General features: G+C 35.4%; 2 protein-coding genes across 7 annotated transcripts; both read left to right on the top strand.

Annotated features, from left to right (window-relative positions):
- Window positions 1–34,961: 34,961 nt before the first annotated feature.
- LOC106074062 (uncharacterized) lies at window positions 34,962–91,461 on the top strand. Of its 6 annotated transcripts, none has more exons than XM_056010152.1 (6): window positions 34,962–35,063; window positions 35,765–35,821; window positions 64,667–64,712; window positions 89,976–90,041; window positions 90,158–90,223; window positions 90,371–91,461. In XM_056010152.1, the coding sequence occupies exons 2-6, from the start codon at window positions 35,777–35,779 to the stop codon at window positions 91,309–91,311; spliced, it is 1,164 nt and encodes a 387-aa protein (XP_055866127.1). In that variant the 5' UTR covers window positions 34,962–35,063; window positions 35,765–35,776; the 3' UTR covers window positions 91,312–91,461. The 6 variants fall into 6 exon arrangements, with proteins under 6 accessions (XP_055866127.1, XP_055866126.1, XP_055866129.1 ...); XM_056010151.1 differs by lacking the exon at window positions 64,667–64,712 and adding an exon at window positions 38,355–38,400; XM_056010153.1 differs by lacking the exons at window positions 34,962–35,063; window positions 35,765–35,821; window positions 64,667–64,712 and adding exons at window positions 82,739–82,774; window positions 84,742–84,899; window positions 89,301–89,346.
- A 21,650-nt stretch (window positions 91,462–113,111) lies between these two features.
- Window positions 113,112–118,719, top strand: LOC106068761 (uncharacterized). The gene is made up of 6 exons (XM_056010155.1): window positions 113,112–113,224; window positions 114,135–114,209; window positions 116,427–116,472; window positions 116,754–116,819; window positions 116,936–117,001; window positions 117,149–118,719. Exons 2-6 carry the CDS (start codon window positions 114,147–114,149, stop codon window positions 117,475–117,477), a joined length of 570 nt encoding a protein of 189 aa, XP_055866130.1. The 5' UTR covers window positions 113,112–113,224; window positions 114,135–114,146; the 3' UTR covers window positions 117,478–118,719.
- Window positions 118,720–144,179: the final 25,460 nt, after the last annotated feature.

Here is a 144,179-nt window from a genome sequence, read left to right as displayed (position 1 = left end):
GGACTCAATTTGAGACGATTACATTTTAATCCACTTAGAATTGTGTATCAGTGTATTAGGAAACACCCTATGGAAGTTGTAAAAGAAATATTCCATTTAAATGCTTCTTCCCAAGTGCTATTAGAGCATGGATTGGGTTGCTTAAGTCAGCCAAAAAAAAACAGTGACGTAGCAGAATTTAAGTCATCGGTTAACATGCATGAATAGATGCACGACGCGTAGGACAAAATCATCTTCTTTTTTTTTGAAGTAACGTCCGGAAAAAGTTTACAGTAGACGAGCACGTAACAGAGGCGCCCCACGGAAACGCTTGAAAGACCAAATTAGGCGTCAACTTTCCTTGGCTGACATAGAAGAGAGCACCTGGTTGCATGCGGCGTCGGAACGAGACAGCTGGAGGTCACTCACGAAAGCCGCGAGATACACATTTGAGACCAAAAGAAAATCTGCATCCGAGGACAAACGCAGACGACGAAATAAAAATATAAATCGACCACCTGCGGACAATGGTTATGCTTGCCCTGAATGTGGCAAAATATGTAGGTCACAGCTGGGGCTGGGCAGTCACGGGAACTATTGTACTCCTGACTAATCTTAGGACTGTTTTCCTTAAAAATCGGAACATAATATTAACGATAATTAGATTTTTTAATGTTTTAGGTAGAAAGTTAAATGTACTGTAAGAGAGTAGTGAGTTAAAATATTTTTCATAAAAATCCGTAAAAACATTATTTCGTAAATGAGAAGATTATTGTTTATTAATTAGAAGAGGGAGTTCAAACAATTATTTGGCGTTAGTAGATTTTTAAATAAATTCGGAAATTTCTGGCGACGATTTGTAAGAAACAAAATCCGGAACTTTCTTTATCGATTACAAAACTTCTATGTTATGTTTTACAAGAAAATTAAATGTCTAAAAAGTAATTTTCAGTAATCAATTCTAGTAAATTACTTTTTTAAAAAGCCTTATGCGATTTCAAACAATCATTAGGCATAATTCATGTTTTATAAAACAATATCCGGAACTTTTTTACACTTAATGAAATATAAGTCAGTATAGAGATTATGATTTAGCATTAATATGCTATTTACATAAAAAACGGAACAACATATTATTGATAATGTGTTTTTGCAACGTTTAAGCATGGAAATTGAATGTAATATAAATTAGAAGAGCAAACAAACATTTGTTGGCGTTGATTAGTTTTGCACAAAAAAATTCGGAACTTAAAACTATTGAGATGTTATGGGAGGAACATTAAAGGGTAAATCAGATTTTCAATAGCTTTTAGAGTTCTAGTTTTTTAAATCTAATCTTGACGGACAGACTGACCAACAGACAAAACGCACAAAAATAAGCTTCTTTTATTCGGATGGGGGCACTAAGCAAAAAATAAATAAAATCTGATTTTTAAAAAAAGTTTAAGGAATTGGTTTAGCACCTGATCATGTTGCGACGTTACGCTACTGCACGAAAATCGCTGCATAAAAAGTCTATTTAAAAAAATGTGCTAGATATTTACATACAAAGTGCATTATTAGCCTTTATAAACAAACAGAAATGTTTTCTTTTAATTTTAGCAGCTAGTTGACCAGAAAAAACGTCTTTAACTATTATTTGTATTTGTTGTAAACATTTCCTGTACATTTTAAAAATATATTTGACTTAGTGATACTGAAAATACACAAAAATTGTCCATCTTTGTTAGCATATTGTAACATTGCCTCCCTTACATTTACGTAAGTGTTTTAGAATTGGTGTATTTTTATGAAAAAATCGCTTGCATAATTAATTTTATAAATTAAACGGTTTGCTTTTAGAAAACCAAAAGTAGCCGTTGCACCTAAACTTTTCAAGCCGGATTTAATGATGAAATAATATTTTTCATATCTCTTCTAGTTTTCGAGATCTGAGTGTGACAGACGGACAGACGGACAGACGGACAGACGGACATTTTGCACAACCCTAATAGCGGCTTTTTCCCCTTACGGGGGCCGCTAAAAATGGATCAAATCATAAGCTAAACACAATTTTCTGGGTCTGTGTCTACTTGCCTAGCTCTTGGTGTCTACTATAATTCAAAGTTTAGTCGCAAATGTTTAGATCTACTTGTTAGAATACATATTTAGAGGACAATTTTTTCTTTTGGTGAAATGTCGAAACGTTTATTTCTAGTCCATGTTTTATGTCTGCATTTTTTTTTCTTTTTCTCCCGATTCTGTTTCCTGACATGAGATCTTTGCGAGTCCAGAGGGTCTTCTGATTGGCCATAACATTGTAGCATGCATTTTTTTAAAGTGGTCAGCAAGTCATCGTAGTAACTTTTGATATTGTGACCTTAGTTCAAATCTCCTCATGTGTGATGTAGTCATTGCAAAGGATACCTTGTATCAGGGGTTCTCAACCTGTGGCTTACAAGCCCCTTAGATACTTTTGATATTGTGATCTTAGTTCAAATCTCCTCATGTGTGATGTAGTCTTTGCAAAGTTTACCTTGGATCTTTCTATAGCATCTCAGTTCTATCGCTAGGACTCTCCTCTCTAGTTTTACAGTGTCCAAGATTCACAAGCATATAAGATGTGGCCGTTACCAGGAAGCACATCAGTCTGATGTGAGTGTCGAGGGTTATGCTTTTATCTCTCCCAATTTTTACAAAGCTTATATCATCTCACTCTGTTAAAACTATTACACAAAATACTACCACACACAAACCTACTATACACAACACTACAACACACAAAACTACCACACACAACACTACTACACAAAATACTACCACACAAAATACTACCACACACAACACTACTACACACAACACTACAACACACAACACTACCACACACAACACTACCACACACAACACTACCACACACAACACTACCTGACACAACACTGCCACACACAATACTACCACACAAAATACTACCACACACAAAACTACCACACACAACACTACCACACAAAATACTACCACACACAAAACTACCACACGCAACACTAAATACAAAATACTACCACACACAACACTACTACACAAAATACTACCACACACAAAACTACCACACACAACACTACCACACAAAATACTACCACACACAAAACTACCACACGCAACACTAAATACAAAATACTACCACACACAACACTACTACACAAAATACTACCACACAAAATAATACCACACACAACACTACTACACACAACACTACAACACACAACACTACCACACACAACACTACCACACACAACACTACCACACACAACACTACCACACACAACACTACCACACACAACACTACCACACACAACACTATCACACAAAACACTACCTTCTATGGGATACAATCTATGGGCAACATAAGCTATGGCCAACATAAGTTGTAGGCGTCAGAAGCTATAGGCAACATAAACTATGGGCAACATAAGCTTTAGGCAGCAATGTCAGCATAAGCTTTAGGCAGCATAAACTATGGACAACATAAGCTATAGGCAACATAAACTATGGGTAACATAAGCTATAGGCAACATAAGCTATAGGCAGCATAAACTATGGGCAACATAAGCTATAGGCAACATCAACTATGGGTAACATAAACTATGGGCAACATAAGCCTTAGTCAACATAAGCTATAGGCTTGATTTGGGTTCTGCTTCTTAACCAATATTTTTAATCGATAGAAAAAAAATAACTTATTGGACGCGTTATCTTCTCGTTAATAAAATATTATAATCCATTTGAACTTCCTTGAAGGAAAGAACAGCGCTAAACATATGCACAACACTAAACATGTCTTTGAAAATAACTAATTGAATGAACACATACCACATAAGGCACATACATTTAATCTGTATGGTTTACATTTGTTCAATAGAATCCATTGTAAATAAGAATTCTTTTTGAATAAAAATCTAATCACAAAAAAAATATTTTTAGTTCAAGAAAGTCGTGCTCAAGGGCAGTAATTCAATTGTATTTGTCTGATGGATGAATTAAGAGAAGATGTCTTCCCGGAAATGATAATAAACTGTTTTTTAAAACAAAAAATGTTAAACTGTGTATTGAAGTGAGACAAAAGCAGTCATCGCTTATCAATCTTTTTAATTCAGGCTCCAGGTCCACAAAAAAGTACGCCTGCGTCTTCTAGTCCGCCCGACAAATCCCTTAACTTTCGACCTTCCATTGTGATTGATTGAATGCGCTTTATATGTACGAAAGCCAAAACCTAACCTAACACTTCAAATGATTGCAGAAGAAGGAGTATAATTCAAGTATTAAGCCGTGGTTACCAGTGTAACAGATCAATATGTAAACGTTGATTTTGACATTAAACTATTAGAACATGTGTTCCTTATAAAACTAGATCAAAGGTGTATATTTTATTCAAGATATTATTAAAAACAAAATTCTCAGTGATCATAATCAGAATACATACATTACATACGCACGTAGTCAAACGGCCAATAGTACAGTACCTCCTAAGTAAGCTACAATTATTTCTTGCTATAATAAGGCTTACATGGTAAGAGGAATATAAATTTGTTTATGTAATAATGCACATTAAATATAGTCTACACATAGGTCTTACACTCTCCCCAGCTCCAGTGTAATGCTAGTTTTAGTCTATTTACAACTTTAATAAACCCGAGGATGTGCGAAATAAATTATCATTTCTCTCGTTCATTGTCAAAGTATATGTCGCTAACAGAGGCGTGTGTCTAGTTGTGGTCTCTGTTCTTATATTGAAGATTCCGAGCGACATTAACAAAACATTGAGAACGAGAAATAAAAAGGCCAAGAGTTTCTCATTTAGTTTTACTGTTTTATGAAACAATTGGCAAAAGAACAAAGGTGAGTAATTCTTTTTATTCTTTCTGATTTGTGTTTAGCAGAGTTACGTTTCTTTTCTAGTGGAATGAGTGACATGAATCTACACTACAGGGGTGGGCAACCTTTTACTAGCAAGGGCGCATAAATAAAATTGGGGACTTGGGGGCAGCATAAATATATATATATATATATATATATATATATATATATATATATATATTGTTTGTTTTTTTCACTCCCAACTACTACAAGAGTTAGCGATATCTTGAAATAATTTTACGAATGATTTTTCTTTTATTTTACTATTGTCATTTTACATCATAGTTTTCAAAGCTGTGCAGTTGTACTTATTGGGAAGTATTTAAGTACTTATTCTTGTGCATGTTTCGGCTCCATAGAACCAGGGTCGGCAACCTACGGCTCGCGAGCCACATGCGGCTCTTTGAGTGTGAAGCTGCGCCTCTTTTGTTTCTTGTAAATATTATTTATTTTATCGAAACATTTTTTTAAAAATACTTCTGAATCGTTTAACGGAGATTATGCACCGATTCTATCTCTCAGCCACTTGTACGCGCTTTTCACTAGACCTCTCTCCCGTTACACGCGTCGTCACTGTTGTCAGTCCGTCGGAAGCTCTCGGCCGTCGTCGGATGCTTCTGTGTAGGTTTTAATTTTTCTTTCGACGCAAGACGAATCAGCGTCATCACCACTCGATTTGGCTGTGACGTATAGTTTTTTGTTTCAAGTAAATGAGTTAGAAGCAATTATCTTCTCGAAATTAGAAGCAATCTACAAGCAATGCTAATATGGCAAGCTTTGCGGTACCGCTAGAAATTGTACAAAAAGGGAAACCATTTAGAAATGGTGAGTATGTCAAAGACTGCTTCCTACGTGCATCTCAAGAACTGTTTTGTGATTTAAGAAAAAAAACAGAAATCTTGAAAAAAAAAAGCCAAAGATTTGCCACTATCCGCTGAAACAGTACAAGATAGATTAGCTAAAATGTCTTCAAATGTAACATGTTTGCAAGTGGAAGATATTTAACTTTCTTCTGTCTTATCACTTGCTATAGATGAGTCTTGCGAGATAAAGACATGGCACAAGTTGACCATTTTGTCACATAAATGTCTTCCCAAGGTCTAAAAGAAGAACCTCTAGGATTGCTACCGCTCTTAGGACAAACTAGAGGGGAAGATACAGCGAATGCAGTGCAAAAATGCATTGAAGACAGTAAGATTGATTGAAATAAAAATCGTTTAAATCGCAACTGATTGAGCCAGAAGTATAACAGGAAAAAAATAAAAGGCAACAACGTGATACTTCGAAGCAAAATTTTACGTTTTACTGAATAATACCCAAAACTAATTCGGCAGAAATAGTTGATTTCATGAATTTGGTAATCAAGACTTTTAACAGCATCTTGCCAAAAGCACTCTACCATCGTCATTTTAAATCTTAAACGAAATGGAGACTTCTGTCTTAGAACAGTGTGATGGCTTTCCGAAGGTTGAAACGTTTTGCTTTGTGTTTGAATGAAATACATACATTCCTTAATTTTAAAAAAGGCATTAATCACCCTGAATTAGAGAACGACAAATAGTTTTACAAAATTCACTTTATGGTTAATATAACAGGGAAATTAAATGAGCTGAATCTAAAACTGCAAGGAAAAGGAAAACCCAGCCTAAGTTTTGGTAGAAGAATTGGTTTGTTTTGAAGAAAAATTAATTCTTTTTTCCAAAGATAATCAGGGCGTCAGTTACTTCATTTTCAATTTCTAAAGCAATATTGCGATAAAATCAGTGCAACGTTTTACACGATTTACTTCAGCACAGCTATACAAATAAAAAGTGAATTTCTTGACAAATTAGAGCAATCAAAAAACCAACAAAAATATTCTAGCATTCCTATTAAATCCTCTCAACATAAATTGGAACGAAATCCACATTGATGCGTATGAAATTGATACTGGATCTCTAGACATGCAATTGATCCATTAAAAAAATTTACAGATTTGAAAAGCAAGTTGGAAGACTTGGAGCTTCTTAAATGTATGAACGTAACTTAACAAAAGTGGACAGCTTTCAAAGGCATGCCGCAAGTTGATTTTGCGCATGGAATAATCTTCCAGATTGCTACAGTGAGATGAATAAGTTGGAATTTGGAGTGCTGACTATTTTTGGATCGACATATTCGTGCGAGCAAGCTCGACTTCGTAATAGGACTTAGGTGAAATGTGTTTTCGGCTCAGTAAACACAACTCTCCTCGTGTCGGGTATCGAACCTCGAACTCCTTCATAGGTAGCCAAACCACGCCAAGTTCCAGTGTACTTAGTCTCTCGACCACGTATTTAGCGGAACACTTGGCTTATTTGAAGTGAGAGTAATTCACATGGTGGCCTACTAGTTAATTATTGTAGTAGTTTGTGGAACACTTGGCTTATTTGAAGTGAGAGTAATTCACAAGGTGGCCTACTAGTTAATTATTGTAGTAGTTTGTGGAACACTTGGCTTATTTGAAGTGAGAGTAATTCACATGGTGGCCTACTAGTTAATTATTGTAGTAGTTTGTGGAACACTTGGCTTATTTGAAGTGAGAGTAATTCACATGGTGGTCTACTAGTTCATTATTGTAGTAGTTTGTGGAACACCTTTTCAGACCTCGTGGAACACTAGGGTTCAACGAAATACAGTTTTGGAATCACTGACGTACACTAGCAATACAATAATTTTAAAATAAAAATCCCAAGTACTTTTATTTTTAAAGTGTAGAATTTAAATTCTTTAAGAAATGAGAATAATTACTTTTTTAAGTGATTTTTTTTTTTTTTGGAATCACATACGAGTTCGCATGTTGAGATGCATTTTTTTTAAATGTATGTCCTCATATGTCCTTCATCTCTTCAACCTAATTTCTCATATGCCATTTATCTTTTGTATGCCTTTCGTTGCCTACTTATTCATGTTTAAAAATTATGTGTTTAGGATAGAACAATAATAAAACTAATATTTAAATAATATTATGGGGTTATACATTTATATATTTGAAATTTCACTATATGTATTCATTATAAATATTCAGGATAGCATAAGAAAGGTAAATATAAGTGGACTTGAAAATTATGTTAAATTTACATTAGGCTGCTGCTTCTTATTAAATAAATAAATAAAACAATAAAATCCCTTCTATTCCTTTCGATATTACAACTTTCTAGTGTAAACAGTATCTTGTGTGTAACAATGTATTTCTATCACCTTATTGATTTCACTTACATTTGTTTCTACATAATTGGCACGACATCGTTTGTTTTTGTTTTTTGTTCTTATACAACATTATATGTAACTAAATAAGATAAGCCATCAAAATATAAGATACACTGCGACATGTTTGAGTCCAACGTCTCTGTTTGATGATGTTGTAGATTGTTGTGTTGTTGAGTTGGTATGTGATGTTGAACCCAAGCCGTTCACTGTTGAAGTTCCTGGGGATGTAGGTCGTAGTTGTGTTGGTGTTGAAGATGTCTGAGGACAGGTTCCAACTGAAATTGTTTGAAATGTATTCACCTTTAGATATAGTTATAGATACGGAGTACAAGAGATGGTATCTATTATTCACGTCTGTAATGTGAGACAATGTGTTTCCCAAAAATTTCATATATATCTATATATAGTCATAAAGAGGCAAAGGAGAGAAAGTGAAAGAGAAAGACTGAGAGAGAGAGAGAGAGAGAGAGAGAGAGATACATAAGTACATACATACACACATAAATACACATAATAAAGCTTGTCTTCGAGGAAGAAGAATAATGAGTACAGTATTTCCCTTGGCTACGCAGCCCCAGCTGTGACCTACATATTTTGACCCATCCAAAGCAAGCGTAGCCATTGTCCGCCGGTGGGTGATTGAGATTTTTTTCTTTACGCCGTCTGCGTCTGTCCACGGCAGCGGGTGTTAGTACGTGTGTCTAAAAGGCCGCGAGATACACATTTGAGACATACGTACATACACGTTACATAGATAGATAGATGTATATGGGTATAGATAGATAATTAGATTAGATTACATTAGATAGATAGATAGATAGATAGATAGATAGATAGATAGATAGATAGATAGATAGATAGATAGATGTTTCTACCTGGAATGACGTTAAGGTAGATGTGACTACTTGATACAAAAGGATTTAATCGCACTATTTGACATTCATATATTCCTTGGTCTGAACACTCCAGTCTATTTAAAATCATCGTAATGGCACCTTTCTTCGAGGAATCTCTCTCGTGCTTGCCTGGTATGGCTAGACCCGGGGTCGGCCACCTGCGGCTCGCGAGCCACATGCGGCTCTTTGGATGTGAAGCTGCGGCTCTTTAGTTAATATTATTTATTTTATTGAAACATTTTTTAAAATAGTTCTGAATAGTTCAACGAGGATTGAGCACCGATTCAATCTATTGGACACCCTCCCCCATTACACGCGTCGTCACTGTTGTCAGTCCGTCAGAAGCTCTCTAATGACGCCATCGTCGGATGTTTCTATGTAGCTTTCAAGTCGCTTTCGACGCTAGATGAATAGGCGTTTTCACCACATGCTTTGGCTGTGAAATAAAGCTTCTTGTTTCAAGTAAATAAGTTAAACGAGATTATCTTCTTAAACGTAGAGACAATCTACAAGTAATGCAAATCTGGCAAGCTTCGAAGTACCAGTAGAAATAGCACAAAAAGGCAAACCATTTACAGAAGACTGCTTCCTACGTGCATCTGAAGAGCTGTTTCGTGATTTCAAAAACAAACCAGAAATCTTAATTTAAAAAAATCAAAGCTTTGCCACAATCTACGAAAACACTGCAAGATAGAATATTTAAAATGTCTTCAAAAGTAATATATTTACAGGTGTAAGATATTCAACTTTCTTTTGTCCTGTCACTTGCTAATCTTGCGACATAAAGACACGGCACAAGTTGCCCATTATGTTTAGATATATGTCTTCGCAAGGTCCAAAAGAAAAACTTCAAGGATTGCAACCACACTCGGAACAAACTAGTGAGAAAGATATAGTGCATTCCGTGTAAAATTACATTGGAAAAAAATATATCGATTTAAATAAAATCGTTTCAATAACAATTGAAGGAGCCAGAAATATAACAGGAAAAAAATTAAAGGTCAAGAACGATTTTTCGGAGCAAAATAAACCAAGAAATTCTTACGTTTCACTGAATAATACACACAAGAAGCACTTTGTGCCAAAACGATTCGGACCGAAATAGTTGCATAATGAGATTGGTAATCAAGATTGTTAACAGCATCTTGTCAAAAGTACTCTACCATCACCAGTTTAAAGAATTGTTAAACGAAATGGAGACTCAGTATTCCGAGCTACTTCTTCCCAATAAAGTGCAATGGCTTTCCAAAGGTAAGGTGTTGAAACGTTTTGCTTTGTGCTTGAACGAAATAATGATAAAGGCATTAATCTCCGTGTATGGGACACATATTTGCAAACATTTTAATGTATGGTTGATATAACAGAGAAATTAAATGAGCTGAATCTAAAACTGCAAGGAAAGGGAAACCCATCCTATGTTTTGGTAGAAGAGTTGGTTTGTTTTGAAGAAACAATTATTTTTTTGCAGAAATAAGTCAGAGCGGTAAGTTACTGTCTAAAGCACTATCGCGATAACATCAGAGCAAATTTTGACGCTGATTACTTCAGCACATTCATAAAACCAAATATGAATTTCTTGATAGATTTGAGCAGTTTAATACCAACAAAACTTTCTAGCTTTCCTAGTAAATTTCCTAAACATAAATAGTAAAGAAATCCACATTGTTTCATTTGGAATTGATACTGGATCTCTAAAAATGTAATTGGTCGATTTAAAAAGTAAAGCTTTATGGGGTGGAAAATTTAGAGAGATGAAAAGCAAAGTTGGGAGAGTTGGAATTCCAGAAATGTATGTACGTAACGCAACAAAATGGACAGCTTTAAAAGAAATGTTACGAGTTGATTCGGCGCATGGAATACTCTTCCAGATTGCTACCGAGAGGGAAGAAGTTGGCATTTGGAGTGCCGAATATCTTTGAATCGACATATTCGTGCGAGAAATCGTTTTTTTTTCATGAATATAATTAAAAGCAATGTAAGAAGTTAACTAACAATTGAAAATTTAGAGTCGTGTTTAAAACTAAGAACAAATTATGAGCTAATGGTATCTAAACTTTCTAAAACCATGCGAAGCAGTAACTCAAGCTATGTTTTATCGCCCAATCGTCCGTTTGTTATTTGTGATCTGATCACCAGAACAGAGACACACACCATGTCTAGTGCAAAATTGAAAACAAAACAGCAACAAAAAAAAGCCACTTTAATTTGTAAAAACCAGAAAAAAAACATATTTAGAAAAAAAAATAAAAATATACATCATTAAACTTCAAAAATAAAAAAAAAAAAATTAATCTTTTTTTTTTTAAACTGCATTCGGGTATCGAAGCCGTTAGCTGTTAGGAAATATACATTTTATGATACGTCTGTCAACATGTTCTTGTCTATTGTCAGGATGTGCTAGTGCTAATGTTGCGACTCTACTTCAACTTGATAGTGTAATTGTCTTCTCTTGTATTACCTTTTTTGTTCCAACCTTAAGCCTACTTGTTAAACTGTATTCTCTTAAGACAGCGGTTTTCACCTTTTAGGATCAACGATCCCTTTTTACTATCTCCCACTCTGCCGCGACCCCCCCCCCTCCCTCACGTACATACAGCAACAGAAGAATAGACAATAACAATCCATTTTTTCGATGGTCTTAGGCGACCCCTGGCATATGGTCAATCGACCCCCAAGGAGGTCGCGACCCACAGGTTGAGGACCCCTGTCTTAAGAGATAACTTTTTTACATTGTGGCATTTTATACTTATGTATTTCAGAGCAATGTTTTTATTTACTTTAATAATAGGGAAAAAATATTATCTAGTTACTTGGATGACTTCAGGTCTAAAAATAACTAAAATTAAAAGTTTCTAAAAACAAAGTAAAATCGATTATTAACTAGTTACGCTGTATTCTCTTAAGACAGCGGTTTTCACCTTTTAGGATCATAGCACTCGGGCCCCGCTGTATTTAAAGTTACATACAGCTTGTAAAAGACATGTTTTGTTTTTTTGTAAAATACTTTAAATGTTTCGGATGCTCCTTCAGAATAAGTTTACATTTGTACTTACCTTTGTTAGAAGAATTAATATTAGAGATACCGGTATGTACATTTTGAGAATCTGAAACAAGAATTAATATTGTATTAATTTAAGTGTATAACCAATGTACAAAATAAAAGAGTCTCCACAATCGAAAAGGTAATTCAATGATGTAAACAAAAATTGCAAAATAAATGTGTGCTTCGTCTTGATGGTCCATGGTTCGAATCCAAGCCGCTGCCCTCCCCTGCCCTCCTAGATGAAGCTTGGGGCAAGGTAGAAGCTTCGAGTCAGAAAGAACGTGCAAAACATGTACAACAGACAGACAACAAGAAAACAACATTGACCATGTAGGCATGCAAGGCACACACTAATGGGCCATAGATGAACCCAAATATTTCATTTCAAGAGTTTTATAATAGCTACGATTAAAAGGTTGTCATACAGAAATAGTTTTGTAAATGCGTATCTCTAACTCTTTCTCTGCTGAACAAGAGTTAGGTATTTTATCTCACCTACATACACTATTAAACATTTTGCTTTTTAAAAGTTTATTATCATTTCCGAAAAAAAAAATATTTATTTACTTCACCCTTCAGACAAATGAATTGCATTACTGCCCTTGAACTCAAGTTTCTTGAACTAAAAATATTTTTTGTGTCTGATTTGGTTTAAGATTTTCATTCCAAAAAAATATTTTTATTTACAATGGATTCTATTGAACAATTGTAAACTTTACCGATAAAATAATGTTTTATCAAAGACGTTTTCTGTGTCCTTAGTTTTATTCTTTTCTTCTAGGAAATTTAAATGGATTATAATATTTTATCAACGAGATGATAAAGCATCCAGTAAGTTACTTTTTTTTTATTGATTTAAAATATAGATTTAGAAGCAGAACTCAAATCAAAATACTAGCTCTATATTTAAGACATTAAAGAATAAACTTATTTTTACGCCATGCCACTACAACTTGGTTCTGCAAGGTTTGGACAAGGAAAAACATATTTTTTAACCTGAAAGAAAGTGTGGATTCATTCCCTTTATGACCCTATACGAGACCAATTGTTATAGAAGGCTTCAACACTGACCTGCGACTTTGCAAGGAGCCCATTACGTAGGGCTATGGGGAATGGATACGTTTGACCATGGGCGTAGCCGGGGGAAGAGTGAGTCGCAGTTTAGTGACTGATTTTTTGCTTTGATTAAGTGAGCATTTATTACTAAACCAGAACTGCCTAGTTTGTCTAAGCCTAAAGCCGATCCTGCCCTGAGATATATAAAATAAGCTTTTGTTATAATAAGCAGGCTATTTATTCCATTAGTTTTTCTTCAAGATAATATTCCGGCGTCGCTATGGCCCTTAGCTATAGCTTATATTGCATGTAGCTTATGTTGCCCATAGCTTATGTTGACCATAGCATATGTTGACCATAGTTTATGTTGGTCATAGCTTATGTTGTTCATAGCTTATGTTGCCCATAGCTTATGTTGACCATAGCATATGTTGACCATAGTTTATGTTGGTCATAGCTTATGTTGTTCATAGCATATGTTGCCCATAGCTTATGTTGACCATAGTTTATGTTGGTCATAGCTTATGTTGTTCATAGCTTATGTTGTTCATAGCTTATGTTGACCATAGTTTATGTTGTTCATAGCTTATGTTGCTCATAGCTTATGTTGCCCTTAGCTTATGTTGACCATAGCATATGTTGCCCATAGCTTATGTTGACCATAGTTTATGTTGTTCATAGCTTATGTTGCTCATAGCTTATGTTGCCCATATCTTATGTTGACCATAGTTTATGTTGGTCATAGCTTATGTTGACTATAGTTTATGTTGTTCATAGCTTATGTTGCTCATAGCTTATGTGAAGGCTCAAAACATAATGAATCTTTTCAAACTCAGGGGCGTAGCTAGGAATTTTCCATCGTTTGGGGGCCGGGGGGCTTGACCTCTTGGGGACTCTGCATTATGCGTAATATTTAATTTTTAATGTAAAAAAAAAAAAACTTTTTTTGGGGGCCCACCTCAAATGGGGGTACGGGAGAATTTTCAAATTCTCCCCCCTCCTCCCCCCACCCTAGCTACGCCACTGTTCAAACTGCAGATTTTCTTTCAATCTTAAATCTAACTGGGTGGTGAGGTTTTATTTTATATTTTAAGTCGCTGTTGCCCAAAAGAGCAATTTCAAACTTGAGTCTTGGTGGAGAGGAGGACTTTTAGTCTAATTGAATTCTTTTTAGTCCAAATGTTTTGTTTGTAAAATGTTTTAAATGTTTCGGATGTTCCTTCAGAGTTGAATTGAAGACAATCTACATCCTAGTCCAAACCTCCAAAAGGACGACGCGGTATGGCAGCGGGCAGGCTTTGAACCCGGGGACATCGAGTCAACTGTACCACAGTCCAGTGCGCATACCGCACGACCTGACGGTTGCCGTGTTGTTATGAGTGTGTGTGTGTGTGTTAGGATCCTCCTCTCTAGTTCTGTAGACAGAGTCCACCCAACTCTAGTGACTCTCGTAAATCGTTGGTCAAAGAAACAGATGACATAAACATCATCTGCCCCATAGACCGAATGGTCTGAAACAGTAACTTTACTTTTTCTTTTAGTAGTATGGCTGGTTAACTAAGTTAATATAGTGTCATGCTATAGCGTGTGGGCTCGATCCTCGTACTGTCTAATTCTTTTTCTTTTTTCATTCTACGAAAAGAACAAAATTTAAAATGCGTGACATCATTTATTAAAATTTCAGAGAAATGTAATTATTTTGTAAATTAAAACAATAATTATTAACAGTTACTGTGCAGTGTGTCATCTAGACATCAATATCCGATTCATAAAGTAAAAAGTGATTTGAAACAAAGTTATTCTAGAATTGAGATATTTTACATTTCCATTGTTAGATAAGGGGAGTAGACTTTCTCTGCTATGTTGATCTTCAAACAATGGATATTAGATAAACACGGTAAACCGACAGGGTAAATAATCCACGAATTAACCATTTCTATGGATTGATCCTAGTAGCCTCCCTTTTCATCTACCACATTTTGGAAAAAATAATAAAGAAACAAAAAATATAATACATATATGTATTTCTCAATCTTTTTTTATCTCTCTGTCTATTTTCTTACTCTATTTCTATCCATTTCATTATCTCTATTTTTCCTGTCGTACACTCTCTCCGTTGACATTGTGTTTATGTGTATGTGTTTGTTGTTATTCCACTTGGTATGAAAGCTCATATAGTGTTGTGTGACGCTTACTATAATCTATCCGGACAAGACCAACGTCAAATCTGAAGGCTCAGGAGTCACTCAGGACCGGACACAACAGAATGCGACAACACATGTACCAGAAGCTCAAAATTGGAACCAGTGAAATCTGCCCATGTGGAGTATCACCAGAAAATGCCGACCACGTCCTCCAAAACTGCTCTCTCTACCAAGAGGCCCGTATAAGACACTGGCCCCAAATCACCTCAATAGAAAGAAAACTATATGGAGAGCTCCATGGTTTGGAAACCACTGCGCAGTTCATCTCATGTATTGGTCTAGCCATATGAACACTCCAACATAACAATGAGAACGAAGAAGAAGAAGAAGTTGTGTTTAGCCTGTATTATGTGAGAGTGTAATATTAAAGAGTCTGATGTATCCAGCGTCTATTGTTGGCGTCGCTTATTGAGTTCAGTGTTCCTTAGTGCAATATTAAGCTTATAAGTTTATTGTTTAAGCTGACACTCTCTCGTTCCCTCCCTCTCTCTCTCTCTCTCTTTCCCCTTTCTCTCTCTCTCTCTCTCTCTTTCTTTTCCACATTATTTCTTTCTCTCTTTCTCTCTCCTCGTCTGTTATACTTTGGTGCTGGTATCCTACTTTGGTTTTTACAATAAGAATTTTATTAAAAAAAAAAGATTGCATTTCTACAAGAACAAATAATCCATTTCATTGAAAAATGTATACATTTTATTTGCTTTGCCACAAAGCGCAAGTGCTATTAAGGCAGTCTATTAAAATAAAACTTCAATATACACATGATCAAGATTAAAATAAGAGAGGATGAATAATGGCATGACATCACAGACGAGCTACACAAAAGAGATATGATTAGAGAGGATGAATAATGACATGACAGATGAGGTACACAAAAGAGATATGATTAGAGAGGATGAATAATGGCATGACATGACAGATGAGCTACACAAAAGAGATATGATTAGAGAGGATGAATAATGAAATGACAGACGAGCTACACAAAAGAGATATGATTAGAGAGGATGAATAATGACATGACAGACGAGCTACACAAAAGAGATATGATTAGAGAGGATGAATAATGACATGACAGACGAGCTACACAAAAGAGATATGATTAGAGAGGATGAATAATGACATGACAGACGAGCTACACAAAAGAGATATGATTAGAGAGGATGAATAATGACATGACAAGACAGACGAGCTACACAAAAGAGATATGATTAGAGAGGATGAATAATGACATGACAGGACAGACGAGATACACAAAAGAGATATGATTAGAGAGGATGAATAATGACATGACAGGACAGACGAGATACACAAAAGAGATATGATTAGAGAGGATGAATAATGTTTTGAGTTCCCGTTTTATTACATTCACCAATACCAAGACCAAGAAAATAACAGACAGAAAAAAAAATGAGCCTCAAGTCTGGAAGAAAAGCGTACCATGTGAAAAATGTCTAGCTCCTCTACCACCAAAGCTAAAGCCACCTTAACCTGCAATATTTGTGGACAGGAGTGTCTCTCTAAAATAGGGATCCACAGATCCATGAAAAAGTGTTCGAGATGAACTATAGTGTTATGTGTGATAGTGTTATGTGTGGTAGTATTTTGTGTGGTAGTATTTTGTGTGGTAGTGTTATGTGTGGTAATGTTATGTTTGGTAGTGTTGTGTGTGGTAGTTTATGTGTGGTTGTGTTGTGTGTCGTAGTGTTGTGTATGCTAGTATGTATGAGGTTGTCTAAGCGGCACAACATTTTAGATGAAACTTTGCCTTGCCAATACATTATTTCATATATTATCATTGCCGCACTGCAGAAATTTTAAGGATCTTCATATGTAGTTTAAAGCTGTTAAGTTTGTATACTCTAAATAGCCGATGTGTGACTTTCATTGCCATAGTTTCAATATGGTCTTTATATGAAAGTTTGTTGTATTCACAAGAAGACAGTATACCAAAGACTTATTACTTAGTTTGAACCAAGTAGACAACACCCAACTCCTGCTATGCAGGAAGCTAATTAGCCAAACTGTGGTGGTGATTGATGTGGAAGGTTCTTTTTTGCCCTCCATGGGGTCATTAAAAAATTATTGAAAATATTAGAAAACAAATGTTAAGGTTCTAGTGTAGATCAGTGATTCCCATAATGTCTTCCATTGAACCCTAATGTTTCGCGAGCCCTGAATAGATGTTGCACAAACTGCTTAAATAAATAATTATTAGGCCACCAAGTGAATTAATCTAAAGTTAGAAATAAGCAAAGTGTTCCCCTAAATACTCAGAATGTGCGAAGTGTTCCGTTAAGGAAAAAGCTTGGCAATCACTGGTGTAGATTATGAAATGTTTTAAAACATTACAATGGAGTTAGTCCTTTTAGACAATCTCGGCATTGACTCACGAAGTGTCTGGGTTTAGCTTCAAGACAGTAGATCAAGATTTGCTGTTGTTCCTCTCCTACAAAGTAGAACTGAAAACAAAGTTCAATCATTGGTTTCTAAAACGGTGTATGAGCGAAAATTTACTTTAAAAACCAACAAGTTCCAATTCAAGATTAATAGAAGCCGTTTTATATACAATGAGAAAATTATAATGTACTAACTTTCTAATATTCTTGAGTATAGTGAAAGTTTCATGCTTATACCATTCTCAGAGTGATATTGTTTTGTTTTTTTTTTTACATTAAAAATTAAATATTACGCATAATGCAGAGTCCCCAAGAGGTCAAGCCCCCCGGCCCCCAAACGATGGAAAATTCCTAGCTACGCCCCTGAGTTTGAAAAGATTCATTATGTTTAGAGCCTTCACCTTATAGCTCATGTTACGTATAGCTTATGTTGCCCATAGCTCATGTTGCCTATTGCTTATGTTGCCCTTAACTTATTGTACTTATAGCTCATATCTAAAGTTGCCCATAGCTCATATTGGCTATAACTTATGTTACCCATAGCCATAGCTCATGCTGCCTATATCCTATGTTGCCTATAAATTATGGTACCCATATTTTATGTTGTCTATAGCTTATGATACCATAGCTCATGTTGCCTATAGCTTATGTTGCCTATAGCTTATGTTACTCATAGCTTATGTTGCCCATAGCTCGTGTTGCCTATAACTTATGTTGCCCATAGCTCATGTTGCCCATAGCTCATGTTGCCTATAGGTTATGTTACTCATAGCTTATGTTGCCAATAGCTTATGTTGCCTATAGCTTATGTTGCCTATAGCTTATGTTACAATAGCTCATGTTGCCTATAGCTTATGTTACTCATAGCTTATGTTGCCCATAGCTCATGTTGCCTGTAGCTTAAGTTGCCTATAACTTATGGTACTTATAGCTCATAGCTTATGTTGCCCATAGTTTATGTTGCCTATAAATTATGCTGCCCATAGCTCAAATTGCCTATAGCTTATGTTGCCTTTAACTTAAGGTACTCATAACTTATGTTGCCCATAACTTATGGTACTTATATATATATGTTGCCTATTGCTTATGTTGCCCTTAACTTATTGTACTTATAGCTCATATCTAAAGTTGCCCATAGCTCATATTGGCTATAACTTATGTTACCCATAGCCATAGCTCATGCTGCCTATATCCTATGTTGCCTATAAATTATGGTACCCATATTTTATGTTGTCTATAGCTTATGATACCATAGCTCATGTTGCCTATAGCTTATGTTGCCTATAGCTTATGTTACTCATAGCTTATGTTGCCCATAGCTCATGTTGCCTATAACTTATGTTGCCCATAGCTCATGTTGCCCATAGCTCATGTTGCCTGTAGGTTATGTTACTCATAGCTTATGTTGCCAATAGCTTATGTTGCCTATAGCTTATGTTGCCTATAGCTTATGTTACCATAGCTCATGTTGCCTATAGCTTATGTTACTCATAGCTTATGTTGCCCATAACTCATGTTGCCTGTAGCTTAAGTTGCCTATAACTTATGGTACTTATAGCTCATAGCTTATGTTGCCCATAGTTTATGTTGCCTATAAATTATGCTGCCCATAGCTCAAATTGCCTATAGCTTATGTTGCCCTTAACTTATGGTACTCATAACTTATGTTGCCCATAACTTATTGTACTTATATATATATATATATATATATGGCTGATGTGTGCAAACTGTTTATAAGCGTATGCCTTTTTTTATTCAACGTTATATTTACTTATATTTTACTTATATTTATGGGTTTTTTTTCACGGAAGGCAATGGATGCGCCCAGATTAGTCAATAATTTTGGTTTAATCTTGAGACGATAGAATATGGTGTGGCTAATAAAGTCAATTCTAAAGCAGCAGACTTTGCCACAATTCATGCATGTGTATTCATCTGATTCAGGGTTAGCGGACAGGGCAGCTTTATTTTTTCCCTCATTAAGGCCGCTTCAATTCTTTTGTTCTCAGAGAGGGTTGTCCCAGCACGAACAGTCTGTATCCATGCACTTCGGTCTTTGGCTATGTTTTCCAACATATTTTCGTTGATGCTTGTGGCTCTCACGTTTCGCTTGCAGACATCTCTATATGAATGTCTTGGGCGGCATGGGTCTGACTCCTTCCACAAACTCAGCATATAACATATCTTTCGGGATTCTATATTGAAAGTTAATTTTAAATCAATATCTCATTTATGAAGTTTGCCTATTGTTTCTCTTTCTTTTGATTTTGGTGTACAACTTTTTTCTTGTAAGCGGTCTTTCCAATGAGTTTTGCACAATCAACTTCTTGTATTAACAGTTCGGCTAATGGGAACTGGAACTTCAACACATGATAGTGCACTAACTGTTTATCAGAGTATGCTGTTTTTTATTCAACTTTATAATTATTTATTTTACAGAATTCTATACTCTTAAACGAGAAATTTGTGTTTGTTTGTATGTATGTATAGCTAGCAACATTCCCCATTTAGACTTTGTGATCTATATGATAGTTGATGTAAAGGTCATCTGTTTTAAACATTCCTCATTTAGACTTTGTGATCTATAGGATAGTTGATGTAAAGGTCATCTGTTTTAAACATTCCCCATTTAGACTTTGTGATCTATAGGATAGTTGATGTAAAGGTCATCTGTTTTAAACATTCCCCATTTAGACTTTGTGATCTATATGATAGTTGATGTAAAGGTCATCTGTTTTAAACATTCCCCATTTAGACTTTGTGATCTATAGGATAGTTGATGTAAAGGTCATCTGTTTTAAACATTCCCCATTTAGACTTTGTGATCTATAGGATAGTTGATGTAAAGGTCATCTGTTTTAAACATTCCCCATTTAGACTTTTTGATCTATAGGATAGTTGATGTAAAGGTCATCTGTTTTAAACATTCCCCATTTAGACTTTGTGATCTATATGATAGTTGATGTAAAGGTCATCTGTTTTAAACATTCCCCATTTAGACTTTGTGATCTATATGATAGTTGATGTAAAGGTCATCTGTTTTAAACATTCCCCATTTAGACTTTGTGATCTATAGGATAGTTGATGTAAAGGTCATCTGTTTTAAACATTCCCCATTTAGACTTTGTGATCTATAGGATAGTTGATGTAAAGGTCATCTGTTTTAAACATTCCTCATTTAGACTTTTTGATCTATAGGATAGTTGATGTAAAGGTCATCTGTTTTAAACATTCCTCATTTAGACTTTGTGATCTATAGGATAGTTGATGTAAAGGTCATCTGTTTTAAACATTCCCCGTTTAGACTTTGTGATCTATAGGATAGTTGATGTAAAGGTCATCTGTTTCTTTGGCCCTCAGTTAACGAAGGTTACAACTTTACTTAATTTCACCAAATTTATTTCAGGTACCTATTTGAGATAGGTGGATTCAAAGGTGTCCTAAGGCCTCCAACGTACATAAACAATCAATTGTAAAATTTTCAAGGACAATCGTTACTGCCGTTTCCGAGCTAACTACCAACCAAGTTTCCAGTCCGTTTCCATTAGTGTCCAATCCGTTTCCATTTATGTCTGGTCCGTTTCTATTAGTGTCCAATTCGTTTCCATTAGTGTCCAGTCCATTTCCATTAGTGTCCAGTCCGTTTTCATTAGTGTCCAGTCCGTTTCCATTAGTGTCCAGTCCGTTACCATTAGTGTCCAATTCGTTTCCATTAGTGTCCAGTTCGTTTCCATTAGTGTCCATTCTTTCTCCTCTAGTTACGAGTCCATTTTCATTATTTATTCAATTATGTAAGCTAATACTAAGAATGGTAAAAAAAAAATTAAAACCCCCACTAATCTTAAAGTAGACATTTTATAATTCGTTAATAAATGTTATTATAATAAAGTTATAAAAGTTATAAAAGTAAATAGAAAAAAAAATAGTTTCCGCTTAATGCTCAAGCAAGAAAGTAAACATTTATATTCTACTTTTCTTTATTTGTTGAACTTTTACATTGGTGGTGGCTACATGCCCAAGCTATGTACTACTTAGTTTTTGTTTTGTAAGTCAACGCGGTTGAAAAGAATCACATTTAGTATTGTATAGGTCAAAGTTTTAGCATATCCCTACAACGGTACGTGACGTTTTGGCGCCGCCGTTTTGGCCTCGCCGTTTTTGCGCGAGACGTTTTGGCGCAAAGGACGTTTTGTCGCGAGATATAATTTGACTATAATTTAATAAGCAAGTAGTGTTTATAACGTATTTATAATGTATTTATTCACTCTACCGTAACATTGTATGTATAGTATGAATTCTAACACCGACAAGCGAATTGTTTTTTTTTATAAATATAAAGGTTTTGCTTATTTCATGAATATAGGCTTATAATAAATTAGATTCCTGAATGGTAATGACAAACTAGCCCCTCCCTTTATTTATATGTGAGTTCTGCTAATCGTACTGGATGACATTTTTCGATTTCTTTTCAAAAGACAATATTTCTTAATTTGACATTAGTGTAATACTTTCATATAACAAAAACCATGTTAACATCTAAAGTTCTATTACTCTGAATGACGACTATAACTCCACACATAGTAAAGATCAAGACACGGAATGTGGTCAGTACAAACTCTAACGTGAATCCACCAATGTAAACAAACACTAGGGGAGACAATAGATAGAAACAAATTCACGACACTAAGAGACTTTAAAAAAATATGTTTAGAGAAATTGGGAAGGGGTGATTTGGGTGACACATCTTGCATTGACGCAGGTATATATGGCTCCTTTTGTCTCGAAAGGCAATGGATGCGCCCAAGTCCTCTCCGGGGCGCATTCCTGGGCCTTGGATAAAGGGGTCATGGGTAGCCCATGCGTCATGATCCCTCTCTCGGCCTTACTGATGTGATCCAAAGGAACGCATCGCATTACATTTGGCACCAACTCAGTTGCAGAAGCTGCCGGAGGTAATTTCATAGCTGATACTCCCAACGCCTAAGGGGCTTCACTCCTGATTTCTCCTCGAGGTTGTCTCCTGAAGCCTCAGTACCGCAAGGCAGCGGGGGTTTGAAGTCAGAGTACCCCTCTCCTAGATGAACTGCCTTACTAGGCTGACGAGCTCCATCTGCCCGGTTTTGTGGCGCCAGGTACCCGCCTTCACCCCTTCACCTGTTAGTAAGAGCAGTTTCGCCGGGCTTAATATCTAAGCCACACGAGCAGGCCAGGTGCTGGACTTAGTTGTCAGAGGCTATTTGAGACGCATGCCATTAGGAGTACTTTATAGACAATGGGAGCTTAACCCCATTGACACCCCTGGCCATGACAACCTTTGAAACCGCAGGTAGAGTTAAACAAATAAAGACAAGACCAGCACCGAGCACTGGTCGCTAGTGTCATTCGTCTGGCGATCATCTCCTTAGGAATGGTTATTACCTGTGACACCTATCTCGCCCCCTCTCTTCTGGACACAATATCGCATAAAGGATACTCTATATTTATCTCTATGTTTTTGATACGTTTAGTGCAGACCACTCTAAGTATGAAGTATGGATGACCGCCTGCTGTTGTGTAATATAAGAAATTTAACGATAATCAAACTTAAATAATAAAAATAGCGGACAAAAGTATTTCTTCTGTACGTGAAAAATGTGTCTAAACACAAACAATCATGCAAAAAAAAGGAAAAAGAAATAATACAGTGAACGTGCATGATGTATTTCGCGCCAAAACGTCCCTATCGCTAAACGGCGGCGCCAAAAAGTCAGGCTTCGTCTCTACAATTAGTGGGATAATACTATTAGTTTAGAAAAGTAACATTGCAAAGTAAACATTATTAAAATAGAATGAGACAAATTTAGGACTGATGTATAATTTTGATTGTGGGAAGCGTGGTCGAAAGGCTAAGTGCGCTTGAACTTGACATGTCTCGGCTACCTAGAAGGGGGCTCGAGGTACGACACCCGACTCGGGCAGAGTAGTGTTTACTGAGCGCCTAAAGGCAGCACGGAAAACCAACTCCTAGATATCCCCTCCCCCCACTGGTCCACAAATGAGATTGTTATAAGCATGAAAGTAGCGCTATATAAAAGCTATAATAATAATTACATGCCCTAATTGAATTGTGGCAGTGGCGTAGCTAGCGTAGTTGATGCCTGGTGCGGTACCTCATCATGATGCCCCCCAAAAAAAAACAACAACTAACTAATTAATAACATTGCAAAACCTGTTTAAAATAATATGTATTCATAAATCAAATATTGTTAATTAAAAAAATCACTTTTACATAAACATACTACAAATGAAATGTACACGCTTTCTTGCTGGCAAAAGCATCAATAATTTTATCGAATAATTTTATCGAAATCCATTTTTTTCCACCAGCTCTTGTTCAATGGACAAAATGGCCAAATTAGTGAGTCATCGTTGATCGCAAATAATTCTTGATCAGTTTAAGTTTGCAAAAATCATGATGACGCTATTCGGGACTGAATCATCTAGCTGATATTTATTAATAAAATTTAAGAGCTCAACAGGTCCTTGTTTTGGAATTTTCGGAGGCTTCTGATGAAACTGTGACAAACCGTTGAAGCCTCTTTCGCTCCAGCAGAAATGATTTTTTATCAATGTCGCTAGGAGTACTATCGAGATTGATTTCGACCTGAGGATTTAATAGCTGGGAAGGCGACAAAAATTCATATCTATCTGCTACATCATGAAGATGCTCGAATCGGGTGATTATTTCTTGAACAATCCTGTCCAAGGTAGAATAAATTTCCCTTTGTATCTCTTCTTTGTGTGTAAGTACAGAGTAGTCACTTTTCTCACCAGGCATCTTTTTCTTATGGCCCATACGTTTTTGAGGTTCTGTACTGATTCTCAGATCTGAGCACACGCTTTCGGCAAAGGTAATGCTGGCTTCAGCGATGTCCTCTCGATTACTACTTAAAAATGTCTCTAATGTTTTTAGTTTGAGTGAGCAGTCTCGAATAGACAATCCTTGTTTTCGAAGGTAGAATTGCGCATCATTAATTTCAGTTAATACAGGAGCCCAAAATTTAAGATAGGTGAGAAAATTAAAAGACTGAATAGCAACTAATATTCAACCTGCTTCAGATCTAATCGATGAATTTTCATCTCTGTTAGTTAATGTCTCCAGAGCAGGCAATGAATAGTGACTTCTAGAATACGTTTTTGGACACCGTAGTTTTGACCTTTTATGACCGCAGCATTATCATAGACTTGACCCCCTGCAGTCCATTATGTCTAAGCCATCCGAACGCAGTTTCTCTAGAATCATCTCAGCGATTCCAGCAGCATGCTTGTCCTTTGTGTCGATGAAGTCAACAAAAGACTCTCGAACCTGCACCCCGTCATTATCCATGACAACGTACAGTAAAATTTGGGAAGTTTGATCCAGCTTTAAGATGTCAGGTGTACTGTCAAAAAAAATAGAGAAATATTTGGCTTGTTTTACTTGTTGTATGATTTGTTTTTTAGTGTGATCCCCCAATATTGTAATAAATTCATTTTGTATTTGTGGAGACATGTATGTATTCGGTCTGGAACAAAGGTTAGTGCGAAGCACATGCTCCCTCAAAAGTGGATCGTACATTGATAGTAAATGTACTAACACTCCAGGTTTTTGTCTCTTGTATAATCAAATCTTGGGCCTTGTTGTCCATATTGTTTCCTACTCTCAGGCAAACCTCAAGTTCCCTCCAAGCAAGTGATGACTGAATGTGAGCTCTGCTGGTCTCATGTTTTTTCTATTTTCGGGGATAACCTCCACCACTCATTGAGTCCATCTTTGGATTTAAATGAAGATGATGAAATCTTAACAAACGTGGCCCCTTTACATTTAAGGAGGGAGAGGGCGGTACTTACGGCCTACGAGCGCTACAAAAGGGGTGACTCTAGGCTACCCACCAAAAACTTAGTGCAACAGTGAAGAGAGAGGAACCGCATAAAAATGCGATCGTTCCTCCACATTGCGGCCAATTTGTCAAAATCATCTGGGCTCTCCACTGATAGAATTCCTATTAGAAGAATTAATACTTGCCCTCCGTGGAGGAGAATGCCAACCCAACAAATAAACATGTCCCTTATAGGGCAAGAGGGAGCCACCAAGAGGCGATTAACACCTGCCATACTCCAAAACTTGGCATCAGCTACACTAAAGTCCTACCCATCAGATGCCATTTTCTGCTACACCGATGGGTCGGTAATGAGGGACCCCGATAGATCTGGGTATGGGTCTTTATAGACTACACAGACTGGACAGAACCAGAGATGCCGATTTCTCCGTCTGAGCTTAAAAGGGTTTTGAGGCGCCAGCCAGACTAGTCAGTTTTGAGCACTGTTCATCAATTTGTTTACGTTACAGTATTACAATTAACTAGTTAGTTAAAAAAAAAACTCGTAGAAAACAAAGGTTAGCTTATTTTAAAAAATTGACATTACAATAGAATTATTTTAAAAAATTAAACTATTAAGAATCATAAAGAAATGAATAAACTAAGACAATTTTTTAGTGTTTAGTAATATATTTATAAACTCTATATCTAGATTAAACCAATGGACTAAACAATGAAGTAAAAAAAAGTTTGGCCTATCTTCTTCTTCTTCTTTATATTACAGAGCATCGATCAGTGTAGTAACAACATGTACCGTGTGTCCGAAATAAATGTAGTAAATTAGATTCAAACTGTTCTATAGCTTACATTGTATTGAAGAAACAGTCAAGGAGATGAAACAAAATAGCGACATGACTAGTTTATAAATCGTTAGTTCATGTTTAAAATAAAGTAGTTTATGTTTGTTCGTGTCCATACTGTTGTAACTCTAGGTTAGGCACTCAACGAATAGGCATGCAACTCAACACAGTGTAACAGGAAATAAATACAGGTGTTTATTCACTAGGACAAACACATAGCATCCTTCAGCTTCCTCAGAGTCTTTCTACTAATTTACCAGTCCTTTAGACAGCAACCCGAATGTGGACCAACGACAGCCTTCCCCGCTTCGCTCCAGGTCCCTTCTACAACCTTCAGGCAGCACCAAAAGCTGGCTTCTTAGTTTCCAAACATTCAGACTCTTCACAATCCCTGATGCAATGTTATTATCTCCATTCTAGTCTCTTCCTGTTTACGTTCACTAGTGCGCTAGTGCGCACCTCAAGCACTGGTGCAAGGCAGGGTTACAACACTACCCCCACCTTAGTCTTTTCGTCCCGAAAAGAAACATGTTCACGGTTGGCCAGTGCAGGTGGAGGTCGGTCAGTGGGAGTCACAGATTGCATTGATCGTGCTCCCCACAAAGCAATCCACACTGCTCTCTGCAGGTGCCGCTTTCTCCTTCTGCTCCAATTGACCTGCCTTTGGTTAAGGGGAAGTCGTTTTCGTTGTCTGGCCTTTCTCTTAGTTACCACCGACGGCAGACTCATGGCGAGAAGCGATGCAGGGGATGTCATAGCGTAGGTCATCAAGACCATTTGTCTTACACGTTGCTCCAGCAGGCTTTCTCGATGTGCCGTGGGCCCCCAGGAGGCCAAGTTGTCAAACACGGTATAATCTTTAAGCTTGTCTGAAAGACATATCTGTGGGGCACGTTTACAACGTCCTATGTGTCCATCTGCTGTACCACCATCAGCGCTTCTCTTGCTGATACTGGTATCAGGACAAATACTTAGTTGGCAGGTCTTCCGGTGCTCGAATTCTCCCTTTGAGGAGGTCCCGTCATCACAGTTATTTTTCAACGTCTGAGTGTAGGCAGGAATCACGATAGCATGATCAGATCTGTGCTCAGTACTTTCACAACAAATGTTAGGATTCTTGTCGTAGGAGCCAAGCTTGCACGGCTCACTATTACAGTCATAGACAGCGCCACCATCAACAGCGTCTCCGTTGAGTAACGGATTGTTTATACCTGTCGACATGGTAGCCATCTGATCGTCGGTCTTGCTCATCACGGTATCAAACGTATCATCAGTCTTGTTCAGCGAGGTACTGATACCTATCTGTTTAATCATGGTACAGATCTGCTCGTTGACCTCTTTTAGCTGTACCTGGAACGAGTTCATCTGATCTGTCACGGTATTCATGAGCTCTCTGATATCTGGTTGTACTTCGAACAGATACGAGTCCGGATCTTCATCTTCGTCCAGCAAGGCTTGTCGAAGGCGTTCTCTCATTTTTTCTTTGGCACAGAAGATCCTCAGCTCCCTGGCTCGAAGCTCCTCTTTTAACTGTTTACAGCTAAGTTCATCTAGCTTCCTCAGCGTTGTCATTGTTTCCTTTCGTTGAGCTGCCCAAATCCCACTTCTGAAACCAATTGTTGTAACTCTAGGTTAGGCACTCAACGAATAGGCATGCAACTCAACACAGTGTAACAGGAAATAAATACAGGTGTTTATTCACTAGGACAAACACATAGCATCCTTCAGCTTCCTCAGAGTCTTTCTACTAATTTACCAGTCCTTTAGACAGCAACCCGAATGTGGACCAACGACAGCCTTCCCCGCTTCGCTCCAGGTCCCTTCTACAACCTTCAGGCAGCACCAAAAGCTGGCTTCTTAGTTTCCAAACATTCAGACTCTTCACAATCCCTGATGCAATGTTATTATCTCCATTCTAGTCTCTTCCTGTTTACGTTCACTAGTGCGCTAGTGCGCACCTCAAGCACTGGTGCAAGGCAGGGTTACAACAATACAATTAGTCGTTTTACTGAAATGCTCAGGGAAATAGGAAATTAATACACACTGGGGGAATTTTGGTGCCCCTCTCAACTTGGTGCCCTGTGCGGCCCGCACCACCCGCACATTGGTAGCTACGCCACTGAATTGTGGTAATGATATTTGAATAAGATACTCTTTAAAAACAAAAATATAGTTTAGTAATGGGTGGTATAATAGTAAAGTGCTTGACTTCCAACTCAATAAGCTATGAGTTCGGATCTCGGTTATATTTTTGAACGACTTGATTCCTACAAAATAAATAAGTCACCCAAATCATTCAAAGGCGGTTGATCATTCCACTAGCCACGTGATTCCCTAGTTAACCATCAAGTGTAGAAACAAATGAGCTTTACATTATCTTTCCCATCGGCATATTCATGGGAGCATAAATAATAATAATAATAAAAAATAATACAATTGTTGTCTTTGCATGTAAACTATAAGAGCATAAAACAAACTGCTACTGTTACATATAAAGACACAGTGTGTAAGGAGTGCAGTCCAGGCGTCCAGATAGTGATGGGAAACGAACCAAACCAGAACCGAATGAACCGAGCCTCACTTATGACAGAACCGAACTGAACGAACTGTCCTTTCCTTAATCGAACTGAATCAAGATTTTGCAATATGCTTGTAAGAAAAAAACAATTAAGTTTTTAACGAGATGATTAAACGGTTATATTTAATTCTTGAAAAATTCTGCTGTCTTGAGCTGGCCGTGTCCAGACATCGTGTGTGTCAGTTTGGGCTGCCTTTCTTTGGTCTCAACACGAAGAGTAATAATAATAATTGTGTGTTCATGAAATGGGAGATTGGAAGAAACGACTCCTGAGTGTAGACACTTCCTGGAAAACTGCTCCAATCGTTACCTTTTTGTGTAGGAAAATAAGCCGAGACATTTCATTTGAATGTTGAATAGCATTATGAAATCAAAAACATAAACAAATATGGCGGCATTCTTAGTTTGAGCCGCGAAGAAAAGATTTCTAAGTAACGCTTAGTGATTAGAGGATTTTCGAAGGCGAATGCGTAAAATGTGGGTTACTATTATCTGTGATAGTAGAAAAAAAAAGGATGCAGCTAAAGCCGCTACCCTTCTTAGCATGACAAGTATTAGAAATCTCTATTTACAACTTAGCGATAGAGCGTCAGAATACTAACTGTTTTCTATTGCCGCCGACACATATGATACCGCTCAAGTCTTGATACTTATTCGCGGTACGAAAAACAATTTTAAAATCACAAATTGAAAGTTATTTCGAGGGGGTTGCACCACTTTCAAATACGTGTTTGAGGAAATTTCATAGAGTGTGTTTCTATTCTTTGGGAGGAATTAGCGGTATTGAAAACTGATACCGCCAGAAGTATGGCTGGATGTCGTAGCAGACGGTCAGCAACAGGTATTAAAACAAGGTTACAATGACAGTTTGTGTGAAAACACAAACTCAATACCGGGGGGGGGGGGTGGTAGCAAGAGTTTATTAAAAATTGTCAAGTCAAACTGTTTCAAGGTGTTAAATCAGAAACATGTAATGATGTGTTTAGACCTGTAAATTGTATAACAATTCAAGCGTTGAACTTAAAGACGTTTTATTTTACAGTGAATTGCGCTAGTTGAGGAGAGAGGAAAGGTTCTAAAACAAAATGTTTATATGAGACATGAAGCTTAGATGAAAGCAAGTGTCTCAATTCAATGACCTCTCACGAATTAGGATTCGGCTTTTTAAAGTGACATTACATTATATCTCAATGAACTCAACACCAAACCAAAACACATTTATTTCGTATGAAACTGTTGTAGTGCAGCGAGATTTCTATAAAGTTTTGTTTTGAAAAAACTTCCTTTATCCCAAGAAATAGTGTAAGTACTATATCCACGGCTTTCTAATAGTAGTGCATTATTGTTTCAAAATGTTGTTTGTATCTTTTCTTTAATGTGGCCCGCGACATGAGTGTCGGAAATAAAAATAGCCTAAATGTATTGAATGGTTCAGCACCACTGTTTTATTTAATAAATGTAATAAATTGAACTGAACATTATTACATGCACATATTTTTTTGCTATTACCTAATTTCATAACATTGAACCGAACACAAACTGCCGGTCCAAATAGGGCCGGAAAGATAAGCTATTTTAAAAATGTAATAACTAATTTTTTTTTTCCAATAATGTAGAAACATTAGAATATCAGTTTATGCTTAACTATTGTGTAGAATGGAATTGTACAAATGATAATCAGGATTAGAACTTAAGGCACGTCGACACGAAATTCACAAGCTGAAAAACTCTGCCAAAATCAAATTCATCTCATTCAACAAAAATGTAACAATACATATGAAGAGGTCAATTTTAACTACGATTTGTCATTTAACTGTTGTTGTTTTTTTGTTAACGTATATTTATATAGATCTTAATGATTTTTTTTATAATCCAATATTTTATTCCCTGTCCAGTGAGGAATAGTAGTAAATACGAGAATTTGTTCTTCTGTCCTTCTTAAGTTATCAATTTCTTCAAATTTTTATAAAGAAGATAAACAATGTAAAATTGTTTTTTTCTCAAAAAAGTAAAAGTTTAAAAATTTGAATATGTTTTATATAAGTAAATAATATAGTGTTGTAAACCTGGTGGTGACACAGATGAGGGTAGTGCTGTGTGTTTTAGCCTACCCAAATCGCCACAGTCCAGCTGATTACTGTTGCAAAATGCTGTCATCTATTTTTAATTTCCATAAAAATTACTAGTTTTTCAATTACAAATTTCAACTACATAAAAGATTATCTTTTATTTTACTAAACTGTTGTAAGGCAAATTTTAAGTTTTAAGTTTTATACTTTGAAAAATTGTGATGAAATATGTAAGTAGTCAAATACTTACTTACTTAATCCTGTGTACTCCCAGGGGAGCATAGCGCCGCAACCACACCTCTCCTCTTTGTCTAGTTCTCTCACACAAATCGATAGTGGTTATCTTTTCTGGCCACCTAATTCCTAATATCCGGCGTAGGCATCTGTTAACAAAAGTCTGGAGCTTTTCCATATTTGTTCTTGTGACTCTCCAAGTTTCTGAACCGTATAAATAGACTGACTTAACTTTTGTATTATAGATTCTTATCTTGTTATGTAGAGATAGTGCCTTAGAGCACCAGATAGTTTAAAGAGTTAAAAAGGCAGACCTAGCTTTATTGATCCGAATTAGTATATCATCATCAGCTCCGCCGTCTTTACCAACTCTACTTCCCAGATAAGTGAAGTGGTCCGTATCAAGGATGAGCATTTTGTTGTGTATGGGAGAGAAGGCATATGTCATCGGCGAAATCCAGGTCCTCTAAATGTTGTGTTAGTGTTCATTGTTTGCCGCTATTATTATTTAAGACTGTCTCATGACCCAATCAATCACCAACAAAAATATTAAGCATACATCACTCTTTTACTCCTGTTTTTACTTGAAAAGGCTTGGTCAGCTTACCATTGTGTATAACATGGCGGTGTAGCTAGCTACAATGTTGTTCATTTTGTAAGTAAAGAAATGAAGCCATTTTCGGGCAGGTATAAAAAAAGAAGAAGGTGAAATATTCTTTTTATTCATGTAAGTACTAGATCCACGGGCTTCTTATCAAATAGTTTCAGCTCATTTTCATTTCGTTTCTGTAAATATTTGTCCTTATAGCCCGGGACACAATAGTCGGAAATTAAAATTGCCTGCAGGTTGAATAATGTCGGGTATCACTATAGAAGAACATTGACTTCAATGGACTTGTACAGAAAGGCACGTTTTGAAATGCGATGACATCACAGGATGGCTGCCTGGTCGTGCGGTTTGCGCGCTGGACTGTCGTTCAGATTTATCGATGGTCCCGGGTTCAAACCCTGCCCGCTCCCAATCCCTTGTCCTCCTGCGGGAGGTTTGGACTAGGAAGTAATTATCTTCAGCTCTGAAGGAGCATCCGAGACATGTAAAACATTTTACAAACAAACAAACATACCATTGATGTAATAAAATCTAAACTGACAGTTTGTGTACAAACGAATTGCAATCTAAAGTATGACTTAATGTGCCGTAGGTTTTTTTTTTAAATTCATGCATTCACTTGATTTAGTTATTGAGAGTCCAAATGATGCATAGGGTTGCATGAATTTTATAAGTGTTTGTTTCCCATGTCCATTTGAACTAAATGATTAGAAATAGTAGTTCATATCTTATTTCTTTGTATTGTGAAAGTAATGTGTTTCATTTCTTCAATGATTTATAAATAAGATATACAACGTAATTTTTGTTTCGAAAAGTACAAGTTAAAATATTTTATTTTTGCGTTTTAAATAGACTAATAATATATTATTTATTTGTTAAACTTTTAAAATATGTTATGTTAAAATATAATTTATATATGTTATGATAACTATTCTAATTACTTGAAATATTTTTTTTAAAACGAAAAATGCAAAATGCTGCTATTTTAATGTTTATAGAGACATCTATATTATTGTGCTACTAAAATAATCTACCAAAAGGTTGTCATCTAAAGCAGATAACTCTTGCAAAAAACTGCCATCTATTAATAATGTACATAAAAATTAAGACTTTTTCAATTTGAAATGTCAAATACATAAAACATTAACTTTTGTTTCACTAAACTGTTTCAAGTCAAATTGTGAAGAAATATTTAAGTAATAGTTTGTAAAATAGTCTAGAAAAAAATATGTAAATTTATATTTTAAAGAGAAAATGTAATTCATAATATAATTTTTACAGCCTCTATTGGTAATAATTACATCGATTCCATCTATTTTGAATGTTGGCTGATAGCGCCTAAGGTTCATGGCTCAATTCGCAGGGAGGCATTTTTTTAAATTATTTTTTTAAATATGTACTACCATAACATAAAAAAATCTATTTCTGATAAGCTTTGGCTAGTCTACTACAACTGTACTTCAGACACAAGCAGAAGCACTTCGTGTTCAGTTCTTAATAAGATTTTGATTGTTCTGAAGGTGGAAAAATGGCTAGACCTTGGCTGCCCAGAATCCAGGGAGTTGAAAGTGCATCCCCTTGCACCCCCTGCGGGCGCCCATGTTTGTAAGGTAATAAAAATAATTGCGCAAAATTTCAGCTTGTTCTCAAATTGGGTGTGAGAGAATTAACCTGTAAACATTTTTCGCCGGACAGACAGACAGACAGAGTTGATATAAGCTCTGTTAGAATCATACTTATTGCGCACTTTTCAGCACTACAGAAACACATTTATACTTCTCTTAATCTTGTAACATGAATTAAATTTTTTAAATGGTATTGAATTGTTTAGCGATATCTCAATATTGTATGCTTGACATTGTTATTGATTTTGTCTATATTTGACTTTTTATTTTTATAATCTCGCTAAATCTGAGGTGCTTTACATTTAAGAACTAGATTTAGGAAAAAAAATGAAATAAAAGTTTCACACACACAAAAAAAAGTAATTAAAATCTGCTTGGCAATGAAATATAGTTTAAACCTATAGACATTTAAATGTTGGCTCAAAAAAGAAAACTTTTGGGTTAAAATTGGAATAAAAATCGCTAAGTTTCTATCCTGAAAATGACTAAGTCTTTTTCAGCTTTTTGCTGTCAAAGAGAATTGGGAGACTTATTGAGAATCAGTCCACAGGGCCAAGAATTGTATAGTGTACATTGACAATTAAATATGAATGTATAACTTCACTACTAATACAGCTCTACGTTGCTACATGACGCGATTTCCTAGAGGGCGCTCCACATATTATAATCATGTTTGTCTATTTATAGTAACGGGATCAGAAATTCCCTTTTTAGAAAATTAAGCCAAAATAAATTTACGTAACGAAACATATTTAAACCCATAGAACAGTCGACAGTTGAGTTCTCACGATGTGGCCAATGAGTTAATCTCTAATGTCTTATTAGAATGAAAGCTTTAAATAAATGAGCACTTATTTATTTCATGGCCAACATTGCCGCAGTGCTTTGTAGCTCAGCGAACAAAGATTTGGACTAGACCCAGTACGTCAGACCCGTTTTAAAGTTACCCGGTGCGGCCACACCCCCAGTGAATTCCTTGTAATATTTGTTACTTATAACCGTAGACTATATAAATATAGACTAGTCTATGCTTATAACTTATAAGACAAAGTAGATATCAATTTAAACACAAGGTGGCGCTTTACCGCTAGGGAAATTTTCTTTGATGAAAAGAAAAATTCGGAAATTCCTTGAATGGCTTTTTATTGTATAACCGTGTTTCTATAAATAGAATTCACAAAGTTGTCATTACAAACAAAGAGATTTTATGAAGTAAGTCATTCTATTTCAAAGTCATTTCTTCATTGTATTATTTTATTTATATAACATTTCTCTCAATATAGAATAGTAGAATAGTGAACCGTAGGACGAATTGAAGTTTCAATGGATGTTGTATAGATTGATATCTAAAACCGGGCAAATCGAAAGTGCAGATGTTAAAAAGGCCATCTGTTTTTTTTTTGTTTTTTTTTTGGCCAACAGTTAACGAGCTGGGAGTCTTGTGGCCAGCATAAAGACCCGTACCCTTTATAGTTTTCAAATTGAAAATACAAGTCTTTATTGAGATTCGAACCCAGGACCCAGGTTCGAAAGTCAAGCACTTAACCGCTTTTGATTTACAAGGTGAGCATGTGTGTGGTTATAATTGCACGTATATGTTTGTATCTGCATGTGTGAGTTTATTATTCAATGTATAGCGCCAATCATGTGGTATATGGAAAACTAAACTTATCAAATACTGATATTTAATATAGTGTGTACTCATATTTTAGTGACTCTATGACTAATGGATTTTCTTGCTAAATATAGATTTAATAAGAAATCGGAAATTCTAAACATTACTTCTAAATTATAAATAGACACCAAAGTTTGATAGATTCTTTCGTCGTTTGCAAATGTACTTAATTCTACTTCTTTAACGTAATGTTAGTCAAATTCCGCCGACACATGTCCAGAAATGAACAAATAAAAATACTCTCGTGTGAGAGACAACTAGATCTCAAACCTCGACAGCAAGAGCGGACAACTCTTTAGGACATATCAAGGCTTGTCAAAATATGTAAAAAGGAATGGGCTGGGCAAAGGTCAGATCAAAACTGTAACAACAAACGTTCACAGGTAATGTTTGGAAATGGACGAGAAAAAAAAAGTGAAACATGAGTTACAACAAGGTCTACAAAGTTCTCAGATTTTTGTACGTCATTTCTTGAACTGGAAGATAAAAAAGCCTATTGGGTAACAAAGATAAAAAAAAAGTTTCAGTTATCTGCCTTTGTATGTTTGGTAAAAACATATTTTTTCAACCGATTCTTATTTATTTTTAGAACTCGTCAAAGATGTTCTGCAAGAAGTTCCGCAAGAAAAAAACTAAAACTGAAAAAGTAAGTCTGTATTTGTTTAAATTAACTACAAAATGTTTTATTTTATTTAGGCTTCTCTTTTTATAAATTTAAGCAAAAATCTGATACCCAAGCAAAACAAAAAGAAGCAATGACGCCAACATAGCGGGTCCTTAGAAACAAGGCACCATTATTGTTTTAAAAAAATCAAAACACACACACACATACACCTAGCGAAGAAGCAATCCAAAGTGCATGACACCCGCTACCCTCTTCCGTCGTCCAGCGTGAGGTTTTAACTAGGAAGTAGAATATCAAACATGTACAAACAACTTTTTTTTCATCTTATACATTTTTCTTCACTTCACGCTTAACCTTGACATGCCAGGTAGGGTATTATTGAAAAATTGAATATTAATTGTCCTTTATACAATCATCAATGTAACTGCAATGAATTATGTTTCTCCTTAACGAAGCTAGACCGTCCATGGAAGTGCCTGAGTATAATAATTCCTCCGTTTCTAATATAATAACAATAATGATACTAATAAAGACAATAACAATGTAGAATTAAAATTGCAATTTTAAAGTGCAGAAAAATCTGGTTTTAAATGAATGCGATTACTTTAGAATTGAAAATTAATTCAATTATTAGAATCTAAAACTAGCAGTCTTAATAGATCTATTATGTCTATACAATTTAAACGGTGTTTGTAAAATATAGTCTATCAGTAATATATGATCATATATTTATATATTTTAAAATCTTTACAAAACCTAGATTTATACCCTTTGTCAAATGACTATTGTATTCGCCCGTATTGTTTGTAGAGATTTTAATTGTAAGCGTAAATAAATGTTTCGATTACGAGTAACGAATACTGCAGCCGATAAATCCATTCTTCTTTCTTTTCTAGATTAGCTTGTGTAGAGTCTAGATCTAGAATTAGATACTTAATTAACCTTTACGTTTATAGATCTCTAAATGTCTAGATTTAGTTGTAAATATTGTAAACATATAAATTTAGATTTATATCTAAATTAAATTAGACTTCGATTTAAAATATATTAAGTAATAGATCAAATATGCTATAATAGATCTAGACCAGATCTAGATGTCTCCTATCTAATCAATTTATAGATGATCCTATGATAGATATAGTTTCAGATAATATTCTACTAGATCCATAATGAGTATAGGCCTATCAATAGATCTATCTAGTGTTAAGAGACTTGTATATCTTGTAAAAAGTTTTCCTTTCAGACCCTGCATTTAAGATATGTAGAGCAGACGATGTTATTAAGGTCATCTTTTTCTGTGGCCTAGTTAACGAGGGTGTCTTGTGACTAGCACAACGACCAACTACAAGTGCTCCTTCCCTAGTGCCAGTAAAGAATGGAATGGATTGCCCGAATTAGCTTGTTTAGTTCAATGATTAACATCTATGTCGAGATTGACACTTGATATGCATAGAACATAATTATCTTCTTTAAATTAACATCTGTACTATTTAAATAACTTAAGCTACAAAGGTAAATTTAAATCTAAAAGTTAGACTCTTGTGTAGTTCTATATAAACTACCATAACTTATTAGATCTTAGGTAATTTAGAAAATATATATCTACATCTAAATTCACATTAGCTTCTAGTCTAGATTTATAGACAATTTAATTTATACTAGATCTTGTCTATTGACATATCTATCTATGGAGTTTAGATATAGGCCTATTTAGATTTAAATAAAGTTAATGCATCTATATAAAATCTAAAAGATAAACAAAAAGTAGTCCTACAAGATCTATAGACTAATTCTAAAATTGTAAATATCATTGTTTAAAAAAATAATTAAAATTAACTAGATAGGATCTAAAATGTACACTTTAAAATAAAGATATAGTTATATACTTTTTTTCTAATTGCAAAAATTCAGACAGGATTACTAGGGACGGAGCGGGCAGGATTCAAACCCAAGACTATGGAGAGACAACTATTATTGCATATCACACTACCAGGCTGTCTTATCTAGATAAAAAATACCCCATTTTTGTAATAAGAATACTATTATCCTTATTCAAATTAATAAACATAAGAAATCCTAGACTAATGAATTGTTTTTTAATTTGTGGTTTCTTTACATTTTTGTTATTTGAATGTTTTTTTTTCTTTTATTGCTACTTTTCATTTTTATTTCTTTTGTTCTCTATTTTAGGAATTTTCCATTTACATTTAGAATCTAGATCTAGTACTCCAAAAGTAGTTTTAAAGTTAATTGGAGCTCTAAATTGAAATCTAGACTACCAAAGCCTGATGAATTATTAATTTTTACATTTTATTATTAATCATTTCACATGTACTACATTATGTCTAAGTGCAAAAAAAAATGCAATTAATCTTAGTTAATCTTAGTTGAAACAATTTATAAAACAACAAATATTTCTTTAATTTTACTGTACAAGCAAAAAGATATAGAAATTAGATTTTTCTGAAAATATTTCATTGATGTAAATTTCTTTATATATAAAAAAAAAAAAAAAGAAATCAACTTTATATTCATATTTTGTTATAATTTCCAGAAAAGTACAGACCTTTGTTTTCCTCAAGACACCTGTGGACTTAATGGTATGAAATCAGAGTGAAACAATACCTAACCTTAAAACTAGTCTTATTATCATCATCATCACTCCTTTGAGTTCCTTATGGAACATAGGGCCTCAACAAAAACATGCCACTCTCCACGGTCTCTTGCTAGCTTTTTAATGGTGTCCCAGCTCTTCCCGGTCGTCTCGGCTTCTTCAAGTACACTGTGTCACATTGTTCTTTTTGGTGTTCCGCTGCGTCTTGTTTCCTGGGGGTTCCACTCTAAGGCCTGCCTATTTCTGTTACTGGTATCTTTTCTAAAGGGGGTGACCAATCCATCTCCACTTTCTCTCTAAGATCTTCACCTCTTTAATTTTTTTGTCCACTCATCTCCCATATTTTGTAGTTTTCTACTTAATGGTATGAAATCAGAGTAAAACAATACCTAACTTTAAAATTAGTCTATGGCTTTATTTTATTATCAAATTTTTCAATAGAATTTAGCACAATAAGTAGCATGTCAAATTCAAGTTGTTGCAATGTTAGGTCTATGATCAGCTTCTAGAACTTTATTTTAAATATTTAGTTTTATCTCTATGTAAAAATTCAGTTTTTGAAAAATATTTTTTGTTGCTTCAGAAAAAAAAAATTAAAAAAAAAACAAATAAACTGACTGACACATGTATTTAAACTATTTCAGTTTGTCAAAAGGATCAGATTGACCTAGCAGACTTCTCCAGTATTGGGGATGAAAATCAAGATACAGGTAAACTTTTGATTTGTTAATGTTTAGATAGAGAAAGGTTTTTGTATAAGTCTATTTTGTAATAATAATAAAAAAAGAAAATATAAAATAGTTATTTGACTTTCATCCTTTCAGATCCTCATCAATTCACCAGTGACCAGTCCAAAGTCCAGTCAGATGATGTTGAAGGTCCACTAATTGGTAACTTTTGAGTTTCATTTTTAGTGTATAAACTGTAGAGATCAACACATGAATTAGACTTAATCTATTTATAGATATCTCTTGATAGACTCAATACTGTACATTGTGTTGTAAACATTTGAACAAGTTTATTTCCTTGTTCTCCAGGTGATCATGAAACTCAGGAGTCAGAAGGTGGAGAAGCTGATCTACACAAATATCTTGTGGGCTGTAAGAAGAATCCAGGTCATAGACAGTTTATACCTGTTGATACATTTACCTTGAAACATTTACCTGAAGGTCTTCAACACAATGATTTGTATGAATACATCAAAGTTACAGCTGACCTCACAGTTAGAGTTGGTGTGGAAATGTCAAGTCCAGACAGACCAAGGTTTTATCCAGAGACAACTCGACCATATCCATTTTATAACATGAGTGAGAGAAGAAACTTGAGGACAGGAAGTGGAAGAGTGTGGGATGTAAATAAGTTTCAAGATGGAGTCACACAAGATGGAGTTTATGGAGATACTGACTACACAAAGTGTTGGTGTAGAAAATGTGAAGGTTCAAACTCACCCAGCAATGTGTGGTGGGAGTTTGATGTGACCACAGCCACACATGTGGTTTTTGATGACATTGAGGCCAACCACACAACCTTGAGATTGTTTTATGATAGACAGGACAGCCAAGTGGTCAGTGTTGATAAGGTCAGTGTTGTAGATGTAAACATTGAGGAAGACTTGTGTGAGTTGAACTGTGTGACATGTGATGAAACTTTAGGAAATAAACTGATGGAAATGTACAAACATTTTGAAAATGTCTCTGAGAAAGTCTGGCACAAATACTTGGCCTCTAGATCTCAACACAAGTTGACCTTTATAGTGTCACATCCTCATGGATGTTCTAAACAGGTCAGTGTTGGTCAATGGAAGGACAGACTAGAGGTGGGTGAATATAGATCTAAGTTTACTTATACAACTTGTACATGTCCAGGAAGTAGTGGAGCATATGTCCACTGTCTGGGGTATAGTGACTACTTGACTTGGCCTGAACTTGTCCACAGTGGAAGTTTCAAGTCTGGATTAAATTACAGTGGAGCTGGTCGTGTCTAGTGAGTTGTTTCCCTTGTGAGTTGTCCAGCTCCACCATGAAGATGTCTTTGAGAACCCTTGACATTCTGAACCTCAAACTTAAATGTCTCTTTAGTCTTGAGTTATGTAAATAAATTGTGTATGTTATCTTTAAATTTACAATGTTTTGTTTCCCTTGTTATCCATGTTGTTGTTTGTAATTTACATTTACAATAATTGAAAACCTGTTCAACTTCAAACCAAATCTACTAGAACTTGCTATCGACGATCAGGTTTGTGGAAAAAATGTATTAGATGTAGTTCTTATATTGTGGTTTTTAATTATTTAAAATGCAATCTAAAAGTTTGCAAATATTTCAAATACAAAAAGTTGTCGGGTAAAATAAAATATAATTAATCGAATTAAAATTTTAGTGTGTTGTTTGATTTTATTTTTTAAAGTTCTTTTCTATCAAGCAGCCATGTTTTGTTTTTCAAGAGAGTTAACTAAAAAATACTAATTTTTAAAAATAAAAACTCAGTTGTCTTTCCATGTACCTCAAAAACTTACATTTAATTTGTATAATAAATATGCCGAAAGATTTACAGTAAACAACCTACTAAATGTATAATGTATTTTTTCATTTTAAGTATAATTTAAAATTTAGCAAACAATTTAAAAGAAACAAACAAAAAATTAATCGAAAATTAGAAAAAAATATCAAATGTTGTATTTGATATGCATCTTTTCACTTGTTTTACAACGCGCGGCATTTTTTCTTTTCAAGCAAGATAAATGATAAAATATTAACTTTAAGAATAAAAAAATAGTTGTCTTTGCTTGTAACTTCAAAAGTTACATTTAGTTTTATGCATCATATTGTTATAAACCTGGTGGTGGCACAAATGGGGGTAGTGGTGAGTGTGTAGTCAGCCGACGCAAATCGCCCCAGGCCAGCGCTAGACGAGCGGTCAACCGTGACGAGCTACGATGGTCAGCCGAGACGAGTGTCAACACGGCGGTTCGGGAAGGATCGACGGCGGTCCGGGAAGGATCGTCGTTGTGAACAGAGCTCAGGAGCGTCACGAGAGTTGTAGTCATCTGACCACCTAGAAACGTCGAGCGGCGTTCTGTCCGGTTCAAGAAGGCCAGTAGGGACCCTATATAAAGAGCGAAGCTATCAGAGACCAGTCAGTCACAACTTCCCGATCTACGGTTCGTTACAACGGCTTAGTACCAGTCCGAGGCGAGACAGAGAGACCAGTGCAAGAGTTGATACGGCGGATAGATATTTGTACAGTCTTGTGTTACGTGCTGCCAATTGTACAGTATTGGCTGTTATTTATCGACATTAAACCATTACGTTATTTTGAAGCCCAGAGTTGTCAAGTTCTTTAAGTTGGTGGTGTAAGGTGCAGTTTGCAGAGAGCCTGGATAGAGAGATACGTAACAATATTTTAACAGTTTAATAAAACAAATGTGCCGACGAGGAGTCAATGTTGGTAACAAAACAAATATATGTGTGATAATTAGATAATGGTACTAATTAATCCATTAAAACAAAACACATTCAAAATTTCAATAACCAAATCCTCAAGACCATAATGTTGTATTGATCCTTATAATCTTACATTGATTACTTGAACGTATTTCTACATTTAAAATGACATTTACATAACTAGAAGAGTCATTTTGTAACTACTGTAATAAGGAATGGGTTAATTGAAGCTCACTTATTTCTACAAGATTTTTGATAAGAACCTTTGATGCTTGACTGTACAGCAAGAACTTAATCTATATATCATAAGTATGTTAAAGTAAAGTTAATATTCAGACCTTATGATCTCTGTAGGGCAGATCAGGTAAAGGCCATCAGTTTCTCCGGTCAGGGTTAACAAGGGTGTCAAGTGGCTAGCACAACGACCAACCGCCTTTACTTTTCTCAACAAACAATATATAGGCCTATACATTAACGTTAGGTGGACTTAGAGGTTAATTTAAGATTCCAGATTTATGATTCAAAATTCCAGGATTCGAAACTGGGAAGCAAAGAAATTTATCACTTATCCACCGCCCCTTTAAACACCAAAAGATTGACAGAAAAATGTGTTATAACTAATTACATTGCACAATCATCTCAATCCCACTAACAGAGAGAACTTACCGGATAAAACTGTAGTTTGATTACAAATATTCAAAGTGTACTGTAGTTTCCCTTGTATGATAATAGTCAGTAGCAAGTCGGTTATTTGTTCAAAAATAAAACATGTATGGTAATAAGAATCTACTTCACGGAAATGATTATATTGTCGTTGAACAATCGGACCAGCTTAACTACCGTGCTTTTCATTTGCCTTCCAACAGCGTTGTGTTAACTTTTACTTCAGAGGAGACTTTAAAATCTTTAGCATGTTTCAGATGTTACTCCATATTTGTAAATAATTACATCTTTCAGTGGCGTACTTAGGAATTTTTATGGCCCGGGTGATTGACCTCTTTAGAGGCCCCTGCATTTTGACATTCAACATCATGAAATGAGATAAATGGCGTAATAGTTAATGTAAAAACACATTTCGGACACTCATTTGGGACCCCCTCAGTAAGGGCCTGAGGAGATTATTAAATTTGATCCTCCTCCACTCACCCTAGCTACGCCACTGACATCTTTTGAGCCCAGGACTATCAAGACCATCGAAAGACAGTCCAGAGCGCATACCACACGACGAAACAGCCTACAATACTTGAAAATTTTAATAAAAGAAAAGTTCAGACCTTGTGATCTACGGGGCAGATGGTGTCATGTGGCCAGCACAACAACCAACCACCTTTACTTTTAACCAACTAATGTTAGGAACCCATTAGAGCTCGGTAGACTCAGAGGCGCCTTAAGATCCAGAAAGTAAAAATCACACTTTTTCCCCAGGATTCGAACCCGGGACCCTTGTTCGGAAGCCAAGCGCTTTACCACTCCACCACAATTTCAAAATTATGAATAAAAACTAGTAAATTAATTTAATACTTTAAACAAGTATTACAAATGTATTACAAATGCTTAGTTTACAAAAGGACTCAAAGAGTTTTAGCTTAGTTGTAGAGATACGTTTGAACCAGTTCTCTGGACTTCGTCTTCTGTATCATCAAAAGTCAAAACAAACTTGTACATGATTGGATAAAGAGGAACCAAAAACAAGAAAAACTAAAAAAAAAATCTTTTTATTTTTAATCACAAAACTTAAACGAAGTGTAATGTATTAATTAGTTTGCATCAGTCATGTAATTACGTTTGTAATAGATCTAGACTAACATTAACAATGCCCATGATCTTAGTAGCGCTTAATAAAGGCACCTCTGTCACGACATTTTCCTTCAAGCTCGCAAAAACAAAAAATGCCTTTGGCATGTGGTCGTCCCCAGTGTTGGATAAGTGTCATCACGATGGTGACTGGTTTGAAACCTGCATACCCTCATATCACTTCATTTCTGAAAGCACGCTTGAACAAGTTAGCAACAAGACTAGGCGATTGAAGAAGGTGTAGTGGCTGAGTGGTACAGCGCTAGACTTCGGAACTGAGGGTTCCGGGTTCAAATCATTGGATTTTGAATGTCAGGATTTCAGGGCGCTTGTAAGTCCACCCAGCTCTAATATGTACTTGGCATTAGTTTGGGAAAAGTAAAGGCGGTTGTTTGTTGTGCTGGCTGCATGACACCCTCGTGAGCCACAGAAACCATTGACCTTTACATCATCTGCTATATAGATCGCAAAGTCTGAAAACGGTGCTTTACTTTTTGAATTATTTATTTTTTACTAGGCCTTCACTAGTCGGGTTAAACACTTATCATTTACATTAAGAGAAATTAAACACTAATTTTTTAATTCTATTATATCTTTTTTTTTTCGAATAATATTTGGGAGCTAAACTAAACTAAAGACGCTAAATTGAGTTTTACTGATGCCAACTAAATTTTATTTTACAAAATTTAAATCGGAATATCTTATAATATTAGATTCTGCATTCTTAAAATTTTAAAAAGTGTAATAAAGTTATTTAATAAAAAAAAAAAGCTTCTCAACAATATATATATATCCTATACCACCGTATACTCTAAAAAGCAAGTTTTTCATAGTTATTCTTTTATAAATGAAAGTGTGTAGTATTCTCTAAAAAATAGATGTATAATGAATGTTTAGTGTTTAAGCCTTTGTTTAAAAAAATGTGTATATTATATTTCCATCGATAAATGTTTGGTTGTAGATTCCTGCAGATGTGTTTGATTTTTGCTTGTTTTGTAAGTAACTCCTGGTATTGAAAGCAGAAGGCTTTGGGTCTGTATCGCCTGTAGTGAAAGACATATACACACATGACAAAACAAACTATTGCAAGGTGTCATGGGCCTGTTTTGTTCACGCAAAAGATGTTAATATAAGCACGCTATGTCAAACGGACAAACTTTGACCTCTGAAGAAAGATAATGTTGACTCTAGAATCGCAATGGCAAAACAAGAAATGAATAGGTGACATCCGCGTTCTGAAATGATCTTTCTAAAGTCGATGTAAACAAATAATATCCAATCAAATGGAAATTCAGTTAGACTACAATGAACATCCTCAGCGTACTACTGTACAATAACAATATAGATGCACATATGAACAACATTAACACACAAAAACACATACACACTCATAAATCCAGAGCTTTATAAATTAGACTTCTATGTACTTCTCGATGACGACAGATGATCTTGTAACATCCTGACCAAAAGTATGATAAACAAGTTTTTTATAAAATCTTTCTGTTTTAGTCCTAATGGAAAGGAGACGACCACTTCGTTAAGATCATATGTAACAGTGGTTTAATGGGTGCAGGTTGTCTTTAAAAATCGTGGGTGTTTTGGAAAGGCATCTTTCATGAAAAAGCTCTTTAAGAGATGGTAGCTGTGTCCGAGTGATATACGAGGCTTTTTTAAATTAGTCTTTTTAGTCCAAGTCTTTGTGCCAGAAAAGTATTACCATACCAGCAGGTGATATTATTCGGACAGTTAATAAAACAGTTTACTATTGGTAAAAAAAATTTAATGGTACATATTTTCGTCCCCTGCAACAAGGCCAATGATTTCTGTGTCGTCAGCAAATTTCATGATGTGAGTGTTAGCTGATAAGCTCTGAATGTCATGTGTGTATATTGTATACTATACTGGTGATAGGACACACTCCTGTAAGGCTCCAGTGCTAAGCTCTCTCGTGCCTGACACATGCCCGTTCACTTTTACATATTGTGGGCGTTTGATAAGAAAGTTTAGAATCCAAGCTTGTTTTTTTTTTTGCTAACGTTTAATTCAGATTAAGGCAGGGAAAGTGGGGCTTCAGCCCAGGGGTTTCAGTATACTTAAATCCGGCCCTGACTGTAGTTCTAGAATGAAAATTTCATCCTCAAGGATTCGATGTTGACAGCTAAGCGCTCTTCCTCTCAACATTTCAACTAGATCGTATTCTAGACATAGATAAACTATCACAGTGTGCCAGATACTACCCAAGACCAGATTAACAACAGTTCATAACTGTGAAGCCGCCCAGTGCCTGCACAGTTACAATTATTTTCTTTCAATACCTCTATTCAAGTGAGAAATTCGTGGAGGGAGGGTGTAACCTGGACACTGATTTCAAAAACGGCTCTAACTAATTTTCTAGAAATTTAACTGTTGATGTATACCGCTGAAAAAAGAATAACTAGTTTGTTGGCCACCCGGGGAAAAACTCTAGTTTAACCATAATCGTTTTTCAATTAAAAAGTTAAATACATTTGAAATTGATAGAAAACTAAATCTAGCCCTAGATCCAACATCGGCGTTGAAAGGACTATGTAGTTCAGGAAAGGACTATCGCCCCCACTTATTAAAGTCCGGCACTAATACTTCCCTATCTCACCCACCAAAAAAAAAAAAAACTTCTAGAGAGGAAATATGGAGGGGAGGGAGGGAGTTTCGTTACTAGTAGAGGAGGAGGAGGAGGAGGAACTAATTATTCAAACAATGTAAACTTATCGCGAATACCGAATAATTGTATACATCCAATTTTCTGATGTCAACTTCACATCGTACAACACGGTGTTAACTATACATCCAACTTTCTGATGTCAACTTCACATCCAATAATCTGTTGTCAACTTCACATCCTTTTTCTGATGTTAACTCGAATCCAACTTTCCGATGTCAACATCACATCCAATAATTCATTCGACGATCAGGTTTCTAGAAAATTATATTAGATGTAGTTCGTATGTTGTTGTTTTTTTTCATTTAAAATGTAATTTAAAAGTTTGCAAACATTTCAAATACAAAAAGGTGTTAGTTATAAAAAAAAATGAATAGAAAAAAAAATTCTAGCGTGTTGTTTGATTTTATTTTTTAAAGTAATTATTATCAAACACTTTTTTTTTTCAAGGGAAATAACTGATAAATACTAACGTGTAAAAATAAAAACACAGTTGTCTTTTCATTTACCTCAAAAATTTAATTTGTATAATAAATTTGTCGATAGATTTACAGTAAACAACCTAATAGATGTAGATTGTATTTTTTCAATTTAAATATAATTTAAAATTTAGCAAACATTTTCAATAAAAACAAACAAAAAATGAATTGAAAATTAGAAAAAAGAAAAGAAATGTATCACTTAACCACCGCCCCTCCATACACCATAAGATCAACAGACAAACGTTTTCTAACTAAATACATTGCACAATCATCTCAATCCTGAAGACCAGAGATGACTAACCGGATGAAACTGTAGTTTGATTACAAATTTTCAAAACGGACAGTATATTCCCTTTTATGATAGTAGACAGTAGCAAGTCGGTTATTTAATCAAAATAAAAATATATATGGTAATGTTTATATAAGGATCTACTTCACGGAAATGATGACATTGTATTTTTATTGATCAATCAGACCAGCTGAACTACCGTACTTTTTATTTGTCTTCCAATGCTAACTTTTACTTCAGTGGAGACTTTAAAATGTTTAGCATGTTTCAGCTGTTACTCCATATTTGTAAATAATTACATCCTTCATTGGAGTAGTTAGAAATTTGGGGGCTGTGTGATTGACCTCTTTAGAGACCCCTGCATTTTGAAATTCAACATCATAAAATAAGATAATGGCTTAATAGTTAATGTAAAAAAAATTTAGGACACTCATTTGGGACCCAACTCAGGTGGGGACCTTGGTGGATTTTCAAATTTGATCCTCCTACACCCACCCTAGCTACGCCACTGACATTCTTAAACCCGAGACCATTCGACCATCCAAGGCCAGTCCAGAGCGCATACCACACGACCAGGAAGCCTACAATACTTGAAAATATGAATATAAGTAATGTTTAAACCTTGTGAACTACGGGGCAGACAATGTAAAGGTCATATGTGGCCCACGGTTAACAAGGATGTCATTTGGCCAGCACAACGACCAATCGCCTTTACTTTTCCCCAACTAATGTTAGGTACGCATTAGAGCTCAGTAGACCCAGAGGCGCCCTAAAGATCCAGAAAATAAAAATCCCAGGATTCAAACCTGGGATTTCCAGATCGGAAGCCAAGCGCTTTACCACTCATCCACTACGCGACCGAAATTATGAATAAAAACGTGTAAGTTAATTATGAATACATTAAACTTGTATTACAAATGTATTACAATGTATTACAAATATATCACAAATGTATTGCAAATGCTTATTTTACAATATACATAAAACTGTTTATAATTATACAAATCTTATACAAAGTGTAATTGTATCAATAAGTGGTAAAGAGAAGTTTGAATCAGTTCTCTGGAAGTCGTCTTCTGATTTCTTGTTTAAACTGAAGACCATGGTTTTATACGGGCTGAAAGGCAACTTTCCAAAATGTATAGCGCCCATGACAAAATGTTGGAACCAGATATACCGAGGTCTCTCGCAAGGAATTCTATTTCCTTCTATCAGTCTATATACTACAACCTCTCTGCTCGTGCAATATATAACACATTCTTTACCAATAGTCTTATTTAGTAGAACTTTCAAGAAAAAGATAAAACCTTTGACATATATGTAAATAAAAACATGTTAATGCTTGGCTGAAGTGAAACAAGTAAAAAAAAAAGACAAGACCCCCCCCCCACCCAATTCTTTTTTTCAAAATCACCAAGCTTATACGAAGTGTCATTGTATCAATAAGTTTAAATTCAGTCATGTAATAGAACTAAATGTTGTTTGTTTACGATTGGTGAATGAGGTCCATTACATTTGTTTTCGTTTAGCTCAATTTCGTGCTTTTAGTTCAATCAAAATTGAGACCAAAGAATACGCAATTCTAAACAGTCCTGTATATAGGCTTATATCTAAATCAACAAAATACGTTAAATCCATTGGCCTATAGGGCAAGCGTCGATAGCACAAATATGTTTAATCATCACCAGACTAGAAATACGTCTAATTAGCATGCGGGTTTGACATTTCACCTAAAGGAACAAACAATGGCCTTCTAACATATTTAGTCTAAACAAGTAGATCTAAATATTCGTGAATTATTTCAGATTCATTGTAGCGACTTATTAGGGCTAGGCGAATATGCATAGAGCCATAGAGTTCTGATTTACTTCAAATTGGATTTATATTTTGCAATTTTTTCTCGAGGCCACAACTAATCGGAGGTCTCAGGTGGCTGCCTAGTTTGCTTATTCATAAAGCCTGCCCTGATTGGAGAAACTAACATAACCGAAGCTTCTACCCTCAAAACATCTAACATTCACATATTACTAGACTTTAGTTGCCAACTCCCAAAGTCTAGGTAATAAAGTCAGCAATGATGAAACTATTACAACAGCGTTACTGATAAAAGGCAGGGAGGAATCAAATCCAGACAGGAAAACCAAAGACTTACCAGAGAGTACGTCTAATTAGCATGCGTGTTTAGGTTTACACAGGGATGGATTGTATCTTCTCTTCAAAACAAAAGTCTGTAATCTTATAGAGAAATAAGACAACAGCGGTGGTACATGGCGGCTAAAATATTCCTCTGTATAAGAGACACAGACCAACGTCAAGAACGTTATAACAACTTTGTTCTAAGAGAGCAGTCATGTGATCGCGGAAACGTCAAAAAGTGACGTATGATTAGGCTTACAGTGTAGTAAACCAATACTGTAAAGTAGCGTCTGAAATATATATAAGATACTAAGATACGATAAGAAGATGGAAAGAAATGGAAAGAAATGGAAAGAAATGGAAAGAAATGGAAAGACATGGAAAGACATGGAAAGAAATGGAAAGAAATGGAAAGAAATGGAAAGAAATGGAAAGAAATGGAAAGAAATGGAAAGAAATAGAAAGAAATGGAAAGACATGGAAAGAAATGGAAAGAAATGGAAAGAAATGGAAAGAAATAGAAAGAAATGGAAAGACATGGAAAGAAATGGAAAGAAATGGAAAGACATGGAAAGAAATGGAAAGAAATGGAAAGACATGGAAAGAAATGGAAAGAAATGGAAAGAAATGGAAAGACATGGAAAGAAATAGAAAGAAATGGAAAGACATGGAAAGAAATGGAAAGAAATGGAAAGAAATGGAAAGACATGGAAAGAAATAGAAAGAAATGGAAAGAAATGGAAAGAAATGGAAAGAAATGGAAAGAAATGGAAAGACATGGAAAGACATGGAAAGAAATGGAAAGAAATGGAAAGAAATGGAAAGAAATGGAAAGAAATGGAAAGAAATGGAAAGAAATAGAAAGAAATGGAAAGACATGGAAAGAAATGGAAAGAAATGGAAAGACATGGAAAGACATGGAAAGAAATGGAAAGAAATGGAAAGAAATGGAAAGAAATGGAAAGAAATGGAAAGACATGGAAAGAAATAGAAAGAAATGGAAAGACATGGAAAGAAATGGAAAGAAATGGAAAGAAATGGAAAGACATGGAAAGAAATAGAAAGAAATGGAAAGAAATGGAAAGAAATGGAAAGAAATGGAAAGAAATGGAAAGAAATCGGAAGAAATGGAAAGACATGGAAAGAAATGGAAAGAAATGGAAAGAAATGGAAAGACATGGAAAGAAATGGAAAGAAATGGAAAGAAATGGAAAGAAATGGAAAGACATGGAAAGAAATGGAAAGAAATGGAAAGAAATGGAAAGAAATGGAAAGAAATGGAAAGACATGGAAAGAAATAGAAAGAAATGGAAAGAAATGGAAAGAAATGGAAAGAAATGGAAAGAAATCGGAAGAAATGGAAAGACATGGAAAGAAATGGAAAGAAATGGAAAGAAATGGAAAGACATGGAAAGAAATGGAAAGAAATGGAAAGAAATGGAAAGAAATGGAAATAAATGGAAAGAAATGGAAAGAAATGGAAAGAAATGGAAAGACATGGAAAGAAATGGAAAGAAATGGAAAGAAATGGAAAGAAATGGAAAGAAATGGAAAGAAATGGAAAGAAATGGCTAAACTGACTAAATGCCTCTGCCCCTTGACTTTCTTGCCGCCCATCCACTTTTCCCGGTCAGCCATAGTTCTTAAGAGAGGCCTGTCCATTCTTGTACGTTGTCCAGCCAGCTTTCCTTTGGACGACTTTCGTGCTCCCTCCCCTGGACCTTGATGAATGACTTTTGACAGTGAGTCGTGTCTTACACTTTGATCAGGTCAAGTCAGCTTTCCTCTCTCTTCACTGTATTGATGAATTATTTCTTTTTGCAAGTACCAATAACAGTACATAATTAACCCCCCCCCCCAAAAAAAAAAAAAAAAATCGATAGAATCAATCAAAAGAATACTATTTTTTATGGGAATAGGAAATTTCATTTTCTAGTCTCATGGGACACTTTTGGCCGAGCACCTTTGGTCTGAATAGTGGGACTTCATAGTGTAACGGATGCATGTGTATATCAAATGTAGCTGAAGTATTTCTAGAAGATGCTTAATTAGACTAAGTGCGTGAGTACCTTGTTTGATGTATTTTTATAGCGAGTTCTTGAAGTCATGCACACCTTTACAAATATAGATAAGGTACTAAACAGGAACACAGACTCGATGACCAAGTTGACTCAAGGTGAACTTCAAACAAACGTTTAATACAGAATGGGCCACAGTCTAGTCTGTCACTAGTAAAGAGTCTAGCAGTAACTGATTAATTAAAAGTCTATTCTAATCTCTAACCCAAAGTCTATGTCGTCACTATAGAATGTACTTTCACCATCAGTCTAATAAAGTGTGCAACTCAACTAACTAAACTAGCTATCTAACAATAGTCTATCTATTAGGTTCTTATCTTTAGAATGATTTAACCAATTCATGTCTGACTCACTATAAAATATTTATAGACATATACGTAGAGTATCAAAACATTCATTATCTTATTCTGCGTAACAAGTTGATATACTAGTTTTACATTGTTCTCTACATCAATATATATTCTTATTTTTAGACTTGAACTCATTCAAGAAACCATATTACTATATAACTATAAACTATAAACTATTATTAAAATTTAAAAAACATTACACTGGAGTACTGGGAAGTGTTGAGTTTGCTAGCTCTCTCTTAAGTTGACAAGTAAATATTGGAACAAAAAAAGGTAATACAAGAGAAGACAATCACACTATCAAGTTGAAGTAGAATGGTAACATCTGCACTAGATTACTTCCCTTCGTCCTGTTCGTCTCAGAAATCATCAAGACAATAGACAAGAACATGTTGACAGCTGTTACTTTTTATTTTCTTGGTAAGAATAATATATACATCTTAAAATGTTATACTCTTAATTATAATTGTAACTGTATTTTACTAAACCTTTATTTAAAAAGCACCGAACTCTTGTTATAATATTGATAGAAGTTGATTTGTGGGGTGGTGACTAAGTAATGAAGCGCTTGGCTTCTAAAGCAATGGTCTTTCATCTGCGATTTTTAACTTTGGACATTTTAGGACGCTTAGGACTCCTGACATTAGTTTGGGAAAAGTAAAGACGGTTTGTCGTTGTACTGGTCACATGACATCCTTGTTAACCGTGGCCACAGAAAAAGATGGCCTTTACATCATCTGCCCTATAGATCACAAGTTCTGAAATGGGAACTTTGAGTGCACCCAAATCTAAAAGGTTCTTGATTACGTTAGGTCGTTGTGTTGACAATAGGATCCTCTTGTGAACAGTCATGCATCGAAACATATGAGCTTTACATTATCTCCCTCCCCCCATAAATTACAGAAGTTTAAATTTTAAAGACAAAAAAATTGTCTATTAATTCAGTTTAAAAAAGATTTTTGTCCTACAGGCGTTATTTATTTTTGATGAAGCTTTTTCACAAAATTGGGAGGGAGGGTATTGTCTCCTACTTCCTCCTAAATATATTGAGACGTCTTTCCAAAAGGCAAGGTCCCGACAACCTTAGGCCGTTCAATGTAGTTTTTTTAAAGAAAAAATTTATTTTCATACTAGTTATAAGTCCTGGTATAAATTGTTAGACACTAAGCTATAATATAGACGCACCTTGACGGACTTGAACGCGACATTGAGAGACGTCAAGGACAATGGGTTTACTTTATTTATGTTATTATTTATCAGTTGGTGTTAGGATTTCAAGGTGACTACATTACATTACGGACAGAGACTCGATATTGAAATCTTAGGACATAAAACTTGTCTCACATTACAAATTTAAATAATAGAAAACCATCTCTTGTACTCCGTATCTAACAGTGAAATGTAAAATGAATGCATTCAGAGGGAAACTGTCCTCAGACATTATCAACACCAACAGAACTACGACCTACATCCCCAGGAACTTCAACAGTGGGGGGATTGGGTTCAGCATCACTTACAAACTCAACAACTCAACAATCTACATCAACATCCAGCAGTGACATCGGACTCCAACATGTGGCAGTCTATCTTATATTCTGATAACTTTTTCGGTCAGAACATGGAAAATAATTACGGAGATAAAGAGTTAATTATCTAATGAGAAGCAATATTCTTATGTAAACTTAACATATTTCAAGTGAATTTATATGTATGCACACTTTTTTTGCTATCCTGAATATTTATGATAAATACATATGATGCAACTATCGGAGCTGAGACTTTGATATGACAATGTTATTCAAATTTAAATTACCAGTTATAGTTTTATTATTGTTATACCCTAAACAAATACTTTTTTAAAAAAATTCAGGATATAATCCAAAGAGCACACAAAGAATAAAAGACACATGAGGACATGTGAGGACATAATACATGCGAACTCTTATGTTATTCCATGAAAATTATTTTTAACTTAAGAAAAAAATAATTACCCCTTATTTAAGGGTTTACATTCTAGACTTTTTAAAGAAATGTGTACACTTTTGAGTAAGTGTTACAGATTGTCCTGAAACAATATTTGAAACTATTTGAAAAGAAATGTCAAGTGCTATTGTACATCAGTGATTCCCAAACTGTCTTCCGTTGAACACTACTCTTCCGCGAGGCCCGGAAAGGTGTTCCACAAAATGCTGGCCACCAATTAATCCCCCACTAAAAAAAAACTAATTAAAGTTTTCCGCTAAATACTCAAAATGTTAAGGAAATTGTTTGGGAATCACTGGTGTGGATTCTGAAATGTTTTAAAACACTATAATAAGGTTAGTTCTTTTAGTCAGTCTCAGCATCGACTCACGAAGTTTGTCAGTGTCTGGGTTTAGAATCAAGAGAGCGGATTAGGTTTCAGTGTAGTATAACTCAAAACAAAGTTAAATTATGGCTTTACAAACGGTGTAAGAGCAAAATTTTGCATATTTACTTTAAAAACAGGAGGCGCGGTGGTTGAGTGGTAAAAAGCTTGGCATCGGAACCGGGGGTCTAGGGTTCGAAGACTGGGGATTTTTACTTTCTGAATCTTTAGGTCTGAATCCTCTCAGCTCAAATGGGTACCTGACATTAGTTAGTGAAAATAAAGTCGGTTGGTCGTTGTGCTGGACACATGACACCCTCGTTAACAACGGGCCACAGAAACAGATGACCTCTACATCATCTGCCTCATAGATTACAAAGTCTGACAGGGGAACTTTAGTTTTTTGTTTTGTTTTACTTTAAAAAAACACAAGTTTTTAGATTAAAAGAAGCCTACAAGTAGAAAATTATAATGTACTAACGTTTTGAGCTACTTTAGTATAGAGCAGAATTTCTCAACCTGTTTGTGGCGACCCCCATGGGGTCGATTTACCATTTGCCAGGTGTCACCTAAGACCATCGAAAATATGGATTAGTATTGTCTACTCTTCTATTGCTGTATGTGTGTGCGTGGGGGAGGGGGGTCGCGGCAGCGTGGGGGATTGTAAAAAAGGGTCGCCGAGTTTAAAAGGTTGAGAACCGCTGGTATAGCGCAAGTTTCATGTTTAGTGCATGCTCAGAGCGATATTGTCCAATCTCTTTTGTGGACCAGTTGGGAGTGGTATCTGGAAAAAGGTTTCAATGCTGCCTTCAAGCGCTCAACCAACACAACTTAGCAAGATTAGAGATTCGAACTCGAGATCGCTTGATAGGTAACCTAGCAGATTTAGCCACTGGGCCACACATCCCTCATTATCATCTGTCCCTTGACTTTTGTCGTAGGGGGCGCTATGACAGTTTGCGTCACCAAATCTCTCCAATTTTCCAAGTCAGCAGCTGTTCTTAGTAGGATATGAAGACAGAAACTGGTCCATTTTTTTCTGTTCTCCAGCCATCTTTCGTTTGGACGACCCTTTCTTCGTGCTTCCTCCACAGTACCTTGAACAAGGACTTTTGATAGCCATCCATGTCTTACACTGTAATCAAACCAGCTGACATTTAAAGGACAAGAAGACAAGACTTATGTCCAAGATTTATGAAACTAAAATAAACGATACAGTTCACTACAACACAGACACACAGACATAAACAGACACACACAGGATATAGACAGACACACTCAGACATAGACAGACACACACAGACATAGACACACACACACATACAGGAATCGAGCTTGGCTGACCAGTAGGCTACAAATCAGTTCACAATGCACAACATAAAACATAAACACACAACATTAATCTTAAACACACAAAATTAAACATAGATACACATCATTAAACATGAACACACAACAGAAAACATAAACATACAACATTAAACATAAACACACAACATTAAACATAAACACACAACATTAAACATAGACATACAACATTAAACATACATTTCCTAAATATAAAACGTAAATACGACAGACATACTGCATAACACTAATTGCAGTCCTCCTCTATGTAAGCTACTAACATTATTCTCGAGGTACTAACTATCGATGCAGACACTTAAATTAAAAAGTATCTAAGTTCCATTTAGAACATTGCAAGTGGTCATATTCGTATTCTATGTTAATTTCTGTCAGCTCGCTATAGTTCCAGTCTTTTTCTTTGTGTATGTGGACATGTTGAAGATGGGGTCTCTTGGAGGAGGTATCCGCGTTACCTTTGGAGGCTCGCGTTACCTTTGGAGGATCGGAAAACACATTTCAGCTCGAGTCCTAATACGTAGTTCAGCTCCCTAAATAGATAGTCAAGTAGTTTATGTAAGACAAATCATTATAGTAGGTCTGTACGTCAGACCTGTGACGTGGCAGCGAGCTATTATTCCTTCCAAGACCACGTGACAGGCCTACTATGAATAATGGTCTGATTTATGACACTAATTCATACCAGAGAAGAAAACGTAACTCTGCTTAAAACTAATGTGAAATAATTAAAGGGTTACTCACCTTTGATCATTTGCCAATAGTTTCATAAACCAGTATCTCTTTTCTTTTTGTTTCCCGTTCTCAACGTTTGAAAACTTCAATATAAAAACAGAGACCACAACTAGGAACACACCTCTGTTAGCGACATAATCTTTGACAATGAATGAGAAGGATAATTTATTTATATCAAGAATGTTATAACTGCTACGACTAACCACATCGAATCATGGCCATAGTAAGGCCATAAGCAGGGCAGGCCTCATGTAATTGGAGGACTTTGCGAAGTGAATTGGTTGGCCCTAGATAAACTACAAAAAGTCAACATAAACACCATAGAAATAGAATAACGCAAATTTGAACTGTTTGATGAAAACAATCAATTCTGATGAGTAACGAAATTGAATAAAACATTTTTTTTACATTCTCCGCTGTTCGTTTGCAATGTGCTAGTCTCGATATAACGCTTTGAGACATTTGCCAACAGGAAGCAACAAGGTTCTAGCATTGGTAGTTTACTAAATAGATTGTAATGTTCACCAATAAACCATGAGTTAGGCTATACCTGCTAGAGGGCTAGGCTAGTTTGACTTAGAACCTTGTTTCTATGTTTACAATTTGTTCCTGGTTTCGCATTTTTGTTTTAGAAAAAAATGTTGCTATGCGAGGCCCCCACCTATTGAAGGGCGTCGGCGGCTGCCTTGTTTACCTATGCCTAAGGCCGGCCCTGACTAAGGTATGTGAAAAAAGTTCCTCTTGTAATGAAAATCAGGCTATTTAATTCTTTACTTTTTCTTCAAGACAATATTCCGGCGCCGCTATGGCCTTAAGCTATAGCTTATATTGTCCATAGCTTATGTCGCCTATAGCTTTTGTTGCCTATAGCTTATTTTGCCTATAGCTAATGTTGTCCATAGCTTATGTTGCCTATAACTTATGTTGTCCATAGCTTATGTTGCCTATAACTTATATTGTCCATAGCTTATGTCGCCTATAGCTTTTGTTGCCTATAGCTTATTTTGCCTATAGCTAATGTTGTCCATAGCTTATGTTGCCTATAACTTATGTTGTCCATTGCTCATTTTGACTATAGCTTATGTTGTCCATATCTTATGTTGTCCATAGCTTATGTTGCATCTAGCTTATGTTGTCCATAGCTTATGTTGCATCTAGCTTATGTTGTCCATAGCTTATGTTGCATATAGCTTATGTTGTCCATAGCTTATGTTGCCTATAGCTTATGTTGTCCATAGCTTATGTTGCCTATATCTTATGTTGTCCATAGCTTATGTTGTCCATAGCTTATGTTGCATAGCTTATGTTGCATCTAGCTTATGTTGTCCATAGCTTATGTTGCATAGCTTATGTTGCCTATAGCTTATGTTGTCCATAGCTTATGTTGCCTATATCTTATGTTGTCCATAGCTTATGTTGTCCATAGCTTATGTTGCATAGCTTATGTTGCATATAGCTTATGTTGTCCATATCTTATGTTGCCTAATGCTTATGTTCGCCATAGCTTTTTTTGCCTATAGGTAAATCCAGCACTGTGAGTCACTATTTCGAGTATCAGAAGAGGAGAGAAATGTACATGCAAATAATTTTCGGTGGAACTTAATAAAGTCTCAAAAGAAATAACACTTGAAACATTCATTCATCTTTCCTAGAAATACTACAACAAATACTACTCATAATAATAATCTTTATTATAAATGAGGAAATTGGACTTAACATTTGCGCATTTTAAAAATACATAGAACTTCCCTGAAAAAAAAACACACACAGTGGCTCTTATTATTAGAGATATTTGTATTTTTGACTCCACGGGGGTGTTCTGTTTTGAAGTGTGTGTGTGTGTCTGTATGTGTGTTTTAATTGGCTGTCTAGATAGTTGTGAATAGTTTGTTTTTCTTGACTGAATTGATTCTAATGTATCCTGGAGAAAGTCCATCGCTGTGGCTGCTTCATTTGAAAAAGTACAAGTTAAGTGACATAAAGATTTGTAATTGAATCAGCTAAAAATGTTCTAAATTTAAACAGGCCTAAATGTGGATGAATAAATATAATGTTTCAATGATATTCGATTTTTACTCGATTTGTGTCATTACAGTGAGACACTAAGGAGCTTCTCTTGCGGGCCGAGTGAGAATATCTTGATTTCTTGTCTTGTACAGAGAAAGAAATGTGCCCACTTCCCATTCTCAGTTCATGGAGCTATTCTATGCTTCAGTTTAAATTATGTTTATGATCATTAATACGCCTTTGTCTTATACGTCTAACATAAAAAGAAGTAATAAATCTCTAGGCTTACATAAATGTAACATTTATTCGTTCAGCTGTTTGTATTAATCAGTTAAAACATTTAAGGGAGATAAAGAGCCAAATATTTTTTTCTAGGTCTTTTCGGAAAATAAGGCCATTCAAAATTTTTAAGCATGTTTGGTCTAGTAAGCAAAAATCAAAATAATAGTAATTGTATAGACCAGGGTTTGAAAACATTTTTTTTTCTCAATAACATATATATCTTGTTCTCTTCTGGTTCTGATGCATGACACTAGCTAACCTATGGTCGTTTTGACATATTCGGTCAGGTATACATATTAAGTATAATCATTTGAGAAATGGAGATCAATGTAGGCTATGAAAGTGTGGGCGAATGTAGCGGTTGTATATTGAGAAAAACACCCCCTAGGAATATTATATTTTAGTGGGTATAAATCTTCAGTTAATATACATTACGTGCAGGCAAGCTTTTATATCGTATTCAATTTGGGATATAGGATCATTGAAACCTTAGATTGAGGGAAACATCTACTGGCTTGTTAAACCAAACTTTTGACTTTAGTTAGGGAAAGTAAAGGCGGTTGGTCATTGTGCTGGCCACATGACACACTCGTTAACCGCAGACTACAAAAAAGATGACCTTTACTTACATTATCTGCCCTATAGACCGCATGGTCTGAGAGGGGAGCTAACTTTCAGTTCATTAATAGCCTTATAGCTCAAGTCTCCGCCGTGTAAAAACTTAGTTCCATTGGCCTTCTAAACTTCTTAGTAACCTCTGACCTGACACAATTGTTCAGCTTGCTATCCACCTGCCACAATATTTATTGATCCGTCAGTGTTTGTACACTGCGTCACTCCAGTATAGGAACAAGAAATGTAATTTTCTGGCTCTATTTTAATGCCAAGTATTTTAGCACGCAAGTCTACCTTTAGATGATTACTTCCCCTGAGCTCGGTCACTGTGTGTTCTTGAACTTGGCTCTGCTATACGTCTGGTATAATCATGTGATCTAGCAATCTTAGTTAATATGCGCAAAAGGTACTTTAAAACAAAAAACTAACTCCACTAGATTAAAATAACTAAACCTTTTAAATAAAAAAAAATGGTTTTAATTAATTCCATATTTATAATGTTTCTTTTACATTATTGTAGTCTATACGGACCAGACTTCTTTAATTCAGCAACTAGATCCCAATAGATATGTTGTATGTGGCTATAGTGAAGACTATTGGATGAAACTATATACTACAGTTTGAACATGTTTATGTTGCTAGTGCCTGTGTGAAAAAATAGTCCTTTCAGATTTGTCGTTTTTTTTTCTGTCATGGCTTTTGTTATGCATGTGTGCTTTCTATAGAGTCTACCAAATACTTCATCTTGATTTTTTCGGTTCACTAATGGTTCTCCTAGGTCTATTGTGTGTGTGTGTGTGTGTGTGTGTGTTGGATCACTTCCTCTTGAATATATAGCTAATAATCATCAAATAAGAGTCATATTGAGTGGGGATAGAGAAAGGGCACTATGCCTCTAGCGTCACCTACGGGGAGGGGGGGAGGCAGCCTCACACAGAGATGTGCCAAAACATAAAATTATTGTAGATATACCAGTTAGGTAATAAATTTCCTTTTTGTTTGTTTTCTATTATCATGAAACACTTTGAATTTATAATATTTCTATGTAATATTCATGGACAATAAGTTTAGGGGGGGGGCGCCATTAAACTTTCTTGCGCCGATTGCTTACTACGCCTCTGCATCCAATGTGTATGTGTGTTATGGATTACCTCCCCTTGCACAGATAGTTACTAATCATCTAATGCAGGGTTGGGCAACCTTTTCGTATCTAGGGGCCACATTAAAAAAATGAGAATATTGAAAATATAAATTGAAATTGAAAATATAACTTTAAAAAATACGCTATCTAATTGTACAATTTCTTATATCTTTTAACTCATGTTTGTACTGCATTTTACTTTCAATTTTCTTTTTTTTTTCACACTTCCCTTTCAGGTTAAAATTTACATGGAGCTATTTTCTCTGGACCTTAATTAGCTTCTGTGCAAAATAATGAGCGGATGGTATTGAAAACTGGTTCTTGACATCTTAAAATTTGATTTTAAAAACATCCGATATTAAGGAATCTAAATAAGTATTGTTCTTTTAAACATTTCAGTAGACATAGTTTCACCTTTTTAGCAATAGAAAATGACTAAATCTTTTTTCAATTGCTTGGAGAAATTTGAAAGCTTGTTTAAAAAGATGAAACAAACACTTGAATTTCATGTGCAAACAACAAATTGCAAAGGTAGCCAAGTAAAAACATAAAATCTGTCTCCCACTCTTTATTAGAAATATTAGTAACAAAGTCACAGCCAATGTCCTTCACGGAACATCAACAAGAAGATATCAATTTAAACACTAGGGGGCGCTACACAGTTGGTAAACTTTGATTGATAAAAGAGAAAAAAAAATCGGAAATTCCTTGAATTACTTTTTTTTCTATGTCCGTCTTTCTATAAATAGAATTCAAGAAGTTGTCAGTAAAAACGCAAAGATTTTATAAAGTAAGTCATTCTATTTCAAAGTCATTTCTTCATTGTATTATTTTATTTATATAAGGATTCTCTTAATACAGAATAGTAGTATAGTGAATAGTAGAACTAATTTAGGTTTGTATTGATGTTGTACAGATTTAGATCTAAAACTGGCCAAATCATTATTTATGTACGATAAAAAAATCTAAAGTGCAGATGATGTTAAAAGGCCATATGTTTCTTAGACCAACAGTTAACCAGCAGGGAGACTTGTCTTGTAACGATTCGTACCCATCGGAGTTTTAAAATTAAAAATTCCAGTCTTCGTTGATATTCGAACCCAGAACCCAAGGTTTGGAAGCCAAGCAATAAACCGCTTTTGATTTACAAAGTGACATGTGTGTGGTTATAATTGCACGTATATGCTTGTATCTGCATGTGTTAGTTTATAATTCAATGTATAGCGCCAATCATGTGGTATATGAAAAACGAAACTTATCAGATAGTTATATTTTCTATAGTGTCGACACATATTTTTTGTGACTATATGACTAAAGGAATTTCTTGCTAAATATAGATTTAATAAGAAATCGGAAATACCAAATATTACTTCTAAATTATAAATACACACCAAAGTCTTAAAGATTCTTTCGTCGTTTGCAAATTTACTTAATCCTACTTCCTTAACGTAATGTTAGTCAAATTCCGCCGACACATGTCTAGAAATAAACATAAAAATTACTATCGTGTTAGAGACAACTAGATCCCAAACCTCAACAGCAAGTGCGGACAACTGTTTAGGACCTATCAAAGCTTGTCAGAATAGTTGGAAAGGAAAGGGCTGGGCAAAAGTCAGATCAAAACTGTAACAACATACGTTCACAGCTAATGTTTGGAAATGTACTAGAAAAAAAAACAGTAAAACATGAGTTACAACAAGGTCTACACAGTTCTCATAGTTTTGTATGTCATTTCTTGAAGTGGAAGATAAAAAAGTCTATTTCGGTAACAAAGGTAAAAAAAAAAGTTTCAGTTATCTGCGCTTGTATGTTTCGTAAAAAAAATAATTCTTTGAACCTATTCTTATTTATTATTTTTAGAACTCGTCAAAGATGTTCATCAAGATGTTCCGGAAGAAAAAAATTCAAACTGATAGAATAGTATCTACAAAACTCATAACAGAAAAAGTAAGTGTATATTTGTTTAAATTAACTACAAAATGTTTTCTTATTTAGCCTTTTCTTTTTTATAAATTTAAGCAAAAATCTGAGACCCAAGCAAAAGAAAAAAAAGCAATGGAACCAACATAGCGCGTCCTTAGAAACAGCGCACCATTTGGATAAAAAACAAACGAACAACAATAAATCAAACAAACACACCTAACAATTGAGCAATCCAAAGTGCATGACATTTGCTACCCTCTCCCGTCGTCCTGCGTGACGTTTTAACTAGGAAGTCGAACATCAAACATGTACAAACAACTTTTTTTTTCTCATACATTTTTCTTTACTTCACGCTCACCCTCGACATGCCAGGTAGGGTTTTAATGAAAAATTAAATATTAATTGTCCTTTATACAATCATCAATGTAACTGCAATTAATTTTGTTTCTCCTTAACGAAGCTAGACCGTCCATGGAGAATGAATAAATCCTCCGTTTGTAATATAATAACAATAATGATACTAATAAAGACAATAACAATGTACAATTAAATATTCAAGTTTCAAGTGCAGAAAAATCTGGTTTTACATGAATGCGATTACTTTTGAATTAAAATTTAATTTAATTATTAGAATCTAAAACTAGCAGTCTTGATTGATCTATTATATCTATACAATTTTAATGGTGTTTGTAAAATATAGTCTATTTGTAATACATGATCATATATTTATATATTTTAAAATCTTAACAAAACCTAGATTTATACTCTTTGTCAAATGACTATAGTATTCGTCCATATTGTTATAGAGATTTTTATTGTAAGTGTAAATAAATGTTTCGATTACGAGTAACGAATACTGCAGCCGATAAATCCTTTCTTCTTTCTTTTCTAGATAAGCTTGTGTATAGAGTCTAGATCTAGAATTAGAGTAGAACTAATTAACCTTTACGTTTAAAGATCTATAAATTACTAGATTCAGTAAAGAATATATTGTAAACATATACATTTAGATCTATATTAAATTAGACTTCGATTTAAAATCGTAATAGATCAAATTCCCTTTTATAGATCTAGAGTAGATCTAGTAGATGTCTCCTATCTAATCAATTTATAGATGATCTTATGATAGATATAGGTTCAGATAATATTATTTTAGATCCATAATCAGTATAGGCCTATAAATAGATCTATCTAGTGTTAAGAAACTTGTATATCTTGTAAAAAGTATTCCTTTCAGACCCTGCATTCAAGATATGTAGTGCAGACGATGTTATTAAGGTCATCTTTTTCTGTGGCCTACAGTTTACGAGGGTGTCTTGTGACCAGCACAACGACCAACTACAAGTGCTCCTTCCCCAGTGCCAGTAAAGAATGAAATGAATTGCCCGAATTAGCTTGAAAACCCAAAGACTTATCAAAAGTTTAGTTCAATGATTAAGATCTATGTCTAGATTGACACTTGAAATGCATAGAACATAATTATCTTCTTCTTTAAATTAACATCTGTACTATTTAAATACATTAAGCTACAACGGTAAATTTAAATCTAAAAGTTAGACTCTTGTGTAGTTCTATATAAACTACAATAACTTATTAGATCTTAGGTAATGTAGAAAATATATATCTACATCTAAATTCACATTAGCTTCTAGTCTAGATCAATAGACAATTTAATTTATACTACATCTAGTCTATTGATATATCCATCTTTAGAGTTTAGATATAGGCCTACTTAGATTTACATAAAAGTTAATGCATCTTTATACAATCTAATAGCTAAACAAAAAGTAGTCCTACAAGATCTATAGACTAATTCTAAAATTGTAAATATCATGGTTTAAAAAAAATAATTAAAATTTACTAGATTGGATCTAAAATGTACACTTTAAAATGAAGATATAGTTACATACTTTTTTTCTAATTGCAAAAATTCAGAAAGGATGACTAGGGACGGAGCGGGCAGGATTCAAACCCAAGAATATTAAGAGACAATTATTATTGCATATCAGACTACCAGGTTGTCTGATCTAGATAAAAAATACCCCATTTTTGTAATAAGGATACTATTATCCTTATTCAAATTAATAAACATAAGAAATCCTATACTAATGTAATTTTTTTTTTTATTTGTGGTTTCTTTACATTTTTGTTATTTAACTTTTTTTTTCTTTTATTGCTACTTTTCATTTGTATTTTTTTGTTCTCTATCTTAAGGAATTTGTCATTTAGAATTAGAATCTAGATCTAGTACTCCAAAAATAGTTTTTAAGTCAATTGGAGCTCTAAATTGAAATCTAGACTACCAAAGCCTAATGAATTTTTATTTTTTTTTACATTTCATTATTAATCATTTCACATGTATTACATTCAGTCTAAGTGCAAAAAAAAAATTGCAATAAATCTTAGTTGAAACAATTTATAAAACAACAAAATATTTCTTTAATTTTACTGTACAAGCAAAAAGATATAGAAATTAGATTTTTCTGAAAATATTTCATTGATGTAAATTTCTTTATATATATATAAAAAAAAAGAAAGCAACTTTATATTCATATTTTGTTCTAATTTCCAGAAAAGTACAGACCTTTGTTTTCCTCAAGACACATGTGGACTTAATGGTATGAAATCAAAGTGAAACAAGACCTAACTTTAAAACTAGTCTTATCATCATCATCATCACTCCTTTGAGTTCCTCATGAAACATAAGGCCTCAACAAGAACACGCCACTCTCCACGGTCTCTTGCTAGCTTTTTAATTGTGTCCCAGCTCTTCCCGGTCATCTCGGCTTCTTCATTTACACTGCATTGCCATGTTTTTTTGATGTTCCTCTGCATCTTGTTCCCTGGGGGTTCCCCTCTAAGGCCTGCCTAGTTCTGTTGCTGGTATCTTTTCTAAGGGTGTGACCAATCCATCTCCACTTCCTCTCTAAGATCTGCACCTCTTTAATTTTTTTGTCCACTCATCTCCCACAGTTTGGTGTTTTCTACTTAATGGTTTTAAAATCAGAATAAAACAATACCTAACGTTAAAATTAGTCTATGGCTTTATTTTATTATCAAATTTTTCACTAGAATTTAGCACAATAATAAGTAGCATATCAAATTCAAGTTATTGTAATGTTAGGTCTATGATCAGCTTCTAGAACTTTAATTTAAATATTTAGTTTTATCTCTAAGACAAAATTCAGTTTTTGAAAAATATTTTTTGTTGCTTCAGAAAAAAAAATGTAAAAAAAAACCAAATAAACTGACTGACACTTGTATTTAAACTATTTCAGTTTGTCTTAAGGATCAGACTGACCTAGCAGACTTCTCCAGTAATGGGGCTGAGAATCAAGATACAGGTAAACTTTTTATTTGTTAATGTTTAGTTAGAGAAAGTTTTTTGTATAAGTCTATTTTCTAATAATAAGAAAAGAAAAGAATATATAAAATATTTATTTGACTTTCATCCTTTCAGATCCTCATCATTTCACAAGTGACCAGTCCAAAGTCCAGTCAGATGAGGTTAAAGGTCCACTAATTGGTAACTTTTGAGTTTCATTTTTAGTGTATAAACTGTAGAGATCAACACATGAATTAGACTTGATCTATTTATAGATATTTCTTAATTAACTCAATACTGTACATTGTGTTGTAAACATTGGATCAAGTTTATTTCTTTGTTCTCCAGGTGATCATGAAACTCAGGAGTCAGAAGGTGGAGAAGCTGATCTACACAAACATTATGTGGGCTGTAAGAAGAATCCAGGTCATAGCCAGTTTATACCTGTTGAGACATTCACCTTGAAACATTTACCTGAAGGTTTTCAAGACCAAGATTTCTATGAATACATCAAAGTTATAGCTGACCTCACAGTTAGAGTTGATGTGAAAATGTCAAGTCCACACAGACCAAAGTTTTGGCCAAAGACAACTCAACTATATCCATTTTATAACATGAGTGAGAGAAGAAACTTGAGGACAGGAAGTGGAAGAGTGTGGCGTGTAAACAAGTTTCAAGATGGACGTTATAGAGATACTGACTACACAAAGTGTTTGTGTAGAAAATGTGAAGGTTCAAACTCACCCAGCAATGTGTGGTGGGAGTTTTATGTGATCACAGCCACACATGTGGTTTTTGATTACATTGAGGCCAACCACACAACCTTGAGATTGTTTTATGATAGTAATGACAGCCAAGTGGTCATTGTTGATAAGGTCAGTGTTGATTATGTAAACATTGAGTATGACTGGTGTATGTTGAAATGTGTGACATGTGATAAAACTTTAGGAAATAAACTGAGGGAAATGGACAAACATTTTGAAAATGTCTGGGAGAAAGTCTTGAACAAATACTTGGCCTCTAGATCTCCACACAAGTTAACCTTTATAGTGTCACATCCTCATGGATGTTCTAAACAGGTCAGTGTTGGTCAATGGAAGGACAGACTAGAGGTGGGTGTTGGTAGATCTAAGTTTACTTATACAACTTGTACATGTCCAGGAAGTAGTGGAGCACATGTCCACTGTCCGGGGTATAATGACTGGACTTGGCCTGAACTTGTCCACAGTGGAAGTCTCAAGTCTGAATTAAATTACAGTGGAGTTGGTCTTGTCTAGTGAGTTGTTTCCCTTGTTAGTTGTCCAGCTCCACCATGAAGATGTCTTTGAGAACCCTTGACATTTTGAACATCAAACTTAAATGTATCTTTAGTCTTGAGTTATGTAAATAAAGTGTGTATGTTATCTTTAAATTTACAATGTTTTGTTTCCCTTGTTATCCATGTTGTTGTTTGTAATTTACATTTATAATAATTGAAACTTGTTCAACTACAAACCAAATCTACCAGAACTTGCTATCGACGATCAGGTTTATGAAAAAATTTATTAGATGTAGTTCATATGTTGTTTTTTTTTTAATTATTTAAAATGCAATCTAAAAGTTTGCAAACATTTCAAATACAAAAAGTTGTCGGGTATAATAAAATATAATTAATCGAATTAAAATTTTAGTGTGTTGTTTGATTTTTTTTTTAAAGTTCTTTTCTATCAAGCAGCCATGTTTTGTTTTTCAAGGGAGTTAACTAAAAAAATACTAATTTTTAAAAATAAAAACACAGTTGTCTTTTCATGTACCTCAAAAACTTACATTTAATTTGTCTAATAAATATGTCGATAGATTTACAGTAGACTTTATTTTATCTTTTTAAATATAATTTGGAATTTAGCAATCATTTTAAATAAAAACAAACAAAAAATGAATCAAAAATTTAAAAAAAAAATCAAATTTTTTGTTTGATATCCATCTTTTGACTTTTACAACGCGCCATTTTTGTTTTTCAAGGGAGATAGCTGATAAAAATACTTACTTCTAGGATAAATACCCAGTTGTCTTTGCTTGTAACTTCAAAAATTACATTTAATTTTCTGCATCATATTTTAACAGTGTAATAAAACAAATGTGTCGACGAGGAGGCAATGTTGGTAACAAAACCAATAAATGTGTGATAATTAGATGATGGTACCAAATAATCCATTAAAACAAAACACCTACTAAATTTCAATAACCAAATCGTCAAGACCAAGAATGTTGTATTGATTCTTACAGTGCAGTTTAATTAGCTGAACGTATTTCTACATTTAAAAAGACTTTTACTTAACTAAAAGAGTCATTTTGTAACTACTGTAATAAGGAATGGGTTAATTGAAGCTCACTTATTTCTACAAGATTTTTGATAAGAACGTTTGATGCTTGACTGTACAGCAAGAACTTGGTCTATACATCAGAAGTATGTAAAAGTAAAGTTCCTATTCAGACCTTATGATCTCTATAGGGCAGATCAGGTAAAGGTCATCAGTTTCTCCGGTCAGGGTTAACAAGGGTGTCAAGTGGCTATCACAACGACCAACCGCCTTTACTTTTCTCAACAAACAATAAGTAGGCCTATCCATTAGAGCTGGGTGGACTTAGAAGCGGCTTTAAGATTCCAGATTTATGATTCAAAATTCCACGATTCGAACCTGGGAAGCAAAGAAATTTATCACTTAGCCACCGCCCCTTCAAACACCATAAGATCGACAGACAAACGTTTTATAACTAATTACATTGCACAATCATCTCAATCCCACTAACTGAGAGAACTTACCGGATAAAACCTTAGTTTGATTACAAATATTCAAAGCGCACAGTAGTTTTACTTTTATGACAGTAGTCATAACCACTCTGCTAGTGAGGTATTTTTGACTAGAGAAAATTGCATGTTGTTCATTACAATTTAGAAAGACAACCTATAAAGGGGACTAATTCAGCTTATACTATCCTTTTAGTCAAGTACAATTTTTTTACTTGGTCGAGATACCACACAAAATAAAGTATTACCAATAGTTAATAATCTAATTGGTTTAGTAGTATTTTTTATTGATCCTTGTGCTGTCTGGTAAAAAAAAAGTAGTTGCGCAATATTTCAGTTTTGGTGTCGCAGAAATAACGTGTACACAATTTCACCACACACAAATCAGTTCGAGTGAATTGAGAGAAGCTTTGTAAACATTGGGAAAGATAAAGCCTTAGACCTTGTCACTTAAATCAGTTCGAGTGAATTGAGAGAAGCTTTGTAAACATTGGGAAAGATAAAGTCTTAGACCTTGTCACTTAAATCAGTTCGAGTGAATTGAGAGAAGCTTTGTAAACATTGGGAAAGATAAAGTCTTAGACCTTATCACTTAAATCAGTTCGAGTGAATTGAGAGAAGCTTTGTAAACATTGTGAAAGATAAAGTCTTAGACCTTGTCACTTAAATCAGTTCGAGTGAATTGAGAGAAGCTTTGTAAACATTGTGAAAGATAAAGTCTTAGACCTTGTCACTTAAATCAGTTCGAGTGAATTGAGAGAAGCTTTGTAAACATTGGAAAAGATAAAATCTTAGACCTTGTCACTTAAATCAGTTCGAGTGAATTGAGAGAAGCTTTGTAAACATTGTGAAAGATAAAGTCTTAGACCTTGTCACTTAAATCAGTTCGAGTGAATTGAGAGAAGCTTTGTAAACATTGGGAAAGATAAAGCCTTAGACCTTGTCACTTAAATCAGTTCGAGTGAATTGAGAGAAGCTTTGTAAACATTGGGAAAGATAAAGTCTTAGACCTTGTCACTTAAATCAGTTCGAGTGAATTGAGAGAAGCTTTGTAAACATTGTGAAAGATAAAGTCTTAGACCTTGTCACTTAAATCAGTTCGAGTGAATTGAGAGAAGCTTTGTAAACATTGGGAAAGATAAAGCCTTAGACCTTGTCACTTAAATCAGTTCGAGTGAATTGAGAAATGCTTTGTAAACATTGGGAAAGATAAAGCCTTAGACCTTGTCACTTAAATCAGTTCGAGTGAATTGAGAGAAGCTTTGTAAACATTGTGAAAGATAAAGCCTTAGACCTTGTCACTTAAATCAGTTCGAGTGAATTGAGAGAAGCTTTGTAAACATTGGGAAAGATAAAGCCTTAGACCTTGTCACTTAAATCAGTTCGAGTGAATTGAGAGAAGCTTTGTAAACATTGTGAAAGATAAAGTCTTAGACCTTGTCACTTAAATCAGTTCGAGTGACTTGAGAGAAGATTTGTAAACATTGGGAAAGATAAAGCCTTAGACCTTGTCACATAAATCAGTTCGAGTGAATTGAGAGAAGCTTTGTAAACATTGGGAAAGATAAAGCCTTAGACCTTGTCACTTAAATCAGTTCGAGTGAATTGAGAAAAGCTTTGTAAACATTGTGAAAGATAAAGTCTTAGACCTTGTCACATAAATCAGTTCGAGTGAATTGAGAAAAGCTTTGTAAACATTGGGAAAGATAAAGTCTTAGACCTTGTCACTTAAATCAGTTCGAGTGAATTGAGAGAAGCTTTGTAAACATTGGGAAAGATAAAGTCTTAGACCTTGTCACATAAATAAGTTCGAGTGAATTGAGAGAAGCTTTGTAAACATTGGGAAAGATAAAGTCTTAGACCTTGTCACATAAATCAGTTCGAGTGAATTGAGAGAAGCTTTGTAAACATTGGGAAAGATAAAGTCTTAGACCTTGTCACTTAAATCAGTTAGAGTGAATTGAGAGAAGCTTTGTAAACATTGGGAAAGATAAAGTCTTAGACCTTGTCACTTAAATCAGTTCGAGTGAATTGAGAGAAGCTTTGTAAACATTGGGAAAGATAAAGTCTTAGACCTTGTCACATAAATCAGTTCGAGTGAATTGAGAGAAGCTTTGTAAACATTGGGAAAGATAAAGTCTTAGACCTTGTCACATAAATCAGTTCGAGTGAATTGAGAGAAGCTTTGTAAACATTGGGAAAGATAAAGTCTTAGACCTTGTCACTTAAATCAGTTAGAGTGAATTGAGAGAAGCTTTGTAAACATTGGGAAAGATAAAGTCTTAGACCTTGTCACTTAAATCAGTTCGAGTGAATTGAGAGAAGCTTTGTAAACATTGGGAAAGATAAAGCCTTAGACCTTGTCACATAAATCAGTTCGAGTGAATTGAGAGAAGCTTTGTAAACATTGGGAAAGATAAAGCCTTAGACCTTGTCACTTAAATCAGTTCGAGTGAATTGAGAAAAGCTTTGTAAACATTGGGAAAGATAAAGTCTTAGACCTTGTCACATAAATCAGTTCGAGTGAATTGAGAGAAGCTTTGTAAACATTGGGAAAGATAAAGTCTTAGACCTTGTCACTTAAATCAGACGGATGTGCTCCCAGGTAACGGACACATTCTTATATGCTTGTCAGTCTTGGACACTGACTGTAAAACTAGAGAGGAAGATACTAAAGATGGAATTGAGACGCTATAGAAAGATTCTAGGCATCATTTGTAAGGACTGCATCAAAAACAAGGAGATTTCAAATAAGATCACAATATCAATAGGGCTCTACTATGACTTGCTGTCCACTGTCAAAATGCAAGCTAAAATTATATGGTCATATTACAAACCCTCGAGACTCACAAAAACATTATTTCAGGGAACAGTACCAGGAAAAAGAAAAAGAGGCAGATTGAGAAATCGATGAGAAGACTACATAAAACATGGACTTGTCTTTGAAAGAGATTATTTTCAAGACAAAATAATTAAGAGGAATGGAGAAAGACGGTCTGCTGATCATGTGTGGTACCACATCGTTTCTAGAGACACAGGGATAGGTTAAGGTGAAAGTGATTTGAGCAGACAATATAAAATCAAACTCTCTACAAACCTACACTTAAATCATTATTTGTTATTACACACTTTAGAAAAAAAATTTCTTCTTAGATTATAGTAGAAATGTCTATGTTTCAATCCATTAACAAAGAACACAAAATCTTTGGGGTTTGAACAGGTCATCAGGGATTCTAGGCGAAGCGAATAGGACGACCCCGTTTGAAATAGAATAACAACACGTCTTCTGCACCTGTTGTCTACAAGTGCTTTCATATTGGCCTCAAACGTGTATCCATCGACATTCATTAGAGCTCTCCAGCTGTCTTTTTCAAAAGTAATATTCTGCCAGCTTTTTTTCCGCTATGCCAATGATCTTAGTAGTGCTTAATAAAGGCTCCTCTGTCACGACATTTTCCTTTAAGCTCGCAAAAAAAAATGTCTTTGGCAAGTGGTCGTCCTCAGTGCTGGATAAGAGTCATCACGATAGTGACGGGTTTGAAACCTGCATACCCTCGTATCACTTCATTTCTGAAAGCACGTCCGAAAACGTTTGCAACAACACTAGGCGTTTAAAGGAGGTGTAGTGGTTAGGTGGTACATCGCTCGGCTTCCGAACTGAGGGTTCCGGGTTTGAATCCTTGGATTTTTAATTTCAGGATTTCAGGGCGCCTGTAAGTCCACCCAGCTCTAATGTGCACTTGGCATTAGTTTGGGAAATGTAAAGGCGGTTGTTCGTTGTGCTGGCCGCATGACACCCTCGTTAACCATGAGCCACATAAACAATTCACCTTCACATCATCTGCTATATAGATCTCAAAGTCTGAAAAGGGTGCTTTACTTTTTGTATTATTATTTATTTTTTTACTAGGCGTTCAATAGTTGGGTTAAACACTTATTATTTACAATAAAAGCAAGTGAACAATAATTATATTATATTTATTTTTGAATAATATTTGGGAGATAAACTAAATTTTGTCACTGACGCTAAATTGAGATTCACTGATACCAACTAAATTTTGTTTTTACGAAAATGAAATCGGAATATCTTACAGTATTTGATTTTGCATTCTTAAAATTGTAAAAAGTGTAATAAAGTTATTTAGTAAAAAAAAGCTTCTCCTATACAACCGTATACTCTAAAAAGAAAGTTTTTCATAGTTATTCTTTAATAAATGAAAGTGTGTAGTATACTCACAGAAAGAGATGTATATTGAATGTTTGTTGCTTACGCCTTTGTTTAAAAAAAATCTGTATATATTACATTTGCATAGAAAAATGTTTGGTTGTAGATTCCTGCAGATGTGTTTGATTTTGTGATTTGAAAACAGTTGTAAAAGGTGGAAATGTCTTTTTATAATATGCCAATTAAAAATAAGAAGAAAAAAAAGAGACATGAGATCTTTTTGTTCAGAATTATGACATGCTTTGAATTTGTTTATACATTGTTGTAATTGAACTGGTGACGCGGGTCGGGCTATCCATGTGTGACACAGGTTACACAGGCCTGTGGACTGAGTGATGGAGACGGCTTGGTGAACTGGATAGAAAGTCTGTGTCAGGGTCAAGTCCGGGTCAGTTGAAGGCAGCAGAGTTAAGACGAGACAGATAGTCCAGTACAAGCACAGTACAGCGATTACAGACATATCGTGAAGCACTCTATAAAGATTCATTGTTTATGTATTGTTCATTTTTTTAAAAGGTCTCATTATTTGGAGCCCGAGTTAACAGGTTCTTAAGTCAGCCACATCTTTTTTTCCAAATTAGAACATAAAACTAAAATGTTATTTAACCTTGGTTAGGCTAAAAATAAAATATGCATCCTCTGTTTGGGACTCCTCAACTCAAGAAAATATTAAGAAACTGGAACAGACACAAAATAGAGCATTGAGATTCATAACAAACGAATATTCACATTTGACTAGAGTAACACCTTTAGTAAAATCACTAAGTTTAGAAAGTCTTCAGGATAGAAGACTTAATAGTAAAGTAGCAATTAAACATAAAACACTGAAACATAATCTTTAAATAAAAATAAAAAATCTAATAAAATTCTCAGAAAGACACAATGTTTGTTGTAAATGTTTGACATGTTTTGGATGTTCCTTCAGAGTTGAAGATAATTTCTTCCTAGTCCAAACCTCCTGCAGGGGATCGGAGCGGACAGAGTTTGAACCCTGGACCATCGATAAATCTGAGCGACAGTCCAGCGCGCAAACCGCACGACAGGGCAGTCATCCCGGGCAGATAAAGGCACATTCTTCACTCCATATGCTAGACAAATTTGTACAAACACCCCTTCTTCCTATGCGCTATTAGAGGATGGAATGGGTTGGCAGAAAATAATCATTGGATAACATGCATCACTAGATGCTTGACCCACAGGACGTAATCATCTTGGTTTTAAAGAAACATCTGTATTTTATTTATAAGATAAGATTAGATAAGATTAGATGCGTGTCTATAGAGAGTCTTAGCAAATTATTAAATGCCTTTAAATTCAAGCTTGACTCCAGCTCGGGGCCTCCACTTATTAAAGTCCGGCACTAATACCAAATGTTGGCACCTTTGTGCGCAAACGCCAAAAAAAAAAAAAAACCTTCTAGAGAGGAATTTGGGAGGGGAGGGAGGAGAAGTTTCGTTACAAGTAGAGGAGGAAGAGGAACTAATTATTCAAACAATGTAAACTTATCGCGAATATCGAATAATTGTAAACAGCTGTATATGGGACGGGAGGCACAGGAGGTAGACATACACAGTAATTCGGTGACGGGTGCAGATTTAGCCAAGCTATGGTAGGCCATTTAAAACAGAAAACTATGCTAAAAATCTATTCAAGTTCTAAGATAATACAAGGTGAGTAGGGAAAGGAGAGAGGGGTAGCTGTAAATGACAAACACGTAAGACTCTCAAGGGAAATGACAGGAAATACAAAGTAAATAATGTTTTAATCCATGTCACTGTGGGATAAATTTTTATCGCGTCCTAAATAAATAAATGCACCGTTCTAACATGATCCAAAGGCAGAACAGAGCCGGCTTTAAGGTGTGGCGAGTGGGGCAGTCACACAAGGCCCCGCGACATAGAGGGGCTCGCGCCTTAAGCGAGAATACTTTCTCACCGTCAATAAACTATTTTTGGGGCCAAAGCAAAAAAGCAATATTAACATTGCAAATGAAAAAAACATTAAAAAGTATTGCTAACAATTATGAGCTTATCAAATGTAGTAAAGAAAATGAAAAAATGTATTTGCAAAATGTTGGGTTTATTTCTCTTCTTTTTATTACATTTACTTAACATTAAATATAAAACTTGTCTTCGAGTCTGAATATTAATTATGAGTGCAGTATTTCCCGTGGATACGCAGCCCCAGAGGTGACCTACATATTTTACCACATCCAGCGCAGACATCAAAATTGTCTACTATTGTGCATTTAGATTTTCTTTTTGCCGTCTATGTCTGTCATCGGCAGCGGATTTTCTTTTGATCTCAAATGTGTAGCCCACGGCTTTGTAAGTGATCTCCAGCTGTCTCGTTCCGAAGCCGCCTGCAACCAGGAGCTCTCTTCTATGTCACTTAAAGTAATTAAAGCTTGCCTTTAAATCGTTCACGTGGGGCATCTCTATTACGCTGACCACTTTCAGCTCAACAAAAAAGGCTGCCATTGGCACACTTTCTTCACCCATATAAGAGACGACCCCTGCCCAGCGTCGGACTATAAAAAGAAGTCCATATATACGGTCCATACCGACGTTTGCAAGAATGTCGCTGTTTGTAGTGCAACCATGCCACCGTATGTCCATGATGGACTGCAAACATCTTTGGTAAAAGCTTTCAAAAAGTCTTATTCCCTCTCTGTTGAGTACCCATGTATAGTACCGATGTATAGTACCGATGTATAGTACCGATGTATAGTACCGATGTATAGTACCGATGTATAGTACCCATGTATAGTATCTATGTATATTACCGATGTATAGTACCGATGTATAGTAGCGATGTATAGTACCCATGTATAGTACCGATGTATAGTACCGATGTATAGTACCAATGTATAGTACCCATGTATAGTACCAATGTATAGTACCCATGTATAGTACCGATGTATAGTACCGATGTATAGTACCGATGTATAGAACCGATGTATAGTACCAATGTATAGTACCGATGTATAGAACCGATGTATAGTACCGATGTATAGTACCGATGTATAGAACCGATGTATAGTACCCATGTATAGTACCAATGTATAGTACCGATGTATAGAACCGATGTATAGTACCCATGTAAAGTACCAATGTATAGTACCGATGTATAGTACCGATGTATAGTACCGATGTATAGTAGCGATGTATAGTACCCATGTATAGTACCGATGTATAGTACCGATGTATAGAACCGATGTATAGTAGCGATGTATAGTACCCATGTATAGTACCGATTTATAGTACCGATGTATAGTACCGATGTATAGTACCCATGTATAGTACCGATGTATAGTACCGATGAATAGTACCCATGTATAGTATCGATGTATAGTACCGATGTATAGTACCGATGTATAGAACCGATGTATAGTACCGATGTATAGTACCGATCTATAGTACCGATGTATAGAACCGATGTATATTGTACCGATGTATAGTACCGATGTATAGAACCGATGTATAGTACCGATGTATAGTACCGATGTATAGAACCGATGTATAGTACCAATGTATAGTACCGATGTATAGTACCGATGTATAGTACCCATGTATAGAACCGATGTATAGTACCGATGTATAGTACCGATGTATAGAACCGATGTATAGTACCGATGTATAGTACCGATGTATAGAACCGATGTATAGTACCCATGTATAGAACCCATGTATAGTACCGATGTATAGTACTGATGTACATGCCACAGACTAAAGTATAAAATAACTACAATGCGAATACAACCTTTTTGTGTGTGTGTGTAAAAGTCTACTTTTGGATTCCTATTGTAAGCACGTATGGTAATGTTTTAAACATTTGTACCAACAAAAACAAATACACTACGGCCTAAAATACAATAGATAGATCTAGAGTACGAAAGTATATGTGCCTAGGTCTATTTGTGTATATATCTAGAAATTATTTTTTTGTTAATATATCTTCATTTGCCAATGTATAATGTTTTCCCACTTGGGTGTCACCCCATATAGGTGTCACCCGGTGCGGATCGCCCCCCCCCCTCCTCATCTCTTAATAACGCCATTTATATATATACATATATAAATAGTAATTTCTATAGAAGTTTTACTTTGAAGTAAGATAGGTGTCATGCGTCTTATTTTAAGGGCGAAGATACAACTAATTACCTCCATATTTTCTGTGTAATACATATTACATGAAGCCGATATATATACATTATCCTAGAGAAACAGTAAATATGAATTTCATCTCTAGATATTGATTGACATTGCAGGTCCTTGACCCTTACTGAGAGAAGAAAAAGAATACAAATTTTGATTCTTAATACATTTAAAAAAATATATTCTTGCATGTAACATTTTATTTATTCAATTTAAACGTAAAAAATATGCTGAATTATATTGAAGTTTTTTGTTCTAGAAAAAAATAGACATGTTTAGAAGCATCAATCTTCATATCTTTCTAACTTCTCATAATCTCTAATTGGATTTTTGATGCTAAATCAATGAAAAAGAAAAACAGTAAAAAAAATACCAAAAAATTCTAAAACTAGGTCAATATAACGACTTTATTTAACTCATAAAATCCAATGCAATCTTTAATTTAAAATAAATGAATCTATATTACGAAAGTATATGTGCCTAGGCTTACTTGGATATATATCTAGATATTTTTTTTTCATTTTCTTGATGTATCTGCTTCATTTTATTAAGTATAAAACATCAAAACGAGTTCACTAAAAAGAAATAAATAAAATGGCAATAAAAAAGACACAAAACAATCATGAAGGAATGGCTGCCTGGTCGTGTGGTATGCTCTCTCATCTTAGAGGTCCCAGGTCTCTTTACAGAGATTCGAACACAGGACACCAGGTTCTGAAACCAATCAACCAACGCGCCCCACATTGGGGTCATTTGGCGAGGTGCTAATAATTTCTCTTTTCATGCCTAATCAGAAGATGGGAAAAATATAAAACATTTTTGTATGAATCGCTGACTAATCGATGTACTGGAGGAGTATGTGTATAGATTGACAATAGAGAAAACGTACATACTGAAAGGTGGTGATAGAAATGAGTTGGCAGCTATTTGAAATATTTAACATTTGTATATTTCTATACTGATATTGAAAGCCTGTAGATAGTTGTTAACAAAACATAAGTTTACGTAAAAGACAAATTTAACCCTGAATATGTAACGAATTAATATATACATAAATACGCCATCTTGTTAGTATGAATTATCTGCAACAAATCTGCAGATGTGCCTAAGTATTTATAAATAAAAAAATGCACATTAATCAACAGTTATTTTTTTTTATAGTTTCATCAGTATTTGGATTCCATGACAGTTTCTCATTTATTATAACACCTAGGTATTTTGCATTTTTGGTCTGTGTTACTGGTTTGCCATGAATAAGATAAGTGGAATTAATTTGTTTTAGTTTAGTTCTTCAAGTATGATTATCTTCTACGTTTTTTTTTCTGCCATCGTTTCCCAATGACACATCAAACCAAAGCACTACAGTCGAGACTTTTCTATATAGAAGTCCTGAACAGTGACTTTCAACGTCACAACCCGTGGACAGCTTAGACCATTAGCTCTTTGCCACGTCAACGAAGTAATGGTCTAAACTACCACCCGGTCTTAACGTTGAAGTGTTAAGGCCTTCACAACGAATGGTCTCGCTACAGTATGCTATCTATTGGGCAGATTTTGTGAAATTCTCTGGCAAGGCAAACAAGTGTGTCATGTAACCAGCCTTTTATTTGTGATGTGTAGACTAAAAATTACGAAGTTCAGTCTTAACCGATATTCGAACCCAAGCCCCTTCTGAGTCACTACGCTACTAATAATATATATATATTAGTAAATATTTTAATTTGCTTCCCCTTCAAAAACAATTCTTGTGAATTGGTTATACTGCAGCGACCGCTAGATACATTCTTGATCAATGATCAATAAAACAAAATACTAAATTTTATTTTTCAGTTGTATTGTTACTTAATTTAAAGGCTTTTCACATCTAACAGGTGAAGGTGCTTTTCAAACTTATGAAACATAGGCGCATAGTGTAGAAAATTGCCATATTATTCAAAATAAGGGGATAAAAATCTTTCTATGATAAAGAATTCTAAAGAAAAAAGTAATTGAACCATGGTTGTAGGATTCGACATATTTATGGAATATCACCATACATCTGAATAAAATGTATAAATGCGGACTAGAGAGATTGTTTTAAAACTAAATTGCAACTCTTCATTCAGAGGGAGAAAAGAAGGCACCTTGTTTACTCCTTGACCTGTACCCCTCTAGAACAAGATCAGTAGATAAATAAGCTTACGTCTTAATTTTGTGGGCGATCGTTGACTTGTAGCACTAGCCTCCTTTAGTCGTAGAACGACTTTGGTTCATCTCGCACATTTCCTCGTGTGGCTGTGGCTACCCACCTAGCAGAAGGAAAACTGAATTCAAATCTCTGCTGCCTTGGAGCTATACCCAAGCATGGGAAAGGTTTCTTGGGTCAAGCTGATCCCAAACTGTAAATATGTCGTTTGGAAAGAATTACTTAAAAAATGTTTAATTTTATAACTCATGCCACCGATATGCCCTTGAACTGGTTGCTTAAAGAAATTCTTTTAATTATAACAGATGAAGGGTTTGTGTAAAACAGCTAATAAAATCAATGTTTGATGTTTTCCGCATTTTGCTATAAGTAAAAAGATTTCGAAAGACGCTCACAACTCATCATTCTTTCTATATGATGTGGAAGAGAGATTTTGTGGGTCTATTATGAACTTTATCTTTGAGTGTTTGAACGTATTTTCAGGGTGGCTCTGATGAACCTTACAACGTAATTAGTTTCATAGTGTCATCAAAAGTCACTTAGGCAACCGCTTGTTTGACAAGAAAGGAATGGATTCCAATTTTAAATAATCAAAGCTGCACAGTCTACAATTCTTTTTTTTAATCATTAATTACAAGTAGACAAAATTAAGCTATTTAAATTATTATTTTAATTGAATACAAACATTTTTTCGTTTCAATAGCAAGATAAATATTAAAAGGTACAGTACAGTACAAATCATATATTAGTGTAGGAAAAAGAATACATTAATTGAATATTACCTACTTAAGTGAAATCTATTATTGTAGACATCCGTGGACATCTCATAGACTCCCAATTTATTTGTATTCACTTTCGCAGACCACTTGGAAGTCTGCTGTGTGAATGTCTTCAACGAGTGAAAGTGCAACTGACTTATGTATGTGTGGCGTGTGTATTTCTAGCGTATGTTTGCATGCACAATTAAATCCATGAGTAAAGGACTCTTACAAGATCAATGCCAAAAGTATCAGAAGGCAAGAGAGAAGGAGGATCAGCGTTAAACCCAGATCTGTGTCTGAAGCAAAAAAAAAAATTAATTAATAAATGGAAATATATAAAAAAAAATGTTAGGACTTCAGAAGAGTTAGATATTATTTAAGAGACATGAAGAAAAAGAGGGAGAGAGAAAGAGTGAAAGAAATAGAGAGAAATAGAAAAAAAAAGAGAGATACAGAAAAAAAAAGAGAAAATAGAGAGTATATAAAAGAGAGAGAGAGAGAGAGAGAGAGAAAGGAAGAGAGGCAAAGAAAGAAATAGAGAGAAAGAGATAAAAAAGAATGAGATAGAAAGAAAAAGAGAGAAAGAAAGTAGGTAGGCTATTAGAAAAAGAGAAAGAAAGAGAAAGAGAGAATTAGAGGGAAGGAGAAAGAGGGATAGAAATAGAGAGATAGATAAATAGAGAAAGAGAAAAAAATAAAGAAAGTATAAGAGAGAGTGAGAGAAAATTGATGTCAATATGTGTAACTTTGAAATATTATAAAAACATTGGGCCATTTTTCGAGCTATTCAGATGAGTTATCAGGGCCCATAGGTACGGCACACATCGAATGTCAACCCTACTCATTTCCCCTTCCAGACTTGTTCAAGATTTACATTGATAGATCGACATGAACTCTCTATCAAGAAATCTTAGTCCAGTGATGCTCTAAATACGGCCCGCGGGTCACCGAAACGTCGTCATTAAGTAGAAAAATTATGTCTCAATAAAAAAAAAAGAAACGAATAGGATAAATAAATACATAGGTACCTATTTAAAAACCAGCATATTTCTTTTATAAAGAAAGAGTGGCTCTTTTGAAAGAAAAAGCAGAGCATGACATCATGAAACCTAATACAAAAAAAAAAATAAGGCGGCATTCTTGGTTTGAGACGTGATAGTTTGATTAACTTGGAGTGGAATATTGATAGAATATAGACCAAAATAAGGCAAGAACATTACTGGACTGTAAGGCTAGCTATCGTTGTTTGTTGCTGTTTAAGTACAGTAGTATGTGTGTGTGCCTTGTTGGATCTGCTTTAACTCAGTGTTTATTAATACACTTCATGTGAAAGGAATAGATGGTCTTGATCCATATTAAAAGGATAATACACCAATAATAATGCTATCACATGAAAATAAAAGCTGTAGTTGTTGTTTGTGACTGGAATAGTGAGTTTCAAAGATGTGACAGAAATATTGTTGACTGTCAGGTCGTACTCAACGAAGCAGGACGTTTTGGCGCCGCCGTTTTGGCGACGCCGTTTTGGCCCCGCCGTTTTGGCGCGAAGGTCGTTTTGGCGCCAGCCGTTTTGGCGACGGGACGCTTTGGCGCGATATACATTATGTACGTTTATTGTATTATTTCTTTTAAAAGAATTATTCATATCTATGTTTTGCGTGAGTGTTTGTGTTAAGACATATTTTTCACGTATTAAATGTAAATGTGTGTTTGTGTTTCACATCATTTTATTTAATAAACATTTTGGCTTGTGTATGTGTTTATTAAGAGGCACACTTTTAAAATTAAAAACAAAATGAAACGATGATAGACTAAAAATTGATGCAATTATTTGTTTACATTAACATTGGTTTATTTAATGACTTTGGTATGTAGACTTTGGGCCGCTCTCGGAATTAAAGATTAAGGATTATAAATTCGCACCTATTGATGTCAAGTGGAGTGCTAGAAACAGATTATCGTCTTACGCGTGAGAGAGGGGAGGGTTGGAGGAAAGAGTATATACAAGGAGTGAAATGTGAGCAGAAGAGAGGGGGCGGGATAGGTGTCACATGTAATGACCATTCCCAAGGAGATGATCGCCAGACGCATGACGCAAACGACCAGTGCTCGGTGCTGGTCTTGTCTTCATTTGTTTAACTCTACCTGCGTCAATGCGAGATGTGTCACCCAAATCACCCCTACCCAATTTCTCAAAATATATCTTTTCAAAGTATCTTAGTGTCGTGAATTTGTTTCTATCTATTGTCGCCCAGAGTGTTTGTTTATATTTGTGGAGTCACGTTAGAGTTTGTACTGACCACATTCCGTGTTCTTGATCTTTACTATGTGTGGAGTTATTGTCGTCATTCAGCGTAATAGAGCGTTAAATGTTTTGTTATATTACAGTGTGAGACTTAGCTAATTCGTATATTAAACTAATGTCAAATAAAAAACTAAATCTTTTGGAAAGAAATCCAAAAATGTCATCAAGTGCTCACATATAGCATGTCATAACCATTCAGGAATCTGACTTATTATAGGCCTATATTCATGAAATAAGCAAAACCTTTATAATTAAAAAAAAAAAACAATTCGCTGAACGGTGTTAGAATTCATACTATACATACAATATTATGGTAGAGTGAAATAAACATTATTATAATCCGGTGCACCCCTAATAAATACTAGCATTACAAACTGACTATGACTCTTGATTTACTTCAGCGCTTTACATTGTTTATTACGGCCGGAACATCCCCTCCTTTTATTAACTTCCAAGAATCAGGTCACATTTTAACCATCTCCATAACCTAATTCAACTCTGAGGGAATATCCGAAACATTTAAATCATTTTACAACAGATTTATATAGCACGGGATCGCATTTTTAGTTAATTGTACGTAATATACTTTATATAGTTATTGTGACATTAATATCAGGAAGGGGGAGATATAATGTTACAATGGAAACACAAACTCAAACTCGGTCCTTGAAGTGGTTTCAATATTTTTAGCAAGAATATTAGAAACTATATCAGAAACTACAGACTATTCACAACAGTAAGCTTATCTTGATACTGTTGTATTGTTAATCTGACGAATGAGATGATATCAGACGATACGATGATTTAGGCATTTTAATATTGTTATTCACATGATAGCTTTAAAGATAAAGCTCAATTTGAACCTGACCTAATTGATTACATAAATATAGGTGTCCTCGGTGTCAATGTATACATTGTCGATCATTGTATTAAAGTAAGTACTTGATACATTTACATAGTATCTATTGTAGTTTCAAATAACATTAAACATATATATATATATATATATATATATATATATATATATATATATATATATATATATATATATATATATATATATATATATATACCTTATGGGCGTAGCCAGGATTTTGTTTTAGGAGGGGGGTGGTTGGAGCGATGTTTCCCCCGCCCCTCCCCCCTCCGAAACCGAAATAAAGTATATCTATATATTATATCTATTTCTCTCTCTCTCTCTCTCTCTCTCTCTGTATATATATATATATATATATATATATATATATATATATATATATATATATATATATATATATATATATATATATATATATATATATATATATATATATATATAATCATAGCTTTATTTTGTTAGCAATTGACTAGCTCAGTGGTTTAATATGTTTAATTTTAATGATGAAGACACAATTTCGATTTTTTAAAGATATTGTATTTAAATGTCAGTATAGAACAGTGGTTCTCAACCTTTGAAGATCGTCGACCCCTTTCAACAACAATGCCCCACTCTTCTGCGACCTCCCGCACACACACAGAGCAATAGAAGAATAGACCGAAAAAATCCCCTGACAAATCGTCATTCGACCCCCATGGGGGTCGCGACCCACTGGTTGAGAACCCATGGTATAGAGCTATCAACTCCTTCCACCGGTCCATAAAATTATATTTTAGACCAACAAGAAGAGACAGTTGATTAAGACCTAAGTGAATAGAGAAACATTTTTACTTCAATCATCGAAGAGTTTCGTCTTTTAAATTTTTTTACAATATGATGAGAAACATTGACATGTCATTTTTACGACATATAGAAGTATTGTATACCTCTTCAAACATATACCATTATATTTCAGATAGGCAAACACTACAACTAATAAACGCATCTCTGCACTTTGTAACCAACATGGTTCCACAACATCGGACGTTAGTCCCCAATGCTTCATTAGAATAAAAGTCTTAAATAAATGCTTACTTGTTCATTTTATTGCCAACATGGCCCCAAGTGCATTGTAACTCAGCCTCAGCGAACAAAGATTTTCTCTAGGCCCAGTATTTCAGACCCGCTTTGTAGTCACCCGATGCAGACACCCCCGCTTCCCCAGTGAGATCACTTGTAATATTTGTTAGTTATAAGAAAATAGTTATCAATTTAAATACAAGGGGGCGCTTCACTGTTAGGGAAACGTTTTAATTATAAAGAAATAATCGGAATTTCCTTGAATGACTTTTTAGTCTATGTCTGTGTTTCCATAAATAGAATTTACGAAGTTGTCAGTACAAACAGTCCTTAGAAAAAAAAAAGATTCTGTTACTACGCTGTTGCGCACGCTCCATTAGCTTCCCATGAAAGCGAGTATCGATTAGAAGGTAGCCACGCTTTGTCTTTAGTGTATATATATCAATGAGATGCCCTTGTACACCAGAGAGCCCTGCGCTCAATGGACTCAACGCTTCTAGTGTGGTCTCGTTTCTTCCTCAAAAGATACGGACTGCGGGCTTTTTTTAGTGCAAGGCCCAAATGTTTGGAACTCACTCCCGATTGAACCTCAGACAGACAAAATGCTACACCACTTTTAAGAAGAACATTAAGACCTGTTTGTCATTTGAACTGTCGTGTTTGTGTTTGTAATGTTATTAAAGCGCCTAGAGCCTATATTTTGTTTGTTAACAGCGCTTTATAAATAAAATTATTATTATTATTATTATTATATTTTTAAAGTCATTTCTTCAATGTATTATTTTATTTATACATGGTTTCTACTAATATAGAATAGTATAATATTAAACCGTAGAAAAAATTTAGGTTTCTATGGATGTTGTATAGATTTAGATCTAAAACCGGGCAAATCATTATTTTTTACGATAAAAAAAATCTAAAGTGCAGATGATGTTAAAAAGGTCATCTGATTCTTTGGTCAACAGTTACCGAGCAGGGAGTCTTGTGGCCAGCATAATGACCCGTACCCATCGGAGTTTTGAAATTCAAAATACCAGTCTTCATTGAGATTCGAACCCAGGACCCAAGGTTCGGAAGACAAGTACACAACCGCTCAGCCGCCCTGCCTTCTGACATGGACACGGTAGATAACTTTTGATTTAGAAAGTGGCATGTGTGTGGTTATAAATGCACGTATATGTTTGTATCTGCATATGTGAGTTTATAATTCAATGAATAGCGCCAAGCATGTCAATCTAACTGTTTCAATATGACAAGTGGACAACATAAATACACTAAATAGAAAAGCTTCAATGTATGAGCAAACAATGGCTATATCTAACTGTTTCAACACTACGCGTAACAGCAGAGTTTGACGCCAGAGCTCTAAGGGGGGACTACAAATTGGAGCTTATCTCAGGCACCCCTGATATTAAATCAGTTAATATATTAAGTAATTTTTACAGAACAAGTAATGGCATTATGCTAACGTATATTATTTAACAACAAGAGTGTCAATAAGTAATGACATATATTATTTAACAACGAGAATGTAAATAAGTAATGACGTATATTATTTAACAACGAGAGTGTCAATAAGTAATGACATATATTATTTAACAACGAGAATGTAAATAAGTAATGACGTATATTATTTAACAACGAGAGTGTCAATAAGTAATGACGTATATTAGTTAACAACGAGAGTGTCAATAAGTAATGACATATATTAGTTAACAACGAGAGTGTCAATAAGTAATGACGTATATTAGTTAACAACGATAGTGTAAATAAGTAATGACGTATATTAGTTAACAACAAGAGTGTCAATAAGTAATGACGTATATTAGTTAACAACGAGAGTGTCAATAAGTAATGACGTATATTATTTAACAACGACAGTGTCAATAAGTAATGACATATTAGTTAACAACGAGAGTGTCAATAAGTAATGGCATATATAAGTTAACAACGAGAGTGTAAATATCAAAGGTTTGATTATTCGATAATAAAATAGAACATAAATGATGATTATACATAATAATAAATACTAGACAAGAGTGCCTAAGGTGAAATTATACAACATAGATCTAGTTAACAGGCAAGCACACCTCACATGCAAACAGTCCAGTCCGGCCTCACGATGCCTGCAATTCAATACAAAGTATAATAGCCAAGTAGTGTCCATGCAACTACAGAGAGCTCCAGCCAAAAATATGATACATAAGCAAAACATAAAGAGGTAATGACGATAGCGCGTCCTTAGAAACAGCGCACCATTATATTGCCAAAAATAACAACAACACACACACACCTAGCAAAGAAGCAATCCATAAGTGCATGACACCCGCTACCCTCTCCCCTCGTCCTGCGTGAGGTTTTAACTAGGATGTAAAATATTGTTATAACGCTATTCGCGACGCAAAAGGGTTAACTGTGTGTAATCAGCTGACATATGTGACAAAGGCCAGTAAAACAGTTTGGCGTGCTATATTGAAAGGCAAGGGACAGTACTGGCATGAACTTTGCATATGAATAGCTCCCGGGTTATGGTCATCTGATCATAAGCCTGAGTAGACCAGAGACACAGTGTGTAGGAAAGTGGCAGTTCAAGAACAGAGCTTTAAGACCGGGACTGTTAATCGGCCATGAAGTCGGTCCTGGTGCAGTCCTTCAGTGAAACGTACGAGTCCAGGTAGAGACAGTAGAGTTTATGAGTTTAGTACAGTGATATACAGTCTAACGTTGTAGTTGTTGATTGTGTTGAAATTGTGTTGTATTGGGTGTTTTATTTGACCATTATTAAAGTACCAGATTATTTGGAGCCTTGTGGTCAAGTTGTTGATGTGTTGTGTCGTGTTTAGCAGTGTTTACAGAAGGCCTGATTAGGAGAGAATGGTAACAATATCAAACAAGTACAAACAACTTTTTTTTTCATCTCATACTTTTTTCTTCAATTCACGCTCAACCTTGACATGCCAAGTAGGAATTTAATGAAAAATTAAATATTAATTGCCATTTTTACAATCATCAATGAATTTTGTTTCTCTTAAACGAAGCTAGACCTCCATAGAAGTGCCTGAGAATGATAATTCCTCCGTTTGTAATATAATAACAATAATGATACTAATAAAGACAATAACAATGTAGAATTAAAATTGCTATTTTATAGTGCAGAAAAATCTGGTTTTACATGAATGCGATTACTTTTGAATTGAAATTTAATTCAATTATTAGAATCTAAAACTAGCAGTCTTAATAGATCTATTATATCTATACAATTTTAATGGAGTTTGTAAAACATAGTGTATCAGTAATACCTGATCATATATTTATATATTTTAAAATCTTAACGAAACCTAGATTTATACCCTTTGTCAAATGACTATTGTATTCGTCCATATTGTTATAGAGATTTTAATTGTAAGCGTAAATAAATGTGTCGACTACGAGTAACGAATACTGCAGCCGATAAATCCATTCTTCTTTCTTTTCTAGATTAGCTTGTGTAGAGTCTAGATCTAGAAATAGATTAGACTTAATTAACCTTTACGTTTATAGATCTACAAATGACTAGATTTAGTAGTAAATATTGCAAACATATAAATTTAGATCTATATCTAAATTAAATTAGAATTCGATTTAAAATCTATCAAATACTAGTTCAAATATGCTATAATAGATCTAGATGTCTCCTATCTAATCAATTTATGGATGATCTTATGATAGATATAGGTTTAGATAATATTCCACTAGATCCATAATCAGAATAGGCCTGTAAATAGATCTATCTAGTGTTAAGAGACTTGTATATCTTGTAAAAAGTATTCCTTTCAGACCCTGCTTTCAAGATATGTAGGGCAGAGTTAACGAGGGTATCTTGCGACCAGCACAACGACCGTCTACAAGTGCTCATTCCCTAGTGTCAGTAATCAATGGAATGAGTTGCCTGACTTAGCCTGAAAAACTAAAGACTTATCAGAAGTTTAATTCAATGATTAACATGCATGTCTAGATTGACACTTGAAATGCATAGAACATAATTATCTTCTTTTTCAAATTAACATATGTGCTATTTAAATAACTTAAGCTACAACGGTAAATTTAAATCTAAAAGTTAGACTCTAGTCTAGATCTATATAAACTACCTTAACTAATTAGATCTTAGGGAATGTAGAAAAAATATATCTACATCTAAATTCACATTAGCTTCTAGTCTAGATTTGTAAGAAACAAAATCCGGAACTTTCTTTATCGATTACAAAACTTCTATGTTATGTTTTAGCAAGAAAATTAAATGTCTAAAAAGTAATTTTCAGTAATCAATTCTAGTAAATTACTTTTTTTAAAGCTCTGAACAACCTATTGTCGATATTTTTAAAATTTGTTAAAAGATGAAAATACAGAACAATTTGATATTGATAACCAAATTATAGTGACGCATTGTCATATAATATAAGTGTAATATTAGTAAATTATGCGATTTCAAACAATCATTAGGCATAATTCAAGTTTTATAAAAAAATATCCGGAACATTTTTACACTTAATGAAATATAAGTCAGTATAGAGATTTTGATTTAGCATTAATATGCTATTTACATAAAAAACGGAACAACATGTTATTGATAATGTGTTTTTGCAACGTTTAAGCATGGAAATTGAATGTAATATAAATTAGAAGAGCAAACAAACATTCGTTGGGGTTGATTAGTTTTGCACACAAAAATCCGAAACAATCAATTTTTAGATACTTAAAACTATTGAGATGTTACGGGAGGAACATTAAAGTGTAAATCAGAAGTGTAAATCTAATCGTGACGGACAGACCGACCAACAGACTAAACGCACAAAAATAATCTTCTTTTATTCGGATGGGGGCACTAAACAAAAAATAAATAAAATCTGATTTTGTTTTTAAAGTTTAAGGAATTGGTTTAGTACCTGATCATGTAGCGACGTTACGCTACTGCACGAAAATCGCTGCATAAAAAGTCCATAAAAAAAATGTGTGTGATATTTACATACAAAATGCATTATTAGCCTTAATAAACAAACAGAAATGTTTTCTTTTAATTTTAGCAGCTAGTTGACCAGAAAAAACATCTTTCCTGTACATTTTAAAAATATATTTGACTTAGTGATACTGAAAATACACAAAAATTGTCCATCATTGTTAGCATATTGTAACATTGCCTCCCTTACATTTACGTAATTGTTTTAGAATTAATGTATTTTTATGAAAAAATCGCTTCCATAAATAATTTTATAAATTAAACGGTTTGCTTTTAGAAACCAAAAGTAGCCGTTGCACCTAAACTTTTGAAGCCGCATTTAATGTTGAAATAATATTTTTCATATCTCTTCTAGTTTTCGAGATCTGAGTGTGACAGACGGACAGACGGACAGACGCACAGACGGACAGACAGACAGACGGACAGATGGATAGACGAACATTTTGCACAAACCTAATAGCGGCTTTTCCCCCTTACGGGGGCCGCTAAAAAGAAAGCAACTTTATATTCATATTTTGTTCTAATTTCCAGAAAAGTACAGACCTTTGTTTTCCTCAAGACACCTGTGGACTTAAGGGTATGAATTCATAGTGAAAAAATACCTAACTTTAAAACTAGTCTTATGATCATCATCATCACTCCTTTGAGTTCCTCATGGAACATAGGGCCTCGACAAAAACATGCCACTCTCCATGGACTATTGCTAGCATTTTGATGGTTTCCCATCTCTTCCCGGTCTTCTCAGCTTCTTCAAGTACACTGCATCAGCATGTTCTTTTTGGTCTTCCTCTGCATCTTGTTCCATAAGGTTCCACTCTAAGGCCTGCCTAGCTCTGTTGCTGGTATCTTTTATAATGGTGTGACCAATCCATCTCCACTTCCTTTCTAAGATCAGCACTTCCGTATTTTTCTGTCCACTTATCTCCCACAATTTGGTGTTTTCTACTTAATAGTATAAAATCAGAGTGAAACAATACCTAACTTTGAAACTAGTCTTATGGCTTTATTTTTGTATCAAATTTTTATTCTAATTTAGCACAATAATAAGTAGCATTTTAAATTCAAGTTGTTGCAACGTTAGGTCTATGTTTAGCTTCTAAAACTTTATTTTAAATATTTAGTTTCTTCTCTATGTAAAAATTCAGTATTTTGAACAATACTTTTTGTTGCTTCAGATAAAAAAAATGTAAAAAAAAACTATTTCAGTTTGTCTAAAGGATCAGACTGACCTAGCAGACTTCTCCAGTTATGGTGATGAGAATCAAGATACAGGTAAACTTTTGATTTGTAAATGTTTAGATAGTGAAATGTTTTTGTGTAAGTCTATTTTCTAATAATAGTAAAATAAAAGAAAATATAAAATAATTATTTCAATTTCATTCTTTCAGATCCTCATCATTTCACCAGTGACCAGTCCAAAGTCCAGTCAGATGAGGTTGAAGGTCCACTAATTGGTAACTTTTGAGTTCCATTTTTAGTGTATAAACTGTAGAGATCAACACATGAGTTAGACTTGATCTATTTATAGATATCTCTTGATTGACTCAATACTGTACATTGTGTTGTAAACATTGGATCAAGTTTATTTTCTTGTTCTCCAGGTGATCATGAAACTCAGGAGTCAGAAGGTGGAGAAGCTGATCTACACAAAAATCGAGGTGACTGTAAGAAGAATCCAGATCATAGCCAGTTTATAACTGTTGAGACATTCAACTTGAAACATTTACCTGAAGGTCTTCAAGACAGTGATTTGCATGAACTCATCAAAGTTATAGCTGACCTCACAGTTAGAGTTGATGTGAAAATGACAAGTCTAGACAGACCAGAGTTTTGGCCAGAGACAACTCGACCATATCCATTTTCTAACATGAGTGAGAAAAGAAACTTGAGGACAGGAAGTGGAAGAGTAAAGTATGTAAACAAGTTTCAAGATGGAGTCAGACAAGATGGAGGTTACGGACGTACTGCTTACACAAAGTGTTGGTGTAGAAAATGTGAAGGTTCAAACTCACCCAGCAATGTGTGGTGGGAGTTTGATGTGCACATAGCCACACAAGTGGTTTTTGATGACATTGAGGCCAATCACACGACTTTGAGATTGTTTTATGATAGAGATGACAGTGTTGATAAGGTCAGTGTTGATAAGGTCAGTGTTGATTTTGTAAACATTAAATATGACGTGTGTAGGTTGAAATGTGTGACGTGTGATAAAACTTTAGGAAATAAAATGATGGAAATGTACAAACATTTTAAAAATGTCTGGGAGAAAGTCTATAAGAAATACTTTGACTCTAGATCTCCACACAAGTTGACCTTTATAGTGTCCCATCCTCATGGATGTTCTAAACAGGTCAGTGTTGGTCAATGGAAGGACAGACTAGAGGTGGGTGGTAGATCTAAGTTTACTTATACAACTTGTACATGTCCAGGAAGTAGTGGAGCACAAGTCTACTGTCTGGGGTATAGTGACTTGATTTGGTCTCATGTTGTGCACAGTGGAAGTAAGTGTGGATTAAATTGCAGTGAATATGGTCCTGCCTAGTGAGTTGTTTCCCTTGTGAGTTGTTTCCCTTCTGAGTTGTCCAGCTCCACCATGAAGATGTCTTTGAGAACCCTTGACATTCTGAACCTCAAACTGAAATGTCTCTTTAGTCTTGAGTTATGTAAATAAATTGTGTATGTTATCTTTAAATTTACAATGTTTTGTTTCCTTTTTTATCCATGTTGTTGTTTGTAATTTACATTTAAAATAATTGAAAACCTGTTTAAGTAGAAAGAAAATCTACCAGCTATAGATCTTGAACTTGATTTCGACAATCAGGTTTGTGGAAAAAAAATATTAGATGTAGTTCGTAAGTAGTTTTTTTTTAATTTAAAATGCAATAATTAAAAGTTTGCAAACATTTCAAACACAAAAACTTGTCAGTTATAAAAGAAATGCATTTTAAAAAAAGCTAGTGTAGAGCTCGACATTATTCTTTTTAACAAGCAGCCATGTTTTATTTTTCAAGGGAGATAACTGATAAAATAAAAACTTACAGAATAAAATCCCAGTTGTCTTTTCTTGTATCTACTAAAACTTACATTTAATTTCTGCATTATATTTTAACAGTGAAATCAAGAATATGTTTACGACTAGGCAATGTTGGTAACAAAACAAATAAATAAATGTGTGATAATTAGTTCATGGTACAAAAGAATCTATTACAACAAAACAATACCCACTAAATTTCAATATCCGAAAACTCAAGACCAAGAATGTTGTATTACTGTTCTAGACTGGTCACTACTAATAATTCGCGAATGTCGTGGAATGCTAGGTTCGTGCTTCTTGGAGTCACACATGATAGTAGACGAACATAGATGTTACAGATGAACATAATTCCACTCTGGCAGACAAATATAAAGTTTATTGATAATAATAATACTACAACTTCTTGGCATTTGCACAATTAAGAATGAAATACTATCACATCCGCATAACAGCGGCAAATAAATCCAATACAGTGAATCTTGTCAAATCACGTCCGCATAACAGCGGCAAATAAATCCAAGACAGTGAATCTTGTCAAATCACGTCCGCATAACAGCGGGTAATAATGAATTTCCAAAACACATAATCATCAGAATAATAACTACTATTAGAACATGTCTAAAATGAATACTGGCTTCCTCTACCCAAAATACACTACATCATTCAAAGTCACAACTTGACTGTCTAAGTCAGATACTGTCCGTACCGGACCAAAATACTACTTGACTGCCTTGTTCAAAGGATACCACTTGACTGCCTTGTCCAAAGGATACCACTTGACTGCCATGCCCAAAGGATACCACTTGACTGCCTTGACTTGACTGAACTCCAAGTCAATTTTAGTCATTCTACCTCCTGTTTCAACATAAGGAGTTTCAAGTGTCTTTTTAACCGTCTTAACCAGAAGTGAACATTTAACAGGCAATGTCAAACGAGACTGTGACAATAGTAAAATGTGTTATTGTATTAAATAGAAGATGAGTCTCGTAAGCATCTTTTAAATTGGACTCCGCAGTTTGTAAGGCCGGCCCGCGAGTAAGGAACGAGACTTTATGCCGTTCAGATCTAGTCTTGATTAACAGAAGTCGCCCACTTGAAGTAGTTTTAATGGAGCGGGTGGTTGTTGTCTTCTAAAATTTTGACGACTTGCTAAGATATTTTTCTCTTGTAACTAGATAACCTTAAGGAAAGACAGCGCTGCCACTTGCGTAACATTCTTCAAAAGGGCCTTCGATCGGAAGTTTTACCTTTTCTAAAAAGGTTCATTTAAATATGGTAGTGAGGTTTGTGGTAGTGTTCTAAATGGTATTGTTGTGTGTGGTTGTGCTCTGTGTGGCTGTGCTGTGTGTGGTAGTGTTGTGTGTGGTATTTTATGTAAGTGTTATATGTAGTAGTGTTATGCATGGTAGTGTTGTGTGTGGTATTGTTGTATGTATTAGTGTTATGTGTAGTAGTATTTTGTGTGGTAGTGTTATGTGTCGTAGTGTTATGTGTGGTAGTATTTTTATAGTAGTGTTTTGTATGGTAGTGTAATGTGTGGTAGTTTTGTGTGTTGTAGTGTTATGTGTGGTAGTATTTTGTGTGGTAGTGTTATGTGTGGTAATGTTATGTATGCTAGTGTTATGTATTGTTGTGTTATGTATGGTAGTATTTTTTATAGTAGTGTTTTGTATGGTAGTGTTATGTGTGGTAGTGTTATGTGTAGTAGTTTTATGTATGGTAGTGTTATGTGTGTTAGTGTTAAGTGTGGTAGTGTTGTGTGTAGTAGTTTTATGTATGGTAGTGTTATGTGTGTTAGTGTTAAGTGTGGTAGTGTTGTGTGTGTTTGTGCTCTGTGTGGCTGTGCTGTGTGTGGTAGTGTTGTGTGTGGTATTGTATGTAAGTGTTATATGTAGTAGTGTTATGCATTGTAGTGTTGTGTGTGGTAGTGTTGTGTGTATTAGTGTTATGTGTGGTAGTATTTTGTGTGGTAGTGTTATGTGTGGTAGTGTTATGTGTGGTAGTATTTTTTATAGTAGTGTTTTGTATTGTAGTGTTGTGTGTGGTAGTGTTGTGTGTTGTAGTGTTATGTGTGGTAGTATTTTGTGTGGTAATGTTATGTGTGGTAATGTTATGTATGCTAGTGTTATGTGTAGTAGTTTTATATGGTAGTGTTAAGTATGGTAGTGTTATGTGTGGTAGTGTGATGAGTGGTTGTATTTTGTGTGTTAGTGTTATGTGTGGTAGTGTTGTGTGTGGTAGTATTTTTATGGTAGTGTTGTGTGTGGTTGTGTTTTGTGTGTGGTAGTGTTATGTATGGTAGTGTTGTGTGGGGTAGTGATGTGTGTGATAGTGTTGTGTGTCGTAGTTTAGTGTATGGTAGTATGTATGTGGTTGTCCAATCGGCACAACATTTTAGATGAAACTTTGCCTTTCCAATAAATTATTCTATATGTTATCAGATTTGACATTGCCGCAATGTAGAAATTATTCAGAATCTTCATATGTAGTTTAAAGCTGTTAAGTTTGTATACTCTAAATAGCCGCTGTGTGACTTTCATTGCCAGAGTTTCAAGATGGTCTTCCCATGAAAGTTTGTAGTACTCACAAGGAGACAGTATAATCTGCTTAGTAAAGTAGAAGAATAATTTCAACTTATCTTAAAATAATTCAAGCAGCAATTTAGTCAATTGACAAGTAATCTTTCTAGCCAAGTAGTGATGTTTTCAAATTCAACTTAAACCTGTCAGCCAAGTATTGATGTATTCACAGGTAATGCTGTTAGCAAAGTAGTAAGGTAATCACAGGTAATCCTGCTAGCAAAGTAGAAAGGTATTCACAGGTAATCCTGCTTTCCCAGGAATCTGAGGACTGATAAATCTAATGGAGTACACTTATTTGATTGAAAATGTTCATTTAATATATGTTCAGGTCTTGTTCGTTATGTTTAAATCTGTTCAAGACACAATTTGCTGGACACGTTGCACTATTGCACTCAAAACGAATATCACAGATTTGTTTAGTTTAACCTAGATCTATTACAAATGTAGTTCTATGACTAATCCAAACTAATTGATACACCTTGACTTTATATAAGCTTAGATTTGTGAAGATTTTTAAAAATTGTTTTCTTGTTTGTATAATAGTAATGTTGAGGCGTTGACCGGTCATTGCAACCCCAGGTCACTTTACCCCTGATCACTTCAACGCTGGTTATCTCCTTCCCAGTCATTTATCCCATTTGAAATATGTTTTTCTAGTCATTGTGTAATTGTCAGGTAATATAGAAATATGTTTTTCTAGTCATTGTGTAATTGTCAGGTAATATAGAAATATGTTTCTCTAGTCATTGTGGAATTGTCTGGTAATATAGAAATATGTTTTTCTAGTCATTGTGTAATTGTCTGGTAATATAGAAATATGTTTTTCTAGTCTTTGTGGAATTGTCTGGTAATATAGAAATATGTTTTTCTAGTCATTGTGGAATTGTCTGGTAATATAGAAATATGTTTATTTCGAATGTTTTTAATATGTTTTGCCTTTTATTAAACTGTTTATAACTTTCACCATCCTTTCTTCAAATTGGTTTAGAAATGAAAGAATGTATTGTTACGAATCTCCCTATTTAAGCTCCTTGCAACTGCACCACACGACACCACCAACTTGAAGAACTTGACAACTCAGGGCTCCAAAAGAACGTAATAGTTTAATGTGGAATAAATTACAGCCAATACTGTACAATTGGCAGCACGTAACACAAGACTGTACAAATATCTCTACGTTAACACCCGTAGCGTCGTATTAACTCTTGCACTGGCATCTCCGTCCCGGACTTGTAATGAGCCGTCGTATTGAACCGTAGATCACGGTTGACAGCCCTTCTAGCGTGGACTGGGGCGCTTTGCGTCGGCTGTCTACATACTTGCCACAACCCTCATCTCAAGATTGATTACAATATGTAAATAAGTAGATATATTTTAATGTGGGGTTTGTACTTCGTTATATTGTGTCTATATAAGAGAAGACTTCAATATTATCATGAGCTAATTACATGATGTAATTATTAAAGGCTATGGTGGAGTAGAAATAGTGGACATCTTTTAATAGATGAGAATGATTAGAATACTTAGGATCATGTCACAAAGAACATATCTTATGAAGGTCATCTATCACTTTATTTTTATTTGATAATCATTCTGTCTTGAATTCGGGAGCACCTTTTAAATCTAAGAAACGCTGTTTTTCAAACTCTCCCGAAAGTGATTAATATTTTCTATATACGTTTTGTTTAAATCCCCGTTAGAACATTCAAGTCATATATCAGATCGATAGGACTTCAGGATGTCAGCTGGTAAACCAATAAAACCTTGAACTATGAACATTTTTGGATCTTCGCTCTTTGTAATGAACAAATGATTTGACCACTCGCTAATACTTCTATATCTGCGATTATGATTTTACCTGCACTTGTAAGTCTTTCTTTGATCTTTTAAGTTAGACTTTTAACATTTAAACGTTTTCGAGAGAGTCTTCTGCAATCATATGCTTGGAATCCAAATTTACTCGAAATGACAATTGATCTTGCATTTAGTATATTTATTCTGGCTTTAGTACGAAGCATCAAGGGATTCAAAATCTCTACGTTTTATGATGAAACGTGCGCTTTGTAACAAATTAAAATATCACATTTTGTTTATAAGAGACTTAAAAACATCGCGTTAGTATTCTTAAGAAGCTGTTTTGTGGGGGCAACTCTGTTACGCAATTACCTTTCAACTCTTAAAAAAAAAGATTGCCCCATATGGGATAAATGCCCTTCGCACCGTATGTAATGATGGTGTGCAAGTATTTTTGGTGAATGCGAAGAGAGGTTGAGAGAACTTTTGCTTGGTAAATACTGATTTTTGTGATTATATATATATAAAGAATTGCTCGCTTAAGAGTATAGGATTAAATTCTGGAAATTATATTTTGAATTAACAAACATTTTCAATTACATCTAATTAGACCTAATTAATTTGTTTCTTGATCTGACTTGATCTAACCGTTCTTTTAATACATCTTCTACAAGATACTCCTTCTCAGATTTTAATATGACGTAAATAGCGTGTTGGATACATTCAAATTGGATTCTCCGCACCGTACAGTCGTAATCACTGGCATGTTTGGTTGGGGAGAGGCGTAATAGCGATAACCCTCCCCTACACTCCGATAAGATCAATACTGTTCTTGGATCCCGCATCAGATCGAGACAACTTGAGCTCATTCAAAAAGGCCGCTGGATACACATTGGAGACCAAAAGAAAATCTGCTGCCGAGGACAGACGCAGACGACGAAAAGAAAGTGTTTCATTCGACCACTGGCGGACAATGGTAATGCTTGTTGTAGATGTGGTAAAATATGTAGGTCAAAGCTGGGGCTGCGTAGCCACTGAAAATACTGAATTCCTCATTAATCTTCGGACTAAAAGACAAGTCTGACTCATATTATTAAATGCTTTTGTGTGATTCTAAATTTTGATTCAATAAAATCCAATTCGTCAGGCGTCTGTTTTTTGCTTAAGAAAGAGGGACCACTTTTTTTTTCCAGCAATGGAATAATAAATGTGACTTTATTTTAGTGTCTTTCTAACTTTCTGCCTTGATGATATTTTACAGTTTGAAAAGTTATTGACCGCCTAGATTAGCTCCGTGCTGATATAGTGTTTCTGTTAACCAATAAACTGCGGTTCTGATATTGTGTTTAGCTTTTGATAACATTCAATAAGTCTAAAGCAGTGTCTCATAATTCTAAAACCATAATTCTAAAGCTGTGTCTAACAAATCGTAAAGCTCTGTCTAATATTTTCTTTGGCTTCAAAACCGACTTTAGCAGAGTAGTGTTGAGCGCCTAAGGCTATAGGTACAGAAGGCACAATTGGTCCACAAAAGAGATTAGACCATAGCTCTCTAGGCAAGCTATAAACATGAAAGTTGCGCTATCAAAAGGTTTTCCAAAAACAAATTCAAAAAAGGCCGTGTACAATTTCATTAGGCTCCAACTAGAACATTTAAAGTTTGCAACTTAGTTCTAGAATGGGTGTGGGAGAAATCAAGTGTTCACAATTTTTACCAAAACAGACAGACAAGCATTTTAAAAATAAAGGACCTCACTTCCTAGAAGAAACCTGGGGAATCCCCTTTCAGCAAACATTGACTTTTGATGAATGAAAACGGCATCTGCTTGTCTGTAACTTTATTTACCAACGCATTCGTATTAATTATTAAAACAGTTGATGGAAATATTGTATCGTCTGCTTCACGAGACATAGGAGGCAGCTACATGGGTTCCCAAGTATAATCTAAATGGCACGTTAAATTGTATTTTCTTTTAAAATATAACACTTTATAGGACCTAATACAAAACATATTTCATAATAACATAACATTATTAAGCTGATCTAAGCTGGATCACAGACTGAAAGATTAAACTATTTAAAGTGTACTGGCTTCTTTTTGATGGACAGGATTCATATCTAGTCATGTAATTTTGATTCAGTGGCTGCCATGTCGTGTCGATAGTTTCGGGTTAGAGCCCTGCCAATTGCCATCTCTTGGCTCAGTGGCGTAGCTAGAGTGGGGGAGTACGGAAGATAATTTGAAAATCCCTCCGGCTTCCACTTGAGGGGAGCTTCGAATTAGTTTTTTTTTTAAATTAACTCTTTCTTTCCATAATTATTTTCCTCATTTTGATAGTATTAATAAATTCACTCATTTGTATTTCACTATCGTGTTATGATTAAACTTCAATAACATTTTTTTTTATCAGAAAAAGTTATATTAGGTATTGGTATTTTTACACAACAGAAATAAACGTTTCTAAATCTAAAATCAAATTAGTTAAATGGGGGTCAAATCAACGTTGGCATCGTCAATTGGGAGAGAAAGAGTCAAATTTTATATATTTTGCAAAAAGGAGGGGCCCCCAAAGAGATCAAGTTTCCAGGGCTTCCAAACGATGGAAAATTTCTAGATACGCCCCTGCTTGCAATCCTGCTGGCGGTCTGGGGTATGATATAATAATCTTCAATACTGAAGAAAGATCTAAAACATGTCAAACAAACCAGCAAACAATGCTTGACTTATAAGAAATTATAACTGACTTATATGAATATTAATTCTTAGTATTCTTATACATTGGGATATGTGGCCGAGATGCTAAGCACGCTTGGGCCTGGGTACCTAGCGACACCTGACTCGAGCAGACTTGTGTTTATTGAACGCCTAAAGGTACAGAAGACCTTTTCACAGGCACTACTGGTCCATAAATGAGATTCAATCATAGCTATCAGAGCAAGAATTAAGCATGAAATTTGCGTTAGATAAAAGCTATTCCAAAATCAAAACAAAACAAAAACTTTTTCATTTCATTCTATGAAAACTCAATTAAAATGGCTAGAATAATCAAAGTAAAATTATGTAGCAACATTAAAAAAAGAGATAGACATAATGTCTTAACTACTTATCAAAAACCTTGCTTCACAAAATATAAATCATGTGAAACTCAACTAATAGTTCAAATAGTAAATTTTTCAAAAGGCTTATTTAATACAGATGTCATTTTATCAGACGAAGTTAATATGTGTCACAGGCCTCGGGCCCCATTGTAACTAAATTTACATACAGCTTGTCAAAGTCATGTTTTGTTTGTTGTAAAATATTTCGGATGTTCCTTCAGAGTTAAAGGGGGAGGGTAGCGAGCAGGGTATAAACCCGAGATCATCGATAAGTCCGAACGACAGCCAGCGCGCATACCGCACGACCAGATGCTAATAAGTTGTTAAGCAGAAAGAGAATAAAGCTACTGACTCTACACATAAGCGAATATATGTCATTCCTTTGTGTAGCCTATTAAACTAATCTAGTTTGTATATAGCTATGTAAACATGAGATACATAAAACAGGTACATCACTATCCAAAACCTGGCTTCATGAAATATAGATCGCCTAAACTCAACTAATAGTTCACATAGGAGATTTTTCAAAAGACCTATTTAAAACAGAAGTCATTTTATCAGACAAGGTTAATATGGATCTTAGCAGTCGGGCCCCAATGTAACAAATTTTGCATACAGCTTGTTTTGTCTATATGTTAAATTGTTTCGGATGTTACTTTAGAGTTAAAGATAATTTATTTCGGGGGACGACGGTGGATGGTAGCGGGCAGAGTATGAACCCGGGAGCATCGATAAATCCGAACGACCAGGTCCTGATACGTTGTTTAATAGGACGAGAAGCAAACTATTTACTCTACACATAAGCTTATGTATATATTTATACTTTGAAGAACATTAACATATATCTACTCTTGCCGTGTGGATGTAAATATGAAAAAAGATAAAACAGTTATACCCATATAAATATAGATAGATGTATAGATTCATCTAATATTCATATAATAAATACAAACTTTGGTATGAAATAATCCAATTAGATTTAGATTGAGAATCTCACCAATTCAATGAAACTGCTTACTGTGTAGTCGTAAGGAAGAAAGGAGTAGTCTTCTCCTGGTTACTCACGACAGAAACTGTTGTTGGATTACAAATCTTTAAAGCGTAGAGTATTTTCCCTTTTATGACAGTAGACAGTAGCAAGTCGGTTGTTCATTTAGTTGTATGCCAATAAAGATCTCAGAGGCGCCCTAAAGATCCAGAAAATAAAAATCCCAGGATTCAAACCTGAGATCTCCAGATCGGAAGCCAAGCACTTTACCACTCATCCACTACGCGACCGAAATTATGAATAAAAACGTGTAAGTTAATTTTGAATACATTTAACTTGTATTACAAATGTATTACAAAAGTACTAATCTATCACAAATGTATTACAAATGCTTATCTTGCGTTACACGTAAAATTGTTTTTAATTATACAAATCTTATACAAATTGTAATTGTATCAATAAGTGGTAAAGAGAAGTTTGAATAAGTTCTCTGGAAGTCGTCTTCTGATTTCTTGTTTAAACTGAAGACCATGGTTTTATACAGGCTGAAATGCAACTTTCCAAAATGCATAGCACCCATGACAAAATGTTAGAAACAGATATACCGAGGTCCATTTCCTTCTATCAATCTATATACTTCAACCTCTCTGCTCTCTGCTCGTGCAATATAAAACACATTCTTTACCAATAGTCGTATTTAGTAGAACTTTCAAGCAAAAGATAAAACCTTTGGCATATATGTAAATAAAAACGTGTTCATGCTTAGCTGAAGTGAAACAAGTTAAAAAAAAAACAAAAAAACAAGAACATCCCCCCCCCCCAATTATTTTTTTCAAAATCTCCAATCTTATACTAAGTGTCATTGTATCAATAAGTTTGAATTCAGTCATGTAATAGAACTAAATGTTGTTTGTTTACGATTGGTGAATGAGGTCCATTACATTTGTTTTTGTTTAGCTCAATTTCGTGCTTTTAGTTCAATCAAAATTGAGACCGAAGAATACGCAATTATAAACAGTCCTGTATATAGGCTTATATCTAAATCAACAAAATACGTTAAATCCATTGGCCTATAGGGCTAGCGTCGATAGCACAAATATGCTTAATCATCATCAGACTAGAAATAAGTCTAATTAGCATGCGGGTTTGACATTTCACCTAAAGGAAGAAACAATGGCTTTCTAACATATGTAGTCTAAACAAATAGATCTAAATATTCGTGAGTTATTCGAGATTCAGTGTAGCGACTTATTAGGGCTAGGCGAATATGCATAGAGCCATAGAGTTCAGATTTACTTGAGATTGGATTTATATTTCGCAATTTTTTCTCGAGGCCACAACTAATCGGAGGTCTCAGGTGGCTGCCTAGTTTGCTTATTCATAAAGCCGGCCCTGTTTGGAGAAACTAACATAACCGAAGCTTCTACCCTCAAAACATCTAACATTCACATATTACTAGACTTTAGTTGCCAACTCCCAAAGTCTAGGTAATAAAGTCAGCAATGATGAAACTATCACAACAGCGTTACTGATAAAAGGCAGGGAGGAATCAAATCCAGACACGAAAACCAAAGACTTACCAGAGAGTACGTCTAATTAGCATGCGTGTTTAGGTTTACACAGGGATGGATTGTATCTTCTCTTCAAAACAAAAGTCTGTAATCTTATAGAGAAATAAGACAACAGCGGTGGTACATGGCGGCTAAAATATTCCTCTGTATAAGAGACACAGACCAACGTCAAAAACGTTATAACAACTTTGTTCTAAGAGAGCAGTCACGTGATTGCGGAAACGTCAAAAAGTGACGTATGATTAGGCTTATAGTGTAGTGTACCAATACTGTACAGTAGCGTCTGTAATATATATAAGATAATAAGATAAGATAAGAAGACGGAAAGAAATGGGAACAAAAGGCTAAACTGACTAAATGCCTCTGCCCCTTGACTTTCTTGCCGTCCATCCACTTTTCCCGGTCAGCCATAGTTCTTAAGAGAGGCCTGTCCATTCTTTTACGTTGTCCAGCCAGCTTTCCTTTGGACGACTTTCGTGCTCCCTCCCCTGGACCTTGATGAATGACTTTTGACAGTGAGTCATGTCTTACACTTTGATCAGGTCAAGTCAGCTTTCCTCTCTTCACAGTATTGAGGAATTCTTCCTTTTTGCAAGTACCAATAACAGTACATAATTACACCCCCCCCCCCCCCAAAAAAAAAAAAAAAAAAAAAGAATTAATCAAAAGAAAACTATTTTTTATGGGAATAGGAAATTTCATTTTCTAGTTTCATGGGACACTTTTGGCCGAGCACCTTTGGTCTGAATAGTGGGACTTCATAGTGTAACGGATGCATGTGCATATCAAATGTAGCTGAAGTATTTCTAGAAGATGCTTAATTAGATTAAGTGCGTGAGTACCTTGTTTGATGTATTTCTATCGCGAGTTCTTGAAATCATGCATACCGTCACAAATATAGATAAGGTACTAAACAGGAACACAGACTCGATGACCAAGTTGACTCAAGGTGAACTTCAAACAAACGTTTAATACAGAATGGGCCACAGTCTAGTCTGTCACTAATAAACGATGTTATCCCCTCAAGAGTCTAGCAGTAACTGATTAATTAAAAGTCTATTCTAATCTCTAACCCAAAGTCTATGTCGTCACTATAAAATGTATGTTCACCGTCAGTCTAATAAAGTGAGCAACCCAACTAACTAAACTAGCTATCTAACAATAGTCTATCTATTAGGTTCTTATCTTTAGAATGATTTAACCATTTCATGTCTGACTCACTATAAACTCTTAATTATAATTGTAACTTTATTTTACTATACCTTTATTTAAAAAGCTCCAAACTCTTGTTAGAATATTTATAGATGTTGATTTGTGGGTTGGTGACTAAGTGGTAAAGCGCTTGGCTTCTAAAGCAATGGTGTTTAATCTGCGATTTTTAACTCCTGACATTAGTTTGGGAAAAGTAAAGACGGTTTGTCGTTGTGCTGGTCACATGACATCCTTGTTAACCGTGGCCACAGAAAAAGATGGCCTTTACATCATCTGCCCTATAGATCGTAAGTTCTTAAATGGTAACTTTGAGTGCACCCAAATCTAAAAGGTTCTTGATTACGTTTGGTCGTTGTGTTGACAATAAGATCCTCTCGTGAACAGTCATGCATCGAAACAGATGAGCTTTACATTATCTCCCTCCCCCCATAAATTACAGAAGTTTAAATTTTAAAGACCAAATAGTTGTCTATTAATTCAGTTTAAAAAAGATTTGTGTCCTACAGGCTTTAATGAAGCTTTTCTCAAAATTGGGAGGGGGCTGTTGGCTCCTACTTCTTCCTAAATATATTGAGACGTCTTGCCAAACGGCAAGGTCTCGACAACCTTAGGCCGTTCAATGTAGTTTTTTGAAAGAAAAAAATTATTTTCTTTGTAGTTATAAGTCCTGGTATGAATTGTTAGACACTTAGCTATTATATAGACGCACCTTGACGGACTTGAACGCGACATTGAGTGACGTCAAGACAATGGGTTTTCGTTTATATATGTTATTATTTATCAGTTGGTGTTAGGATTTCAAGGTGACTACATTACATTACGGACAGAGACTCGATATTGAAATCTTTGGACATAAAACTTGTCACACATTACAAATTTTGATAATAGAAAACTATCTCTTGTACTCCGTATCTAACAGTGAAATGTAAAATGAATGCATTTCAGAGGGAAACTGTCCTCAGACATTATCAACACCAACAGAACTACGACCTACATCCACAGGAACTTCAACAGTGGGGGGATTGGGTTCAGCATCACTTACAAACTCAACAACCCAACAATCTACATTATTATCCAGCAGTGACATTGGACTCTAACATGTGGCAGTGTATCTTATATTCTGCTGGTTTATCTTAGTTAGATTTGTGCAATGTTGTATAAGAGGTAAATAACAAAACAAAACAAAAAGAAAACAAAAACAAAACGATGTCGTGTCCATCATATACCAACAAATGTCAGTGAAATCAATAAGGTGATACAAACACATACTATTTACAACTGAAAGGTGTAAAATCTAAATAAATAGTAATACGTGAAACTATCAGAATTGTATTGTTTTGGTAACTTCATTATTTAACTCTTTCTCTAATATTAACGATACCATTGTTTATTTCACCCACATTAAATGAAATTAAATTTTCGGTTTATAAACGTGTGTTTGTGTTATATAAAAAGAGCAGACATTCTCCTATAATTGTATACCAAAATCAACGTTTTCTGATTACACACAAAAATGATATTGAAGTTTAATCATAACAGGGTAGAATGTACAATTGTAAAAAAGTAACACTTCTGTCAGAACATGGAAAATAATTACGGAGACAAAGAGTTAATTATCTAATGAGAAGCAATATTTTTATGTGAACTTAACATATTTCAAGTGAATTTATATGTATGCACACTTTTTTTGCTATCCTGAATATTTATGATAAATACATATGATGCAACTATCGGAGCTGAGACTTTGATATGACAATGTTATTCAAATTTAAATTACCAGTTATAGTTTTATTATTGTTATACCCTAAACAAATAATTTTTTAAAAAATTCAGGGCAGTAGGAACAGGGCACACAAAGAATAAAAGACACATGAGGACTTGTGAGGATATAATTCATGCGAACTCTTATGTTATTCCATAAAAATTATTTTTAAATTAATAAAAAAATAATTACCCCCTTATTTAAGGGATTACATTCTAGACTTTTTAAAGAAATGTGTACACTTTTGAGTAAGTGTTACAGATTGTCCTGAAACAATATTTGAAAATATTTGAAAAGAAATGTCAAGTGCTAGTGTACATCAGTGATTCCCAAACTGTCTTCCGTTGAACCCTAGTCTTCCGCGAGGCCCGAAAAGGTGTTCCACAAAATGCTTGCCACAATTAATCCCCCACTAAAAAAACTAAGTAAATTTTTCCGCTAAATACTCAAAATGTTAAGGAAAATGTTTGGAAATCACTGGTGTGGATTCTGAAATGTTTTAAAACACTATAATAAGGTTAGTTCTTTTAGTCTTTCTCAGCATCGACTCACGAAGTTTGTCAGTGTCTGGGTTTAGAATCAAGAGAGCGGATTAGGTTTCAGTGTAGTATAACTCAAAACAAAGTTAAATTATGGCTTTACAAACGGTGTAAGAGCAAAATTTTGCATATTTACTTTAAAAACAGGAAGCGCGGTGGTTGAGTGGTAAAAAGCTTGGCATCGGAACCGGGGGTCTAGGGTTCGAAGACTGGGGATTTTTACTTTCTGAATCTTTAGGTCTGAATCCTCTCAGCTCAAATGGGTACCTGACATTAGTTAGTGAAAATAAAGGCTGTTGGTCGTTGTGCTGGACACATGACATCCTAGTTAACAACGGGCCACAGAAACAGATGACCTCTACATCATCTGCCTCATAGATTACAAGGTCTGACAGGGGAACTTTAGTTTTTTGTTTTGTTTTACTTTAAAAAAACACAAGTTTTTAGATTAAAAGAAGCCTACAAGTAGAAAATTATAATGTACTAACGTTTTGAGCTACTTTAGTATAGAGCAGAATTTCTCAACCTGTTTGTGGCGACCCCCATGGGGTCGATTTACCATTTGCCAGGTGTCACCTAAGACCATCGAAAATATGGATTAGTATTGTCTACTCTTCTATTGCTGTATGTGTGTGCGTGGGGGGGGGGGTTCGCGGCAGAGTGGAGGATTGTAAAAAGGGTCGCCGAGTTTAAAAGGTTGAGAACCGCTGGTATAGAGCAAGTTTCATGTTTAGTGCATGCTCCGAGCGATATTGTACAATCTCTTTTGTGGACCAGTTTGGAGGTGTATCTGGGAAAAGGTTTCAATGATGCCTTTAAGCGCTCCACCAACACAACTTAGCAAGAGTAGAGATTAGAACTCCAGCGCTTGCGGATTTAGCCACTGGGCCACACATTCCTCATTATCATCTGTCCCTTAGGAAATGCTGTGACTGTTTGCGTCACCAAATCCTTCCAATTTTTCCAAGTCAGCAGCTGTTCTTAGTAGTATATAAAGACAGAAACTGGTCCATTTTTTTCTGTTCTCCAGCCATCTTTCCTTTGGACGGCCCTTTCTTCGTGCTTCCTCCACAGTACCTTGAACAAGGACTTTTGATAGCCACCCATGTCTTACACAGTACCTTGAACAAGGACTTTTGATAGCCATCCATGTCTTACACTGTACCTTGAACAAGGACTTTTGATAGCCACCCATGTCTTACACAGTACCTTGAACAAGGACTTTTGATAGCCACCCATGTCTTACACAGTACCTTGAACAAGGACTTTTGATAGCGAGCCATGTCTTACACTGTACCTTGAACAAGGACTTTTGATAGTGAGCCATGTCTTACACAGTACCTTGAACAAGGACTTTTGATAGCCACCCATGTCTTACACTGTACCTTGAACAAGGACTTTTGATAGCCATCCATGTCTTCCACAGTACCTTGAACAAGGACTTTTGATAGCCATCCATGTCTTCCACAGTACCTTGAACAAGGACTTTTGATAGTGAGCCATGTCTTACACAGTACCTTGAACAAGGACTTTTGATAGCCACCCATGTCTTACACTGTACCTTGAACAAGGACTTTTGATAGCCACCCATGTCTTACACTGTACCTTGAACAAGGACTTTTGATAGCCACCCATGTCTTACACTGTACCTTGAACAAGGACTTTTGATAGTGAGCCATGTCTTACACAGTACCTTGAACAAGGACTTTTGATAGCCATCCATGTCTTACACTGTACCTTGAACAAGGACTTTTGATAGCCATCCATGTCTTCCACAGTACCTTGAACAAGGACTTTTGATAGCCATCCATGTCTTCCACAGTACCTTGAACAAGGACTTTTGATGGTGAGCCATGTCTTACACTGTACCTTGAACAAGGACTTTTGATGGTGAGCCATGTCTTACACAGTACCTTGAACAAGGACTTTTGATAGCCATCCATGTCTTACACTGTACCTTGAACAAGGACTTTTGATAGCCATCCATGTCTTCCACAGTACCTTGAACAAGGACTTTTGATAGCCATCCATGTCTTCCACAGTACCTTGAACAAGGACTTTTGATGGTGAGCCATGTCTTACACTGTACCTTGAACAAGGACTTTTGATGGTGAGCCATGTCTTACACTGTACCTTGAACAAGGACTTTTGATGGTGAGCCATGTCTTACACTATGACATTAAAAGGACAAGAAGACAAGACAAAGTTTTATGAAACTAAAATAAACAATACAGTTCACTACAACACAGACATAGACAGACACACAGAGACATAGACAGACACACTCAGACATAGAAAGACACACACAGACAAGGACCAACACACACAGATAGTAATCGAGCTTGGCTGACCAGTAGGCTACAAATCAGTTCACAACGCACAGTATTAAGCATAAACACACAAAATTAAACATAAACACACAACATTAAACATAAACACACAACATTAAACATAAACACACAACATTAAACATAAGCACACAACATTAAACATAAACACACAACATTAAACATACATTTCCTAAATATAAAACGTAAATACGCAACACTTTTTTAACATGACAGACATACTACCTAAGACTAATTGCAGCCTTCCTCCCCCCCCCTATGTAAGCTGCTAACATTATTCTCGAGGTACTAACTATCGATGCAGACGCTTATATTAAAAATGATGTAAGTTCCATTTAGAACATTGCAAGTGGTCATATTCGTATTCTATGTTAATTGTTGTCAGCTAGCTATGGTTCCAGTCTTTTTCTTTGTGTATGTGGACATGTTGAAGATGGGATCTCTTGGAGGAGGTATCCGCGTTACCTTTGGAGGCTTGAGTTACCTTTGGAGGCTAGGAAAACACATTTCAGCTCGAGTCCTAATACGTAGTCTAGCTCCCTAAATAGATAGTCAAGTAGTTTATGTGAGACAAATCATCATAGTAGGATTGTACGTCAGACCTGTGACGTGACAGCGAGCTATTATTCCTTCCAAGACCACGTGACAGGCCTACTATGACTAATGGTCTTGATTTATGACACTAATTCATACCAGAGAAGAAAACGTAACTCTGCTTAACACTAATGTGAAAGAATTAAAGGGTTACTCACCTTTGATCCTTTGCCAATAGTTTCATAAACTAGTATATCTTGGCTTTTTATTTATCGTTCTTAACGTTTGAACACTTCAATATAAAAACAGAGACCACAACTAGGAACACACCTCTGTTAGCGACATAATCTTTGACAATGAATGAGAAGGATAATTTATTTATATCAAGAATGTTATAACTGCTACGATTAACCACATCGAATCATGGCCATAATAAGGCCATAAGCAGAGCAGGCCTTAGGTAATTGGAGGACTTAGCGAAGTGAATTGGTTGGCTCCAGATAAACTACAAAAAGTCAACATAAACACCATAGAAATAGCATAACGCAAATTTGAACTGTTTGATGAAAACAGTCAATGCTGACGAGTAACGAAATTGAATAAAACAATCTCTTTGTATTCTCCGCTTTTCGTTTGCAATGTGCTAGTCTCGATATCACGTTTTTAAACCTTTGCCCAATAGGAAGCAACAAGGTTCTAGCATTGGTAGTTTAATAAATAGATTGTAATGTTCACCAATAAACCATGAGTTATACCTGCTAGAGGTCTAGGCTAGTTTGACTTAGAACCTTTCTATGTTTACAATTTGTTCCTGGTTTCGCATTTTTGTTTTAGAAAAAAATTGTTGCTATGCGAGGCCCCCACCTATTGAAGGGCGTCGGCGGATGCCTTGTTTACCTATGCCTAAGGCCGGCCCTGACTAAGGTATGTAAAAAAAGTTCCTCTTGTAATGAAAATCAGGCTATTTAATTCTTTACTTTTTCTTCAAGACAATATTCCGGCGCCGCTATGGCCTTAAGCTATAACTTATATTGTCCATAGCTTATGTCGCGTATAGCTTTTGTTGCCTATAGCTTATTTTGCCTATAGCGAATGTTGTCCATAGCTTATGTTGCCTATAACTTATGTTGTCCATTGCTCATTTTGACTATAGCTTATGTTGCCTATAACTTATGTTGTCCATATCTTATGTTGCCTATAGCTTATGTTGTCCATAACTTATGTTGTCCATAGCTTATGTTGTCCATAGCTTATGTTGCCTATAGCTTATGTTGTCCATAGCTTTTGTTGTCCATAGCTTATGTTGTCCATAGCTTATGTTGTCCATAGATTATGTTGTCCATAGCTTATGTTGCCTATATCTTATGTTGTCCATATCTTATGTTGTCCATAGCTTATGTTGCCTATAGCTTATGTTGTCCATAGCTTATGTTGCCTATAGCTTATATTGTCCATAGCTTATGTTGCCTATATCTTATGTTGTCCATAGCTTATGTTGTCCATAGCTTATGTTGCATCTAGCTTATGTTGTCCATAGCTTATGTTGTCCATAGCTTATGCTGTCCATAGCTTATGTTGCCTAAAGCTTATGTTGCCCATATCTTATGTTCCCCATAGTTTATGTTGCCTTTTGGTAAATCCAGCACTGTTAGTCACTATTTTGAGTATTAGAAGAGGAGAGAAATGAACATGCAAATAATTTTCTGTGGAACTTATTTAAGTCTCAAAGGAAATAACACTTGAAACATTCATTCATCGTTCCTAGAAATACTACAACAAATACTACTCATAATAATAATCTTCATTATAAATGAGTAAATTGGACTCAACATTTGCACATTTAAAAAATACATAGAACTTCCCTGAAAAAATAACACACAGTGGCTCTTATTATTACAGATATTTGTATTTTTGACTCCACGGGGGTGTTCTGTTATGAAGTGTGTGTGTGTCTGTATGTGTGTTTCAATTGGCTGTCTAGATAGTTGTGAATAATTTGTTTTTCTTGACTGAATTGATTCTAATGTATCCTGGAGAAAGTCCATCGCTGTGGCTGCTTCATTTGAAAAACTACAAGTTAAGTGACATAAAGATTTGTAATTGAATCAGCTAAAAATGTTCTAAATTTAAACAGGCCTAAAAAATGTGGATGAAGAAATATAATATTTCAACGATATTCGATTTGTACTCGATTTGTGTCATTACAGTGAGACACAAAGGAGCTTCTCTGGCGGGCAGAGTGAGAATATCTTGATTTCTCGACAGAGAAAGAAATGAGTTTACTTCCCATTCTCAGGTCATGGGGCTATTCTATGCTTCAGTTTAAATTATGTTTTTAATGCATGGGTGCTTGTCCTCTTTTCTGTATATCTTAACTAAGACCCTCTTCACAATTTGATCACTAATACGCCTATGTCTTATACGTCTAATATAAAAAGAAGTAATAAATCTCTAGGCTTACATAAATGTAACATTTATTCGTTCAGCTGTTTGTATTAACCAATTAAAACATAAAAGGGAGATAAGAGCAAAATATTTTTTCTAGGTCTTTTCGGAAAATATGGCCATTCGAAATTTATAAGCATGTTTGGTCTATTAAGCAGAAATCAAAAAAATAGTAATGGTATAGGCCAGGGTTTGAAAACCTTTTTTTTTCTCAATAACATATATATTTTGTTCTTTTCTGGTTCAGATGCACGACACTAGCTAACCTATGGTCGTTTTGACATATTCGGTCAGGTATACATATGAAGTATAATCATTTGAGAAATCGAGATCAATGTAGGCTATGACAGTGTGGGCGAATGTAGCGGTTGTATATTGAGAAAAACACCCCCTAGGAATATTATATTTTAGTGGGTAGAAATCTTCAGTTAATATACATTACGAGCAGGAAAGCTTTTTTATCGTATTAAATTTGGGATATACGATCATTGAAACCTTAGATTGAGGGAAACATCTACTGGCTTGTTAAACCAAACTTTTGACTTTAGTTAGGGAAAATAAAGGCGGTTGGTCATTGTGCTGGCCACATGACACACTCGTTAACCGCAGACCACAAACAGATGACCTTTACTTACATCATCTGCCGCATGGTCTGAGAGGGGAGCTAACTTTCAGTTCATTAATAGCCTCATAGCTCAAGTCTCCGCCGTGTAAAAACTTAGTTGCGATGGCCTTCTAAACTTCTTCGTAATCTCTGACCTGACACAATTGTTCAGCTTGCTATCCACCTGCCACAATATTTATTGATCCGTCAGTGTTTGTACACCACGTCACTCCAGTATAGGAACAAGAAATGTAATTTTCTGGCTCTATTTTAATGCCAAGTATTTTAGCACGCAAGTCAACCTTTAGATAATTACTTCCCCTGAGCTCGGTCACTGTGTGTTCTTGAACTTGGCTCTGCTATACGTCTGGTACAATCATGTGATCTAGCAATCTTAGTTAATATGCGCAAAAGGTACTTCAAAACAAAAAAAATAAATCCACTAGATTAAAATAACGAAACCTTTTAAATAAAAAAAATGGTTTTAATTAATTCCATATTTATCATGTTTCTTTTACATTATTGTAGTCTATACGGACCAGACTTCTTTAATTCAGCAACTAGACCCCTATAGATATGTTTTATGTGACTATAGTGAAGATAATCAGATGAAACTATATACTACAGTTTGAGCATGTTTATGTTGCTAGTGCCTGTGTGAAAAAATAGTCATTTCAGATTTTTCGTTTTTCTTCTGTCATGCCTTTTGTTATGCATGTGTGCTTTCTATAGAGTCTACCAAATACTTTATCTTTGTTTTTTTCGGTTCACTAATGGTTCTCCTAGGACTATTGTGTGTGTGTGTGTGTGTGTGCGTTGGATCACTTCCTCTTGAATATATAGCTAATAATCATCAAATAAGAGTCATATTGAGTGGGGGTAGAGAAAGGGCACTATGCCCCTAGCGTCACCTACTGGGAGGGGGGAGGCAGCCTCACACAGAGATGCGCCAAAACATAAAATTATTGTAGATATACCAGTTAGGTAATAAATTTCTTTGTTGTTTGTTTTCTATTATCATGAAACACTTTTTATTTATAATATTTCTATGTAATATTCATGGACGATGGGTTTGGGGGGGGGGGGGCGCCATTAAACTTTCTTGCGCCGATTGCTTACTAGGCCTCTGCATCCAATGTGTATGTGTGTTATGGATTACCTCCCCTTGCACAGATAGTTACTAATCATCTAATGCAGGGTTGGGCAACCTTTTCGTATGTAGGGCCACATTAAAAAAAAATGAGAATATTCAAAATATAAATTGAAATTAAAAATACAACTTTACAAAAAATACGCTATCTAATTGTATAATTTCTTATAACTTTCAACTCATGTTCGTATTGTATTAAACTTTTAATTTTCTTTTTTTTTCACACTTCTCTTTCAGGTTATAATTTACATGAAGTTATTTTCTCTGGACCTTAATAAGCTTCTGTGCAAAATAATGAGCTAATGATATTGAAAAACTGGTTCTTGACATCTTAAAATTTGCTTTTATTGATTCCGATATTAAGGAATCTAAACAAGTCTTGTTCTTTTAACCATTTCAGTAGAAATAGTTTCACCTTTTTAGCAAAGGAAAATGACTAAATCTGTTTTTACTTGCTTGCCTGAAGAAATTTGAAAGCTTGTTTAAAAAGATGAAACATGCACTTAAATTTCATGTACGAACAACTAATTGCAAAGGTAGCCAAGAAAAACATAAAATCTATCTCCCACTCTTTATTAGAAATATTAGTAACAAAGTCACAGTCAATGTCCTTCACGAAACATCAACAAGAAGATATCAATTTAAATACTAGGGGGCGCTACACAGTTGGTAAACTTTGTTTGATGAAAAACAGAAAAAAATCGGAAATTCCTTGAATTACTTTTTATTCTATGTCCGTGTTTCAATAAATAGAATTCAAGAAGTTGTCAGTAAAACGCAGAGATTTTATAAAGTAAGTCATTCTATTTCAAAGTCATTGCTTCATTGAATTTTTTTTATTTATATAAGGTTTCTCTTAAATACAAATAAGTAGAATTGTGAACCGTAGAACAAATTTAGGTTTGCATGGATGTTGTATAGATTTAGATCTAAATCTTGGCAAATCATTTTTTTTATGATAAAAAAATCTAAAGTGTAAATGATGTTAAAAAAAGCATCTGTTTCTTTGGCCAACAGTTAGCAGGGAGTCTTGTGGCCAGTATAACGACCCGTACCCATCGGAGTTTTAAAATTCAAAATACTAGTCTTCATTGGGATTCGAACCCAGGACCCAAGGTTTGGAAGCCAAGCACTTCACCTCTCAGCTGCCTTGACCGAAAACATAGAGACGGTAGATAACTTTTGATTTACAAGTTGGGCATTTGTGTGGTTATAATGCAAGTATATGTTTATATCTGCATGTGAAATTTATAATTGAATGTATAGCGCCAATCATGTGGTAAAGGAAAAACTAAACTTATCAGATAGTGATATCTAATATAGTGTGTACACATATTTTTTGTGACTCTATGACTAATGGATTTTCTTGCTAAATATAGATTACATAGGAAATCGGAAATTCCAAATATGACTTCTAAATTATAAATAGACACTAAAGTTTGGTAGATTCTTTCGTCGTTTGCAAATTTAGTTAGTCGAATTCCGCCGACAAATATCCAGAAATAAACTTTAAAAAATACTATCCTGTGAACAAGAAAAAAAGTAAAACAAGGTCTACAAAGTACTCATATTTTGTACATAATTTACTGAAATGGAAGACAAAAAAAGCCTATTTGCGTAGCAAAGGGGGACAAAGTTTTAGTTATCTGCCCTTGTATGTTTGGTGAAGACATTTCTTAGAAACACTTTTTATTTATTTTTAGAACTCGTCAAAGATGTCCTGCAAGAAAAAAACTCAAACTGATAGAAAAGTATCTACAAAGATAATAACAGAAAAAGTAAGTCTGTATTTGTTTAAATTAACTAAAAAATGTTTTCTTATTTAGGCTTTTATTTTTATAAAATTAAGCAAAAATCTAATACCCAAACAAAAGAGAAAGAAGCAATGACGCCATTATAGAGCGTCCTTAGAAACAGCTCACCATTATAGTGAAAAATAAATCACAAAACACACACACTACACACCTAGCAAATAAGCAATCCATAAGTGCCTGACACCCGCTCCCCTCTCCCGTCGTCCTGCGTGAGGTTTTAACTAGGAAATAGAATATCAAACATGTACAAACAACTTTTTTTTCATCTCATACATTTTTCTTCACTTCACGCTCAACCTTGACATGCCAGGTAGGGTATTAATGAAAAATTAAATATTAATTGCCATTTATACAATCATCAATACATTTTGTTTCTCTTTAACGAAGCTAGACCGTCCATGGAAGTGCCTGAGAATGATAATTCCTCCTTTTCTAATATAATAACAATAATGATACTAATAAAGACAATAACAATGTAGAATTTAAATTGTAATTTTAAAGTGCAGAAAAATCTGGTTTGACATAAATGCGACTACTTTTGAATTGATATTTAATTCAATTATTAGAAATTAAAACTACCAGTCTTAATAGATCTATTATATCTATACAACTTTAATGGTGTTTGTAAAACATAGTGAGTATCAGTAATACCTGATCATATTTTTGTATGTTTTAAAATCTAAACAACACCTAGTTTGATACTTTTTGTCAAATGACTATTGTTTTCGTCGTATGTTATAGAGATTTCAATTGTAAGCGTAAATAACTGTGTCGATTACGATTAACGAATACTGCAGCCGATAAATCCTTTCTTCTTTCTTTTCTAGATTAGCTTGTGTAGAGTTTAGATCTATAATTAGATTAGACTTAATTAACCTTTACGTTTATAGATCTATAAATGACTAGATTCAGTAGTAAATATTGTAAACATATACATTTAGATCTATATCTAAATTAAATTAGACTTCGATTTAATATCTAATAGAATCTAGTTCAAATTTGCTATAATAAATCTAGAGTAGATCTAGATGTCTCATATTAAATCTAATCAATTTATAGATGATCTTATGATAGATATAGATTTAGATAATATTCTACTAGATTTAGATCCATAATCAGTATAGGCCTATAAATAGATCTATCTAGTGTACTATTTAAATAACTTTAGCTAGAACTGTAAATTTAAATCTAAAAGTTAGACTCTTGTGTAGATCTATATAAACTACCATAACTAATTAGATCTTAGGTAATGTAGAAAATATATATCCACATCTAAATTTACATTAGCTTCTAGTCTAGATCTATTAATAATTTAATTCATACTAGATCTAATCTATTGATCTATACATCTTTAGACATTAGATATAGGCCTACTTAGATTTAAATAAAGGTCAATGCATCTATATAAATTCTAAAATTCTAGATCTAATAGATAAGCAAAAAGTAGTCCTACAAGATCTATAGACTAATTCTAAAATTGTAAATATCTTTGTTTAAAAAAAATAATTGAAATCAAGTAGATAGGATCTAAAATGTACTCTTTAAAATGTAAATGTAGTTACAGACATTTTTCTAATTGGAAAAATTTAAGCAAGGATGGACCAGGCATGATTCAAACTCAAGACTATTGAGAGACAAATATTATTGCATATCACACTACCAGGCTGCCAGATCTAGATAAAAATACTCCAATTTTTGTAATAAGGATACTATTGTCTTATTCAAAATAATATACATTAGAAATCATAGACTAATGTATTTTTTTTATTTGTGTTTTTTTTATACTTTTGTTATTTGACTGTTATTTTTCTTTCTTTTATTACTACTTTTCATTGTTATTATTTTGTTTTCTATCTTAAGGAATTTGTCATTTAGATTTAGAATCTAGATCTAGTACTCCAAAAGTAGTTAAATTGAAATCTACACTACTGATTCCTGATGAATTATTATTTTTTTACATTTCAGTATAAAGTATTTCACATGTATTACATTCAATCTAAGTGCAAAAAAAATGCAATTAATCTTAGTTTAAACAATTTATAAAACAACAAAATATTTTTTTAAAAGCAAAAAGATAAAAAAATTATTTTTTTTTTTAAATATTTCATTGATGTAAATGTGTTTATACATAAAGAAATAAATAAAAGCAACTTTATGTACATATTTTGTTCTAATTTCCAGAACAGTACAGACCTTTGTGTTCCTCAAGACACCTGTGGACTTAATGGTATGAAATCAGAGTGAAACAATAACTAAGTTTAAAACTAGTCTAATGGTTTTATTTTATTATCAAATTATTTCCCTAGAATTTAGCTCAATAATAAGTAGCATGTCAAATTCAAGTTGTTGCAATGTAAGGTCTATGTTCAGCTTCTAGAACTATATTTTAAATATTTAATTTCTTCTCTATGTAAAAATTCAAAATTTTCAAAATATTTTTTGTTGTTTCAGAAAAAAAAAAAAAAAAAAAAATTAGACTGACTGACACATGTATTTTAATTATTTCAGTTTGTCTAAAGGATCAGACTGACCTAGCAGACTTATCCACTCTTGGGGATGAGAACCAAGATACAGGTAAACTTTTGGTTTGTAAATGTTTAGATAGAGAAAGGTTTTTGTATAAGTCTATTTTCTAATAATAATAAAAGAAAAGAATATATAAAATATTTATTTGACTATCATCCTTTCAGATTCTCATCATTTCACCAGTGACCAGTCCAAAGTCCAGTCAGATGAGGTTGAAGGTCCACTACTTGGTAACTTTTGAGTTTCATTTTTAGTGTATAAACTCTAGAAATCAACACATGAGTTAGACTTGATCTATTTATAGATATCTCTTGATAGACTCAATACCGTACATTGTGTTGTAAACATTGGATGAAGTTTATTTCCTTGTTCTCCAGGTGATCATGAAACTCAGGAGTCAGAAGGTGGAGAAGCTGATCTACACAAATATCTTGTGGGCTGTAAGAAGAATCCAGGTCATAGACAGTTTATACCTGTTGATACATTCAACTTGAAACATTTACCTGAAGGTTTTCAAGACAAAGATTTGTATGAATGCATCAAAGTTATAGCTGACCTCAAAGCTAGAGTTAGTGTGGATATGTCAAGTCCAGACAGACCAGAGTTTTATCCAAAGACAACTCGACCATATCCATTTTATAACATGAGTGAGAGAAGAAACTTGAGGACAGGAAGTGGAAGAGTGTGGTTTGTAAACAAGTTTTAAGATGGAGTCAGACAAGATGGACGTTATGGAGGTTCTGCATACACAAAGTGTTGGTGTAGAAAATGTGAAGGTTCAAACTCACCCAGCAATGTGTGGTGGGAGTTTAATGTCTTACAAATGTCTAACAAATGTAATAAAATGTATTACAAATGTATTACAAATGTATTACAAATGTATTACCAATGTATTACAAATGTTTTACAAATGTCTTACAAATGTCTTACAAATGTCTTACAAATGTATTACAAATGTCTTACAAATGTCTTACAAATGTCTTACAAATGTCTTACAAATGTAATAAAATGTATTACAAGTGTATTACAAATGTATTACAAATGTATTACCAATGTATTACATTTATTCTTGAAAAGATAAGATACTTCACAGATTTAGATTAAGACTTTGAGTAACGCCGCCGAAAAAAACATCTATTCGAAAAATAATATTTTTTAAAAAAGAAAGCTCATTTGTAAGTGATACATTTTGTTCAATAGGCATGTTTGTAATTTGGTTTGTTACAGAACTATAACTCAAAGCTCTAAACAAACATTTTGGAAGTGGGAGGAGAAATTAAGTGAACCAATTAGATTTTACATTTTTTGCATTTTTAGTATTCAAGCAAAAATTGTGAGTTATTGTCCTAATTTCTTTTTTTTTTTACAACAGAAAAATATCAGTTTGAGTAATTGTTGGAAAGATGACTAGGAAAATAATATTTGGGTTCAGAACTCATCTCAATTGTTACTCTTATTATAAGAAATTTCGTATGAATTCTAAATTTTCCAAAACAAAGTCTTTCTTAAAATAACTCAAAGTCGTATACACTGACGTAAACTCTGTGACCACATTTGACTTTTCTGTTTTAAAACGTCATATTTTCATCTGGAAAGAGGAGAGAACGGTAGAGTGAAAACGTTAATCCTCGTTCCTTTTTATAATTTCTGCTAATGACTGCATTTGGCATTAAAGAATAGGGGGTGGGGCGACTCGATAAAAGAATTCAATTTTAGCATATATAAATTATATTAGTGACACTTTTTTTTTATTTTGTAATTTCTTAACTAAAATACAAAAAGAAAAAAGTATTGGTTTGTCCGATGGTCGGGCGATCGCATGTAAGGCCCCTCCCACCTGGAAAAACCCTTTTTCCTTTTATATTTACTTATGATAACATTTGAGATCAGATAGTGTGTCCGACATTATATACAAATGGATTAAAACATCAATATATAACTTCTTTTATATAGATATTCAACTAATTTTGTTCAAAAACTATGACTTCTCCATTAAAATAGGACCGCCCCCACTCAGAGGGCTAGAGTGGGGAGGGCAGCAGAAGCAATCGCCCCCCTCCACCTCACCGAATCGGCTAAGATATCAGAAGTATAGCAATATAATATAAAAATTATATTGTAATTCAACTAATTTTGTTCACAAACTATGATTTCTAATTAAAAGTAGGACCGCCCCCCCACTCAAAGGGTTTAGGTGGGAAGGGCAGTAGATGCATTCGCCCCCCCTACCCAATCGGCTAACAGGGGAACGGCATAATATAAAGATTGGTTAAAATACCAATAACAAGTTTTAATTATATCGATATTTAATTGATTCCGTTGACAAGCTGTGAATTGTATAAGTAAATTTGACCGCCCCCCCCAATCGAAAGTTTATGGTGGGGGTGGGGATTGATGCCATCGCCACCTCCCCATCCACCAAATCAGCCAACATACTAAAGAAGGGGGTCGAAATAATCTAAAAATAGGTTGAAATATAAATAATTAGTATATATTATTAACATAACAAATAAATTCGTATACAAATTGTGTGATTTCTTTATTAAAATTCGTCCATCCCCCCCCCCTTCCTTCGATTACAAATGTATTACAAATGTTTAACAAAAGTATTACAAATGTTTTACAAATGTATTACAAATCACTGGCGGATCCAGGGGGGGGGGTCGGCAGGGGCTATCGCCCCCCCCCCCACTCGGCCGACCCCCCCCCCCCCCCGATAGAAGGGGAGAATGGACGACCTTTAATTTTTTTAAATTACGAAGCTTTTACGAAGTGTAATTGTATCAATAAGTTTATATCAGTCATGTAATGGACCTCATTTACCAACCGTAAACAAGCAACATTTAGCCACGTGATAATATTGATAAAAAATAAGAAAAACAGTGACATAATAAACTTAGTGGATTATTTAATTTGTATAGAAGAGATAGAGAATGTTTGTATACGATTTGTGAATGAGGTCCATTACATTTGTTCTGTTTAGCGCAATTTCGTGCTTTTAGGGCTAGGCGAATACACATAGAGCCATCGAGTTCTGATTTGCTTGAGATTGGATTTATATTTTGCAAGTTTTTCTCGATAAAAAAAATCTTTGTGTCCTGTGCGAGGCCACAACTAATCGGAGGTATCCGGTGGCTGCCTAGTTCGCTTATTCATAAAGCCGGCCCTGTTTGGAGAAAGTAACATAACCGAAGCTTCTACCCTCGGAACAGCTAACAGTCACTATTTATTAGACTTTAGTTGCCAACTCCCAAAGCCTAGGTCATAAAGTCAGCAATGATGAAACTATCGCAACAGCGTTACTGATAAAAGGCAGGAATGAATCAAATCCAGACAATAAAACCAAAGACTTACCAGAGTGTACGTCTAATTAGCATGCGTGTTTAGATTTACACAGGGATGGATTGTATCTTCTCTTCAAAAAAAAAGTCTGTAATTTATAAGATAAGAGAAATAAGACAACAGCGGTGGTACATGGCGGCTAAAATATTCCTCTGTATAAGAGACACAGACCAACGTCAAAAACGTTATAACGACTTTGTTCTAAGAGAGCAGTCACGTTATCGCGGAAACGTCAAAAAGTGACGTATGATTAACTTACAGTGTAGTAAACCAATACTGTACAGTAGCGTCTGAAATATATATATAAGATAATAAGATAAGATAAGAAGACGGAAAGAAATGGAAAGAAATGGAAAGAAATGGAAAGACATGGAAAGACATGGAAAGACATGGAAAGACATGGAAAGAAATGGAAAGAAATAGAAAGAAATGGAAAGAAATAGAAAGAAATAGAAAGAAATAGAAAGAAATAGAAAGAAATGGAAAGAAATGGAAGAAATGGAAAGAAATGGCTAAACTGACTAAATGCCTCTGCCCCTTGACTTTCTTGCCGTCCATCCACTTTTCCCGGTCAGCCATAGTTCTTAAGAGAGGCCTGTCCATTCTTTTACGTTGTCCAGCCAGCTTTCCTTTGGACGACTTTCGTGCTCCCTCCCCTGGACCTTGATGAATGACTTTTGACAGTGAGTCATGTCTTACACTTTGATCAGGTCAAGTCAGCTTTCCTCTCTTCACAGTATTGAGGAATTCTTCCCTTTTGCAAGTACCAATAACAGTACATAATTACCCCCCCCCCCCCAAAAAAAAAAAAACAAAATCGATAGAATTAATCAAAAGAAAACTATTTTTTATGGGAATAGGAAATTTCATTTTCTAGTTTCATGGGACACTTTTGGCCGAGCACCTTTGGTCTGAATAGTGGGACTTCATAGTGTAACGGATGCATGTGCATATCAAATGTAGCTGAAGTATTTCTAGAAGATGCTTAATTAGATTAAGTGCGTGAGTACCTTGTTTGATGTATTTCAATCGCGAGTTCTTGAAGTCATGCACACCTTCACAAATATAGATAAGGTACTAACAGGAACACAGACTCAATGACCAAGTTCACTCAAGGTGAACTTCAAGCAAATGTTTAATACAGACTGGGCCACAGTCTAGTCTGTCACTAATAACGATGTTATCCCTTCAAGAGTCTAGCAGTAACTGATTTAAATAAAAGTCTATTCTAATCTCTAACCCAAAGTCTATGTCGTCACTATAAAATGTGCGTTCACCGTCAGTCTAATAAAGTGCGCAACCCAACTGACTAAACTAGCTATCTAACAATAGTCTATCTATTAGGTTCTTATCTTTAGAATGATTTAACCATTTCATGTCTGACTAGATATGAAATATTTATAAACTTATACGTAGAGTATCAAAACATTTATTATCTTGTTCTGCGTAACAAGTTAATAATCTAGTTTTACATTGTTCTCTACATCAATATATATTCTTATTTTTAGACTTAAACTCATTCAAGAAACCATATTACTATATAACTCTAAACTATAAACTATTATTAAAATTTAAAAAACAACAACAACATTACATTGAAATACTGAAAAAAGTTGAGCTTGCTAGCTCTCTCTTAAGTTGACAAGTAAATATTGGAACAAAAAAGGTACTACAAGAGAAGACAATCACACTAGCAAGTTGAAGTAGAATGGTAACATCTGCACTAGATTACTTCCCTTCTTCCTGTTTGTCTTAGAAATCATCATGACAATAGACAAGAACATGTTGACAACTTTTACTTTTTATTTCATCGGTAAGAATAATATATACATCTTAAAATGTCATACTCTTAATTATAATTGTAACTGTTATTTACTATACCTTTATTTAAAAAGCACCGAACTCTTGTTAGAATATTTATAGAAGTTGATTTGTGGGGTGGTGACTAAGTAGTAAAGCGCTTGGCTTCTAAAGCAATGGTGTTTCATCTGCGATTTTTAACTTTGGACATTTTAGGACGCTTAGGATTCCTGACATTAGTTTTGGAAAAGTAAAGACGGTTTGTCGTTGTGCTGGTCACATGACATCCTTGTTAACCGTGGCCACAGAAAAAGATGGCCTTTACATCATCTGCTCTATAGATCACAAGTTCTGAAATGGGAGTGTACCCAAATCTAAAAGGTTCTTGATTACGTTAGGTCGTTGTGTTGACAATAAGATCCTCTCGTGAACAGTCATGCATCGAAACAGATGAGCTTTACATTATCTCCCTACCCCAATAAATTACAGAAGTTTATACTTTAAAGACAAAAAAGTTGTCTATTAATTCAGTTTAAAATAGATTTTTGTCCTACAGGCGTTATTTATTTTCGATGAAGCTTTTTCTCAAAATTAGGAGGGGGCTGTTGGCTCCTACTTCCTCCTAAATATATTGAGACGTCTTGCCAAACGGCAAGGTCCCGACAATCTTAGGCCGTTCAATGTAGTTTTTTGAAAGAAAAAATTTATTTTCATTGTAGTTATAAGTCCTGGTATGAATTGTTAGACACTAAGCTATAATATAGACGCACCTTGACGGACTTGAACGCGACATTGAGAGACGTCAAGGACAATGGGTTTACTTTATTTATATTATTATTTATCAGTTGGTGTTAGGATTTCAAGGTGACTACATTAAATTACGGACAGAGACTCGATATTGAAATCTTTGGACATAAAGCTTGTCTCACATTACAAATTTTGATAATAGAAAACTATCTCTTGTACTCCGTATCTAACAGTGAAATGTAAAATGAATGCATTTCAGAGGGAAGCTGTCCTCAGACATTATCAACACCAACAGAACTACGACCTACATCCCCAGGAACTTTAACAGTGGGGGGATTGGGTTCAGCATCACTTACAAACTCAACAACCCAACAATCTACATTATTATCCAGCAGTGACATTGGACTCTAACATGTGGCAGTGTATCTTATATTCTGCTGGTTTATCTTAGTTAGATTTGTGCAATGTTGTATAAGAGGTAAATAACAAAACAAAACAAAAAGAAAACAAAAACAAAACGATGTCGTGTCCATCATATACCAACAAATGTCAGTAAAATCAATAAGGTGATAGAAACACATACTATTTACACTTGAAAGGTGTAAAATCTAAATAAATAGTAGTGCGTGAAACTATCAAAATTGTATTGTTTTGGTAACTTCATTATTTAACTCTTTCTTTCTAATATTAACGATACCATTGTTTATTTCACCCACATTAAATGAAATTAAATTTTCGGTTTATAAACGTGTGTTTGTGTTATATAAAAAGAGCAGACATTCTCATATAATTGTATACCGAAATCAACGTTTTCTGATTACACACAAAAATGTTATTGAAGTTTAATCATAACAGGGTAGAATTTACAATTGTGAAAAATTAACACTTCTGGCAGAACATGGAAAATAATTACGGAGATAAAGAGTTAATTATCTAATGAGAAGCAATATTCTTATGTAAACTTAACATAATTTTCAGGTGAAGTTAAATGTATGTATACTTCTTTTGCTATCCTGAATATTTATGATAAATACATATGATGCAACTATTGGAGTAGAGTCTTTGATATGACAATGTTATTCAAATTTAAATTACCCGTTATAGTTTTATAATTGTTATACCCTAAACAAATACTTTTATAAAAATTCAGGATATCAACAAATGGACACACAAAGAATAAAAGACACATGATGACATGTGAGGACATAATACATGCGAACTCTTATGTTATTCCATGGAAATTATTTTTAACTTTAGAAAAAAATAACTACCCCCTTTTTTAATGGTTTACATTCTAGACTTTTTAAAGAAATGTGTGTACTTTTAAGTAAGTGTTACAGATTGTCCTGAAACAATATTTGAAAATATTTGAAAACAAATGTCAAGTGCTAGTGTACATCAGTGATTCCCAAACTGTCTTCCGTTGAACCCTAGTCTTCCGCGAGGCCCGGAAAGGTGTTCCACAAAATGCTGGCCACCAATTAATCCCCCACTAAAAAAAAAAAATAAGTAAATTTGTCCGCTAAATACTCAAAATGTTAAGGAAAATGTTTGGGAATCACTGGTGTAGATTCTGAAATGTTTTAAAACACTATAATAAGGTTAGTTCTTTTAGTCAGTCTCAGCATCGACTCACAAAATTTGTCAGTGTCTGTGTTTAGAATCAAGAAAGCGGATTGGGTTACAGTGTAGTAATACTCAAAACAAAGTTAAATTATTGCTTTACAAACGGTGTAAGAGCAAAATTTTGCATATTTACTTTAAAAACAGGAGGCGCGGTGGTTGAGTGGTAAAAAGCTTGGCATCGGAACCGGGGGTCTCGGGTTCGAAGACTGTGGATTTTTACATTCTGAATCTTTAGGTCGCCTCTGCATCCGCTCAGCTCTATTGGGTACCTGACATTAGTTAGTGAAAATAAAGTCGGTTGGTCGTTGTGCTGGACACATGACACCCTAGTTAACAACGGGCCACAGAAACAGATGACCTATACATCATCTGCCTCATAGATTACAAGGTCTGACAGGGGAACTTTAGTTTTTTTGTTTTTGTTTTACTTTAAAAAAAACCAACAAGTTTTTAGATTAAAAGAAGCCTACAATTAGAAAATTATAATGTACTAACGTTTTGAGCTACTTTTGTATAGAGCAGAATTTCTCAACCTGTATTTCGCGACCCCCTTGGGGTCGATTTACCATTTGCCAGGTGTCACCTAAGACCATCGAAAATATGGATTAGTATTGTCTACTCTTCTATTGCTGTATGTGTGTGCTTGGGGGGGGGGTAGCGGCAGAGTGGGGGGATTGTAAAAAGGGTCGCCGAGTTTAAAAGGTTGAGAACCGCTGGTATAGAGCAAGTTTCATGTTTAGTGCATGCTCAGAGCGATATTGTACAATTTCTTTTGTGGACCAGTTTGGAGGGGTATCTGGGAAAAGGTTTCAATGCTGCCTTTAAGCGCTCCACTAACACAACTTAGCAAGAGTAGAGATTAGAACTCGAGCGCTAGCGGATTTAGCCACTGGGCCACACATTCCTCATTATCATCTGTCCCTTGACTTTCGTCGTAGGGGGTGCTGTGACAGTTTGCTACACCAAATCTCTCCAATTTTCCAAGTCAGCAGCTGTTCTTAGTAGTATATAAAGACAGAAACTGGTCCATTTTTTTTTTCTGTTCTCCAGCCATCTTTCCTATGGACGACCCTTTCTTCGTGCTTCCTCCACAGTACCTTGAACAAGGACTTTTGATGGTGAGCCATGTCTTACACTGTACCTTGAACAAGGACTTTTGATAGTGAGCCATGTCTTACACTGTACCTTGAACAAGGACTTTTGATAGTGAGCCATGTCTTACACTGTACCTTGAACAAGGACTTTTGATAGTGAGCCATGTCTTACACAGTACCTTGAACAAGGACTTTTGATAGTGAGCCATGTCTTACACTGTACCTTGAACAAGGACTTTTGATAGTGAGCCATGTCTTACACTGTACCTTGAACAAGGACTTTTGATGGTGAGCCATGTCTTACACAGTACCTTGAACAAGGACTTTTGATAGTGAGCCATGTCTTACACTGTACCTTGAACAAGGACTTTTGATAGTGAGCCATGTCTTACACTGTAATCAAACCAGCTGACATTTAAAAGACAATAGGACAAGACTTATGTCAAAGTTTTATAAAACTAAAATAAACGATACAGTTCACTAGAACACAGACATAGACAGACACACACAGAGACATAGACAGACACACACAGAGACATAGACAGTCACACACAGATATAGACAGACACACACAGAGACATAGACAGACACACACAGACATAAACACACACAGACAAGCACAAACACACTGAGAGAGGTATCAAGCTTGGCTGACCAGTAGGCTACAAATCAGTTCACAACGCACACCATTAAGCATAAACACACAACATTTAACATAAACACACAACATTAAACATAAACACACAACATTAAACATAGACACACAACACTAAACATACATTTCTTAAAAATAAAACGTAAATACGCAACATTTTTTTAAATGACAGACATACTTCATAATACTAATTGCAGTCCTCTTCAATGTAAGCTGCTAACATTATTCTCGAGGTACAAACTATCGATGCAGATTCATTAAAGACACTTATATTAAAAATGATCTAAGTTTCATTTAGAACATTGCAAGTGGTCATATTCGTATTCTATGTTAATTGTTGTCAGCTTGCTATGGTTCCAGTCTTTTTCTTTGTGTATGTGGACATGTTGAAGATGTGATCTTTTGGAGGAGGTATCCGCGTTACCTTTGGAGGCTTGAGTTACCTTTCGAGGATCGGAAAACACATTTCAGCTCGAGTCCTAATAGATAGTCAAGTAGTTTATGTGAGACAAATCATCATAGTAGGTCTGTACGTCAGACCTGTGACGTGACAGCCAGCTATTATTCTTTCCAAAACCACGTGACAGTCCTACTATGACTAATGTTCTTGATTTATGACACTAATTCATACCAGAGAAGGAAACGTAACTCTGCTTAACACTAATGTGAAATAATTAATGGGTTACTCACCTTTGATCCTTCGCCAATAGTTTCATAAACTAGTATCTCTTGGCTTTTTATTTCCCAACGTTTGAAAACTTCAATATAAAAACAGAGACCACAACTAGGAACACTCCTCTGTTAGCGACTTGGACAATCAAAGAGAAGGTTAATTTATGTCGCACATCCTTGAGTGTACTTGTAAATAGACTAAAACTGAGGCAAAACGATAAAGACTAGACTCAGAGGAGTCCTTAGCATTACTCGGGAACTGGGGCGAGTGTAAGCCATAACCGTAGACTATTTACAATGTACACCATTACATTAACGAGCTCGTCCTTCTCTTACGATGTAAGCCCCCATTATAGGTACAAATAATAGTATCTTACGTAGGTACTGTACTGTTGGACGTTTGAGTACGTTCCACATTCTGGCGTAGCAGGATATAGTTGTTAATGCCTGCTGGAGAGTGTCAATGAGTTGTTGACGGTCTCTCCCTGACTCCCACAACACGATATCATCTGCAAACAACAGCTTCTGACATTTCAAAAGAGCCGGCAAGTCGTTGATAAAGACCAAAAACAGCGTACAGCTGAGTGCCGATCCCTGCGGCACCCCCTGCTCAAGTGGAAGTTTCCTCGACAAGTGCTTACCAACACGAGTCTGTACCGTTCTTTCCGTGAGGAAATTTTGGATCCACCTAAGCATATATGAACCGACACCTAAGTTCATCAGTTTCAACAACAAGCCGGGCCTCCATACTCTGTCATAGGCCTGTTTGAGATCGATAAATACCGCTAGCGTCGACTGACCAGGTCGATTTGTGTTGCCCCACTGGAAGCCATCCGCCACTTTCTGCATGAATAACGTCACTTGATCGATCGCATTTCGTTGCCTCCTGAACCCGCCCTGTTCAGGAGCAATGAGACCCTTCGTTTCTAGAAACCATGTGAGCCTTCTGTTGACCATGCGTTCGGCCGCCTTCCCGACGTTGGACGTCAACGAGACGGGTCGGTAGCTTTCTGCACGATCTGGGATTTTCCCCTTTTTGAGCAGGGGAACAATCGTTGCCACTCGCCAAGCCTTGGGGAAATCCCCCTTAGTCCAAGTACGATTGATCAAATCCAACAGTTTCCTTCTGCCTATGGGACCGAGATGTTTCAGCATTTCGTTGCTGATCCCATCTGGCCCCGGTGCCTTGCGCAACTTGCACTTCCGAAGTGCAATGTCTAGCTCTCCGTAGGTAAAAGAGTTGATGAATGTGCTCGTCTCATCCTCACCATAGACATATCTGCGTTTCGCTTTCGCCTTCCTGATGCTGTCTAGAGCTTTCGACACTTCGCTCCTCTCACCCGTCCTAGAGATAGCCGCAAAGGCATGGTTTAGAGCGTCCGACCGTTTAGAGTCAGTGACCACCAAGCCTTGAGCCGTTTGCAGGGGCGCAGCTGCTTTTGGTTCTTTCGCCCTGGTTAGGTTATTGAGAAGTTTCCATGCCTGTCGTCCGTCCGCAAGATCCAGGTTAGCACATGTCTTCGCCCACTTCTGTCTCGTACCCTCCGCAATGGCTTCCTTTACCTCCGCCGTTAGCTTGTTGTAAGCTCTTCTGGTTTCATCGGTTTTTCGACGACTATGCTGCCTGCGTGCAGCCCGCCTTAGTCGGATTAGGCGTGCCAGTGCGGGAGACCAAAAGTGACTAAACTTGCGCCCCCCGTAGGACCTCGGGATAGCTTTTCGAGCAGCACCTAAGATGGCTTTGACAAAGAGTCCGTAAGTCCGGTTAATGCAATCTGCTTGAATATCCAATCCGTCCAGAGCTACATCCGATGCACTCCTAAACAGATCCCAGTTAGCACGTTTATACACCCATTTTGGTTCTGTATATGGGGTACTCACATTGAGCTTTCCGAGTTCGATTGTGACCAAGACCGGCAGATGATCACTACCGACATCGTTGAGCACGTCCACTCTTGACTGTGACCTTAAGTCAGTTGACACCAGGGACAAGTCTGGCCGCGACATACCCCCATGCCCGGTGTGCAGAAAGGTCGGGGGGCTGTCTTTGCCCTGCAAAACAACCAGATTTGTTTCGTCACATATCTCAAGTAGCCGGCGCCCTCGGACATCAGAGTCCGCGCATCCCCACGCTGGGGACTTAGCGTTAAAATCACCCGCAACGATCATCCTTGTACCAAAAGGCTCTTGCAGTTTGAATTGCAACTCAGACTTAGGTGGATTGTATAGGTTTACGCATGTGAATCGCTGACCATATTTGTACACCTCCACTGTCAAAGTGTCAGTCCCACCGGGTCCCGCAGGGGCGCTGGATTCCACTACTCGGGCTGTAAGCGTATTACGTACGAACGTTACAAGTACCTGGCACCTCGAGCAGGAACACCGGTAGGCTGTGAAGCCGTAAAGAAGAGGTGGCCCCTCGTCTGAGCGTAAAGTCTCTTGGCACAGTAGGACATCTGCCTCGTATTGCTCTGCTATCGTATAGACCTCAATCCGTTTCAGCGAGAACTGCCGATTCAGATTGAGGTGGATAATTCGTAGCTGTTTGCTTCGGTCGTAACCGGGTGGGGGGGCACCACTCCCCCCTGCCTTGCCTCCTGGTGCGTTCACCTTTCGGGTTCTGGTGAATGAGGGTGTACCACGTCCTCTAGCTTTGCCTCCTAGTACGGTCACCTTTCGGGTTTTCGTGGGGGGCACAACTCCCCCGTTTGTGCGTGAGGCCATCGTGGCGCTCTGGGCTAGTGGGCTGGGCTCGAGCGTCGTACTCGAGGGATGCTGGCCACCTGTCTCACATCTTATGGTATTGCCGGTCTTTTGGTGGGGCACGACCCCACCGTATGTGCTTGAGGCCATCGTGGCGCTCTGTGTTAGTGGGCTGGGCTCGGGCGTCGTACCCGAGGGATGCTGGCCACCTGTCTCACATCCAGAGGAAACCGTTTCCTCCCTCGTTTTCTTGTCCGATAGTAGCACATTTTTCGACCACAAACCTATCGTTGCCGTTGTGTGGTCGGAGCCTGTTAGACCGGTAATGCTCATACCCGCGTTTTCGACACTTGACTTGACTTGCATAGATAGAGAGAAATTTTGCCCCGGGGGGGGGGCGGACTGGTTGCATGTATGACACACAGGCTGTCCCATCGTTGAGACAATAGCTGAATGTCCTGGACTGGTGTCCAAGACCGCTGAACCCATTGTCGGCACTGCGAGCTTGCCCTCGAGAGAGGGGAAATTTTGGAGACCGTCTCTTTCAACGTTCGTTACCAATGCCGTCGGCGTGGCGGCTTAGTGCGATGCCGGTGTCTCCGGAAACACTGGCCCCGAGGTCCCCCAACGTTTATGGCGCGCCGTATCGTAGCACGCTGGACTCCGATCTTTTCGCACCCGTACTCAGCCTTGTGAGCCGAATACAGTGGCTACTGAGTTAGCCATGCTCCCCCACTCGGTGGGAGGCGGAGACGTGTGGCTGTTTTTATTTTACATTGATCACCTGGCCTTTAAAACCTGTAATCAAAAACCAATTCCACTTGGCCACCCCCACATGGGGTGTTCACGCGACAACCACGACGAGGTGGGATCTGGAATCGCCGCGAAAAAGGGTCTAGCCAGCTTTCCTTCCTACCTACGCTCTGTTGCCAGAGGTACGAGGCTGAGGCACATGTGTGGGGGGGAGTGGGTAGGGGGATGTATGCACGTTGCCTTTGTCCAAAAGCGCTAGTTGACCGCCCGGAGGCAGTATTGTCGCGGACTTTGACTGTGCCAGTCGCGCTAACGACTTGAATGTTGGACCACCGTGGTCCTCGAGCTTACGGCCTGGAGACTGTTTTCACCCCGACCTCACATCCGTGGCAGTTCCCCGCCTTCGAGGTGCCCCCCGGGGTATCGGTTACTCCCTTCTACCGTTGCTGGACACCTCCCCACCGTGGACTTGGGAGTCCTAGGAGAGGGCTACCCGCTCCAGCACCAAACCGATCGGTCTGGCCGGACAGGGCGGTACCGCCACACAGAGCTCGGCCCCGGCCGACGCAGTCAGTTTGCCGAGTGGACATTCCGCCCATGCCAGCCAGGGCTACAGCCCGCGCCCTGTTCATTAGTTCCCCTCAGTCTGTCCGCTAAAGCCAAGAGGTTTCCCAGGCCTCCTAGCCCGCTTCCTTCAGGCTGGGGTTAAGCGAGACCACCACGACAAGGACTCAGGGCCTAGGTCTCCCATTACTTTTACACTTGCCGACTGCTCATTCATCAGCGGCAAGCAACCAGTACCCTTAACAAACATTTGTTGGCGTTGATTAGTTTTGCACAAAAAAATCCGGAACAATCAATTTTAGATACTTAAAACTATTGAGATGTTATGGGAGGAACATTAAAGGGTAAATCAGATTTTCAATAGCTTTTAGAGTTCTAGTTTTTTAAATCTAATCGTGACGGACAGACCGACCAACAGACAAAACGCACAAAAATAAGCTTCTTTTATTCGGATGGGGGCACTAAACAAAAAATAAATAAAATCTGATTTTTAAAAAAAGTTTAAGGAATTGGTTTAGCACCTGATCATGTTGCGACGTTACGCTACTGCACGAAAATCGCTGCATAAAAAGTCCATTTAAAAAAATGTGCGTGATATTTACATACATTATTAGCCTTTATAAACAAACAGAAATGTTTTCTTTTAATTTTAGCAGCTAGTTGACCAGAAAAAACGTCTTTAACTATTATTTGTATTTGTTGTAAACATTTCCTGTACATTTTAAAAATATATTTGACTTAGTGATACTGAAAATACACAAAAATTATCTATCTTTGTTAGCATATTGTAACATTGCCTCCCTTACATTTACGTAATTGTTTTAGAATTGGTGTATTTTTATGAAAAAATCGCTTGCATAATTAATTTTATAAATTAAACGGTTTGCTTTTAGAAAACCAAAAGTAGCCGTTGCACCTAAACTTTTCAAGCCGGATTTAATGATGAAATTATATTTTTCATATCTCTTCTAGTTTTCGAGATCTGAGTGTGACAGACGGACAGACGGACAGACGGACAGACGGACAGACGGACATTTTGCACAAACCTAATAGCGGCTTTTTCCCCTTACGGGGGCCGCTAAAAAAGAGAGAAAGACACAGAGGTGCAGAAAAGAAAATGTCAGGAAAGGGTGCTCTGGATTGTGGTGTTGTCTTTGTTGTATTGGTACAGTAATCGGTTCTGGAGAACCCATTAATGGCGAGGTTTGAACTTACCTTACAGTTCTGGAGCTAGATAGGTGAGACTTAACTTACCTTAAGGGCGCTTTGAATCTCTCCAAGTTAACAGGAGCCGACGTCTAATGCAGCACGATTGAGAAGTACAGCAACTGGCATCAGAGTGTGCGTGTGTGTTTGTATGTGTGCCTGTGTCATGTGTATGTGTGTGTTTGTCATGTGTGTGTGTGTTTGTAAAGTGTGTGTGTATTTGTCATGTGTGTGTGTGTTTGTCAAGTGTGTGTGTGTGTGTACATGTGTGTGTGAGTGCGTGCTTTCGTATATTTTTAGTGATTTTAAAAAAGGTTAAGAAACATTTGATCAGTGATGCCCAATATCCGGACCGCCTAAACGTTGGTACAATGTATCCGAAATCCCGCCTTTAAAAACAAAAGAGGCTCAAAGATGTATCTATACGTACGTTAGAGTACACATATTTATGGATTGGTACCATGACCTTTTAACGTGTGTGTTTATCAGTTTATGAAATGGAACTCTGAGTGTAGAATCTACCATTGAACGGATCTTTCATTTGTGTGGAATATATTAATAAGCCAACATATTTGTGTTGTGAAAATAAAAGCTTGGCTGTTTATAAACAAACATGTAAACGGCAGATCTACAAGAGCTTGGGGTTCGGGCGCGGAGACGAAAAGTCCAGGAGAGATATTATCTTATATAATACAGACGTTACTTCAAATAAGAAGATGATAACGTCTGATTGGAAAGATGTGTTAAGCAGGCAAGAGACCACTATGGGCTGTATTGCCACTGGGATAAAACATATATGACATCATTCGTTGTTAAACTACGCCTGGATATAAGATGATTTATGAGAATATTGAATATAAAGATACATGAAAATTAGTCCGTGGTAAATTTAGCTACAATGTCGCTTATATTTTAAGTAGAGAAATGAAGACATTTTTCGTCGCGTAAATAAAGATTCAACTTCAAATATCCCATTAAGTAAGTACTAGATCCACGGTTTAATATAAAAATAGTTTCAGGTGAATTTCCTTTTTTTTTTTATTTCATTTAAGTGCATCCCCAGTTGACATTGTGTTTTATGTGTATGTGTTTGTTATTAGTATGTAGAGTTATTCCCCATGGTAAGAAAGTTCATATCATAGTGTTGTGTGTAACCTCGTACTGTGAGGGTGTGTAAATAAATGGATTCTTGAATCTGGCGTTATAGTGTTGGCATTGATTATAGTTATTAAGTGTAGCGTTTCTAGATTAACATCCCCCCCCCCACGCCGGGACATGAATGCGTAATTTAAATGGCCCGCAGGTCAAACTTGTTTGGGCATCACTGAATTAGACGATTTAAAAAATAAAATAGAAGAAAAATAGAAGAAAAAAATCTGTAGAAAAATGTAGCATTCAAACTAGATCTATTGATATCTAGTTAGTAGAACATGTGATTAAACTAGGGACTTTTAATGTCTAAAAATACTTATAGACTTGATTTAGATCCAATCTTGATTAAGAATAATTAAATATAGAGAAGATGACATAGTAGTCAATAGTAGATCTAGATCTACATTATTTTTATTATTTATAAGGTGGGCTACTTAATTATATATACATTATAATGCATGTAATATGTTATACACGTTTACATTTAGATCTATGGATTGATTAAGATTATTGTAGAATTAGCTCCAAATCTAGATCTATAGATTATAGATCTAGATTCAAGATATGTTCTAGGTCCAGAAAATGTCGCGACATTTCAGTTACCTGAAATGCTATCGAATCCAATGTTTTTTCTTCTATTTTTGCTTCTAAGAAAAAAAGCCTTACCTGAGCGTAATAAATTATCCAAACTGCTAAGATAATCCGTGTTATTATAATCCAAGATACTTGAAAAATACAATATCCAAACACATTAAATTATCCGAAATGTAAATGTTTGAAAAATAAATCCACCTGTACACATGAGCAGCAAAATTCACACGTCTGCTTATACTGAAAGTAGGTCAAACGTTTTCATGTCTCCAAGAATCCACGTGAAGTTCAAAGCTACACAAGAAGAAACTTCCGGACAATAACAAAATGCACTGCATCTCTTGTGTGTTTTGTCTTGTGTGTAGAATTAGTGTATTCAATGTAGCCTACATGTCAATCATGCCCTATGTAGATCTAGTCTATACTGTCTGGGTACATAAGGTGGATTTAGTGTACAGACTACCTTACAATGTGTCCAGGGGCGGACTGGGTGTCAAAATCGGTCCGGGCATTGGTATACAATCCGACCCACAAATTATATTACACGTTCAATTATACTGTCGTCAAGACATTGTATAAAATTACTAAATGAATAAAGTACAACACTTAGACTAGGGAATTTCTTAATTTAAACTATTCCTGCTACCATATACCATTAAAATATTTATGCAAATAAAGATCCTCCATTAAAAAACATATTACGTGCAATTCACTTATATTCCTTGCCATTTTCTCAGACATATGGACTTTAATTCAGAAATACCATTCTTAATCCTCTATTATTCAACTGCTCATCTCACTCATGTCAAAGGGATTCAGTGGTTGAATGCTGAAGCGCTTGGCTTGTGTATTGGGTCCGGATCTCAATAAAGACTGGGATTTTGAATTTCGGGAATTTTCAATGCGCCCCTGAGCCCACCAAGCTCAAATGGTTACATGACATTAGTTGGGGGAAAAGGTAAAGGCGGTTGGTCGTTGTGCTGGCCACAAGACACCCTCGTTAACCGTAGGCCACAGAAACAGAAGGCATTTACATTATCTGCCCTATAGACCACAAGGTCTGAAAGGGGAACTAGGAAAGTTGTTGTTGGTTCCTTTACATCCGGATATATATTCACACTAGCGTCGACCCCTATAAGAAATAAAGGTCTTATGTTTCTTGTTTATCGTTTAATTTATATAAAGAATTGACTTCTACCAGAAGAAGGTAGGGTATGTATGACAATGCTTTAGATTAGTATTAGACTTTAAAGAGTATAAAATTTTGTTGTTTTTTTATTATAATCACGACGCTCAGAGTGTTGAATGTTATAAAATCTTAAAACATTTTACTCGCATTCATGCGGTTCTTTCTGTGGCCTTTCGGCCCAATTAGATACCGGCCCACCGGGCATTTTCCCGAATGCCCATGTAACCAGTCCGCCCCTGAATGTGCCCATGCTCATAGACTAGATTCTTGATCTATTTCTAACACCTTGGTTTGCGTAGGTATATGAAAGTTGAAACACTGTACTCATCCTTGAACTAAGGACTCAAGATATTGCCATTATTAGATCTAACCGAATTTTGGGGAACATCATCGAGTTAGTCGTAATTACTTTAAATCTTACAATATCTCTACTTACCTAATAATAATATGATTAGCCTACCACACCGGGTGTCACCCACCATAGTGACGCCACTGCATATGCACAGTTTCCAGGACACTTTAATATTAATAATAATGAAATAAAACTAACCAACTATTTACTTTCAAGAAGCGACATGTAGCTCTCCTTCACTGAGTCCTAACTCTTAACTAACCCAGACTCTAACTGACTACAACAGAATCCAATCATTTCCACTAGATTATATTCCGCATAATCTCGTCACCAAAACGTATATTACCTTCTTTCAAAGCTCAGGCCATCTTCAACCTTCACCTTTCTTTTTTTCCCGCCTTTTTTTAGTCACCTTATCTAGCTCACGCAAATGTATCTGCACTTTTGATCATCCGATAATGTAGCATCAAATTTACATGGGTTACTTATTGTTTACTTACTTATTGCCCCTGATTACAAGCTTCAGGGTGACAAATAGCAATGTTTGTAAAAGAATGTATGCTATTATTTAATAAAAGTGGCTCATCTGAGCCTTATGATTGGACTTGTCTTTATCTTTAATAGAAACTATTTTCTCGCAATAAGTGATGTGGTAGCCCAATCAGTGAACTGGCTTAGTACTCCCTGGCTTATAACCATGATTGGGAACGAAATTTGTGGGCCGGACTATATGCAAAAGCCACTCGGTTCGCACTTGTCTAGATCTAATGGTATTGTTCTGAATACATAGACTTTAGGATTCTTGTTAACTTAAGGATTGTTATAAGCCGTTATAGTTTTAGCATTTAGTGGTGTATTTAGAATGACTGTTAGTCTAGACCAGGGGTCGGCAACCTTTTGAGTCGTAAGAGCCAAAAATTATTTTTTTTAAATGCCAAAGTTTTTAAAAAGCCACAAAGTTTTATCTTGCCAACTATAAACAGTTCTCACTCAATCATTTTTTAATGAAAAAACGAATCTATTTTTTCATATATAAGTAATGTTTTTCACAACAGATTAGATAATTAGATTACATAATTCTTTTTTATATACTTACAAAAGTAAATTGTACTTCAAAAACAAACAATTGAGTAAATAAATTCAATGCAAGAGTTGGTGTTGCTTGGTTTTAGAAAGTTTGGATAAATTTGGCTCAAACTTGTTTTTAGTTTTAAGCACGACTTAAAATTTTCATTTGTTAGTTGGCTTCTTACTTTACTTTTAATTCTATTCATGCAAGAGAACACTTGCTCGCACGAATATGTCGATCCAAAGATAGTCAGCACTCCAAGGGCCAATTTTTTCCCCTCACTGTAGCATTCTGGAAGATTATTCTATGCGGCTTATCTACTCGCGGCATTCCTTAAGGTTGTCCACTAATGTTGCATTACTTACATACATTTCTAGACCTTCAACACTTCCAATTTGCTTTTCAACTCTGTAAATTTTCCACTCCACAAAACTTTTGAAATCGATCAATTTCATTTCTAGAGATCCTGTATCAATGCCAAGTGGAGCAGTGTGGATTTCGTTACTATTTGTGTTGAGAGGATATACTAGGAATGCTAGAATAGTTTTGTTGGTTTTCAACTGCTCAAATCTGTTAAGAAATTCATTTTTGATTTTTTTTTAACATTGCTGACTAGTTCATGTTAATTAAAAGTTTTATCGCAATACTGCTTTACAAATTCTGCAGAAAGAATTAATTTTTCTTAAAAAACAAAACAATTCTTCTACCAAAACATAGGCTGGGTTTTTCTTTCCGTTTAATTTTGGATTCAGCTCATTGAATTTCTTTGTTATATTAACCATTAAGTAAAATGTTTGCAACTATTTGTCGTTCTCTAATTCGGTGTGATAAATTCTTTTTTATTTAGGAATGTATTTATTTCATTCAAGCACAACGCTAAACGTTTCAACCTTTGGAAAGCCATTGCACTTCATTGTCATGAAAGTTGTCGGAGAACTTAACCCCTTACCGTCTCCGTTCCTATAAGAATTCATTCAACTGACGATGGTAGAGTGCATTCGTCAAGTTGCTGCTAACAATCTTGATAACCAAATTTATGACCTCACCTATTTAGGTCACCAAGAGAGACTTAGTGTATTATCCAGTAAAATGTAGGACTTTCTTGGTTTATTTTGCTTCGAAGAAAAATCGTTGTTGCTCCTTTATTTTTTCCTTTCATATTTCTGGCTCCATCAGTCACTATTAAAACGATTTTATTTAAATTAATCTAAATGTCTTCGAGGCATTTTTGCACGGCATGCGTTTTATCTTCCCTTCTAGTTTATCATTAAAGTGGTAGCAATCTTCTTTTGGACCTTGTAAAGACATAAACCTGACAAAATGGGCAACTTGTGCCGTGTCTTTATGTCACAAAACTCATCTATAGCAAGTGATAAAAAAGAACACAGTTGAATATCTTCTACCTGCCAAAATTGTACATTTGAAAACATTTTAGCTACTCTTTCTTGTTCTGTTTTAGCAGATGGCTTTCCAACACTTTTTGATCTTCAATTGATGGAGATTAGTTAAACTCGATAAACCGACAGGGTAGATAATTCACGAATTAACCATTTCTATGGATTGATCCTAGTAGCCTCCCTTTTCATCTACCAATCTTGGGGAAAAAAAATAAAGGAACCAAAAAAATCATAAATATATGTATTTCTCTCTCTTTTTTTCTTTATCTCTCTATTTTCTTTTTTTTTCTCTATCTCATCTCTCTTTTATTCCGTCGTTCTCTCTCTCCGTTGACATTGTGTTTATGTGTATGTGTTTGTTGTTATTCCACTTAGTATGAAAGCTCATATAGTGTTGTGTGTAACCTGTGTTATGTGAGAATGTGTTATTAAAGAGTCTGTTGTATCCAGCGTCTAGTGTTGGCGTCGCTTACAGAGTTCAGTGTTCCTTAGTGCAATATTTAGCTTATAAGTGTATTGTTTAAGCTGACACTCTCTCTTTCCCTCTCTTTTCCACTTCCTCTCTCTCTCTCTCTCTCCCTTTCTTTTCCACTTCCTCTCTCTCTTTCTCTCCCTCTCTTTTCACTTCATGTCTCTCTTTCTCTCTCTCTCTCTCCCCCTCTCTTTTCCACTTTCTCTCTCTCTTTCTCTCCCTCTCTTTTCCACTTCCTGTCTCTCTTTCTCTCTCTCTCTCCCTCTCTTTTCCACTTCCTCTCTCTCTCCCTCTCTTTTCCACTTTCTCTCTCTCTTTCTCTCCCTCTCTTTTCCACTTCCTGTCTCTCTTTCTCTCTCTCTCTCTCTCTTTCTCTCCCTTTTTCCATTTCCACTTCCTCTCTCTCTCTCCCTCTCTTTTCCGCTTTCTCTCTCTCTTTCTCTCCCTCTCTTTTCCACTTCCTTTCTCTCTCTTTCTCTCTCTCTTTCTCTTCCTTTTTCCATTTCCACTCTCTCTCTTTCTCTCCCTCTCTTTTTCACTTCCACTCACTCTCTTTTCCACTTCCACTCTCTCTCTTTTCCACTTCCACTCTCTCTCTTTTCCACTTCCTATCTTTTCCACTTCCTCTCTCTATCCCTCTCTTTTCCACTTTCTCTCTCTCTTTCTCTCCCTCTCTTTTCCACTTCCTGTCTCTCTTTCTCTCCCTTTTTCCATTTCCACTTCCTCTCTCTCTCTCCCTCTCTTTTCCGCTTTCTCTCTCTCTTTCTCTCACTCTTTTTTCCACTTCCTCTCTCTCTCTTCCTCTCTCTCTCTTTCTCTCCCTTTTTCCATTTCCACTCTCTCTCTCTTTCTCTCTCTCTTTCTCTCTCTCTTTCTCTCCCTCTCTTTTCCACTTCCACTCACTCTCTTTTCCACTTCCACTCTCTCTCTTTTCCACTTCCTCTCTTTTCCACTTCCTCTCTTTTTCACTTCCTCTCTCTCTCTCTCTCTGTCTCTCTCACTTTCTCTATATTTCTGTTTCCCTCTCTTGTTAGCTTCAAATAATGATAGACCTACACTTCATATAACACTAAAGAACACTGCACGCTAGATACATCAGACTCTTTCATAACACACTTTCTAAAACACAGGTTACACACAACACAGTATGAACTTTCTTACCAAAGGGAAAAACTCTACATACTAACACATACACATAATGAAATATCAACATCTTTCTCTTTTAGCTCTATGTTTCTCTCTATCTCTCTCCCTTCTCCCCTCCACTCTCTCTCTCCCTCTCTCTCTCTCGTCGTCTTGTATGCTTTGATTCTAGTGATCCTCCTTTAATTTCTACAACAATTTATTTAAAAGAAACTGAAGATAGCTTTACAACAAGAACAAATACTCTGAGGTTGTCTCATCATTGGAGGGGGCCCTGGGCCAGTGTCATTATGGACACGAATATTTGTACGATGGGCAGAAGGTGACGAAGTCACGAAAGATTCTCTTTGTTGCGGGGCTCCAATCTCTCTTTCTCTGTTATTCTCTCTCTCTCTATTGTTCTCTTTCCCTCTCATGTTAGCTTAAGTAATAATAATAATAATAATAAAGCTTGTCTTCGAGTCCGAAGATTAATGAGGAATACATAATTTCTCGTGGATACACAGTACCAGCTGTGACCTACATATTTTGCCACACCAAGGACAAGCAGAACCTTGGTCCGGCTGTGGTCGAATAAGATTTTCTACATGCGAGGCTAGGCTAACACTAGACGCTGGGTACATCAAACTCTTTAATAACCCACTCTTACATAACACACGGGGCACACACAACAATAGGAGCTTGCTTACCAAGGGGACTAACTCTACATACAAACACATACACATAAACACAATGTCAACATTTCTATATTTTTCTTTCTATTTTTTCTCTCTTTGTCTCTCTCTCTCTCTCTCTCTCTCTCGTTGTTTGGTATGCTTTGAATGTAGTCTCCTCCCTTTGTTTCTACAAAACTTTTTTTTTAAAATGAAGATAGCATTACTACAAAAATAATCAATGGCGGTCTCAGCATTGCACGGGGCCCTGGGCGAGTACCATTAGGGACACGAATATTTGTACGATGGGCTGAAGCTGACGAAAGATTATCTTTGTGTCGGGGCTCCAAGCTCTCTCTTTCTTCTTCCATCTAAGTCTTAATCTATTTCTTTCTTCTTCCATCTAAGTCTTAATCTCTCTCTGTCTTCTTCCATCTAAGTCTTAATCTCTCTCTGTCTTCTTCCATCTAAGTCTTAATCTCTCTCTTTCTTCTTCCATCTAAGTCTTAATCTCTCTTTCTTCTTCCATCTAAGTCTTAATCTTTCTCTTCTTCCATTTAAGTCTTAATCTCTCTCTTTCTTTTTCCATATAAGTCTTAATCTCTCTCTTTCTTCTTCCATATAAGCCTTAATCTCTCTCTTTCTTCTTCCATATAAGTCTTAATCTCTCTCTTATTCCATCTCTCTCTCTTTCTTCTTTTTTTTTCCCTTTTTCCTCCCTGTTACACATTCTCTCTATCCAACTTTTTCTCTCTCTCGTTCTCCAACTCTCTCTTTTTCTCTCGTTTTCTATCTCTCTCTTTTTTTATCTCGTTCTCCATCTATCTCTCTCTCTCTCTCTCGTTCTCAATCTCTCTCTTTTTCTCTCGTTCTTTTTCTCTCGTTCTCCATCTTGATTTCCACAATCAGGTTTGTGGAAATAATTATTAGATGCAATGGTCGGAACAATGTCGCCCAACTAACAGTTTTACTAGTGGTCAGGGGTTATTTGAGACGCAGGCTATTGGAGGTAGCAATCGCAACATTACGGGACCAGAAAGACACGCACAGGTGAACACTTAACAGCATTATCTGCGCGACGAGTTACAAAATTTTAATGAATAAGTATTACTATTTAATCAGGCTCTCGATCAATGCAGTCTACTCCATATATTTATATTATTTGTTTAAAATTATTTAGACTAAAATTAACAGTGTTAGATTTAGTCCATGTTTTTCTTTGATATCTTCAGAAACCAATCGAAACAACGTAGATTGAATAAAATACTCTTAAAGACACAAAGATAAAGACACATTCCTCGTCCCATATGCTAGGACAAATTTGTACAAACACTCCTTCTTCCCTAGTGCTATTAGAGCATGGAATGGGTTGCCTGAGCTAGCCAGGAAAACCAGTGACTTGGCAGAGTTTAAGTCATTGGTTAATATGCATGTCTAAATGCATGACGCGTAGGACGTAATCATCTTCTTTTTTTTGAAGTAACGTCTGTATTATATAAGTAAAATAGGTCTATCTAAGATGAGTCTAGACAAAATCTGGTAGTATGCTATTGTCTATGAAATTAAAAAAATTATTTTTATGTAAACATCACGGTATTTAGACGATTCATGTAAAGGGTTGGTCATTAATAAATTAGATTCCATTTTTACTACTAGAGAGAGAACAAGTAATTTTTTTTACATCTTATTCAAGTGTAACTCTAAACTAAATGGCATAAGATAAGATAATTTTTATTGATCCAATCAAATGGAAATTCAGTTAGACAATTGTCAACCTCAGCTTAACTAGTGTACAAAAACAATATAGATGAAAAATTCGAACAACATTGACTCACGAAACACATACACATTCACAACCAGCGCTTTATGAGTTTGACTTCTATGTACTTCTAGATGACGACAGATGATCTTGTAACACTCTGACCGAAAGTGGGATAAAGGAGTTTTTTTTTTTAAAATCTTTTAGTTATAGTCCTAATGGAAAAACTTCATTCAGATCTGATGTAACATTGGTTTAATGTGTGCAGGTTGTCTTTAAGAATCGTTGAAAAAGCTCATTAAGAGATGGTAGCTGTATTTGAGTGATATACGATGCTCTTTCAGTTAGTCTATTAAGTCTATGTCTTTGTGCCAGTGAAGTATTACCATACTAGCAGGTGATAGCAAAGTTAATTAGACTGCTGATAATTGCTGTGTAGAAAGGTTTGATTATCTTTTGTTATTTGTTAAATTTTGTTAGCTTTCTAAGATGGAAGAGGCGCTGGTGAATTTTCTTCTATATGTTTTAACACAGTGATACCCAAAATCCGGCCCGCGGGCCGGATACATGGTTCTATCCGGCCCGCCGAAACGTCGGCACAAAGTGTAGAAAATCTATTGTCCAAAAAAAAAAAGTTTAAAAAATATCTTTTACTACGTAGAATAGACAAGAAAATTGACAGAATGGATGTTGCTACTTTTATCTTATCTTATCTTATATAATACAGAGGTGCCTCCCCTCCCCAATGAGCGCTATTAAGATTTATTTAGGTGCCATTTTGCTCTCACTGGCATAGAAGAATGTATCTGGCAGCATTCTCTGGCAGCAGATAGCCTCTGAGAGAAAAAGTTCGAGAGCTCTTACAAAAACTGTGGGACAAATATTTGATACTCAAAGAAAAGCCACTATTGAAGACAGGCGCAAAAGACGGAAAGAAAACTTAAATAGAACATAGCATACAACGGCTTTGTCTGCATACTGTTCGGGACAATATGTAGGTCGCAGTTGGGTTTGCGTAGTTATGTGAAACACTGGACTCAGCCGTAATCTTTGGAATTAAAGGCAAAAAAAACCTATATTATCATTATACAAAAAATTATGTCAAATAATTTGCAGTGATTACATACAAAAATTAATTGTGAAGACTTTCTTTCAAATCCTAAGAATAGTCTCCGTTTAAATTTTTAAAGATTTGGGCCTACTGTTTTTAGGTTTAATTGTAAATGTAGTTTTATTTTTTAATATAAATAATATTTTTGCTGAATTCACTACAAAAAGAAATCAAGCTAATGAGAACCTTGTACCCCATGCAGTCTGACAATATTAAAGATTTGCCAAAGCAAGGCTAAGGACTCCCATAGTCGCTACATCCAGTCTATTTCTTTGCTTATTTATTAACTTTTGTTAGGTTAACCATGTATGTTTACTAAAAATCAAAAACATACTTGCAATTTCGACCACAGTTTTTGGAATTTTACTGAAACATTTAAAGGCAGCCACATCTCTGTTGTGCCTCCAGGGGCGTAGCTAGGAATTTCCATTGTTTGGGGGCCAGGGGTCTTGACATCATTGGGGGCCCCTGCAAAAATTTCCCCCCTTCCCCACCCTAGCTATGCCACTGTGTGCCTCGTATGTTTACATTCTTTTTACTGAAGACAAAGTTTTGTAAATCTATTTGTTTATGCAACTCAATTTGAACATCAGTAACAGATGTTTAATAATTGTCATTTATATTTTTTAATTTTAGAATCGACCATTGTTATGTAAATTGCGTAAATATCGATATCCATAGGCAGTAATTCATTTATCAACAAACACGTTATGTGAGAGTGTAAATTTCTTTAAAATAGATTTAATATCTCCATAAAAGAGAAAATAATATATTCAATGAAAGTCAATCTCTTTCCTAGCAGTCAGAGGTTCGTTTCAGTCATTTGTGATAGATGCCTACCATGTAAAACAATTTTTGAAATTACCAATAAAAGTAAATAATACCTCCCTCTCTTCTAAAAAAAAAAACACAATATAATCAATAAAAGGAAAAGTATTTTTTATGGAAATAGGGAATTCTTTTTTTCTAACGTAATGGGACAATCCTGGCCGAGCACCTTTGGTCCATATAGTGGTATTTCATAGTCTATCTGTTAGGTCCTTATCTTTGTAATGATTCGACGATATCGTGCTAAACTAACTATGAGATAATGATATACACATACGTAGATTATCAAAACATTTATTTCCTTTTTCTGTGTAACTAGTTGATAATCTATTTTACTTTGTTTTTAGAAAATTTTTTTTTTAGACCTCAAGTCCTCCAAGAAACAATATCATCTTTTTTTTCCTATTATTAAGTAGATAAAAACATTTCTATGAAATACATAAGTATACCATGGCACAACGGGAAAAAGCTATCCAATAAGAGCATACCGTTTTACAAGTAGGCTTAAAATGTGAACGAAAAACAGTAAT

This window comes from Biomphalaria glabrata, chromosome 14, assembly GCF_947242115.1.
Source record: "Biomphalaria glabrata chromosome 14, xgBioGlab47.1, whole genome shotgun sequence".
NCBI classification, from domain to species: domain Eukaryota; kingdom Metazoa; phylum Mollusca; class Gastropoda; family Planorbidae; genus Biomphalaria; species Biomphalaria glabrata.
The sequence above is the reverse complement of the archived record's forward strand: the minus strand, read 5'-3'. Positions and strand labels throughout refer to the sequence as shown.

Excerpts from the sequence above, each read along its gene's own strand:
- LOC106068761 (XM_056010155.1), top strand. The coding sequence starts at position 114,147 with ATGTCCTGCAAGAAAAAAACTCAAACTGATAGAAAAGTATCTACAAAG. Across the intron at positions 116,473-116,753 it reads AGACACCTGTGGACTTAATG|TTTGTCTAAAGGATCAGACT; the intron begins GTATGAAATCAG and ends TAATTATTTCAG. Across the intron at positions 117,002-117,148 it reads GGTTGAAGGTCCACTACTTG|GTGATCATGAAACTCAGGAG; the intron begins GTAACTTTTGAG and ends CTTGTTCTCCAG.
- LOC106074062 (XM_056010150.1), top strand. The coding sequence starts at position 62,044 with ATGTTCATCAAGATGTTCCGGAAGAAAAAAATTCAAACTGATAGAATA. Across the intron at positions 89,347-89,975 it reads AGACACCTGTGGACTTAAGG|TTTGTCTAAAGGATCAGACT; the intron begins GTATGAATTCAT and ends AAACTATTTCAG. Across the intron at positions 90,042-90,157 it reads TGATGAGAATCAAGATACAG|ATCCTCATCATTTCACCAGT; the intron begins GTAAACTTTTGA and ends TCATTCTTTCAG.